The 144179-nt window shown below is 39.3% G+C and overlaps 1 long non-coding RNA gene and 1 other non-coding gene across 3 annotated transcripts; both read left to right on the forward strand.

Moving 5' to 3' along the window:
• Positions 1-29593: 29593 nt before the first annotated feature.
• On the forward strand, positions 29594-29668 carry Trnas-uga. The gene has a single exon. It is a non-coding gene; the product is annotated as a tRNA-Ser (tRNA).
• Positions 29669-50281: 20613 nt separating this feature from the next.
• Positions 50282-112262, forward strand: LOC124720274. Of its 2 annotated transcripts, none has more exons than XR_007006108.1 (3): positions 50282-50926; positions 67576-67665; positions 112199-112262. It is a non-coding gene; the product is annotated as an uncharacterized LOC124720274 (long non-coding RNA). The 2 variants fall into 2 exon arrangements; XR_007006107.1 differs by lacking the exon at positions 112199-112262 and adding an exon at positions 100231-100362.
• The last annotated feature ends 31917 nt before the right edge of the window (positions 112263-144179 follow it).

Consider the following 144179-nt stretch of genomic DNA (forward strand, 5'->3'; position numbering starts at 1 on the left):
AAATATTCAAGTATGTATACTTGAATATTTCAACTATATATACTCGAATATTTCAAGTAAATATACTTGAATATTTCTGATGTCTCAATTGCAGATTTTTAGCGCTCATTTAACTTTAGAACTCTGTATCTCAGAATGAACAAAAATGGACTTTCACCACTATTGACATAAGCCCTTCATATGGAAACTGGAAGAGATTGTGGCGCTGTGCAATGTTTCCAAACAGCTGTCCAAAGGTGACGACCTTTTCGTTTAATCTCATATTCTACAGTGATTACTTATTCTCCATTAATTTCGCAACTGTAGAATGTTACCCTTAATTTCAACACTTTCATCAAGTGACTCAAGGTCCAAACCACCACCATCGACGAGTTGTCAAGTCAACAAAATGTCTCATCACGGCACTGTCACGATGTCGTCAGCCAATGACATTGCAGCAAGGTTCTCAACTTCTGTAAAAACCACCCCTGCCATTAGTCTGCTATATATAATGGATATATCATGAACCCTGTTACACTGCCTACATCACATGACACAAATGTTGTTGTTGTTGTTGTTGTGGTCTTCAGTCCTGAGACAGGTTTGATGCAGCTCTCCATGCTACCCTATCCTGTGCAAGTTCCCAGTTCATACTGCAGCCTACATCCTTCTGAATCTGCTTAGTGTATTCATCTTTTGGTCTCCCTCTACGATTTTTACCCTAGACGCTGCCCTCCAGTACTAAATTAGTGATCCCTTGTTACCTCAGAACATGTCCTGCCAACCGGTCCCTTCTTCTTGCCATGTTGATGACACAAATACTGTTTCTTATTGTAGAAAATAGCCATCAGCGGAGAGAAGGTGCGAAAACTACGTTCCTTACGCGAACACTTTATAAATTCGGTAAGATTTAATTACGATTTGTCATCTTACTCTATGTCGATGGGCATCACAAAGTATTCTCCATTTGTAGGAGAAATTCGGAGACTGAAAGAGCTCCCTGCATTGTCCTTGACCTATCCTCTCTGCAACACAGTCGCCGATTTAATTTGCAACTGACCATAAGTAGGAGGGTACTATAACCGCTATATTCCACATCTCATGAAGGAATAGCGAGCTCTAGCTGAGTATGTTACTGCTACTCAATGAAGAGTGGTCCGCATCAACCTTACTCTCAGCACCCATCCAAGTGCACAAGATCTCTCCAGATGTGTCTATGTGTGTATGTCGAGGAGGTGAGCACCCCATATCAGTATATAGTGGATACCAGTGATGTAACAGGTGTTTAACAAGAAATGTGTCCTTTATTACCGATGGAGCTCCAAACAAATGGAGTTTGAAACATTTTACTTAAATAAACTGTAATATCAATTCTGGACTATTGTTGTAGTGTCTGGAGTCAGTACCAAGAAGGTAATGGCAATAGAAAAATGATTGTAGAACATAAACACATGCACTCCTAAGGCTATACAAGTCTGCACTTAAACACGTTATAATGTTAAAGCCTTGTGTTTTCTGAAATATTAGTCATGCAGAATGCAATACTCTCAATGCTCTACTGCAGGACATATATATCCAACATCAGACATACCTCCACCCTGCAAGCTTTCTACCCACTTACTACGTTGAGAGACTTTAAGATGATAAAACTCCTTCCTTATACAACAAAGAGTTTTTGTGATACATGCGCAATATAGCTTTCCAGAGTGTATAGCGCCCAATGTTCACAACTGATTACAGTTCAAAAATTATGCTATGCTTGCATCAGTCCTATGAAACGATCGCCAGCAATGGAAAATGTATCTTATGAGGACACAGACAAATACATAGCAAGGGTACTTGACATGTGAAATTATGCACGAAGATGCACTAATTCTGTGAACAGGACAAGTGTCATGCACATGCACACACAGGATTCGCAGTATCTGACAAAGCTACGTCAGTGACTTAGAATCAAAGTAGTTATGAAACTGATGACTCGATTCACGTCCAAAATGTGATTGGGAAATGATGTACTTCGTATGCATCTTCATTCATCTGAAGGAGAGGTCCAAAATAGGTTTTCCATCGGTTTGGTGGACATGCTGTACTAACTTCACTCTCTCTTCCTGACAAAGGTACACACACACACACACTCTCTCTCTCTCTCTCTCTCACACACACACACACACACACACACAGATACACACAAAACACAGCTGTCAAGCAGATGTATACTTAAAAAAAAACGTGTCAGTGACTTAGAATCAAAGTAAAAATGAAACAGCGACTTGATTCATGTCCAAAATTTGACTAGGAAATGGATTACTTCACATGCATCTTCGTTCACCTAAAAGACGATGCTGAAATAGGCTTTACACCTGTTTGGTGGATATGATTCATCACACATGCTCTGGAAGTTCTCTGTTGGCTGTGATATGGAGAGGTTTGCTGTTAACGATTGCAGGTAGCACTCTAACTCACACTCTGAACAACTGTCTAGAATATCATCGATGATGAGAGTCAACTTTTAGGTGCTCCTACCACTTCAGTGGACATACTGCATAATGTTGTTAAAAAAACCATGCAGCAACTGTTCTGTAAGGTACCGGTAAATGTTACCAGGATCACATGGTTATAACTGGTGGAGAAGACAGATTAGCACATTGTAAATACTGTTAGAGCTTAAAACACTTAGGCAGTATTGCACATTATGAAGTATGTGATCCATTCAGTAGTAGCATATTGCAGCCCCAAATCTGGTAGTACAATACTCATTACTTAAGGAGGATGTAAAAAATTTTTGTAGTCACATGTTCAGACATTCTATAAAAATCTGTAAGGTAGGTGGTTACAGATAACTTTGTGGTTACACTAGGGCTTGTGATCTGACATATATCGATTTGTTACTCTACATTTCTGTGTCATCCATGTTGAACAGTCTATTCGAGCTGTCTTATTGTAGATGATGATCACTATTTCCCTGGGTCCCAGTGCTTCCGTTTCGATTTTTTTTCTCATATCTCTTTTGCTACCACACACTAGTTCCTGTGTATAAGAACTTTCCAGCAGTAAACATACGTGTAAGTACTCTCTCATTCTCCCCCAATTTTCCCGCGTTTTGTCATATCTCCCCTGAATTTATATGTACTTTCCCTCAATTTTCGTATTTTTTTACCGTTTTTAGGTCATTTTCTCTACATTTCTTCTATATGCATATGCTCATATTGCTAACATAACAGGTGTGGTTTGATTTTATACATGTGATACACATCAACCTACTAAAAAAGGTTCATACGAATTATCCTCTTTCCAGTGATCTACATGCACCTATTTCCGATGGGATGAGCATGAAAGTGATCGAAGTACATAGCTGAAAGTGTAGTAATAGCCGTTTTGTAGCTATGTGAGACTCTACGAGTGCAGACTCGAAGTCTGGAAACATTTCAATGTCTGACACCGATACTTCATAGAATGTGACAGCAGACTCGTGTAGTGCTGCAGCTGATGGGAATTCAGAAGTCTGGAAACCCAGTTATGCATGCTGACTTGATTACCACTGCAACTTGCAGGGAGCTACAACAAGGAGGTAAGGTGTGTACACAGGTCCATGGGAGCGACTTTGATCACTGGACACCCGCTCCAGTGGACCAGTACATACATATTTAATGAGATCACCACGTATGGTCGATGTTAATATGCAGATGTTATTAGTTTCCGATATATGGGGAGAAAGCGATGAGGTAAAATATTGTGGAGTTCTCTACCAGGTTATGTTCGTGTTGTTTCTATAGTTCGTAGTCTTACTCTGCTGCTGTGCTGGATATTACAAAAATAAGGAGGAAGGACATAGATAGATAGAGAGAGAGAGAGAGAGAGAGAGAGAAAGGCGGTAGGTGACACTGTGCTGTCAACATAACACTGTCGTATTTCTAGCGTGATAATCACCATTTTTCCATACCTTACAGTTATGACTTCTTATCGTGTTACTGCTTTTATTATTCCTTTTCTTGGTTCAGTCTCTCGATGTTTCTCAATTGCAGACCTTAGTTATGTGTTTCATAAATGGAATAGATAATACATAAAATTACAAACATGATATTGTAACAATTATATACACAATATGATAGACAATTTCAGGTTGTGAAACATTTTTATATTCAAATGAGAAGCAAGGGCGGCTGTGTTAAAAGAAACTGGGGCCTCTTTCATTAAATGTCTAACGTAACTCAGAACTTTTACTATGGTTAATGCAATGTCTTCTGAAAGCTGCAACGGCCCACAGCTTTGGCTTGGAGAGCAAATCTTTAGGTAAAATTTGTTACTGACTGTGAACTGAAATATGTGTCCTTGTGGAAATTAGTAATGAACTGATTATCAGACTTTGTAACATTAAAATGATTGCAGGTTCTATCGTATTTCACAGATAAAAGACTATGGCACATGAAATATAATAACCAAAAGAAAAACTTCCATATATAAGAAAACACAAAATTGTGAATCTGTAAAGGGAGGACAGGTTTATAAATGAAATATGATTAAACTTTAACAGTACATTTTAAAGAAATAAAAGTCAATTTACACTATTTCACGCAGCATAATACTGAAAACAAAATATCCTTTGCAGGAAAAGACAGATATTCAAATGCACACACTTGGTATTTTGATTTCTAATAACAGTTGCAAATAGTTAAGTAACAATCTAAGAAATATCTCCTACAACCTATTTGTCGAATCCACAGAATTAACTGCGTAATGTTATAACAGTACTTTGTGGACAGGCGTGCCAATTAGCATCATATTAATTAAAATGAGGGATAAATAGAATTTATTTTGGAAGAATTATAAAGGGGAAAGTAATACGAAACTTTAATAACTGCATAGTGTTACTAAGAAGCAATATAATGAAAAGTAATAAAAAGCAAAGTAGCAAAGACCAAGCGGGACCGAAAGATATAGGGGCGCGTTTGTTTTTTAATACATATAAAAGAACATGTAACACATTATTGAGCTCTCTACCTTCAGTTATCGCGATCGGGCTAGTCAATGAAAAAGTGGTACGTGACTGCGGAATTCGTTAACAAGATTATTTAAAGACTCTTCAAGCACGTTTAAAATAATCAAAATATCCACGGGTATGCTGCCGGTCTATAGTGTCCAACGGGCACAATATTTCGGCGATCAAACATGTCGCCATCATCAGGTGAACTGACGGACTGAGCTCCTGTGAACGTGCCGGCACGGAGATCCGTACGCTATGGCTGCTCAGAGGGAACTGGGTTCGGTCGCGGCGGCGGCCGATTTAAATACCCTCCGCCCGCGGCGCGCTCCCTCCGCCGTCCGCGCCCAGCGCCACAGTCGAGCGGTGGAACAGATTGCGACGGCGGCTGAGATGACGTCGGTGTGATGGCTCTGTCCGCCGTGGTCGTCACAACTATACGTCTGCTCGATTTACTCTTGATTAACCCGATCGCTGGTTCCCAAGCCTTGCTAAGATTATAGCCACAGTCACGGTTTATGAGGTCGTCATTGGTGCGAATTTCGATGGCCTCTCTAACAACGCTGTCCCAGTATCTCGACGTCTGTACCAGAATCCTCGTGCGGTCATACTCCATGGCGTGATTTTCCGACAAACAATGTTCAGCGACCGCCGACTTGCTCGGATACATCAGTCGAGTGTGCCTCTGGTGTTCACGGCATCGATCCTCGACGGTACGCATCGTCTGACCAATATACGACTTGCCACATTGACACGGAATCTGGTACACGCCGGCCTTCCTCAAACCGAGGTCATCTTTGGCGCTCCCCACCAGTGCACGAGTTTTATTTGGAGGACAAAACACAGTTCCGACCCGGTGTTTCCTCAGAATGCGGGCGATTTTCCCCGAGAGTGCGCCTGTGTATGGAATAAATGCAGTGCCTACCTCCTCCCTCGTGACTTCATCCATCTCAACAGGTTGTGCTGCAGTGGTTGGGCGGAGAGCACGTTGAATCTGCCACTCTGAGTACCCATTTTTTCGAAATACAGTTCTCAGATGTTCCAATTCCTGGGGTAGACTCTCTGCGTCAGAGATAGTGCGCGCCCTATGTACTAGAGTTTTAAGTACCCCATTCCTCTGTGAAGGGTGGTGGCAGCTGTCTGCATGCAAATACAGATCAGTGTGCATAGCCTTCCGATACACCCCATGACCTAGGGTGCCGTCAGCCCTTCTCTTGACCAAGACGTCAAGGAAAGGTAATTTACCCTCCGTTTCAGTCTCCATAGTGAATTTGATGTTGGGGTGTATGGAGTTTAGATGTGTAAGGAAGTCAAGGAGTTTATCCATACCATGTGGCCAGATGACGAACGTGCCGTCCACGTAACGGAAAAAGCAAGTAGGTTTCCATACGGATGACGACAGGGCTTCCTCCTCGAAGTTCTCCATGTACAAATTCGCTACCACCGGTGAGAGTGGGCTACCCATGGCGACTCGCTCCGTTTGTTCATAGTATTCTCCATTAAAAAGAAAATACGTGGAAGTCAAGACATGCCTAAAAAGTTCAGTGGTCTTCTCGTCAAACTTCTGACTAATCAATTCTAGTGACTCTCACAGGGGTACCCTCGTAAACAAGGAAACGACGTCAAAACTCACCATGATATCTGACTCATCCAACCTGAAGCTATCAAGGCGTTTAACAAAATCCACGGAATTACGGATGTGATGAGGGCATTTACCCACATAAGGACTTAATATTCCCGCCAGGTATTTGGCCAACAAATATGTAGGTGCCCTGATGTTGCTGACAATGGGGCGTAATGGTACCCCCTCTTTGTGAACCTTCGGGAGTCCATATAGTCTAGGCGGTACCGGACCTTGGGGTAACAATTTCTTAGCGTCACCCTCCGGTAAATCTGCGTCCTTGAGAAGCACCTTCGTCTTGTTCTCCACCTTCTTTGTAGGGTCAACGCTGATCTTCCGGTAGGAATCGTCATTTAGCAGGCTCTGCATCTTATCAGTGTAGTCCTTATGGGAGATAACAACTGTAGCATTGCCTTTGTCAGCCGGTAAGACAACAATTTCAGAGCGCTCCCTCAGATCACGAATGGCCGCCCTCTCTTTACTGCTGATATTTGACTTCATCGGCTTGGATTTCGTCAACGCATGACAAGTTTCACGACGTATTTCCTCGGCTGATTCTGGCGGAAGTCGAGCTGCAACCTGTTCAACAGCACTAACAATTTCTGCGACCGGAGTGAACTTGGGGGTGGGAGCGAAGTTGAGACCTTTCTGCAAAACCGAGACCGCATCATCACTCAACACCATGCCACTCAAATTGATGACAGTCTTGCACGGAACCTGCAGGGATGGTTTGTCAGGGAGACGTGAGAACTTAGCTGTTTGACGTCCCGTAGCCTTCTTATGGGCGGAATCAGCTGACACCCAGGTGACACCATCAATCCAATCCCAGGAACAAGAAGTGAACTTACTAGCCAGTTGCAAATGTAGTTTGAGTAATTCCTGTGAGATAAACTCAAGGCTCCGGCGGGTGAATTGCACTCTCTCACATACCAATGCGAGGCTGGCTCGTTTCTTGATTCTCTTAGCTGCTGCAGAATCGATGTGATGCATAACCTTAGCAAAATTTGGAACAACATTCTCGGAACGACATCTCTTTAGAAAAGCAAGAGTACTTAGCAAACGACATCTGCGGTGGCGCAACTTTTCAAATTTCTTCATGCTGCGATACATCTCCTCCCCGTAAAGGTGTATGATGTGATTCTTGAGTTTCTCCCGGCGTATTTGATAATCAAAATATCCACGGGTATGCTGCCGGTCTATAGTGTCCAACGGGCACAATATTTCGCTGAACATTGTTTGTCGGAAAATCACGCCATGGAGTATGACCGCACGAGGATTCTGGTACAGACGTCGAGATACTGGGACAGCGTTGTTAGAGAGGCCATCGAAATTCGCACCAATGACGACCTCATAAACCGTGACTGTGGCTATAATCTTAGCAAGGCTTGGGAACCAGCGATCGGGTTAATCAAGAGTAAATCGAGCAGACGTATAGTTGTGACGACCACGGCGGACAGAGCCATCACACCGACGTCATCTCAGCCGCCGTCGCAATCTGTTCCACCGCGCGACTGTGGCGCTGAGCGCGGACGGCGGAGGGAGCGCGCCGCGGGCGGAGGGTATTTAAATCGGCCGCCGCCGCGACCGAACCCAGTTCCCTCTGAGCAGCCATAGCGTACGGATCTCCGTGCCGGCACGTTCACAGGAGCTCAGTTCGTCAGTTCACCTGATGATGGCGACATGTTTGATCGCCGAAATATTGTGCCCGTTGGACACTATAGACCGGCAGCATACCCGTGGATATTTTGATTATCAAATACGCCGGGAGAAACTCAAGAATCACACGTTTAAAATACATTACGTGTGACGAAGCGATCAGAGACGTTTATTGTCGGGTGAAGTGAAAATGATTCCAACAACATAATTCGAACTTTGTGTTAGCTGGGAAAAATACTCTTCGGAAACTATGATGGTTGTGGAGCCCACGAAAGTTGTATGCAACGGAAAGCTATAGTTTACGTAATTCTGTATTTTATAAAATTGTGAAACGTGTGTGCGCGGAACAATAAGAGAATCTAATCCTTGGACTGTTGTGGGGGTAACTGATGCAAACAACGCCCCAGCATAAAAATAGTTCACTTCTTAACTACCAGATATTAATTAATGGGGACCTAAAATACTAAAAACTGTGCATACACCGTTAATTTGAACCCTGCGTGTGAAAGACAATCATCGAACATTTCGAGAGGGAAGAATAGACATTTAAGTGCCGAATTGATAGCCTGGGTAGTGTCGATATTTGTACATTATATGACACGCGTTATTCAGAACACGATATACGACCATTTTCATACTGATAAGAAGGATAGGATCATCACCTCCAATCCCGATTCATATTTCATATTTAGTTAGTGAAAAAGAAATGTGTTAATAAACAACCTACATTTCACTTTTATCCACGATTTTGGCTTCATTACGTAGTCTTGACTACACGATAAACAATATCTATGGATGTTGTATGCAACGTATCGTCATAATATTTAGCCAATCAATATTGTGGGACACCAAAAATGTAAATGCATGAAATTGTTCTTACGGCGGATGTATAATGTGTGATGCGACGAACTGTATTGAGAAACTGAACATCTATTACGCACTTGCATGTTTATCTGCGAAAATGGTCCTTGTCGGTACATCAGCATAGAGTTCGAATAGAATCGCTGGAACATTGCAGACCATTCAGATTAATCGAACATCTAAATATGCATAATGCTGGTATCACCAGGATGTGTTCCTTCTCCTCACCCCTGTGGCAGTAATTGAATTAAAAGTCAGCCGGAAACAGCATTTAAATCAACTGACGACCACTGAGCTAGCGTCACGAGTTTTCAAACGTCCACTACCATGTATGAAGGCGAGTGACACCACGAGTGCCAACGTCGATCAAGGGGTGTCGTCGTGATCGTATTTAATGGCATTGTAGCGACGCTGCCTCGCGTTAATTCGAGCTCGCCGGTGTGTGTGTGTGTGTGTGTGTGTGTGTGTCAGTGCAGTGCTGTGCGGTCGTAGTTACTGTACACGACGCTAGTGTAGTTCCGCGCCCAGCCTCTAGAGGCGCTGTGTTTTCTAGCTTTTATATACGTTCTGTTTATTATTATTATTCATTGTTTTTTGAGTTAATGAGTAGTTTCGCCCTCCTGGCTTGTGTGGACAAGTACTGTTTTATCTCTAATAACTACGGAAGTTTTCCCAGGATTAAGGATCCTTCTGTAGAGGCCGGAAGCAAATTTTGTAACTCCGATCGGTCCATGCATGCCAGGCGTCGTCCGATTCGCGCTCGCAATAAAGTTATTGTTGCTAAACTGAAGGTCTTTATTGTTTTGGATCACGTTAAGCCAAGGTCGGACAGCCGCCAGTTTAGCTGAACCCGACAACATTGAGCGGTCACCCACGAAGAAGGGGAGAAAGAAAGTGTTGCCCGAACGTGGGGCGCGAATCAGAAGAAAGTCATACGAAGTAAGAAAGTGCGTGAAGTCGGGAAGAAAGTGAAGTCTTACGAAGAAAAGTCGTGTGCGTCAGTGTGGTTACTCAAGGGCCATACTTTGGGAAAAAACCATCGAAGCAGAGAATTACGCAACTCCGACGGCTGAGACGTGCCGTCATCATCACATCAGTCGGTGTTCTACAACGGCGACCTCACGTCGCGGGCCTGGAGACATCGTCCGGCGCGCAGATCACAGTTGGCGCTGTCGTCTCTGCGAGGCGTAGCTGACGACGCGCTGCAGCCACTCGAGACATCGCAACAACACATCACGCACAGAGACAAGGAGGAAGGAACTAACTAACTTTATTCTCGTAGTGAGGGCTTTGTATTATAAATCGAGTACAGTTGGTTCGAGATCCTGATTCTCATTGTACTTAGCTCAATAGGATAGTGGTTAAACTAGAGATTGCAAGTAAGTGTCGAGTGAATTTTAATAGTCATATGTCTGGGTAAATTGCGAGGTTAAAGTTAGAACCATGAAGCGTAACTGTTTATTGAGATCTGCCAATGACACTTCGTCGATGGGTGAACCCACTGAATTATCGAGTGATGTCGATCGATTGGAAGAGATTGGAGGTAATAATACTATGGAATCGGTTGGAACTAGTTTTATTCCTAGTAATAATGCAGTGACTGATGATTCGGGTGTCCTTAGTAATAATGATAGTTTACATGTAACAGAGGTGCCTAGAACACATACTCAATCTGAGGAACGTACAGAGTTTTCAGCTTCAGTTCAACTTGGATTAATATTACAATTGTTAAATAAAAGGTTTGACGAATCCAAAGTAGAACAAGCTCAAGCCATGGCAGAACAAACTCGAGCTATGGCGGAATTAGTAGAAAGAAAGTTAGAATTAAGGTTTGCAAAAACTGATGAACAGTTTAATGATTATAAGAAAGAGATGCGAGACTTGGTTGCTAAATGTGAAAAGGAAAGTAAGGATAGTTATATGCTGTTGTCTAATAAAATGTAGAACTTAGATTTAAGTGTCGAGACTAATAATAAGCACGTGAGCACCTTAAAGACATCTGTGAGCGGTTTAGAGAATAAGGTAGAAGCTATAAATAATAAACAGATTCAATTGAACACACAGTTGGCACATGTTTGTGAGCAAGTAAAGAACTTGGAAATCTCGGATCAAAATTACGTAGATGATTATTTGCATAAGCAAACAAAAAAGTTTGAGGAAGAAATGTCTGAGTGGATCGAGGTAAAATCGGGGGAAATTCAAATGGGGGTTATTGAGGCTGTCAGTACCGCCGTACAACAATGTAGACTTGATGCCTCACAGTCGAAAGAATAAGACTTAATGAGTAAGTTTAAAGAAGAATTTAATATAATTAAAGATAAAGTAATGTCTGAATTACCCATGTGGCAGGAGAGTGTAGATAAACGGTTAACTACAAGTAATAGTCCCGTAACTCACACTTATTATAGAGATGAAATGTGTGAAGGTAGTTGTCCACCGTTATCACCTGACCAGAATCGTAATTGCACGGTGATTGGAATGGGAATGAACACTAATAATAAGGAGAAATCGGATAACGAGAGAAGTTGTTACAGATAGGGGGGCTGCAGAATCAGCTAAAATAGAGCTCAGTATTTTTAAGTCAAGACAATTTCAGATATTTTCAAATGCGCATAACTCGGTACACCCTTTGGTGTTCATAAATAGTTTTAAAAATGTATTTCCCCGTTCCTGGAGGGAACCGGACAAAATACAGTTTATTGTGTCTAAAACTAGTGGAGAAGTAGCGTTGTGGGCGTCTGAAATCGCTGAAAAGTGTCGCTCATGCCACGAATTTGAACAATTATTTGTAGCAAAGTACTGGTCAAAGAGTAAACAAGATAGGTTACGAAATCAGATCTATACGCCTGAGTATTTCAACCCGAAAAAAGGCACGCTTAGGAGATATTTTGATAAATATATTAACAAAACACGTTAGTGGAATAATCCTACGAGCCCTTGTGAAGTGTTAAGAATATTAACGGGGAAGTTGCCCATACATTTACGTGAGAAATTAATTAATGTACCCGTAGATGATGTAGACCATTTTTTTTTTAGCGGTTATTGATTCGTTAGATGTTATAATGGAAGATGCTAAAAGCATGGGATATCATTATGGCAACAATGGAAGAGGATGTGATTATCATACTAACGGAGAGAACGCTAATAGAAATCCAAAGAGTAACGTAAATTATGCTAAGGGAAACAGGACGGAGAATTATTACGTGCATAATAATAATCATAATGCAATGGAAAAGGGACATTTCATGCCAAATGGGAATAATGTAATGGGAAAAAACGAGAATAGGAATACCGATATGAGCGAGACAGTCGTGATGTTTCACGTACACAGATAAATAATAGGGAAGGAGCGAATCGAAAAAGAAAGCTTCATGAACATTGTATTGGGAACAAGACAACGTACGAACGCGATAGAAATTGGGAAAGTCAACGAACTGCACGCTGGGGGGGCAACGACGAATGCAATTATTGCTAATCCAGGGTATGTACCAACTCCTGTGCTCCCTAGACAGGGAGAGCGACGTGATAATAATGTCTCTGATTTTCGTGGGCAAGGATCGGTGGTAAGAGTTGTGGTGCTTGATGAAAGTGGCACAGCACACAATGGCAGTAATGGAACAAACTAAAACCAGCTACTCTACGCATTGACAGTGTGGCTGGGGAAGTTTGGGGAGGCTCTAATGATAATAGAATAAGCATCTTGAGATATTACGAAGGGGAAGATATACGCCAGGAGTTATTGGACAATCCAGGAAAAATTCAGGATAGCTTGGTGGATGTTGTGCAGGCCGTAGTGAATATACGGATCTGTGGCGAGGAAATTGAGATTTTGTTGGACACAGGAGCAGCTTTTAATGTTATAAGTGTTGGGCTATATAAATACTTAATGACTAAGGAAAAATTGCCAGTTTTACCGGTGTCTAATTGTACTTTATCAAGAGCGTTGGGAACAAAGTCCGTCGTGATTAAGTCTCAAGTACTAGTGGAGGTGGAAGTACAAGGAGAGCTAATAGAATGTGCCTTCTTGCTAGCTCCCCACCTGTCGCGTAATTGTATCTGGGGTATTGAATTTTTGCAGGTACGAGACGTAATGCTCGACTTCGCAGGCAGTTAATGTATCCTAAGCAATCTTGGAAAGACAATTACCATACCGATAATCCGGAAGTTAGAGTATCAGCCGAACCTTAATAGCAAAGTAAGTTTTACTAAACCGAAATCAAAAGTTTTGTATTTATGTCAAAATAGCTGTTTGTACTCTTTGGATTGTAATGCTGTGTCCGAGATGCGAGAATTAATTTCAACCAAGACTAACGAGTCTGAGTATTTGCTGGAAGAACAGAAAAGGGAATTAGAATCTGTACTAAATTAATGTGTGCAAGTGTTTGATATTAAGCCTGGCGTTATCAAGGATTATGTATATCACATGGAAGTATACCCCCACCAACCTTACTGTAAGGCAGCTTATTCCATGCCGTAAGCCCAGAAGGAGAGGGTGGCCGTGGAAAGAAGTAAAATGTTAAATTGGGGCATAATTGAACCCTCGACTTCACCCATAGAGAGACTGTTTCGTGACCTTAACCAGTTCATGAGAACGTATTTTGAAGAGAACCATTGCAATTGGATTAATTATGTGAAACTTCTAGGCAGATTAAAACTGTGTGCCCGACCGAGACTCGAACTCGGGACCTTTGCCTTTCGCGGGCAAGTGCTCTACCATCTGAGCTACCGAAGCACAACTCACGCCCGGTCCTCACAGCTTTACTTCTGCCAGCATCTCGTCTCCTACCTTCCAAACTTTACAGAAGCTCTTCTGCGAACCTAGGCAAAGGTCCCGAGTTCGAGCCTCGGTCGGGCACACAGTTTTAATCTGCCAGGAAGTTTCATATCAGCGCACACTCTGCTGCAGAGTGAAAATCTCATTCTGGATTTATTTTAAAGTTTTTGAAACGATACATAATGAAATACCTCATTCCTCGACTGGTTTTACTCCAGTTGAAGTTATGTTTCATCGAGAACCTAGTTGTAACTGGATTAAAGGTTTACCACGTATCTTAGACAATAAGATAGACTATGCAAATGACATTGAATACGTCCAAGTGGCTTTAAATAAAAAAGCAGAGTTAAGAAAACGAAAATATGATAAGTTATCCAGAGTATGTGTTTTAAAATTTATGATAATGTCCTGTTGAAGAAGCATGTAAAGTCGTCATCTGTAATAAAGATTAACAAAAAGTGGCAACATTTGTACGCAGGTCCATTCCAAATAATCGACATCCCATATGCTGGGAGTTATTTGTTATGAGATGTAAGTGGAGACTATAAAACAGGTGGATTGTTTCGGCATAAAGACTTGAAGAGATTTTATGAGTGAGCCTAATTGTGGAATTGAGAGAAGTGAATGACGTTATTTAGTATTAGTACAATAGAACGTAGTATATAAAAATTTCTAATTTCTACATATAATGCAAATGAACAAAATGAAAAAGTTCAAGGTACATATAATACTTCGTTGTTATTGTGTTCGAGTAGCATATGATGTGTTCCTGATAATCATCGTTATGAGCAACAGAAGATTTCATCGTTGTTCATTGTAGTATTAGGTTTTTGAAATAAAGTAGTTAATTGAGTTTATGCCTCTTTGTAAAAGTCAATATGAGGCTGTATATGTGTATGTATGAATAAATATGTATGTTTTCATGTACTGATGAGTACATGTTTGATGTAAAAGTACAATGATTATCAGGAAGCGTGTGACAGGGATTTAATGTCGCGAGGTCGACGCAACTACAAAAAGTTAGTTTCTTCCTATCCTTCCGTAATTTAAAAAAACTTAAAAAATGCTATGATTACGTGTGTGCAGTGTAGTGAGTGAAATACCAAACATGTGACGTGTAAAGGTTGACGTATGGTGCAACACAGCACGAATAATACCAATGTTGCATGAAAAGCAAAGATGTTCGTGATGGAGGTCAGAGATAAACGATAACTAACGAATAGACTTGTTGCTGGTAGTTGGAATGGCAAATCAGAGAGTGTGTTGAGGTCGAGGAACTGAATACGTACAGAATCTGAGACTGAGATTACGTGGGACTGATAGCACATTTATAGCGTGTGGAATATGGAGCTAGTAAGGACATAGACTAGAGTATCCTATATGTAATAATTATATACTATGTGATACGTCTCTTATGGTGAAAGTATGACTACAAAAGGTTATGCTCGCATGGACTTGTGTAATGGGTATCGTATTAAAGACTATGACAGACTGAGAACAGTTCTCCACCCCCGCCCGTTGCCGCGCCTCTATCGCTGTATCCCTCCCTCTCTCCACCTCCACACCCTCCATCTCCTTCATCAGGGCAATTTCCAACGCCTACCCCTCCCGGATGACGAACTTCGCCGTGACATATACCCTTCCTTCCAACTATAACCCGGCCTTGTTCCCCCCCCCTCCCCAGGGCCCCCTTCTCCTCTTTCCTCCTTCTCCCAGAGCGGATTTTCCTCCATCCCCCCCTCCCCTGAGACCCTGCACCCCATACTTGCCTCTCTCCTTCCCACATCCCTCCCTACCTGGCCCTCTTCCACGCGCCCCCCATTCCCCTCCCCCATCTCTTCCCCTCCCTCCCTTCTTCAGGTCTCCCTCATCTCCTAGAACCTGGCAGATCCTCTGTATTGATCATCATCAGTGTGCCACATCAGTGTTGTGTTTAGTGCTGTTTCTCGTGTGCGTCAAGAGGTGTGATTTTAATTGTGTACTGCCTTGAGGTTCGCCGTCAGTGTTACGTTATGTGCTATGCCACCCGTCAACACCTTTATGCTCCAGTCATACTGTGCGTTGTGTTCTTTTAATCGTCGCAGTGTGTGGCTTTTTGTGTGTGCTACTTTTAAACAGTTTTTTATCTCCATTTTAGTCACCCCATTTTTTGTCTATTGCCTTCCATGTTGTTCCCCCTTTTTTATATCTATGTTCGCCTTATTCTCTCCTTTGCTGTTTTTAAATGTCTTCTATTGTTTTGTTCCATGTCTTTCGGCTGAAGAGCAGCACATATGCTGCTGCCAGCCCGCCCCGATGGGGACTTGAAATACAATAAAGAAAAAAAAAAATGAGAACAGTTACGTGAAAAAAGCTTTGAACTAGTATGATGACTATGCTACTGATAATAAATGAATATTTTAATGATGTATATAATGTAAGGAAAATGGAAGAAGGGATTATTGATACATTTTTGGATACAATACTAGATGGATGATGAACAGAGTACTGTAATAGTTTCGTAGCAGGTGGGAGGTGACCAATGTATAAGGAGAGGAGTGACGAAACAATGTACATGTCTTGCAGAAACCGATGCTCTCATTTTTGTTTCATGTGTTGTGTTGCTGAGTGGTATGAACCGCCACTTGCCACGTGATGCTGGATCATGCTGTTGCGGCATAACCTAACCGATGGGGCGAGCGGCATCACTTATAGCAGCGCAGACATCTTCGACGCCTACCAATCCAGTGGTTGGAGATCAACATCTGACAGTATGGTGAACCACGCACACCTGGCGGACATCTCGGCGAGAGCTGAAGTTGTCAGAGATCTTATCGTCATGTTCGAAAAACATTCTCTGGATACGTTCGGGACTGATTATCTCAGTGGTTCGCAAATTATAAGAAGAGGCGAGCGCCAGAACATTCAGTCGATGTTAATGTCACCAAGTCGTCCATACGATCCAGATTTTTGCAAGTTACAAGCCATAGAAGAGGTGGCTTGAATAAATGAACGTAGCTGACAACTGAGGCCGAGGTTCATCATAGTCAAGTCACTAGCCATTCAAGAGGTGACTTGTTAACTGTCAGAGAAGAAGATAAGTCTCTGAGCATTGTCGCTGTTCGGCGGGTTAGGAGGCGAAGATCTGCGAGTATTATGGCGCAAAGAAGATGCAGTTCGGCGGGTTGGAGTTCGACGTCAAGGGTCATCGGCAGCTGGTACAACAGGATGAAGAAGTCTCAAAGAAAAATGTAAAATTGACATCTTACAATGATAAGCGGACTTATTCTGCAAAGTAGACTAAAAATGAAATATTTAAGTGCTAATCTAATTCGAACCTAAGAAGTACTGTGTTGGGAACTGAAATGATATTGAGACATGTATTATTCGATGTATAACTCGATGTATCATATCATCAATCACATTCAACCGACATCATTGATCAGCACTTCGTTGCAAACCAAGCAGAATATAAGAGGCTGCTCCCGCCTTGCAGGTCACAACAAACCCCAATGAAAAAAGACACCCCTAACCCAAAGAAAAGGAAAACTAAGCACCAAATATGATGTTGTCCCTAACCCATTCCCCAATGAAAATTCAAAGTCTAAGAAGGCAAGCCCAAACCCAAAAATAAAAGGGAAAGAAAAATCCAAGTCATATCACAAAAAAACAATGTTATAACAACTTAGCAACCCTAAAGCAAGAACAAATCAATAGTAAGGTAGAATGTTGCCCGGTTGTCTATACAAGAAATCTGCCAACATTCTAGGGGGGCGGTATAACGGTACTTTGCGGGCAGGCGTGTCAACTAGCATCATATTAATTAAAATCAGCGATAAATAGAATTTATTTTGGAAGAATTAAAAAGGGGAAAGTAATACGAAACTTTAATAACTGCATAGTGTTACTAACCCCCCCCATGAACCATGGACCTTGCCGTTGGTGGGGAGGCTTGCGTGCCTCGGCGATACAGATAGCCGTACCGTAGGTGCAACCACAACGGAGGGGTATCTGTTGAGAGGCCAGACAAACGTGTGGTTCCTGAAGAGGGGCAGCAGCCTTTTCAGTAGTTGCAAGGGCAACAGTCTGGATGATTGACTGATCTGGCCTTGTAACAATAACCAAAACGGCCTTGCTGTGCTGGTACTGCGAACGGCTGAAAGCAAGGGGAAACTACAGCCGTAATTTTTCCCGAGGGCATGCAGCTTTACTGTATGATTACATGATGATGGCGTCCTCTTGGGTAAAATATTCCGGAGGTAAAATAGTCCCCCATTCGGATCTCCGGGCGGGGACTACTCAAGAGGATGTCGTTATCAGGAGAAAGAAAACTGGCGTTCTACGGATCGGAGCGTGGAATGTCAGATCCCTTAATCGGGCAGGTAGGTTAGAAAATTTAAAAAGGGAAATGGATAGGTTGAAGTTAGATATAGTGGGAATTAGTGAAGTTCGGTGGCAGGAGGAACAAGACTTCTGGTCAGGCGACTACAGGGTTATAAACACAAAATCAAATAGGGGTAATGCAGGAGTAGGTTTAATAATGAATAGGAAAATAGGAATGCGGGTAAGCTACTACAAACAGCATAGTGAACGCATTATTGTGGCCAAGATAGATACGAAGCCCACGCCTACTACAGTAGTACAAGTTTATATGCCAACTAGCTCTGCAGATGACGAAGAAATTGAAGAAATGTATGATGAAATAAAAGAAATTATTCAGATTGTGAAGGGAGACGAAAATTTAATAGTCATGGGTGACTGGAATTCGAGTGTAGGAAAAGGGAGAGAAGGAAACATAGTAGGTGAATATGGATTGGGGGACAGAAATGAAAGAGGAAGCCGCCTGGTCGAATTTTGCACAGAGCACAACATAATCATAACTAACACTTGGTTTAAGAATCATGAAAGAAGGTTGTATACATGGAAGAACCCTGGAGATACTAAAAGGTATCAGATTGATTATATAATGGTAAGACAGAGATTTAGGAACCAGGTTTTAAATTGTAAGACATTTCCAGGGGCAGATGTGGACTCTGACCACAATCTATTGGTTATGACCTGTAGATTAAAACTGAAGAAACTGCAAAAAGGTGGGAATTTAAGGAGATGGGACCTGGATAAACTAAAAGAACCAGAGGTTGTACAGAGATTCAGGGAGAGCATAAGGGAGCAATTGACAGGAATGGGGGAAATAAATACAGTAGAAGAAGAATGGGTAGCTTTGAGGGATGAAGTAGTGAAGGCAGCACAGGATCAAGTAGGTAAAAAGACGAGGGCTAGTAGAAATCCTTGGGTAACAGAAGAAATATTGAATTTAATTGATGAAAGGAGAAAATATAAAAATGCAGTAAGTGAAACAGGCAAAAAGGAATACAAACGTCTCAAAAATGAGATCGACAGGAAGTGCAAAATGGCTAAGCAGGGATGGCTAGAGGACAAATGTAAGGATGTAGAGGCCTATCTCACTAGGGGTAAGATAGATACCGCCTACAGGAAAATTAAAGAGACCTTTGGAGATAAGAGAACGACTTGTATAAATATCAAGAGCTCAGATGGAAACCCAGTTCTAAGCAAAGAAGGGAAAGCAGAAAGGTGGAAGGAGTATATAGAGGGTCTATACAAGGGCGATGTACTTGAGGACAATATTATGGAAATGAAAGAGGATGTAGATGAAGATGAAATGGGAGATATGATACTGCGTGAAGAGTTTGACAGAGCACTGACAGACCTGAGTCGAAACAAGGCCCCCGGAGTAGACAATATTCCATTGGAACTACTGACGGCCGTGGGAGAGCCAGTCCTGACAAAACTCTACCATCTGGTGAGCAAGATGTATGAAACAGGCGAAATACCCTCAGACTTCAAGAAGAATATAATAATTCCAATCCCAAAGAAAGCAGGTGTTGACAGATGTGAAAATTACCGAACTATCAGCTTAATAAGTCACAGCTGCAAAATACTAACACGAATTCTTTACAGACGAATGGAAAAACTAGTAGAAGCCAACCTCGGGGAAGATCAGTTTGGATTCCGTAGAAACACTGGAACACGTGAGGCAATACTGACCTTACGACTTATCTTAGAAGAAAGATTAAGGAAAGGCAAACTTACGTTTCTAGCATTTGTAGACTTAGAGAAAGCTTTTGACAATGTCGACTGGAATACTCTCTTTCAAATTCTAAAGGTGGCAGGGGTAAAATACAGGGAGCGAAAAGCTACAATTTGTACAGAAACCAGATGGCAGTTATAAGAGTCGAGGGACATGAAAGGGAAGCAGTGGTTGGGAAGGGAGTAAGACAGGGTTGTAGCCTCTCCCCGATGTTGTTCAATCTGTATATTGAGCAAGCAGTAAAGGAAACAAAAGAAATATTCGGAGTAGGTATTAAAATTCATGGAGAAGAAATAAAAACTTTGAGGTTCGCCGATGACATTGTAATTCTGTCAGAGACAGCAGAGGACTTGGAAGAGCAGTTGAATGGAATGGACAGTGTCTTGAAAGGAGGATATAAGATGAACATCAACAAAAGCAAAACAAGGATAAAGGAATGTAGTCTAATTAAGTCGGGTGATGCTGAGGGAATTAGATTAGGAAATGAGGCACTTAAAGTAGTAAAGGAGTTTTGCTATTTGGGGAGCAAAATAACTGATGATGGTCGAAGTAGAGAGGATATAAAATGTAGGCTGGCAATGGCAAGGAAAGCGTTTCTGAAGAAGAGAAATTTGTTAACATCCAGTATTGATTTAAGTGTCAGGAAGTCATTTCTGAAAGTATTCGTATGGAGTGTAGCCATGTATGGAAGTGAAACATGGACGATAAATAGTTTGGACAAGAAGAGAATAGAAGCTTTCGAAATGTGGTGCTACAGAAGAATGCTGAAGATTAGATGGGTAGATCACATAACTAATGAGGAAGTATTGAATAGGATTGGGGAGAAGAGAAGTTTGTGGCACAACTTGACCAGAAGAAGGGATCGGTTGGTAGGACATGTTCTGAGGCATCAAGGGATCACCAATTTAGTATTGGAGGGCAGCGTGGAGGGTAAAAATCGTAGAGGGAGACCAAGAGATGAATACACTAAGCAGATTCAGAAGGATGTAGGTTGCAGTAGGTACTGGGAGATGAAAAAGCTTGCACAGGATAGAGTAGCATGGAGAGCTGCATCAAACCAGTCTCAGGACTGAAGACCACAACAACAACAGTGTTACTAAGATGCAATATAATGAAAACTAATAAAAAGCAAAGTAGCAAAGACCAAGCGGGACCGAAAGATATAGGGGCGTGTTTGTTTTTTAATACATATGAAAGAACATGTAACACATTATTGAGCTCTCTACCTTCAGTTATCGCGATCGGGCTAGTCAATGAAAAAGTGGTACGTGACTGCAGAATTCGTTAACAAGATTATTTAAAGACTCTTCAAGCACATTTAAAATACATTACATGTGACAAAGCGATCAGAGACATTTATTGTCGGGTGAAGTGAAAATGATTCTCACAACATAATTCGAACTTTGTGCTAGCTGGGAAAAATACTCTTCTCAAACTATTATGGTTGTGGAACCCACGAAAATTGTACGCAACGGAAAGCTATAGTTTACGTAATTCTGGATTTTATAAAATTGTGAAACGCGTGTGCACAGAACAATAAGAGAATCTTATCCTTGGACAGTTGCGGGGGTAACTGATACAAACAACGCCCCAGCGTAAAAATAGTTCACTTATTAACTACCAGATATTAATTAACGGGGACCTAAAATACTAAAAACTGTGCATACACAGTTATATTGAACCCTGCGTGTGAAAGACAATCATCGAACATTTCGAGAGCGAAGAATAGACATTTAAGTGCCAAATTGATAGCCTGGGTCGTGTCGATATTTGTACATTATATGACACGCGTTATTCAGAACACAATATCGACCATTTTAATAGTGAAATGAAGGATAGGATCATCACCTCCAATCCCGATTCATATTTCATATTTAGTTAGTGAAAAAGAAATGTGTTAATAAACAACCTACATTTCACTTTTATCCACGATTTTGGCTTCATTACGTAGTCTTGACTACACGATAAACAATATCTATGGATGTTGTATACAACGTATCGTCATAATATTTAGCCAACCAATACTGTGGGACACCAAAAATGTAAATGCATGAAATTGTTCTTACGGTGGATGTATAATGTGTGATGCGACGAACTGTGTTGAGAAACTGAACATCTATTACGTACTTGCATGTTTATTTGCGAAAATGGTCCTTGTCGGTACATCAGCATAGAGTTCGAATAGAATCGCTGGAACATTGCAAACCATTCAGGTTAATCGAACATCTAAATATGCATAATGCTGGTATCACCAGGATGTGTTCCTTCTCCTCACCCCTGTGGCAGTAATTGAATTAAAAGTCAGCCGCAAACAGCATTTAAATCAATTGACGACCATTGAGCTAGCGTCACGAGTTTTCAAACGTCCACTACCATGTATGAAGGCGAGTGACACCACGAGTGCTAAAGTCGATCGAGGGGAGTCGTCGTGATCGTATCGAATGACATTGAGCGGTCACAATGTGGATCAAGCTAACCGAGAGAGAGAAACACAATGGCAAAAGAAAAAAGCAAAAGAGCAGAGCAAAAAAGGAAAGAGAACAGTGCCCTTGTTTGACGACTGTTTATACTACTTATATATTATTATCTTTGTATGATTATCGATCTATTATCTAGAGGTCTCTGGCATAGTTACATTACTTCGGGTAAATTTAATGTAAAAGTTGGGGACGTTGTAAAATGCCCCATAAATGTTGAACTGATATAGTTTTGACTGTTGGAGATCAACATTTAACTAGTGTCACTTCATTTGTTGTTTTGATAGTACAGTTTTACATGTAACATGGATACCCCTTCTATCATTTCAGAAAAAGGGTAGTAATTTGAGTACATTTAATTTACACTTTACTGTTGCCTTGTTATTCGATGGAAGCCTGTGTTCTAACTTGTACTCAACTGTAATTACTAGTCCACTTACTCAGAAGTGGTCCCAAGGAGAACAGGGTAAAGAAAGCAGAGGATGGATGTACCATCCACAGTCTATTTTTTAATTGAAAATAATCTGAAATTTGGATAGCAAAGTACATTAATATTTAATACATCACAAGACAATACAAATATTATAGAATTTCACAGGCATTTTGTCATGTAATTTTGAAAACACATTAGATTCAGAAGTCCATAAAACGTTCACGATAACACATGTCAAGCAAGATTATTACATAACATGTTCAGTTTTTAAACAGTTCTTTCGTGTAAGAGTCTGTTATCAAAGTTTTTCCATTTAAAGGTCACATTATGTGAGTTTGTCATAAACGTTCTTTCTCACAAAATAAAATCGTAAGTCTTTACAAAATTGATTACGATTAAGAATTATCACATTTTTGCAATGTCAAATACAATGATTTGTAGTTATGATGATAGATGTTCTAATGGACTGCCCAAATGATGGTTCTTTCTGGTGGATGGTAGTTGATACCATGACCCTCGGGTGCAGACAGGAACATTGGAAGACATGCCAGGATTTGAAGCTGGTTACTGGTTACAGGTAACTGGGTCTTGCTCTTTTGCAGGACAGGCATCTTGGGTATGGGGTACATGGAATAGAATAGATAAGCATTAATATACAAGCATATAATTATGCAGATTGGCTAAAAGAGGATGTCTTTTGGACATAATGATTGCATATTCTGTTTGTGGTGATAGTTTACAGTTCGTTCTGTCCATTTATTTCTTTTATTTGCGTTTTGTTTGCCACAGTGAAGTTTTGCTATCTGTACTGTTGTCCATGTTGTCGTTTCTTTTCGATTGCGTCATTATTGTTATTTGTTTGGAATGAGCATTGCGGTTCATTTATTGGCATATCATGCTATCACTATTTGCACTAAAAGAGCGTTCATACCTTAGTGGTGACAAGTCTCTATATTTTGAATTGCTGCAAGTGCTGAGTGATCACATTGCTCGCATTCCACCTCAACAGTTCAGAGCTTCATGTGGAACATTGTTGAGATGTAGTTTGCATTGCGCTCTGTGTACACTCGATTCATAGCGCTGTACGTTCTCTAGAATGGCTACTTGTGCCTTTACTAAGAGTTTTTTATTTTTATTTATTTACAGGTCAAGTTCCATAAGACCAAACTAAGGAGCAAATCTCCAAGGTCATGGAACGTATCAGTACATGAAATTATATCATAAACGCAGTAAAAGATAAAAATAAAATCTTTATGAACCCGAAAAAAGTCGTACCATAAGTTTCAGTAAACGCAATCAACTATATAACAAGAATCAGCACAATTTTTCAAGGAACTCCTCGACAGAATAGATGGAGTGACCCAAGAGGAAACTCTTCAGTTTCCATTTGAAATCACGTGGATTACTGCAGAGATTTTTTAATTCTTGTGGTAGCTTATTGAAAATGGATGCAGAAGTATAAAGGATGTTGTACGTGCATGCTTGATTGAACACTTCACTGAAGTTAAGTGTCAACGTTATTACACACTTTGCAACACTAGTATTTTCACTTTGGTCACAGACGAGTTCTGTTGCACAGTTTTCTTTATTTGCACATAAAGTGCACCTACTGTGGCCTTCTCTGAAAGTCTATAATAGCACTAACTTTGGAATTCGTTTTGTTACAAATTTGCAGTTACATACAGTCTTTTGAGTCAATTACGGTGATAGTGAAGCTGTGTATTTCATCTAACTTCCAAATTAGCTTGTTTGTTTGTTATGTGGAGAATCGTTGCATAAGACATCACTTGACACTACTTGCTTAGTATTTACATTGGAACATGGCTGCACATGAACGTTAATTATATCAGTTTCTGCAAGATCTTTGAAAATTCACAATGCAAACTGTTTGGTCATTATTTTGTCTGTTGTGCGGCCATGCTTTACATGTATCTATTTCGTTCATATTTGGCAAACAGTTTATTTCTTTATTCCAAGGTAAACCCATTTTCAGCACTCATAAAAACAACTCTAAAATGGAAAATTAATGCCCAAGGACATCAATAAGTGCCAAAATAATCATATATTTTAATTGCATGATAGATGACCTGAGCCAATTTCCTGCTGACTAAAGCATTGACATAGGACGTCATCCTACAGTAAATATGTCCCTTAGTGTTTATGTACATGAGTAAATATACTATTATTCAAAACTTTTATCTTCAGCTTAAAGGGACATGTACTTCTGATATGAATAGTGCACATTTATTTACTACTAATCACATATTTTGGACCCAAAGTATAAATTAATAATCTTAAAGCTGACAATTATCTACAGATTCTGTTCAGAAAACTATACCTCAATTTATAATTTATTGCATGAGGTATCTTAGAACAAAGATTTTGGCTTTACAAGTAAAACTGAGTTTTGAGAGTATTTTTTTAGTGTTCTTTAAATGCATTTCTTCTTCTCTTTACAATATCCATATATCTGATGTGAGTCATCTGTTCTCACAACTAACTCTACTATGTGCATAAAATAGAAATGAAATATTTACACATATATATACAATAAAAATGTTACATTTATGAAATAAATTTCTTGAGATGTTTAAGTTGGTATTTTTATTTGGAAGGAAGTTTGCTGGTTAATAGCTTCCTTCATGAGAAATGTCCTCATTTTTGTGTGGACCATTTTACTTCAGCTGCCGCTTCTTATTCTTCATTTTCAACAGGAGGGCTTTTGCTTTTAGAAACACTCTGTCCCCAATTCTGTACCTCAGTAGCTTACGCAAGTTTTTATCATATATATGTTTTCTAAGCTGTGCTGAGTGAGCTAACGAAGCTTCAGTACATTTTAATTTGTCCTCACACGCAATTTCTGTTCTAGGGATTTGTGGAAGGGATTTAATCCATTCATTATTTTCATTTGTCTTTAGCATAAGTTCTGCAGGTGTAAAAGTGGCTGATGAGTGTGGCAAATTGTCAATAATTTCCTTGAAGGGTTCTATATATTCTATCCCCTTGGTTTGTCTATGAGGTCTATAAGGTCTGACAAATCTATTGAATACCCTGAATACTCTTTCAGTGGGATTCCCTTCCAGGTGGTAGCGTGATACTAAAATTTGCTTAATGTTTTGTGCTTTCGAAAAGGAGTTCTTCTTATGGCTGTTGAAATTACTAGCACTGTCAGAAAGTATTGCTGAAGGCTTTCCTCTCCTAGTATGTAATCATTAGCATTGCGTTTGATTATAGGAGCAGAAGTAGTGGTTTCTGTAACATACAGTTTCACATGTTTTGTGACTGCCACTATAAATACTACGAAACACTTTACGCTCCCATGTGACCTTGGCAGGGGTTCTGCGATATCAATCGCCACAGTCTCGAGTGGTTTAGTTGGCAATATTGCATGTAATTGTATCCGAGAACATACATTCATTGGTTTGGCTTTCTGACATGTTATACACTTTTTCAGTATTTAGTGAATACATCATTTCATATTGGGAAAATAACAATAACGTTTCAGTTTCTGATTACATTTCTTTATGCCAGTGGCTCCAGGAATGGTGTGTATACCTTACCAAAGGCTGTTGGTATTCCAATGGAATAAATACGCACCATTCATCTTTTCCTGTATCCTTACATTGGAACAGAATGCCATTGTGCGTAGTAAAATGTGGATTAACTGATCCCTGAGCTGTTGCTTCAATAATTGTATTCCACCCTGTGTCACCCTTCTGTAAGGCCTGCACATCACGACACATATTCATGTATGACCTCCAGTATGTAGGTTCTTTGAGCAAAAGCACTTTAAATTCAGTAATCTGTTCAACAAGTTCTGAGTACTCATACAATCCTTGCAGTTGGCAAGATAACATGTCTGCTACCAATGTTACGTTTCAGTTAATGTGAACAATCTCTAGGACGTATTCTTGAAGCACACAATGACCAACCTGCCAAACGCTGATGCAACATTTTACATCTCATGGGGAAACTCAAGGCTTGGCGATCACAAAACACCTTGTTGTGTTTACCACACACATAGTAATTAAATTTCAGTATTAAGCAACTGACTCGGGAGTAAGTGATGAAAGAAACAAGCTAATCCTACAGTATGCCTTTAGCTGTTTTTTAGTGCAAGGAGGTGACATGTTCTTCAATACCTAAATCTTGCTCGGTTCTGGTTTAATGCCTTCAGGGGTTATGATATGACATAAGAATTTTATTTTGTACATTCCACTCTTGGATATCTGCAAATGTGCAGTGACATCTGCATTCTGCAACTTGTGAAGCATCTGTCAAGTAACTCAATGAGCTCGTTCTAAGTTGCAGTGGCTATCAGCAGAGTATGCTGCTACTTTATCCAGGAACTCGGAACCTAATTCCGTATCTAGAGTGATGATAAACACACCAGCACTCACATTTAACCCAAAAGGTAGTAAACGAAACTCATCACTTCTGCCATTGAAAACGAATGCTGTATTTTTTCTTGATTATTCGGATAGCGAGATCTGCCAGCACGAATATCGTAAATCAATCGAAGGTAGATATTGCACACTATAAAATTTGTGTATTTGTTGTTCTAGGTTTTTTGGCATTGTTTTTAAAGATATTGTAATTTCATTGTTTGCTCATGCATTTAGCACCAATCGTAAACCACCTCTGGCTTGGCTACAGGTAGTAGAGCCTTAACTTGCATGTGATATACGTACCCTTTTATTATACCTGGTTTTTCTGCAAAGACCTGTAAATATCTATACAAGAGATTGCATAGCTCATGTCTCTGCTGCTTACTTAAGAAATCTGATTCTAAAATCTTGCCTTGTAAAATTGCATCGTCATCTTTCTTGTTGTTGTCGACATTAGCACACTTCGTTATTTCAGCTAGAGCAGTTGAAGTACCACCTGTCAGTGGGAGTCCAATACCTACAAACTTGATTTCATTCGCTGGCGGAATCTGCCATCACGAGCTTTTGTTTGAGCAAATCCAGAATTGTACATTTTCCATCAACTGTAATATAGCATTTGCCTGATGAGAAGTCGATTCTTGCGTCCTTCTCTTCCAAAAATCCTACAGCAATATTACATCTGGCTGAGAAATTCTCAACCACCAGGAAGTACAGTAAAAGCTCCATTTCCTATCAATATTTCCAACTGAGCCTCCCAACTAATATTCTTCGTCCTGTTGCATGTTGCACCAATAATTCTACAATTCTGGGCTAGTAACGTGGGCGGTGTAGCCTTCTCACATACTTGATTAAATATATTATAAGAAATAACGTCGCCAATGCAGCGGTGTCACTTATTACTACTGCAAGTACTTAACCTACTTCAGCTTCAAATGCAGACTGTACCACTGTATTAGTTTGCTCTCGGCAGGAACTTTTCTCAGGGATCAAGTCATCATGTATATCAACTCCGTTACTATAAGAGATCAGGCTGATCTGTTTTTGCACATAGCCCCCTACACTATTCTCAACCACTATCCAAGGGCTTGATGTCACCAAAATTAGTTCGTTGGCAGGCTGTCTGAAGCTTGATTACTTTCAATCACTTCAATTAGCCTCACGGGTTGGTTTTGTAACCGCCAGGTCGCAATATTATTATTATTGTTATTCTGATTACTTTGGTTTGGATAGTTATTCTGTATCGAATGATGTTGTCCAATGTTTCATTGTTCAGTATTCGATTGCCAATTCGCTTGTTTAATTGTTTGGCTACGCTGGTGGCGTTATGTTGGTATCCTGATAATTCCTGTGATTGCCATTAAGATAACCAGGAGTACACCGATTATCATACCTTCTTTTCTTTCCATAGTGCATGGTCACTTCTATAACCTTGCTGGGATGTATATCGGTTGTTTCCATTCCCATTACCAACACCGTTACTTTTTTGGTTTTGGTTCTGATTCCTTTCAGCACTATTATTGTGGTATGTACTGTCCTTACTAATAGACCACCCATTGTCTGCTATGTGTCCTCATGTAACAAGTCTCTTGAGACAACAACAGACATAAACTACTCAATGTCATTTTCAGGAGCATGCAGTAGCTTTTCTCTTAACTGCATTTAAAATTCGAATAACATCTTTTACTGATGTCGAATCATCCATTATCTTGTCTTACTGATACGTTTCTCAAAGTACTTTCGTAGAGTACCCTGTTTACTGTTGTAAACCTCAGGTGAGAACACTTCTTTTCTTAATCTCTCTTAGTAGACTGGAGGCCAATACTTTGATAAAAACGCTTTCTCGAATTGCTCATTTGACTTACGTGTATAACTTCTGATGCCCACAGCGCACCTTCACCTTGTACATGTTAGGAAACGACTTTTATTCTTTGGGTTCTTCCATGTCATGCTTCCACTTAGGAAGATCACGTTTTGGCATAGCTTCAATTGGTTCTAACTATGTTTTTAAACCAATATTCCTCTTGTTGTGCTGCAATAACACTTCAGCACTAGAATTTTGAGTAACGGTGTGTAACTTGGCTCTAAGCGCTTTGTTAACATGTTAACCTTTTTGGTACAACCAGTTCACGAAGTCGCAATTAATTCTTTCCCTTTGTGCTGTTAAGCACTCGGTAACCTTCTTGTCTTTGTCATGCATCCAGGTAACAAACTCTTCATTCTGCTGGTCATTTTGCAGTCTGTTGTGAAGTACTTTGCAATTCAGACTGCATTTATTTTCAGAATGAGATTTTCACTCTGCAGCGGAGTGTGCGCTGATATGAAACTTCCTGGCAGATTGTGCTTCGGTAGCTCAGTTGGTAGAGCACTTGCCCGTGAAAGGCAAAGGTCCCGAGTTCGAGTCTCGGTCGGGCACACAGTTTTAATCTGCCAGGAAGTTTCTGCATTTATTTTATTTCGCTCACTTTCGACTCTGATATGTCTTTACATGTGATTTGTATCTCAGCAAAGTTAGTAGTAACAGTTTCTATCTTCGAATTTATTTTTCCGATTTCAGCAGAGCCGCCGAAAATATGCACTTAACTTTTCCTGTAAGCGTTCGAAATCAACGTTCATCTGCTATTGAATTTCGCCACTTACTTGTTTCTCCTGTTGATTTCCAAATTGCTTAAAATCTTTGTTCATTTTGACCTGAATAAACGTACTAATTTGTACTGTCTGCTCTTTTGCAATATGTATAAAATTTTCATTTATTTGCGCGGTTTGTTTTTTTGCGAGTTGTTCGAAAATTTGCTGTTTAAGATCTGCTAGTCTCTTATACCATTTGTCAAAAGGACAACATACAGGAGTTGGTAACTCAGTCTTAGTTTCCATGTGTGCCGGCAGAACTTGTGCTTGTGGCAGAACTTGTAGCCTCTGGTTCTTTCTTGTAGCTCTTTGTCTTAGGTACATATCACGAAGTACTTATGTTAGATAGTACTTTCGTGGATGCAGATTTGGTGCAAATGTTACTGCTCTCTTTTACAATAACAGTGTTCTGTTACTGTGCGTACTAATCCAAAGAAGTACTATTATTAGAACATGCAACCAGTTTGCGAAAAGGAGGGAATTATGTTTGATCCAAGAGCTATAGTGCTTATCCCTGAATTAATTAAAAATTTGGTGATTATAAAGGCACATTTGCATGCCGTGCATGAGTTTCCTCGGAAACGCGAAATCTTAATTAAATAATTAATCTCTGACAAATAAATAAAGCCTATGGCACAGAACTGCAGCGCTATGTCGCTGATAAAACAAAAAAACACAATTACGATACTCTTATGTTTGATTAAGAAGAGAGAGGTCTTGGATAAGTGGTGCGGGAAGCACGTATATTTCATTGACTGGCACACCGCCATATTTGATGTTATATAAGAACACTGCGAGTTGCAATCTTACTAGGCACTCGATTCTGTAAAGAATTTATATTTATGAAAGTAAGTAGAATTATTTAACTGTAGGCTTATTGGTTGAATATATCTGATTTAACTAACTGTGTAAACTTTTTATGTTTAGTAGACAGTCACCTCTGTACGACGTATTGACATGGCTGGCAAAATTACTCTAATATTGAGAATTTAGATTTGAGTCCGCACCTACCGCAGCAGTCTTTGGAAACGATTTAAATACGAAGTCCGATTATATGAGTCTTATTTCACGGTCAACTACGAATAACATTGCATTTACGAAAAAGCTATTGTCAAGCGTCTGATACCAAATAATTAAACGTCCACGTTCCAGATAAGCAAATATTAATTACAACCAATCACTATCATACAGATAAAATAATTAATATTTTATTTTATTTTATTTTATTTATTTTATATTGGCGACTGCATGTCGGACTTGTTATTTTGTCATTTTTTACATTGTTCTCTTTGTTTCATGTGAAAAATCAACTTTCTGGACCTGGACTTGACTATATGAGAAATAACAAAAATCTGAAGATATTTGCCAATTATAAAATTTTGCGGGAAGACGCAATGAAGCTTCCAGCAAAATAAGGCATTGGCAGGCTTGACCAGACGCATAATTCAGTGTATTAGCTCTTCAGTAGATTCTGTAGTATTTCTTTCGCGCGTAGCAGTTTTCAGTGATAAATTTCATTCTCAGTACTTTTCCTTAAACAATAACTTCTGCAACAATACCAATACACGAGTGTACAATATGGCCGACTTCTGTACGATACGTTGTAACATGGACAGCAGCCATTAGCAATAATCCCATATTCAGTTTACATTTCTAAATTAACAAACAGCCATTGTTGCCACGAGCGATTCATGCTCAACTGCATTTTATTTTAAAACCAGTGTCAAACATTATTTTCTTGAAACATATATCACGTGTGGCATGGTCATAACTAGAAAACAATACGCAAAGATGGAACAGCAAAGACATACTATTCAGACGCAATCCGACTCGGACGAGAGAGAAGTGTTAGAAAATGACTTTACGACAGCAACCGGTAGTGACGATTCATCAAATATTGACGCAAGTGTTAACGGAAATTTTGACAATAGGCCGTCCACCACAAAAATTTCAAAGTCTCAGTAAGAGCCCATGTTAATACATGACGTCACGTCTAATGACGCGGCGGGGGCAGAGACCTTGCAAACAGTAAACATTGCCGACATGTTACAAATGCTAATGAAACAGAACGCAGAAAACATGGCAACCTTAAAGACACAGTTAAAGACACAAAATGACGAAATTAAATCTGATCTCATAGCAATCAAGACAGGTAATGACACTTTATGTAAACGTGTAGAACTTATAGACGCCACACTGACCAAACAGATGACTGAGCTCAGTACGAAATTTTCCAAGCTTAATACGATACAAGAAAAGACTACAAATGACGTAGCACTTTTACAGACACAATTAAAAAACCTTAATGTCACGTGTGAAGCTCTTACTGAACAAATTCAAACATATCCTTCAGTACACGACAACCTTCAAAAACGAATTACTGACGTGCAGAATAAATTTGACGATGTTGAACAACACCTGACTGACATCTTACAATCTGATGCCACAGCTCATTTTCAAAATATTAATAAAGAATTTCATGATTGGGTAGAGAACAAAGACAAACATTTTGATAGATGCATACGTGAAAATTTACCAACAATTGTGCACGACTCCGTAGCGGAATACATCACTAATAACAAACAGCTGATTAGTGATGCAGTACAATCCGTCACTGCACCCATGAGACAATTCACCGATCAACCACAGTCTGAATGTAACGAAGATATCAGTCAAAATGTACAGTTCAGAAACCAATATACATTCGAGTATGACGCACACATACCGCACACGACAAACACACAAGAACAAAACACACCACGACTACAACACATACCACGACGTGCAACCACAAACACAAGCTATTATCATGGTAAACCACAGCAACATTATCGTAATTACTCGCCAGCTGAACATTGCAGTAATTACAGTGGAAGAAATCCATATCATAATGCAAAGGAAGAAGAAAGCTTAATAAAACACAGGCAATTTCAGGCTTTTATCCCAGAAAAACGAACCATTCATCCAGTGATTTTTCTTAAATCTTTTAGTAACGCATTTCCACGCACTTGGAGTGACCGGAAAAAGATTTCATATATTATCGGTTACATCCAAGGCGATGCAGCTGTCTGGGCATACAGTCAAGCTGACGTATGTACCACGTACAGTGAGTTTGAGCGTGCCTTTCTGAACAAATTCTGGTCGCAATCCGTCCAGGAGCGACTCAGGAGACAAATTTTAGAACCTGAAACTTTTAACAGTAAAAATGGTAACTTACGCAGATATTTTGAAAAATACTTGAACATGGGACACTTTTTAGACGAACCAGTCGCAACACGTGACATACTCCGTGAGTTGAAGGCCATATTGCCTTTCAACATTAAAGAAAAACTCTTACATATTCCGTATGACGATCCAGATTATTTTTTAACAGCTTTAGATTCGGTCGACATGTTACTAGAAGATCAGCGCTTCGCGCGGCAAAACAGCAGCCACAATGTTTATACTAGTGGTATGCAAAACATGCAGGCTTGCCAACTCAATTCTGGAGCTCCCACAGTTGGATACGCGGTACAGCAAAAACAGCAAACTCACATGCCGTCTCAATACGGAAATCAAAATCAACACGCGTATTCCAGTACGAACAACAGTTACAACAGTAATAACACTCCATGCGGCAATCCATACAAAAGGCACCGCGGTAATAACAACAACGGTAACAACGGATACAAATGTAACAACAAAAACACAAACAGAAATAGAAATAATAATAACTACGAGCCAAGACAGCATCAAGGCTGGACTCGTAGCGATCAATACTTTCATTCAAACACTGCTTTATCACAGCAGCCACCAGGACAAAATTGAAGCATACCTTACGACCGACAGGTAAGTTATAATGCACAACAGCAACAACAACCGCAAAAGTTTGGAGATCACAACAGGCAATATCCGAATGTGAATATAATAGAAATGACACCTGATACACAACCTCAATCTGTGTCAGTACCTAATACAAATGCTAATCCAACAAACTAGAAACAGTCACTTCTATGCCCCGGGTCGTGGCTGAAGAATTCTTGGGGGGCGACTTCAATGTTAATCAGTTATTTGACACCACAATTGAACAACAAAATATTGATATGCCTAATAATTCTAAACAAAACTACCTGTTTTATTTATAAGATACAACCACAATCACAATATATCAGATGAACTTTTGCAAGACAGTACACAATGTCGTTCAAACACAAATGAAATTGTTTTAGCATCTACTACTGGTGTAGTAGGTGGGATTCCAACTACTGTTATCTTAGATACAGGTGCAGCTGTGAGCGTTTTGTCTTTTAATTTCTATAAAAAGATGTGTGAATTGGAGCCTGTGCCTGAGTTTCCTGCCCAAAACTGTAAAATAACTACTGCTCTAGGTAATAAGTCATGTAGGGTTACGAAGCAAGTTTTTGTAAACATTAAAATAGGGAATGGAACCGTACAATGGCCATTCCTGGTTGTACAAAACCTTGTGACAAATTGCATATTAGGAATAGATATTATGAGCGAGAAGGACTGCATTATAGACTTCTCCAAAGGTAAATGCATTTTAAATGATAAAGGCAGTGTAATTATTATTGATTTGGACAGGAGAACTCTAAAGCATGACAAACACTGTACAGGGTACAAGGTTCAGTTAGTACTTGACAATGACATTCAAGACACGCACACACACTCATCTGACACAGAGCTAATGAACTTGAAAACATTGCTTGATCATAAGATAAATGAAGCTACAGCTCTCAGTGTACATGAACGTATAAAACTACAGGAAGTGTTATCCAAATATTTACAAGTTTTTACCAAACGATTAGGTGTTATCAACACGTATGTGTACAAGATTGAAGTTAAGCCTCACAAGATCTTCTACCACAAGACATATAACGTACCATTATCTCAACGACCTGCTGTGTGGCAAGAATTAAAACAAATGTTAGACTGGAAGGTCATTGAACCATCCACCTCACCTTACTGTAGTCCTCTACTTGTTGTCAAAAAATCAAATGGTAGCATTAGGCTAGTGTTAGACGCACAAGCAATTAATGAAATAATTTTACCGGTTCACACAAAACCCGAAAATTTAGAAGAGCAATTACAGAAATTTCTAGATGCAAAATATTTTTCCACAATAGATCTCGCTAATTCATTTTGGCAAGTAGGTATCACTCCTGATTCTCGGAAATATACTGCATTTATGTTCGGGGGGGGGGGGGGCGAACCTATCAGTTTTGTGTTCTACTCTTCGGATTGAATGTCAGTTCTGGGGTATTCATTACAGCCCTGGATACCGTGCTTGGCGATGATTTAGTTGAGACAGTCACACACTATGTAGGTGATATACTGATAGCTACACAGTCTTGGAATGAACACGTTGACACACTTCAAAGAATTTTAGAAAAATTTGCACAAGCTGGAGTCACAGCCAATCTTAGAAAATCAAAATTTGGTTGCAGTGAGATAAAATATTTAGGACATATCATTAATTCACAGGGCATACTTCCTGATCCCAGTAAATTAGATGCTATCAGAAACTTTCCTAGCCCTCGAACTAAAAAGCAGTTAAAATCATTCCTTGGGCTATGTTCATTTTTCAGACGTTTTTTACCACAACCACTTTTGAACAGTAAACATCTGCTAAATCTACTCAGAAAGAAACAAGTTTGGATCTGGTCGGAACAGTGCCAGAATGACTTTAATACAATTAAACATGCTTTAGTGAATGCAAACATATTGAGCCATCCAGATTTCAATTTAGATTTTTGTATGACTTGTGACGCTTCACGTACTGGCTTGGGCTGTTGCTTATTTCAAGTTGTAAAGAATAAAGAAAAGGAACAGATAAGAATTATTGGGTTTGCAAGTCGTACTCTAACTGAATGTGAGCGTACATACTCCACTACTGAGTTAGAAACACTTTCCATAGTCTGGGCATTGAAGAAATTCAATTATTATTTATTTGGAAAACATACAGTAATTTATACCGATCACCAGGCCCTGACATTTTTGTTAACTTGTAAACTTGTACATCCTAGACTATCACGATGGGCAGTTACACTTCAGAACTACTCTTTTGAAATTAAGTACATAAAAGGTAAGGACAACACCATTGCTGACGCTTTGTCTAGACTTCCACAAGGTATGAATGAAACCAACAGTGACTTAGAAAATATAAATGACTACAGGATTCTCTTAATCCAAGACAAGCAGTATCACCAATATTATATTGATATGTGCAGAAACATGGCTAAATTACAAAAATCTGATCCTCACTGGTATAAGATAATAACATTACTGGTAGAAAAACACAATCATCCTTTGACTAGGTATTACAAGTTACACAATGATGTGTTATTTTATCGCCGACATCCAAATGCTACTAACTGGTGTGTATGCATTCCCAAAGAGTCTGAACGTAATCTGATTTGGCACACACACTTAGTTTGGGGTCATTATGGGACGAAAAAGTGTTTGGCAAAGCTCAGCACATACTGTTATTTTAGCAATATGAGAAGAAAAATTTACAGGGAACTGAAAACGTGTGTCATATGTCAAAAATCAAAACCTCAGAATTTATCCACAAAAACAGATTTACATTCTATTTTACCGAGTAAACCCCTGGAAATTCTATGTACTGACATCAGTGGACCGCATCCAGCAAGCTCTGGAGGTGTCAAATATATCTTAGCTTTTTACGATATATTTTCTAAACATGTAAAACTTTATGCTTTAAAATCCGCCACTGCAAATGCTATAATACGAAGAGTCTCAAGTGATTTACTGACGCACGTGAGAAAACCTAAAGCAATTCTGTCAGATAATGCAGCATACTACTCTGGGTACAAATGGAGAAATTTCTTGAAGGACAATAACATTAAAAGTATATTTATTTCAAAGTTTAGTCCACAATGTAACGCGACTGAAAGACTTTTCCGAGAACTAAACCGATTCATGAGGACCTATATTTCATCAAAACATACTAATTGGGTGTCCTGCCTAAGTCTTTTCGAAGACGTACACAATAACTTAAATATTTACAATACAAATTACACACCTAACGAGATCATGTCAGTTGCAAACAGAACGATCAATGGATAGAACCATTACCTAAGTTGCCAGACAAGGAAATCACACCTGAACAGAAAATAAAAGAAGTATTGACTACACTGGCACATCACGCACAGATACGAAACAAACATCACACAAACATAATAAAAAGAAAACAAAAATTCAAGGTAGGAATGCTTGTACTACTTCATACTCATCATAAATCTGTAGCACTCAAACGACGCAATGCTAAGTGGCGTCTGCTATATGAAGGACCTTATATAATTGTTAACATACCGCATCCTGGTGCGTATCTGTTACAACATCCTAGAACTAACAAAATTATTGGGCTATACGCACACCGAGATCTTAGAGCATTTCATGCAAAATAATGTCAAAGTCATACCCATGAAAACATTGCTAAGCAACTCGCAAAACTCTGTTTGCTACAACACAGATAATAAGTAGTATAGAAAATTTTCATTTCAGCGGTTCCAGTGACGCAGTTGAAGACAGAAGAACTTTTCTTTCAACGCCGCGGCACCACCGAGAAGACTGAATATTAAAGTAAAATTTATGATTACGTAGCAGTGAATGATATATTAATTTTTCACGGAACATTTGTGACTGTAGGTACCACTGACTTGGTATGACACCTGACGAACCAACAGACGTCATCTGTGAAGCGATCTTTTACTTCGAGAAATAGATTAGACGCACATCTCTCAGCAAGAAAAGCATCTACCAGTAGCCAAGGCCACACAGGCACTATACACACACGCACAACACGCGAGGAATCGAACAGTTTTCCGTCTCTTATTATTTTGAATATTTATTGAGTAGTGAAAACGCCTGGTCTTGCCTACTGATGTAATGAATGTTGTGTCTAACCTATCTTAATTTCAGATGAAATCACAAAAAAACATCGATAAAATCCCAGCAAAACCGTTAAAGAGGACGTAAATATCTGCAATTCATGTAATCAAATGTGACACAATGTAATAATTTATAGTTATGTAATGATGATGTAAACATGTTATGTGTAACTGTATTACGTTTATGCTAAGAAAATATGTGACGTGTATATGTATGATTACTTATGTTTTTTTTTAACTGATGTATAATGTAACTGTTACTATGTGAAAATTTGAACAATAATGATTGCCAAAATGTAAAAAAAAAAAAAAAAAAAAAAAAAAAAAAATGCGTAGTGAACCATTGTTCACGGACAATAACGTACATTACTAAGTCTGCAACTACGCAGAAACCTATGTGAAAGAAACTGTTAATGACATTCATGATGCATCGTACCTTTGTAAACGCGATGAACGATTTCTTCGATAAGTAACTACGAACATTTAGGTGAGCTATATTTAAAAAAAAAAACTGAAAATGTGAAGTGCGTAATTGGTGCATCGTCTAGTGACATTACTACAGTATCTAACTTCAAGATGTTAACTGGATTAAATGGTCACAACGTGCCTGTCCAGAAAACAACACGACGAGTGGAAGAATTTTGGTTGGAACTTCAGGGAATGGAATGTTCTCGAAATGTGACGGACACACTTACCTGGACTATCCAAGGATCGACGCCAGCTATGTGCCGTCCGAGGTTCTGCAACCAAGCTTCCACGGAATATCGAAAACGAACTGCATATGGACCAATTACTCGACGGGTCACGTCTGACCTGTAATAAACAATGCCTTTTGTCACAACGAACTGCATCACAACGACTATAATGGAAATAGGAAATGGACATGCTTATGTATCAATCACGTTGTTATACAGCGATGTTACTGTGATCAAAAAACTTTACCACGACGACACTAACCTGTAAAAAATTATTGTGCAGCAGATGAATATAAACTGTAATAACGACACGATGTGTATAGGTCAACGCACCTGAAACATAAAGACATTTTTCTTTGAAGCATTTCAATGCAATACTATGTAACTAAGAACATTCAACAATCTAAAGTTGTATTGTATTATAACAAATACTGTAATTTTAAAACTAAGTTACCTGTCATAGAATGTAGTCTTCATATGTAATCTTGGTGGAATATTTTCTTTGTGCAACTACTAAGAAATGCGCGCGCACACGAACAATATGAACTGCAATACTGTGCCGCGTGATCTAAATTTACGATATAACGGCAGTGCCGGAGGCATACTGACGCTTCTGCGCATGCGCGCCCTCTATTTTGCCAACATAAGAACTTTTACGGCGCACGCGCGTCATTCCAATTTTGTATATAATATACTGTATAATGTATGTCATGTAAATAGTTGTAGATAACTTAGATTTTCTTGTGCCTTTAGGTGAATTGCTCGCCTGCAGGTGTGTCCTTTCGCCTCGCAATTCAGGGGGCAATATACAGGCACATTTGCATGCCATGCGTGAGTTTCCTCGGAAACGCGAAATCTTAATTAAATAATTAATCTCTGACAAATAAATAAAGCCTATGGCACAGAACTGCAGCGCTATGTCGCTGATAAAACAAAAAACACAATTACGATACTCTTATGTTTGATTAAGAAGGGAGAGGTCTTGGATAAGTGGTGCGGGAAGCACGTATATTTCATTGACTGGCACACCGCCATATTTGATGTTATATAAGAACACTGCGAGTTGCAATCTTACTAGGCACTCGATTCTGTAAAGAATTTATATTTATGAAAGTAAGTAGAATTATTTAACTGTAGGCTTATTGGTTGAATATATCTGATTTAACTAACTGTGTAAACTTTTTATGTTTGGTAGACAGTCACCTCTGTACGACGTATTGACATGGCTGGCAAAATTACTCTAATATTGAGAATTTAGATTTGAGTCCGCACCTACCGCAGCAGTCTTTGGAAACGATTTAAATACGAAGTCTGATTATTTGAGTCTTATTTCACGGTCAACTACGAATAACATTGCATTTACGAAAAAGCCATTGTCAAGCGTCTGATACCAAATAATTAAACGTCCACGTTCCAGATAAGCAAATATTAATTACAACCAATCACTATCATACAGATAAAATAATTAATATTTTATTTTATTTTATTTTATTTATTTTATATGATTAACACAAACCGAATTCAATATTTTTATCTGTCACAGATAATTTTAATCCAGAGAATTACGTAAATCCAGTAAAAGGTTTCCTGTACTTTTTTATTTATTCTATTTGGCCTTGAGCAGTGTAACACTATTTAGCCAAGGTTTCCTGTACGTGGAATGTGTTTATTGTTTATGGATTCATCGCCTCAACAAGCTCATTGCATAAGTATGTAGGCTACTCCATAATTTCATTGTAAGGACAGCATATTAACACAGTGTATAGGTATATAGCCCCCATTTGTAATTTTAGTTTTCCTAAATTTGTCTGATGAACTTATAATTGACTCAGCTGTAACTCTTACAGGCATATCTTGTATATGATGAATAGAAATCTTTACAAAATTGACTCATATTATTTGTTCACTTCACGAAATAGAAACAAACACTTCAAGTGTCAATGAGCACATTGTACAGTATGGCATTTAGTATTGCAGGTTTGGTCAACCTGTTTTCCCAATTGAAAAGGAAGTTGCTTACAAAATGAATTTTTTTTAATGTACACTCCTCTCATACTTAGTTGTGTGAGTAGCCACATTTTATGTTTAATGCATCATTAGGAAGCTTTTCATCATCATTAGAGATTCTACAGTTGTCCAACGAAAAGCCAAACACACTATGCAACATTACTGACCTAGTTATATTGCTGGTATTCTTAGGCAATGCTAAACTTTTGAAGGCTCATTCTCTGAAATTGGTTGGAGATGTAATCTAATATTTCAGTGATGGATATGACATCATTGATTTAAACTTGAGATTACTTCACATTTATTAGTGCCAAAACACATAATAACGAAGATTAACTTCTGCTATCAACTGTTTTTATAGTTCAAATAAACCAAGTCAGCTACTACACTTGATGAACTCTAAACGGTCATGGCGAAGTCATCATCCAAGTCTAGAAAAAAGTAATTCCTCACAAAATAGCATCTGAAAGAACTCAGAGCAGTTATGTGGACGACTACAGGCAGATTTTCCAAAAAAATTCATGAAATGATCATACTGAGTGACTGTAACAATAGGATCTACTCATGTTAGTGACTTTGACATTGAAATGTGGAATGGATGAGTGCACTCTATGAATTTTTACATTGAGATATTAAGATGAAAATAGCTAATCGTTATTCTGTCATGGAGAAGTTACTGTAACAATTACTAGGAGCTAAATTCCTATTTCTACATAGGCAATTAGTGGCAATGACGTTGTGGGGAAGGAGGTAATAATTTGGTTATCTATGTGATAGCTGATTGGGAATTAAACAAAGTTGAGTGGATTATTTTATTCATACTATGTGCACTGCCATGGGAATTTACTGAGCCTCTTGTAAATTTCACAGGGTAATAGTTTTCTTCATTTCTTAGTTGTCAAACTACCCTGATAACCAAAGCTATTTTCTAATTCAGAAAAATTAGAGCAAGAAAATTATAATTACAGGTATGATTTTATAAACATACTTAAAGGTCCAAATAATAATATTATTTTCTGGGTGTGGAAACTTTAAATAGGAATACCTTTTTAGTTAATGACTTTTCACAAATAATAAAATGTTTACTGAAAGACTGAAATGAGGGCTTTCAAATAATTTATGTGGTTGTGGAAATAAACAGTTGTTACCTCACAATAAGTTTCTGCGCATTAGGTTTCTGAATAAAGCAAATTACAGATTTCTCTTGAAAAATTAACTATACCATTGGCACTAGCAGAACTCAAATAAACTGATTAATAATGAATTTTACTGAAACATCACCTGAATACAAATTTTGGTGCTTTATGTAAATGTGATACATCTACTATTATATAAATAAGAAAGTTATCTAACGAGTAGAGTTATAGCAAATGAAGTTACTCCAACTTGTATTCTGCTGCCTCTACCTCAAAAAAGTGAGTATATTCTCAAATCCAAAATTGTGCATGTCAGTCAGTGATTATGAAATTACTGTTGGTGGCTTTAGCACTGTAGATAATCTAGGTGGATTATGAAAACTTACCTAATTTGGGAAATCTTTAAGCCTGCATACAGCTGCAAGTTTCTGAAGGGAACATGGTATTAAAAATATTAAATGCTGTAAAATAATAATTAAAATAATAATAGAGCACTTGTGTACATAGTACACGTATCTACAAAAGCAAACTTAAGAGAGAGTGGCACTCAAGGGAAGTCAAATTAATATGAAAAAGAAGGAAAAACGTAAGTAAACTATTCGTTAATACAGAAGTAATTGTCATAGTTGTTAACACTTTTATTCGACTGTAAGGCAAGGTGGTCAATGTCTTTGTGGAAAAATGTTTGCAGTTGCCTTCAGAAACATAATTGCACACAGGCAGGCACCTTTTTATTTGAAGCAAAGTAACAGCCATGAATGTCTTTCTTCAGGGCTCTAAAAATATGGAAATCACATGGGGAGAGATTGGGGCTTTATGGACAACATATACATGTTTCCCAGTGAAACTTCTACATTGTACTCTATACAGGCTTGGCAGGCGATTTATTGGCAGGATGCTTAAACTCTGCTGCACAGTTTTGTCTGTGAAGCCTTCACATATACAGTCCCAGTCTCACCTAATGTGACTTCAATATTTTTGGAGCCTTGAAGAAAGACGTTCTCGGCCATCGGTTTAGTTCGCACCAAGAGGTGCACATATGGGTACAATCATGGTTCGCAGGCAACCGCAAACATTTTTCCACAAAATGACTGACCATCTTATCTCACAGTGGCATAAACGTATTCACAGCTATGGTGATTACTTTTGAAGTATTAAACAGCTTAGTTACTTTTTCCCCATCAGCCTTTTTTTCATTTGACTGCCCCTTATACGTGGAGTTTTCATCTCGTGTACTCTTTCTGAACTTTTGCATCAGTGAAACGAAATATATTACAACTAAAGAAAATGAATGTACCAGGGTTCCACTGCCATGCAGAGCCAATCACAAAATATTTTAATTTTATACTTTTCATGGCTTTGCTTTTGAAGAAATGTAAGCATTAGTGGATGGACCAATAAACTCTTCTCAAAAGTGCGTGCACTCCCACCACCCCTTCCAAGACACACATATGATACAAACATTATGCAATGATACTGTAATTACTTTCTCTGAGTGGGGACAGGAGCAGGGATTGTGAACAACGGGACGATATAAAGTATGTAAGAGAGATAACTCCTTTTTCAATAAATAAATTTATTTTACTGTAGTTGTTTTTAACATGTCATACCAGAAAATCACATTAATTGCAACAGTAACTCCACCACACGAGATACAAGTGTCATCCATTTCAATAAATATTTTATGACAGTGTGTTTTTACAGTGGAATGTAAACCATTTAATTTTCTTAAAATGTATCTATGATACTACTATTGACAATGGCATAAGATTCATATATTACCAGACACATTAATTTGGCACATTTCATAAAACAAAAATAATGAACTTGGGTATTTGCTATGCCCTGTCCCTAGTAACCATCCCAGAAAATACAGTGTGCTGGCAGAGAATGTTTGCTTGTGCAATCCTGTAGTCCTTCTGTTGTGGTACTGGATTTGCGATGTGTGTCTGAAAATAAATCAAAGGTATGTTGAATGAATTATTGAATATTTTTTATAGAACCTGGCAGTAATGGATAGAACAAACAGAGAAAGAACAAACAGAGAAAATAATTAAGTATGTGCTGATTAGTAAAATGAATTCTGCATGTAGAGTACACCACTGTCACCAATGAGGTGCAAATCAATCAGTAATGAAGTAGCTAGGAGTGAAAACTCCTATATTTGAGTACATATTAAGTTGTCAAATGGTGAAGCATATATCAGTCAATCTGGTCATGTATTGCATCACATTTTAAGTGGGCAGCTGGAAATAGCGATGCTAGGGGTTTACCAACAGTGATTTTGTAGGTGCATGTTCAAGGCATTAAGCATTCTAACAGCACCTTCACATTACATACATTTACTAATGTGGCTGTACATAAATAAACCATCACACTTTCAAAAAAACAGAGATATCTTCTACTCATTCATCACATTCTGTACATCCCACCAAGAAGGTGAATCTACAGGGCTAAGGAACAAGTGCTGGTACACATTAACAAAAGACAACCAAACACTGCTTAAGCTGTACACTATATTCACAAGAAACTATCAGAATACTACTGAATACTAGTTCTGTTCATGGTTGTTACATGTGTTCTAGTGAATTAGAAAGAAAGCTGCTGCTACTTCAGTTACAATAGGAAGCTGCAGGCTTTCTTATCAGAAACTTAATATTTACCTCATTAATCAAGTAGTTTTCAAAGAAAATACTATTAGCAACCTAAATATGCAATTACACAGGACAGTTTACAACACATTAATTGCCATCCATCTAAGGAGGAATCAAATCCTTGCACTAAGGTAATCAGTGGAAGGAGTCACTAATGAAGTATGTTTCAAATTTTCTTTTGAATTGGCTGAAGTACTTGCTGTATGTTAGATGAGAGCTTGACACTATAAACATAGTACATAACTTTGTTAAATCCTAGATAAGGTTGCAAAGTTTACTCAAAAGTTATATGTCTGTCTTTTGTTGATAATGCAGATTACAGTTCACCTTGAACCGATTTTTTACAGCCACACTACACCTTGACTAAAATAACTATCATTGTGGCAGTGGCTAAGAATCAGTCAACTACAGTTCTTTCTTCATATCTATGTTCCAGCTATAATGACTGACATTTTAGGCACCACTCAGCTTTCTCAGGTGCAGTAGGATTCACAGGAAGGGCAGAGCCAACTGTTGTCCTATCCACCACCCTCACCAATGTACTTCCTACTGCTGCTGACAACAACAACAATAAAAATAATTTCAATGCATGTTTTGCTCTATTTGCGTTGCATGTGCAGCTCTTGCTTGTTCTAAGTATGTGGAATGTTGTATATAATGAAGAACCCTGCACCACCATAGCTGTTCGTCAACCTAGAAGTTATTTTAATCAAAATTTATAAGAAAACATAATAATTGTTTATCACTAAGTCTGCCAAAGGCTCATGAAAGCGTTCAACAATAGCCACAAAAGTTACCTATTATTTTCCCACTAATATAACGTGACAGGTGCCAAAAATTTTTAAAACTTTAATATCTATCCATTACATACATGGGACACTGTGACTGTTATGAATAAAGGTTTCCAGTAATTACTGCTATCAGCCACCTTTTGTAGTATTTTCAATCTTTATTTACCATGACCAGGTTTGAATCATTACCATCAGATGGTACATATTTATTGCACGTTTGCAGCATTGTTGGAGTTGTCAGCTGTGGCCAGGTGTGAACTGTACATACTTCTCACCACATTTAGTGTGTACATGTTTTGTTCTCTTGCCATAGCTACATGAGCCACTATAATCCTTCTAATATGCAATAAATATGTACTATCTCTCCCCCCCCCCCTCCCCCAACAAACCACGGACCTTGGCGTTGGTGAGGAGGCTTGTGTGCCTCAACGATACAGATAGCCATACTGTAGGTGCAACCACAACGGTGGGGTATCTGTTGAGAGGCCATACTAACGTATGGTTCCTGAAGAGGGGCAGCAGCCTTTTCAGTAGTTGCAGGGGCAACAGTCTGGATGATTGACTGATCTGGCCTTGTAACACTAACCAAAATAGCCTTGCTGTTCTGGTACTGTGAACGGCTGAAAGCAAGGGGAAACTACGGTCGTAATTTTTCCCGAGAGCATGGAGCTTTACTGTATGATTAAATGATGATGGCGTCCTCTTGGGTAAAATATTCCGTAGGTAAAATAGTCCCCCATTCAGATCTCTGGGCGGGGACTACCCAGGAGGACGTCGTTATAAGGAGAAAGAAAACTGGCATTCTATGGATCGGAGCGTGGAATGTCAGATCCCCTAATCGGGAAGGTGGGTTAGAAAATTTAAAAAGGAAAATGGATAGGTTAAAGTTAGATATAGCGGGAATTAGTGAAGTTCGGTGGCAGGAGGAACAAGACTTTTGGTCAGGTGAATACAGAGTTTTAAATACAAAATCAAATAGGGGTAATGCAGGAGTAGGTTTAATAAAGAATAAAAAAATTGGAGTATGGGTAAGCTGCTACAAACAGCATAGCGAACGCATTATTGTGGCCAAGATAGACACGAAGCCCACGCCTACTACAGTAGTACAAGTTTATATACCAACTAGCTCTGCAGATGACGAAGAAATTGATGAAATGTATGAGGAGATAAAAGAAATTATTCAAGTAGTGAAGGGAGACGAAAATTTAATAGTCATGGGTGACTGGAATTCGTCAGTAGGAAAAGGGAGAGAAGGAAACATAGTAGATGAATATGGATTGGGGCTAAGAAATGAAAGAGAAAGCCGTCTGGTAGAATTTTGCGCAGAGAATAACTTAATCATAGCTAACACTTGGTTTAAAAATCATGAAAGAAGGTTGTATACATGGAAATGAGGTTATGAGAAGCTGGATGTTCTCTCTGCGATACTGCTGAAAGGGACATAGCGACTGTACATGACTGCTCGCAGTGGTGGTCGCTGGAATGTGAGGTCGCAAGAAAATCAGGTTCCAGACAGCCACACGGTACTAGCGAGAGGGAAGACCATCACGTACGGTGTATGGGTCTGGCACATCATACTGCATCTACAGCAGCAGTCTGAACAGTAGTTAGTACCACAGTGACAGAGCAAACTGTTACAAATCAGTAACTTCAAGGACAGCTCCGGGCCTGATCCCAAAACCACCGCCAATTGCGATTTCAGTGGTGACGAGCGAGAGCTGATTGGAGGGCAGGGTTGAGGCAAGTTGTTTTCTGATGACAGTTGGTTCTGCCTTGGTGTGTTTTAGGAGTCAGTTGATGGCCTGCAACCAACGTGTCTACCTACTAGAAACACTGGACCTGAGGTGCGATTTCATATGAAAGCAGGAGCACTCTCGTTACTATCCCATGAATCCTAACAGAAAATTTGTATTGATTGGCGACTCCATGGACTGTTCTGTGCACCACGACCAAATAGTGGATAAAATTGGAAGGAGAATCAGCATTGGCTGTATTCTTTTTTTTTATTAATCGCAAAATCGATTCTCAGCCACTTAGTGACCATCCTCAGTGCTGTAATATACAATTAAAATTGGTAGGCATTGGTATGAACAAGCTTAGAGCGATCACATAAACTCGCTCTAAGCTTGTTGATACCAGTGCCTACCAATTTTAGGGTCTAGTGTAGCAGGGGATACAACCCGTCGGCTTTGGACAATGACGTCACAAGTCGCCAGATAGCAGTTTACCATTTTCGCTTTTGCTGTTGTGTTTCAGTTTCGTTTTTTTTACTGATTGCTTAATAAAGTGGATCTGTTTATTCTATCTCGTGATATTTTTTTTAAAAAAGCCAAAAAACACGAAGATACATATAAATAATACAATAACATCAACCACCAAAAATACAATCAAACCAACGGGAGAACTGCGGGAAGTTGGGGGTTTTAGGGTGAGGACAAGCTAGTAAAAAAAAGACACCATGATCCCAAAACACAAAATGAAGAACAAAAAGACAAAAAATACAGCATTCTGCTACACCAACAAAAATCTGCAGGAATCAGACACTTCCCTTGAACACTATAGGTCAACCATAGGTGACCATACCAAAACACCAATACCCACAACTAAAAGCACGAAAATTGGAATTGGACATTTCCCTTGACCTACATAGGTAAACCGCAGATGACGATAGCAAAACATCAACACGTACAACTATGAAAATGGGAATCGGCTATTTCCGGTGGGCGGTGACCTATATAGGTCCACCACAGCTACTGATGCCAAAAAACCAACATCTACAACTGCGAAAAATAAATCCACATTCCCAAAAGTCCACAAATCAATCATCCCTACATACATTAAATCACATTCAATACTCCATAAATATACAAAACATCACAGCTAGAAAAAAAAAATTGATTACCACCAGCAAATTCTGGCACTGCAAACTAGATCGGCCAGAACCCCCTCCTCCCCCCCCCCCCCCACACACACACACACGCACAAACCAACTCATAAACACCGTGCCGTAATGACATTCACACACCACAACACGTTTTCACGTCGAAGCAGACGGGTGGAATCGGACGCTTCCACTGACCCCTCCTTCTACTCTGTAGATGAATATCGTAACAGAGACTGATAGACCAGCTTAAGTAAAAATTCTGCTATATTTCAGTTTCGACAGCACTTGGTTGCAACAGTCAAGATCGGGTATTCTGTGTATGATAAATTTATTAAAAGTACGTAACTGTGTTTTATTCTGACAGTGTATCATTTCTGTAAATATTAGCAGTTACTGTAATATATTCACATATTTTGTCAATCTCCTGACAAATGATGAGGATAATAATTATTATATTCAACTGTATTATGTTATTCTTCGTGACATGTTATTTGTCATTCGCGATGGCCAGCGGCTGTTTCCGAAGAAGTACGTAAATATTTGTTCGCTCCAGTAACTATCCTCTCTGAAATATCACCGGGGTCTAAGACTGGAGTCACTGTGTCAGGAACACAACAACCACACAGTTATTCCGTTACCAACTTCCAGGTTACCTGTAATGGCAGCCCGATAACTGCCAGAGAGCGAGAACTGTGAGCCAATAAAGATAACTGCCAGAGGAAAATACAGATCTCTGACAGTTATTTCCATAGTCCCTCGAATTCCTTATGGTACCTCTCTTTATACTACCCGTCCAAGCTAAATTGACATATGAGGCGGTGGCTTAAGGGAACGACCGTATTTGTTAATGCCTGTACTGCAGCTCCTATCAGCCACCGCTCGGACATTAACTTTATTTAATTGTTTGTGCTAAAAGTAACGAAGACGCACTATATAGTACACAGTTCTTATCAACAGATGGCGCGCAGTCTCACAGCTATTCCCATGGCCTATAGAACTGTTGACATTAGACATTTATTGAAATAACTGCCTGTATCAGAGGAACGGTTAGTGCAGTAACCGTTACTTGTCAGTAACCGGTTATTTCTATCAGTTACGTTATTTTTTGCCACCTCTACTCCCTAGGAGGTGATTTCCTACGGTATAACACTCTCCCGCAAACCATTGTTTTAACCCAATGTGCTCTACAGTGTCGACTTGTTGTCTTAGCCTGCTCAATCAACAGACCAGTCTCCAGTCGAGCACATACGGGGCGTCATCGGATGACAACTCCAGTGTCATCCAGAACCAACATTGACTGTCCACTTATTGACTGACCAAGTGCAACAGGCATGGAAATCCATCCCACAAACTGACATCCGGCATTTGTCCAACACAAGACACGCACGTTTACATGCTTGCATTCAACATTCTGGCGCTTACTCCGATTACCAACGTATCAGCATTTCACATTTTCAATGGTTTATCTCGCGGTTACATTAACATGTGATCTTCCAGTAATAATCAATTAAACATTTTACCTAGAAAAATGTATTCCCTAAGTTTCATTACTCTACGTTAATTAATTTTTGGTGTTGCAATTTTTTTCCGTCAGTGTGTATGCTAGCATGAATAGTCCCTGATGTACTGAAATAGTCTCGGGAAGTTTCTCGGGCTTGTTTCGTCCGTTCTGCATGATTTCTGCTTGTGTTTTGCGAGGCAAGCAACTCAGTCACAAGACGCATCCACGTCGTGGAGCATCGTGACATTGGCTACTGTACGGAAGTAAAGTTCCAAATAACCCCACAAAGAAATGTTGCGCTGTATTATTGTGCAGTTCTTGGCCTCATACTTTCAGGAGTCGTATTAACAAAATATTGTTGTGTCAATAATACTGAGTGTGTGAGGGTTGCTAAGACGAAACACGGTTAGTATAGTAAGCAAGCATTTTTAGTAGTTGCAAGGACAGATTTGAAAAACTGTAATAACTGTGCAACTACTACGGACACAATGACAACACCAATAAAGAAACAAACACCTTGGTCATGCAGTCGCCAGCATATAAAACCCTAAACTGAAAGAACAACACCGAAGAATGTCTGCTAAATTATAAAATTTATTACCACCGAAAGCACAGGCCATCTACGACACACAGTTCAATGTGAAATAACGCATGATATCCCATCGTAAAAATCATATCAAGTTGCATGTATCAGATTGTGAAAAAGAGCAAGTAAAGCATTTCTAGAAAGACGGAAAGCTCTGAGAGTTTATTTGAGTCCAGCAAAACAGCAGCAGCAGTTGTTTCTTCCAAAGTGTATTACTTTTAGTAGACTGTCCCGCGGTTGCATCTTTTGTTTTAGCTGTAAGTTGTTTATTACGTTCTTCAGGTGATAAATATGCGACTAGCGGTTACAGACGTGAGCGAAGGAAACAAGGAAGTTTATTTTGGAACCAAGTTAATACTTAGTTTTTGTTATTTCAATTTTTACCTACGAGTGAAGCAGTGTGCGTACATCTTGTGATGATGTGCTGGTTGAAACACTATAGTATTGGTTTAAAATTATTTACTGGGCACATTTGAATGTGATTTTGTTTTATATTTAATTGTCTGTTATTACATCACATTTCGGGCGTTTGGTTATGATTTGGGACGGCGTGCGAATTTCATATGTGATTTTTTCATGAAACGTTTGTCAGATCCAACCACTTGTTCTAAGTTTTCATATTGCAGATGGGAGCAAATACTTTTTAAACAAGTATGTAGTGTACTTATGTACATCTCACTTAAGTACCTGTACTGTTCAGAAATTGTGAAAATGTTACTCCTGTAACGTCGTGAAACAAATGGCTGAGGTCGTGATATAGTGTGTGTAGTTATTGGAGCTGTTTATATGTGCTTCGATCTCCAGGAAAAACGGAAGTCGAAATTCAATGTTAAGAGTTGTGATTGACGGGGCAAGGCGCACAGTGAAATTGCCACATTCACTGTAAGTAGTACGGTTATGTTGACCTGCATGCCTCACGTTATGTAGTAATGTTTCCAAAAATACTAGGAACATGAAGAATGTTTGCTATGATTTGATTTATTTTTTATTTATTTGGTGTCTGTCATCATACAAACATTATTGGACTAGTCATACATATAAATTTAAAATATATGGAATGAAATTGCTTAGAACATACACCAGGGTCATTCCATCTCATATCAACTAACAGTCTTAAGCTTGATATCTCAGATTTGGAGGAATTTTTTTTCAGGTAATGTACCCACTAACTCTAGTTTAAATTCTGTAGCTCAAAAACAATACAACCTAGAGAGCTCAAACTTGCACAATTGTTTTCCTCTAAAAATTCCCTTCAATTTGATATGTAACATGACTATGCTAACTAAATCTGAAAATTTTAAACTATTCCAAAAAAACATTTTTTGAAATTTCCAAAATAAGTACCCTCGGATTTTTTTTATAAAAATTTTTTGTGTTGTCCAGTCTAACTGACTACATTCATGTCAAAATTTCAAGATGGGATCTCAATGGGTTCTTGTATAAAATAATATTTTACTACCGCAATACACACTAGTGAGGTGAAAAGCAGACTATTTCTAGGCTATGAATACTATGGTAGGCCTATGTAATTGTAACAAACTTAAATTATTATGTTAGCCTTTTTGGGTCAACAGAAACCTCCGATCTTACTCGTCGGCTTTGACCCGTGACGTAAGCGTGTTGTGGTGTGTGACGTCATTACGGCGCGGAGTTTGGTTTGTGATTGTGGCGTGTTTGTAGATGTCGTGGGGGTGTTTGTCGTGCCCTCTGGTGGTGTGTTCATGGTTTACGTTTGTTTGGTTTGTTGGGGTCAGTTTGCTGTTGCTCAGTGGTGAGTGCTGTGTTCGTGGTTTTGAAGCGGAATTTGTATTAGTGAGTTAACGGTTTTGTGTGATGGTTAATGTAATGGTAATTGCTGTACGTCGGGTGAGTTTGTTATTGAGTGTATTCGGTTGTGGTTTTTTGTTCAGGAATGGATATGAAAGACCGCATGAATAGTGTTCGGTTGAGGGCGATGATGGGCGAGACACCGTTAGACCTGATCAAGTTTCTACAGCTATTCGGATTAATCGCCGAAGTTGTAAAGTGCTCTCTTTGCCGTGAGGCGATGAAATTGGTTAAAGTTCCGGCCTCTCGGACCAGGGACGGGTACATGTGGTGCTGCAGGAAAGATGGCGTATGGCGTTCCATAAGGCGCGGTACCTGGTTCGAGAAGTCTAGATTGGGCATGCGTGAGATTGTGCTTGTTACGTATTATTTTTGTTATAGATCCCCACAGAGTTTTTGCACGTTTGAGACTGGTGTGAGTGAGAGGACTGTTTTAGACTGGTATTCCTTTTGTCGTGAAGTGTGTTCGGAATTTATTAAGTACAGGGGTAAGTTGGGGGGGCATGGGGTGGTTGTGGAGGTGGACGAGTTGCAGTTTGGGAAAAGGAAGTATGGGAGGGGGAAGTCTGTGGCTGGTCTTTGGGTGTGGGGGGCTGTTGTTCCGGGGGGTGGGGGTTCCGAATGTGTTTTTAGAGTTGTGGAGGGGAGGTCGAAGGCTGAATTAGTGGGGTTAATTGAGGAGTATGTAGAGCCGGGGTCCACAGTAGTTTCCGATGCTCATTTAGTAGTGAACCACAGTTTAGAGTTTAAGAATTATGATACAGGGGCTTGCACTAACACAACTGAGGGGATGTGGGAGGCGGTTAAGTCAGTTCTTGGGAGGGGGAAGAGGCGCTCTTCCAACCTTCAGTCTCATTTAGATGAGTACTGTTGGCGGAAGAGTGTCCCAGAAGGCTATTGCATTGTTCGGGTTTTTTAAGGGCTGTGGGTAAAATGTATAGGCCGAAAGTGGTTAGTTAGGGTGGGCTGGGTAGATGGGTGGGTGGCTGTGGTTCAGGGTGGGGTGGGTGGTTTATTTTGTTGTATAGTGTTTGTTAAGTTGGGGGGGGAGGGAGAGTGTGTGTGTGTTTTCTTTTTGTTGTGGAGGATCTATTTTGTTGAAGTTTTTGTTGAGTTGTAGTGTGTGATTGAGATGTTTTTTATGTTGTATTTGGTTTATGTTTGTGGGTTTTTTATTTTGGGGTTGTGGGGGAGGGGGTTGACGTTTGGGTGGGTTGGGTTTTTATTTTAGTTCAGTATTTTTTCGTTGGTGTGTGTGTGTGTGTGTGTGTGTGTGTGTGTGTGTGTGATTGTGGTGGCCAATCTAGGTTGTGGGGCTGGAACTTTTTTGTGGTAAGTTCCATTTTTGTTTTGTTTTTGGTGTATGTGTTGTGTATTGGGTATAGGGAAGTGTTTCATTGAGATTTGTGGCTGTGAAGGTTGGTATTGGTATTTGTATTGGAAGATGTGTTTGAGATCATAGGTCATGGGTTGTGGTCAATATGGGATTGGTAACTGGTGTTGAGCTATATAGCTGGAGGGAAGTGTTAATCTCAATGTTTGGTGGAGTATGTCGATTTTTGTAATTGGAGATGGGATCGGGAGTTGCTGTTGAGCTATATAGGTCAAGGGAAGTGTTCGATCCCAATTTATGGGTTCGGGAGCTGCTGTAGATGTATGTAGGTTCAGGGAAGTGTTTGTTTGTTATGGTTTGTGGTGGTTTTTGATTTTTGTATTGGGTGTTGGGATCGGGAGATTCTGTTGAGCTATATAGGTCAAGGGAAGTGTTCGATCACAATTTATGGGATCGGGAGCTGCTGTAGTTGTATGTAGGTTAAGGGAAGTGTTTGTTTGCTTTGGTTAGTGGTGTTTTTTGAGTTTTGTATTGGGGGATGGGATCGGGAGATTCTGTTGAGCTATATAGGTCAGAGGAAGTGTTCGATTCCAATTTATGGGATCGTGAGCTGCTTTAGATGTATGTAGGTTTAAGGGAAATGTTTGTTTGCTATGGTTTGTGGTTTTTTTTTAATTTTTGTATTGGTGGATGGGATCGGGAGATTCTGTTGAGCTATATAGGTCAAGGGAAGTGTTCGATCCTAATTTATGGGATCGGGAGCTGTTGTAGATGTATGTAGGTTTAAGGGGAGTGTTTTTTGAGTTTTGTATCGGGGGATGTGATCGGGAGGTTCTGTTGAGCTATATAGGTCAAGGGAAGTGTTCGATCCTAATTTATGGGATCGGGAGTTACTGTAGATCTATGTAGGTCAAGGGAAGTGTCTGATTCTGGATAAGAATGTGTTTTTTGGTATTTGGTCAGTTTTGTGATGTTGATTTTTTTCGTCGTTTTGCGTGGTTTTGTATGGCGGTCGGTGGCTACATTTGTGTATATTTAGTTTCTCCCCACCCAAAAACCCCCAATTTCCCACGCTTGTTCCGTTAGAGTCATTAGGCTTTTTGTGAAACCTGTGTATTTCAGTGTTTATGATACGTATGCGATGTTTTTATATCCGCCATATTGGAATTGTCGTTTATGGTCGTTTCCGCCATATTTGTGACGTCATGGGTCAAAGCCGACGGGTAAGATCGGACGCTTCTGTATTTCCGCCTTTTTATGCAACATTACCCTCTTATTGTTTGTTAATTCATTAAATGATATTTTAATGTGAGAACAAAAAATAAAATAATAACTTAAGAATCTTACTATTTTGTACGACATTCACTTTTTATTATAAAAAAAAGTGAGATTTTCTTATAGGGTGAAGGCTCTAGTTTGGGCCACTACCTCTTGATATAACGGGGGAACTGCACTGCATCCCTTCATCATATATTATAAATGGGAGGGAAAACTAAAACATCTGCAGTATGTCTTCATATCAGATTGCCTGAAACATAATGTAGTCGCTTTCTATGTATTCCAGAAAAAACTTCTAGAAATCATAAAGCAAAACTTGCCCTTTGCACTTAAAAAGATTACTTACTTTTCTGATGACAGCACTGCACAATATAAAAATAAGAAAAACTTCCTTAATTTGTGTTTGCATAAAACTGATTTTGAAGTTGAGGCAGAGTGGGAGTTCTTTGCAACATCCCATGGTAAGAGCGTGTGTGATGGGCTTGGCGGAACTGTTAAGCGGCTAGCTGCTAAAGCCAGCTTGCAAAGGCCATATGATCAACAAATCTTAACACCCAAATCACTTTGTGTGTTTGCCATGGAAAACATAAAAAACATTGACTTTGAATATTGCACAACAGAGAATTATGAACTGACCATAGAATACTTACTTCTTCGGTTTAGTGACTCAAAAGCGATTGTGGGAACACAAAAGTTTCACTCATATAAACCCTGCACAGAGAGTCAAATTACTGTCAACCCCTGAGTCATTCCGTGTCAAATCAACACACCTATTTTACCTCACCTCTTAGATTTTGCTGAAAGTTGGTATACCTATAGTGGGCACTGAGACTAAGAAAAATACCAAATTTCAATTTTTTATCTCAAACCATTCCTGAAATATGGCTATGTAAACTTTTCAAAGACCAGCCAAAAAAGTGTGAACAGACTTTTTAAAAATTGTCCTAGGAGCTACCCTAATTGAGCTAGAGAACTGGGAAAGGTGTCATTTTGCACGGTCTTTCCAGGGATATACAACAAAACATAGCTTATAATTAATAACCTTGTTCAAAATATTAATTAATATTTTGATTTAATTTTAATTTTTTTACAAAAAGTACATAATTAATAATTTTCAAAATATTTCCATAACTACTTCATACTATTGTAAATAACATGGCAAAATATAAATCTGGGACGATGATGGGTTCATTGTTAAAAAAAATTATTCCGGACTCTTGTTTTTCACGAACGGCCCTAGTTTGACCAAATTGACCTTTAACAAACAGGAATTCCTTTAAAATATACTGAAAGGTAAGTAAAATAAGTATTAGAAATGTCAAAACATCACCTTATTAAACCAAAACTAATCAGCTTATTTTATAATGAAGTTGATTGTTTTTTTTAAATTTCATACCACTTCCCCCATGAACCATGGACCTTGCCGTTGGTGGGGAGGCTTGCGTGCCTCAGCGATACAGATAGCCGTACCGTAGGTGCAACCACAACGGAGGGGTATCTGTTGAGAGGCCAGACAAACGTGTGGTTCCTGAAGAGGGGCAGCAGCCTTTTCAGTAGTTGCAAGGGCAACAGTCTGGATGATTGACTGATCTGGCCTTGTAACAATAACCAAAACGGCCTTGCTGTGCTGGTACTGCGAACGGCTGAAAGCAAGGGGAAACTACAGCCGTAATTTTTCCCGAGGGCATGCAGCTTTACTGTATGATTACATGATGATGGCGTCCTCTTGGGTAAAATATTCCGGAGGTAAAATAGTCCCCCATTCGGATCTCCGGGCGGGGACTACTCAAGAGGATGTCGTTATCAGGAGAAAGAAAACTGGCGTTCTACGGATCGGAGCGTGGAATGTCAGATCCCTTAATCGGGCAGGTAGGTTAGAAAATTTAAAAAGGGAAATGGATAGGTTGAAGTTAGATATAGTGGGAATTAGTGAAGTTCGGTGGCAGGAGGAACAAGACTTCTGGTCAGGCGACTACAGGGTTATAAACACAAAATCAAATAGGGGTAATGCAGGAGTAGGTTTAATAATGAATAGGAAAATAGGAATGCGGGTAAGCTACTACAAACAGCATAGTGAACGCATTATTGTGGCCAAGATAGATACGAAGCCCACGCCTACTACAGTAGTACAAGTTTATATGCCAACTAGCTCTGCAGATGACGAAGAAATTGAAGAAATATATGATGAAATAAAAGAAATTATTCAGATTGTGAAGGGAGACGAAAATTTAATAGTCATGGGTGACTGGAATTCGAGTGTAGGAAAACGGAGAGAAGGAAACATAGTAGGTGAATATGGATTGGGGGACAGAAATGAAAGAGGAAGCCGCCTGGTCGAATTTTGCACAGAGCACAACATAATCATAACTAACACTTGGTTTAAGAATCATGAAAGAAGGTTGTATACATAGAAGAACCCTGGAGATACTAAAAGGTATCAGATTGATTATATAATGGTAAGACAGAGATTTAGGAACCAGGTTTTAAATTGTAAGACATTTCCAGGGGCAGATGTGGACTCTGACCACAATCTATTGGTTATGACCTGTAGATTAAAACTGAAGAAACTGCAAAAAGGTGGGAATTTAAGGAGATGGGACCTGGATAAACTAAAAGAACCAGAGGTTGTACAGAGATTCAGGGAGAGCATAAGGGAGCAATTGACAGGAATGGGGGAAATAAATACAGTAGAAGAAGAATGGGTAGCTTTGAGGGATGAAGTAGTGAAGGCAGCAGAGGATCAAGTAGGTAAAAAGACGAGGGCTAGGAGAAATCCTTGGGTAACAGAAGAAATATTGAATTTAATTGATGAAAGGAGAAAATATAAAAATGCCGTAAGTGAAACAGGCAAAAAGGAATACAAACGTCTCAAAAATGAGATCGACAGGAAGTGCAAAATGGCTAAGCAGGGATGGCTAGAGGACAAATGTAAGGATGTAGAGGCCTATCTCACTAGGGGTAAGATAGATACCGCCTACAGGAAAATTAAAGAGACCTTTGGAGATAAGAGAACGACTTGTATGAATATCAAGAGCTCAGATGGAAATCCAGTTCTAAGCAAAGAAGGGAAAGCAGAACGGTGGAAGGAGTATATAGAGGGTCTATACAAGGGCGATGTACTTGAGGACAATATTATGGAAATGGAAGAGGATGTAGATGAAGATGAAATGGGAGATATGATACTGCGTGAAGAGTTTGACAGAGCACTGAAAGACCTGAGTCGAAACAAGGCCCCCGGAGTAGACAATATTCCATTGGAACTACTGACGGCCGTGGGAGAGCCAGTCCTGACAAAACTCTACCATCTGGTGAGCAAAATGTATGAAACAGGCGAAATACCCTCAGACTTCAAGAAGAATATAATAATTCCAATCCCAAAGAAAGCAGGTGTTGACAGATGTGAAAATTACCGAATTATCAGCTTAATAAGTCACAGCTGCAAAATACTAACACGAATTCTTTACAGACGAATGGAAAAACTAGTAGAAGCCAACCTCGGGGAAGATCAGTTTGGATTCCGTAGAAACACTGGAACACGTGAGGCAATACTGACCTTACGACTTATCTTAGAAGAAAGATTAAGGAAAGGCAAACCTACGTTTCTAGCATTTGTAGACTTAGAGAAAGCTTGTGACAATGTTGACTGGAATACTCTCTTTCAAATTCTAAAGGTGGCAGGGGTAAAATACAGGGAGCGAAAGGCTATTTACAATTTGTACAGAAACCAGATGGCAGTTATAAGAGTCGAGAGACATGAAAGGGAAGCAGTGGTTGGGAAGGGAGTAAGACAGGGTTGTAGCCTCTCCCCGATGTTGTTCAATCTGTATATTGAGCAAGCAGTAAAGGAAACAAAAGAAAAATTCGGAGTAGGTATTAAAATTCATGGAGAAGAAATAAAAACTTTGAGGTTCGCCGATGACATTGTAATTCTGTCAGAGACAGCAAAGGACTTGGAAGAGCAGTTGAATGGAATGGACAGTGTCTTGAAAGGAGGATATAAGATGAACATCAACAAAAGCAAAACAAGGATAATGGAATGTAGTCTAATTAAGTCGAGTGATGCTGAGGGAATTAGATTAGGAAATGAGGCACTTAAAGTAGTAAAGGAGTTTTGCTATTTGGGGAGCAAAATAACTGATGATGGTCGAAGTAGAGAGGATATAAAATGTAGGCTGGCAATGGCAAGGAAAGCGTTTCTGAAGAAGAGAAATTTGTTAACATCGAGTATAGATTTAAGTGTCAGGAAGTCGTTTCTGAAAGTATTTGTATGGAGTGTAGCCATGTATGGAAGTGAAACATGGACGATAAATAGTTTGGACAAGAAGAGAATAGAAGCTTTCGAAATGTGGTGCTACAGAAGAATGCTGAAGATTAGATGGGTAGATCACATAACTAATGAGGAAGTATTGAATAGGATTGGGGAGAAGAGAAGTTTGTGGCACAACTTGACCAGAAGAAGGGATCGGTTGGTAGGACATGTTCTGAGGCATCAAGGGATCACCAATTTAGTATTGGAGGGCAGCGTGGAGGGTAAAAATCGTAGAGGGAGACCAAGAGATGAATACACTAAGCAGATTCAGAAGGATGTAGGTTGCAGTAGGTACTGGGAGATGAAGAAGCTTGCACAGGATAGAGTAGCATGGAGAGCTGCATCAAACCAGTCTCAGGACTGAAGACCACAACAACACCACTTCACTAACAGTATACTAACCAATATAACAAAAACAAGAAATTGAGCATGTAACTACAAACTGAAATAAAGTATGAATAAGTACAAGTATTTACACAATAGTTCTGGTCCATGATGTTTGAAATGGAACTATTAAACAAATTAAATACGTAATGCTTGTTTTTGAGTAACAGGTATCTGTACATAGCAAAATTTAACACAATAGGTGCTAACAATAATTTTGAAACAGCTTTCTATAAAATTACATTAACACTAACCTGAGACAAAAATTAAGTTTTGAGTTGAAAGCAATTTCCCAATAAATTGTCTTGGAACTTCACATTTTAATAAAGCTGACTGGGTTTGGTTTACATCATTTTCATTAAGAATGTATGTTCTCCCTGTCGGAGTAAATGGATTCACTTTTGTGAGAACATCCACAACTGACACCCACAGGACATCCACATGTGCAGGATGAGAGAATGACTTAGCTGGTCCACATGGATGAAGAAGAATTATTTTCACTTCATCAAGTTCTTTGTTTTTTTCTAAAATGCACCCAAGCCACCAGTTTCTGCCATATACAGTGGTTACATAGCCTGATACTTCTTGTAACTTCAGTTTGTCTGGTGATGTAGTTACTTCCCTCTCCCAACTCTGCATATCACCTGAGAAGTATTTGACTATTAATTTTGATGTAGTGTTGGGAATGAAAGGGTGAAATTGCTGTGTTCCTTCGATTGTCAATGCCTCTTCAAGTCGGCTTTTTAAGAATATTTCTGAAGCAGCATAGTCTTCTTGAGTGGAATATCCAAAATCAAGATTTGTGATATTATCTACTGCCCACTAAAATAGATCTCGTGCAGTTTGGATCTGATTTTGGTATGGCCTTTGCAAACTTGCACGAGCTGCCAGCCTCTTTACTGAACCCCCTACTCAATCACAAGGCCCTTTCCCATGTGCTGTGGCTGAAAAGTGCCACTCAGCTTTTATGTTGAAGTCTTCCTCACAAAGGCAAAGGTTCAGGAAGTTTTTCTTATTTTTATACTGAGCGGCAGAACCGTCAGAATAATAGTATATCTTTTTTGGAATCTTTTGAAATTTATTTGTTAGATATGAAATTAGCTTCATTTGAAAGATGTAAACCGCAGTTGTATTGTGCTCCAGGCAATCAGAAACAATGACAAAGCTCATATGCTCAATTTTCTCTTCCTGTTTGTAATATATAACTAAAGGATGAATGGTAATCTGTTGTCTTGTCCTGTGGAAACTCTGAGCTATATCCTGTAGAACTATACTATAATTTTCTGTAAAATCAGATATGACAACAAATTCAGATTCCATAAGGTTTTCTCTTGTGGGGTTAAGGAATGTTTGTTGTTGCTTGGCAATGAAGTATGCTGAATCAAAGTCAACATCTTACTACAAAATAAATCTATGAATTCTTCGGAAGTTTTCTGAACAATTTCCATATTACATCGGTCAACTGACATCTACTGTCGGAACTGAACTTGTTCAATTAAGTTTTCATGAAAAGGGTCTTTTAAAATTTTATGTATGACAGTTTCTCCTGGGCAGTATTCACAGTTTCCCATGTTGCAATCAACTGATGATGGGTTGCAAAGCATTTTTGCAATGCACTGCTTATAGTTGTTTAAGCTACTGTTTGTTACTGTATTTAGTTTGGCATTTTCTATCATTAATTTTATGTTTTGGTGAGTTGTGCACACACAGACAGTGTGTGTGCCACTCCAGCTAGCTAATACACAATATTTTGGTCTCAACTCAACAAATTTAGAGAAACCTATTTTTATGTTAGGAAACTTGTCTTTAAAATGTTTGTAAGCTTCTTTAAGGTTACACAAAATAAGTCTTTTTGATATTTTTGTTTTATTTCCACTTGTTTTTGTAATTGTCACACAATCTTTAATACCTGGCATTGCCCTGCTAACTTTATCATTTTCATAAAATGAATGTACAGTTTTGACAGTTTCTGTTGGTAAACACTTCCCTGGTTTTGGGTTTGGACCTTCCATGAATCCTCTTTCTTTTAAAATTTTTTTGGACTGCCAAACAATGTAATTAGGAGCGTTAAATTCCCTCATTATTTTCCTGACACTCCACTTTTCAGGTTAACTTGTAAGAATCGTTAGTTTTTTGCTCTACTTATAGAATTTTTAAAGTTTCTTTTAAGATTTTCAAGAACGGATTCATCAGTATCTGAGGAAGAAGTTTCTGGAGCAACAAAAAGTTTACGTGTCATTGATGAGATTTTCTACACCTTTGATTTGGCGTAATGCCTAGATGTTAGTTTTCTCTTGTCAATTGGGGACTCACCTAGTTCTTGAAGTGTTGTGTTAAATGTTTTAACAGCTACTGAAGTTGGAGTGAAGTCAGGGTCTTGGTCTCAGATGATTATCTCTGATCCAGAAGATTCTTCTTGAACACTTTCATCACTGATGGGCTCTGGTATATTTTTCAATTTGGTTACATCTTTCCTACATTTATCACAAATCTTGGCACCACTTGGTATTTGAGGAAATAATTTGGTCATCCATGTTGTGACATTTCTCAGATTTTTTCTGTCTCTAATAAATGGGTTACAACACTGCACTCTTACAGCACTGCACTTTTTACTTGGTTCCATATTTATACAAAAACCACTTGTAAACTGTCCTTCAATGTATAGATTTACTTGAAAATGAACTATTAAATATAATAGATACAGACTGATCAACACAGAGGTAACAATTGATTTGCACTAAAACCACAGTGCACCATAATGCTGTAGGCACACAAAGGCTTAGAAGGTAACAATGCAGACTACATCATCTCAACAATGGCTCCAGTCTCTGAATTATTGTACAGACATCGAGTCCTATGGATATGGTCCTCTACTGACGTACTACCTTAAAGGTCAGTTTGTTCAAACTATGGCCGTTAGTGAAAAACAAGAGTCCGGAATAATTTTTTTTAACAATGAACCCATCATCACCCCACATTTATATTTTGCCATGTGGTTTACAACACTATGAAGTAGTTATGGAAATATTTTGAAAATTTTAAATTTTTTCCTTCTTGTAAAAAAATTAAATCAAAATACACTCCTGGAAATGGAAAAAAGAACACATTGACACCGGTGTGTCAGACCCACCATACTTGCTCCGGACACTGCGAGAGGACTGTACAAGCAATGATCACACGCACAGCACAGCGGACACACCAGGAACTGTGGTGTTGGCCGTCGAATGGCGCTAGCTGCGCAGCATTTATGCACCGCCGCCGTCAGTGTCAGCCAGTTTGCCGTGACATACGGAGCTCCATCGCAGTCTTTAACACTGGTAGCATGCCGCGACAGCGTGGACGTGAACCGTATGTGCAGTTGACGGACTTTGAGCGAGGGCGTATAGTGGGCATGCGGGAGGCCGGGTGGACGTACCACCGAATTGCTCACACGTGGGGCGTGAGGTCTCCACAGTACATCGATGTTGTCGCCAGTGGTCGGCGGAAGGTGCACGTGCCCGTCGACCTGGGACCGGACCGCAGCGACGCACGGATGCACGCCAAGACCGTAGGATCCTACGCAGTGCCGTAGGGGGCCGCACCGCCACTTCCCAGCAAATTAGGGACACTGTTGCTCCTGGGGTATCGGCGAGGACCATTCGCAACCGTCTCCATGAAGCTGGGCTACGGTCCCGCACACCGTTAGGCCGTCTTCCGCTCACGCCCCAACATCGTGCAGCCCGCCTCCAGTGGTGTCGCGACAGGCGTGAATGGAGGGACGAATGGAGACGTGTCGTCTTCAGCGATGAGAGTCGCTTCTGCCTTGGTGCCAATCATGGTCGTATGTGTGTTTGGCGCCGTGCAGGTGAGCGCCACAATCAGGACTGCATACGACCGAGGCACACAGGGCCAACACCCGGCATCATGGTGTGGGGAGCGATCTCCTACACTGGCCGTACACCACTGGTGATCATCGAGGGGACACTGAATAGTGCACGGTACATCCAAACTGTCATCGAACCCATCGTTCTACCATTCCTAGACCGGCAAGGGAACTTGCTGTTCCAACAGGACAATGCACGTCCGCATGTATCCCGTGCCACCCAACGTGCTCTAGAAGGTGTAAGTCAACTACCCTGGCCAGCAAGATCTCCGGATCTGTCCCCCATTGAGCATATTTGGGACTGGATGAAGCGTCGTCTCACGCGGTCTGCACGTCCAGCACGAACGCTGGTCCAACTGAGGCGCCAGGTGGAAATGGCATGGCAAGCCGTTCCACAGGACTACATCCAGCATCTCTACGATCGTCTCCATGGGAGAGTAGCAGCCTGCATTGCTGCGAAAGGTGGATATACACTGTACTAGTGCCGACATTCCGCATGCTCTGTTGCCTGTGTCTATGTGCCTGTGGTTCTGTCAGTGTGATCATGTGATGTATCTGACCCCAGGAATGTGTCAATAAAGTTTCCCCTTCCTGGGACAATGAATTCACGGTGTTCTTATTTCAATTTCCCGGAGTGTATTAATTACCATTTTGAAAAATGTTATTAATTAGAAGCTATGTTTTTTTGTCTATCACTGAAAAGAGCATGAAAAATGGTACAAAATGACACCTTTCCCAGTTCTCTAGCTCAATTAGGGAAGCCCCTAGGGCTATTTAAAAAAAGTCTCTTCACATATTTTTGGCCAGTTTTTGAAAAGTTTACATGACCATATTTCACGAATAGTTTGAGGTAAAACATTGAAATTTGGTATTTTTCTTAGTTTCAGCACCAACTGTAAGTATACCAACTTTCAGTAAAATCTAAGAGGGTGAGGTAAAATTTTTATTTAAAGTGTGTTGATTTGACATGGAATCATTTTAGTCTGGATGAGTCTCTTGAATATGTGACAGCACTGAACCAAATAACACTGTCACATATGAAAAATATTACTGCTGGTTTTGTGACAGTACCATATGACGACTTTTGGTGGCTAGGATGCATTTAAGAAAAATACAATGACATGTACTGAATAAATTTTTTACACCCAAAGGGTCCAGCCCAGTCTTTTCACTATCCACAACCAAGAGATATATTAGATGTCCCAGGAAACACTCTTTTACAAACAGCGAATCCAACAACAGCTACGGGAAGAACTTACACTTTAAGTGCTAAAGAATGAAGTTGTCTTCTCTTGCTTTGGAAAAATATCTTAAAAGAAGCATGTTTAAATTATGTTACACCTACCCTCACTACACAGTAAGTTGTACAAATATCATGTGTATTAACTTTGTAAATACGAATTAGTATTAGAAATACAGTTCTATCCATGCAAATATCAACAAGTTAATCTTTTTCCCAAGTGAAATTACTTATATGCCAATTTCTAATATGAGGAACTTGTTGTAAATGATTACAAATAACACTGTAAAACCAAGAAAAAGATAATCTCTGTCAGTTACAACTAAGGATGAAGGTGAGTGGCTTTATTCAAAATTTTAACTTGTAGCACATATATTACCAATTAAAATGTGCTCACTTCCTTCTGATGCATAGTTAAAAGAATCATGAACATTAAATTAAAACAACACTATATCATTTAATGAATTAACAAACAATAAGAGGGTAATGTTGCATAAAACGGCTAACATAATAATTTAAGTTTGTTAGAATTACATAGGCCTACCTTAGTATTCATAGCACAGAAATAGTCTGCTTTTCACTTCACTAGTGTGTATTGTGGTAGTAAAATATTATTTTATACAAGAACCCATTGAGATCCCATCTTGAAATTTTGCATGAATGTAGTCAGTTAGACTGGACAACACAAACAATTTTTATAAAAAAAAAAAAAAAAAAAGAGGGTACTAATTTTGGAAATTCCAAAAAATGTTTTTTGGAATAGTTTAAAATTTTCAGATTTAGGTAGCATAGTCGTGTTACATATAAAATTGAAGGGAATTTTTAGAGGAAAACAATGGTGCAAGTTTGAGATCTCTAGGTTGTATAGTTTTTGAGCTACAGCATTTTAAAACATTCATCGATTAATCAAAAACAGAGGGTTTTTTTTATATTTAAACCCTTGAAACTCAAAAACCAAAGGTCAGAAAAATTTGAAATTTCAAATCTAAACTAGTGTTAGTGGGTACATTACCTAAAAAAAAATTCATCCAAATCCGAGAGGCGATGGTTCAAATCATGTGGTACAATTGGTTGATTTGACATGGAATCACCCTCCAGTAAATTTAAAATTTCTTTGCATATGAATAGTGTATAATAATTTGTTTCCTAGTAATAACTGTATATAGAATAAATAGTAATGTAGATAGTAAAGTGTATAGCATAAACTAAATCATACAAAGATAGAAACATCTTACATGATTTATAACACAACAGCATTATACCTACATAAACTATATTGGAGATTAGTTAATAAAATCATTTTCTTGATCTTCAAGATATTCATCTACTGAGGAGCAACATTATTAGCAGAACTTAGTACCCATATAGCTTACATGCTTCTGAATTTGTACTTCCTATTTGTTGTATGTGATCATTCCTGTTTCTTCTTATAGTTGTGGTGGTCAGTATTTGTTTGGAGGTTGCTTTGATTTGCTTTGGCTAAGAGTACACATATAGATATATAGAATGATGACAGAATAAGTATTCCTAATTTCCAGGAATGAGGTGTTAGTGGACTGAAGGTGATGATTCAAACAGCCCATTTTAAGATAATTTTTTTTTTTTTAGATTTTTGGGGTGGCCCAGAATGCTATTTCATATAAGTAATGGAATGAAAATATCTTAAGTATTCCATTATGATGGCTTCTAAAGTGCAAAGCAGGCCGAGTTAAGTATCTGTGTAAGGAATCATATACGGTAATTTCAATTTACAGCTTCATCCATACACATTCATAACAGTTGCACAAACTACTCTCTTTCTATTGGTCTGTCATTCAGTTGTAGATTAATGTCTTCATCCTGAGTATTTTTATTTGTTTTCTTTGCATGTAGTGTAAGTTTATGTGCACTGAACCAAGTCACAGTATTTTTTAGGATGTACCATTCCTCCAGATTGTAGCATGACAGTTGTGTTTTTAGTACTTCCAGTATAAGTACCCCCAGCGATTACATTTCAGGGGTCTAGTGCAGCAGGGGATACAACCCGTCGGCTTTGGACAATGACGTCACAAGTCGCCAGAGAGCAGTTTACCATTTTCGCTTTTGCTGTTATGTTTCAGTTTCGTTTTTTTACTGATTGCTTAATAAAGTGGATCTGTTTATTCTATCTCGTGAGATTTTTTTTAAAAAAGCCAAAAAACACTTATCAGCCACTGAAGGGAGCTACAACACTAAGAAGAATCACTTCTCGATTGGCCACTTGTGACGTCATAGTCCAAAGCCGACGGGTTGTATCCCCTGCTACACTAGTCCTCATTTCAGGGATTCATTTTGTTGGGATGGAAGAAAATGTTGGATATGTTATGTTGAATTTTCTGTGGACTTTTAGTGAGCTGTGTGTGTTCGTCTAGTCCTTTCTGCTTTACAATTTTGTAGGCCATGTGTTAATAGCTATTAGAAGTAATTTGCACATTTTAATATAATTTCATATAAAAATGCTGGAAAAAGGAAAAAAGTAACTGGAGATAGGATCAGCTAAATGTAATTTTCACTGGCAAAAAGTATTTCACATCATCAGAATATCAGTTTACACTTTGGAGAAAGTCATTTCACTAAATCAGTTTTGTTAGAGAAAAGTAACCAATGTTAAGTCCTGGTGATAATAGAAAATTGGAACTTTTGTGTACATTCTGCAGACTAAAGTACGGTTTTTCTGTAGTGAGTGGATACAGATTCCAGTTTGGCAGCAGTTTCACCAAACTGCGTATACAACCAGAAGCAAATGTGAATGGAAAAAGTTTCAAAGTAACAGTAGTGTTAAAAATGCATATTGAATTGTATGATAAATATATGGCTCACCAGCTTGGGCTAGTATAAAATTAAATAATAGTATGAACAAAGTACTAAATGAAATGTAGGTTTAGAGAGTAAGGATGTGTAAAATAGCATGTATGATTAAGATCAGTGCAAACTCTGGTCTGCCTTTCCTTTTGTGAACTACGACATTATTATAAACCTCTTGGGTTATGGTATACATGAAGATATTTAAAAAAGTCACTAGTATACATCAAGTGAAAGATCGTAAGCTCAGTTTTAATCCTTCTGGCTTCATTTACAAAATACAGACCAACTACACTTAACAGTTTTATGTAATAAATTCACCATAATGTTTTACTTGCTTTGATCACAAAGTAAAAGGTAGTGTTCATGCAAAAAAAAAAAAAAAAAAAAATTATACAAGTCTCTTATAGTTCTCACAGTAGGGTCATATACCATGATCCTGAGTATGGCTATTTTTATCAGATTGCTTGTTTCACAGGTGAGTAGATCAGCAGGCATGGACCACAGGAAAACTGTCTGCATTAAAAAAGAGGAAGTAGATGAATTACCTACTGAGTCAATATCCATGGTAAGTGTCTCCCTCATGTTTTTACCATTGTGTCATTAATTCCTATGGGCAGTATGCTGTAAAAATAAAATAAATTCATGTAATTCTGCTGGAAGCATGAGTAATTCAATGCAATTAAAAAATCTAGTGATCTGTCAATGTTAAATTTGACATGGTACAACACTGCATTAAAATAAGATCTGAAGTAAATATTACCTAGTGGTGGGGAGAGCTTACATTGATTGTTAGTAGATGTGCAAAAATTCTTAGTGCAACAACTGACTTGTATTGATGATGATGCCTTGAAGTGAGTTTATTCTGAATTGAGATGCTTCTTTTAAATGTTAACTTCAATGAACAACATTAGAGTAAAGGTGTTTTTCTAATGAATTCTAATAGTGTCATTGAATTTAGAAATAGGACAGGTGCTATTAGTGTCTAATTCATTCTATCACAGTGTGGAGTAGGAATTTTAATTTCTTTATTGATTATTTGAAATAATTATTTTTGAAGTGAATTTTATGATTGATTTATTTTTGCATTTCGTAAAGCCTTGATGAGTGTGTGTCACTAGGGTGTAGAATGTCTAAGATTATTACAGTAATAACCGTATCTGAACGGTCATGATGTAGAGTAATGTACTGCAAGGAAGCAAGGGAGAGGATGTTGTTATGGGTGGCTGGTATCCTCTTTATTCGGCACAAACGCACATGTGGATTAATATGGTTCTTTATTTACGTGAACTGGAACATTTACTTAACTTGAATAGTCATGTTTGTGGTACAAGCTCATAAGTAATAGTCCTACTATAGTCACTAATATGGTCACTATGTACTGTTGTAGCCTGTGATGAACTAAACACACGCTCTGTGAGTATGCTGACAGACGTCAACTAGGTGACTGGGTGAGGCCCTCCGGTTAGTGGCAGTGGCCTAAATACATGCCGTTGAGAGGGTGTTGGGAGCGTGTTGCTTGTGGGTGCGTCTCTGGACCCTCTTGTGACAGACACGCTTAATCCAGCACGTACGAATCGATCTTGTGCTTCTTAGCCAGTCGATGTGCTGATGACAGCTTACGCCAGCACATTAACCCCCCCCCCCTCACCTCCCCCTCGGCCCGAAATACCACACCCTTGTTGTGTAGGGAAGACACAAGCAGCAATGTGGGAGAGGGGGGGGGGGGGGAGATCCTGCATGTAGAAATGAGCCAGGAACCGTGACTGTGGAGGATGGCATGCTCCCAACCGCACCCTGCCATCCGGCTTCTGAGGCAACAGGAACACTCTGGAAAACTGCTGCCTGGGCACACGTGCAGGCCTGAGGGCATGTCGTGGGGAGATGACGGCGACAATGGGTTCATGTCCATCGGGTCAGCGAATGGGTATGGTGGGAGTGAGGGCACATCGTCCATCCACTCCTCCTGGGTTGCTCTGATGGCACCAGTGGGCAGCTGGGCTGCGAAGGCCATGCGGTCCTCTATGGCCATGATTCTCAGAGAAGAAAAGCAGCAGAATCACAGGGCAAATAACATGCAAAAATTTGGTTCTGACAGTGGTGCTGCAAACCATCGGGACGTGCAGTGGTGGGTGTATTAAGTTTAGCAGCATCCACTGGTGGTGGTCCATCTCGTGGGTGGGAGCGGTACAAGGCAAGAAAGAGTTGCAGTGCCTGTTCCTGTGTATGGGTGGTGCGAAGCTTGGCCATCTGTTGTTTATAAGTGCATACAGAGCATTCTGCTTCTTCGTTGGACTGGGGTGAAGCTGAGTACTTTTTAGATAACGAACACCATTTCATTCACAAAACTGTTGAAATTCACGTGAAGTGAACTGTGGTCTGTTGTCCGACACAAGTACTTCTGACAGAAGTGAACTGTGGTCCATTGTCTGACAATTACTTCTGGCAAACCTATGCAAAACATGGAGGACAATGTTTGAATGGTGCTAGGTGATGTGGTAGAGGCCATAGCTGCCACTGGAAATGGGAACTTGCTGAATGAATCTACCACTATGAGCCTACGAGTGTTCCCAAATGGTCCTGCAAAATCCATGTGCACTCATTGCCATAGGGATTGAGTCTTAGGCCAAGCTGAGAATGTCTGTGGTGGAGCTGACTGGTTGTCCGTGCATGTGCAACACTGTGATGTCATCTATTCAATGTAGGCATCCGTGCCCTACCAATAACAGTGTTGTCGTGCTAACTGTTTAGTGTGAACAATTCCCCAGTCTCCTTGGTGGAAAAATGACAACATATCCTTCTGCAAAACTTTGGGAATAAGTGTACGCAATTGTCCACTGTCATTTTAAACTAGAATCATGCACTATTGAACTGAAAGTTCCTGCACATGCAAAAGCTGGTGGCACGGCACACACATCTCCACTCTCCCACACTCGTACTTAAAATATCAAGTGTTTGGGACTGTGGAAGACTGTATGTCTCTAGAATTTATTCCGAAATTCTCGAGGCCTCTCCTTTGCTCGAACATGCGATATTTTATGCATATTCATTATGTACATTAATATCTCCCATAACACTAATTCACATTTTAAATAGTATACATTATATTTCTTGTAGTAATCGTTTACTTAATATCTAGCTCTTCTTTCTTCGTGTTGATGATAACTATCTGAGCATTTCACCTACTATTGGAGTTATTACTTTTATATTTAGGAATCGTGTGGACAACATTATTGATTTCCAGTCACAAACTCCAGGTGTCATAGACAATTAATTATGTCATTCTTTACTCTGTTTCTCTGTACTGGTTTTTCTTTTGGACTTATTAGTTTCAGTATCTACCATGGCTTGTAGTGTGGAGGAACTCTGGCAAAATGTAAGTGTCCTTTCCGACATTCATAAACATAAAACATAACATTGCTAGTGGAATAGAGAATCCAAACTTACCAGAATAATCTCTACTAAATTTTGTGACTTTTGTTACAATACTGTCCTTTCCCCTCTAGGAACAATACCTATACCTTACATACGGGTTGATCCTATGAGTACCCTTTTTCCTTCTGTTTTGGCAGGTACGCCCCATTTTTAATTCCTATTTTCCTGAGGTATAGGTCAATCCCTTTCTAGGTGCCCCTGTCTGTACAGTATAGGTCAGCCTTTCTTAGGTCTGCCTATCTGCCCTTTTACATCCAATACATGTTGGGTGTGCCCTCCTTATTCTTCCTGAGTAGGCCTCATGGTTCATTACCCTAGTATACATTTTTATGTACACTATAATTAAATATTGTCTGGAAACTAAATCTGTTTCACACTTAACACTCAATTCTTAATACTTCATTTAATCCCCCAGAGTCCTCCATTACGCATCCAATCCTACACATCTAGTATACACCACATATATATTATCCAATATATCATACATTTACTTATGCTATACTTGCCCCACTATCCTACAAATCATCAGAACAAATGTTCGACTCACATTCCTAAATAATTATCACAATTAATTCCTCCCTGGCTTATGCTCATTAGTTCCTCCTTGGCTTATGCTCTCTTTAGCTACTCGCACTTCCTTCTTATGTATCCCTGATGTGGAATTATCATAGTTTTTATATCCTTATGTACATATGCTATATAGAATCATCATTGTTCTTATACATATATTTTCTGTATATACATGTTAATAAATATCTACAGGATAGTTTTCTCAAGTAACTAGGTGATGTAGAACCATCACAATAAACAGCCACGTGTGGATATTTCTCTGTGTGTACATTCTTTCTCCCTACCACAGTGACAGTTCTTACATCAATTTTATCTGTACATCCATTGTTTGCGTCTTTGTGTTTCGTTGTGTGTATGCGTAAGTGTGTCTGTGTATTCTGATTCTTGGGCCTATTTATGTGAAATAAGTTGAAGCGTATTGGAAACCACAGAAAATAAGGACTTCAGCAAGAAGTATATGAATATGTATAGAGGGAAAGATTGACTGGTACTCAGATGAGAAGTAAGAAAGGAAAAAATAGAAATGGTTGCTAACATCAAAGAAGAGAAAAAAGATAGCCCCAAAGACAGGAAACCCCTCCCAACCCCCTTCCCCAGGATCCCTACTTAGCCGGTGCTTGAGTGAGAAACTGGAGGAGGTATGGTGTTAAACATCTCCTACAGAATGGACATTCTCACCTTCGCCTTTGAAGTCCCCAAAGAAAGATCTTAGCAACCTCTATGGAATGGCAAATGGTGAAGAATCAGTCACACTTGTCAGCAAGGATTGTCTGAAAGGTGTGGTGTGTGTTTGGTGTTAGTCATGCTTGTACTTACACTACCCACCCCTTTCAAAACTAATACAAATCCTCCCCTATACATCACATCTCATAAAAGGTATAAAATGTTCCATAAAAATAGAAAATTATACACTACAGTCAAATAGTTGTTTAGTTAATCACTTTACAGTATATTTTATACACACATAAAATGCTGTGTTCAGTTTATGTCATCTAGACATCACTCAGTTTAAATAGTATCATCATATTATACCTTGCACTCAAATAATATTTTATTTTATTTCATTTCATGTCTCAAGATCACAGTTCAGCTGTGATTTTCTTAAGTTTTTTACTTTACTGTCATATCCTGTTTTCTACGTACTGAAATTATAGGGTAGTTTAAGAAGTCAAGAACAGATTACAGAATTGTTTAAGATTTGAAGGGAATTTGGTGCAGGAAAAAATAGCACAGAAGAAACACCGAAAACAACTAGAGATCCAATGGTCGTCACTCTGCCTGTTAACACAGAATGTTAATGTCCCTGGGAGATATATAACTTTATGTGTTTAACATTGTATTTTCCTTTTTCTGATTCTGTTATAGGATCTACTAAAGCTAAGGCTTTGGGATGTATGACTGCTTGTACTCAGTAAGGTCCTTCATACTTTTGGAAAAATTTATGCGTCTTCTTCTTCAGGGCAGAGCTCTGAAGATGCTGTTTTACTATAACCAGGTCATCATCCTTGTATTGCGGTTCGATAGCTTTCTCACTATGTCTCCTTACTCGTTGTTGTGCTCTTTCAACCAAGTTCTTAGAAACTACTGTTTGATTAAATTGTCTTCAACAATAGGTTGTTCTGGCCAAGTAAAACATTTAATAAGAAGTTCTCCCACAAAGGGTATGGCCTGTTATGTCCAAAGGTGATTATCCAGTTGATAAATGCAGTAATTCATTTAAGATAAGCTCAAAGTCTTTAACTTTAGATGCCCAAAATATATGTTTTTCGTGGCAATAGGTGCGGCATAATTTTCCAATGGCTTTCATAACACTTTCACACTGATTGGAAGACTGATTATAGTTGGACGAACATCTTCCCACACTAAAAATTCTTTAAATTCATTACTGACAAATTGTGGCCCGTTGTCTTTAAGAAATCGTTTGGGTTTGCCTAACTTGAGAAATATTGTTGCAGACAGTGAATCACGGTTGGTGTATTTGCTTTCGTGATAGTATATAATTTAACATACTTCAACCAATACTCTATGAGGACAAAAATGTACGATACTCCTCCTTTCCCTTTCAGAATTGGTCCAAAGAAATCCCACTGCTGTAAGATCATGTAATGGCTGAGGAATGATTGGATACATTTTGTGTTTAACATGAGTGTTACTCTCTCTTACTTTCTGACAGGTTTCACGAGTTCTAATTAAAGATGCTACCTTATGTCCTAATTTCTTAAAATAATAGAACTGTTCATGTGGGCTATACACTATTTTATTCCAAGGTGTCCATATCCCGTGTGGACATACCACACAATTTCGTCCTCCATCAACTTCAGGATGCATAAATGCCACCGTCGAGATGTTATACTGTCTCTCTAAAATAAATTATGCCCTATAATTTTCCACCTCCCTACTTGATGAAGAGGTAAGGAATTCTTGTTACACATAGCATATATTTCTGCAAAGTAGGGATCATGATGGATGTTGTCGGTTATTCTTTGAGTCGTTTCTTGTACCCTGTTGTGCAGATATTCTACTGTGATAAAATTAATCGCAAAAATTACGCTGCGTCCTTCCGCAAGTTTTAACTCTCACATGTCTACAGGTAGTATAGACAAAGTGTCAGGTACAATATTTTCAGAACCTTTTACATACTGTATTTTAAGGTCATATTCCTGTAGGAACAACATCCACCACATTATTCTACTATGTAATAACCGACTGCTCATTAAAAAAAGATAGAGCTTGATGATCTGTATATACAGGGATCTCTGACCCCCCCCCATACTAGTGTTTGGAATTTTTGGATACACCATACTAGTGCTAATAGTTCTTTTTCTGTCATTGTGTAGTTTAGTTCATGTTCGTTAAGACTCCGGCTAGCAAAAGCCATAGATCTGCGATTTGTACTTTTACATGCAGCAATACACACATAAAACAAAGAAGTTCCACAAAACATTTTAGAAACTACCGGCTGGGTTAAGTGCTGTAAAACCTAAGTCAGTGGCGGGCAATCTTTGCACGCGGCTCATGAGCGTGCTGCACGTGTGCTGCTCGCGTGCAATCGTCGACCGGGGTAGTGGATGTTGATGCGAAGTGATCACTACGTAGTGAACCTTGTATTTGAAGAACCGGAAAATGCAGAGTGAATCAAGGAAACGGAAAGTGGAGATTTGCTACCTTTTAAAAAGGAATAGGAGTATCATTTTTTCCTTGTGCAAAAAGTGAAAATTCGAAATGTTTAATATGTGGCAGTATTCTTGCTGGTCAGTGGAAATTTAGTATTGAATGCCATTATAATAAATTTCACAAGGATGAGTACAATTTATTGTCAGATTGTGAGCGGATGGGGAAATTGACTGAACTTAAGAAGAACGATCTGATGATACTAGATGAATCTTACGTAGGTTGCTGTTGTCACGAGAGATCTGCGACTTCCTTTTGTCATGTCTCTCATATAACTGATTTAACATTTTATAGAGCTCTGTTTTCAGTTTTTCAGGACGACAACAATGATAGCCTAGTGGTTCATGCAAGTTATAAGTTTGCACTTAATATAGAGAGAGCTGGAAAACCATTTGCTGAAGATGAATTTATAAAGGAGTGCATAAATGACGCTGCTTCTTTACTTTGCCCACTGAATGCAAATCAATTTAGAGCTATCACTCTTTCTCGGTGGACTGGAAGTCGTCGTATAAGTGCCGTGGTAGGTGACATTTACCGTCAATTAAGGAGTGCAGTGCAAGAGTTTGTTGCATTTTCCATTGCACTTGATGAGTCCACAGATATTTTAGACACTGCGCAATTACTGATTTATGTGCGTGGCGTGGACACTGCTCTGCACATAAAAAGAGGATTTTTTAGATATGATATCTTTAAAAAGCATGACCACCGGCACGGGCATCCTAAAAGCTGTTGAAGAAGCTGTCGATTCAGCTGGCTTAAACTGGGAATGTTTGGTGTCAGTGACAGCAGATGGAGCACCTGCAATGACAGGGGAACAAATGGGATTTGTTGGATTACTAAGAAAAAAGCTACAGCGTACAGAAGAATCATTGTACAGCATCCACTGCATTTTGCACCGAGAGGTACTCTGTGCAAAAGCAACAAAACTGCGGGACGTCATGCAAGTGGTTATTCGGGCAGTAAATTATCTGAGATTCCATGGACTTACACATAGACAGTTTCACACATATTTAGCTGAAATTGGGGAAGAGTGGGGTGCCGTACCATACCACAGTGAAGTCTGCTGGCTTAGCCGTGGTAATGCGCTCAAAAAATAAATCAGTTTTTAAAAGAGAAAAGAAGGTACGACCCCAAGTTAGAAGATCCAGAGTGGGTTGCCGACCTTGCGTTTTTAGTCGACATTACCGGATACATGACTGCATTGAACACAAGTTTGCAAGGAGAAAATCAGCTAATTTGTGAAATGGCTGAAAAGGTGCAAGCTTTCACTAGCAAGCTTGAGCTGTGGGGATGACAGCTCTCCTCAGGGAACGCAGTGCATTTCCCTACTCTGTCTACTGTGCGAGAACAGAATTGCAAAGAATATGTTTCCATACTTAGTGCAGTAAAAGAGGAATTTCTCAAGCCATATCATATTTATCCCAAGCTTTCGAATGGTTCTCGAAACTATCTAATGTTTCTGTAGATGATATTCATCCCAATTTGCAAATGTAATTAATAAATCTAGAGTGTAATTCTCGACTGAGAGACCAATTCCTTTTGGCAAGATGTGTAATAGACTTTTATCACGACTTTCCACAGTAAGAGTTTCCTCATCTCCATCGTGAAGCCGCGAAGATAATGTCAATGTTTGGCTTGACATACATTTGTGAGAGATGTTTTCTGTTATGAAAATCAATAAATCTCGGTTAAGAGTAAACATCACTGATGAAAATTTACGTAACTGTTTGCGTTTGTCTGTATGTAGAAATCTTGTTCCAGACGTTAAACGTATTGTAAACTCCAGCTGTGATAACTAAATAAAATGTATCGTAGGTAATAGGTACTCTTTCAAACCATGATTTCTTTCAAGCACTCCTACTAATTTTATTCCTTCATTCAATAAGGCAAGCTAGGAAACAAAACGCATTTCAGATGTAGGAGTGGAGAGACGGTATGGCGGGGAGGGGAGGGAAGCGGGTGGCCAGCTTGCCCCTGTGTGCACACAGAACGCCTGTTAACTGCACACATGCAAGTGCACCGCACACGTGCATGATTCCTGCCTGCCCCTAACCTAAGTCAATGGCAAAGTGACATTAGACAATACAATGGATGACTGCCTATGTAAAAAAAGTGCAATGAATACCAGAACACTTACAGTTCATGCTGTGACCCCAAGTGTCACAGTGGACTAGTACAAGACGTGGTTTATTGCCAGCAAGCGCAGAACACGGAGTAGCGTACATGAAGGGGGGGAAAAGACAGGTAAACCACAGTGGCAAAAATACTTGTTGGCGGGAAGAAGAGCACGAGGCCATTAGCCTGGCCATTCAAATTTTAATAATGATTTGTGTTTAAAACGAAAAATGAAAGTTACTTGAAAAATGTTCAAAGTACATTATGAATGGTAAATGAACATATTGAACAGGGCAGTACAGAATTGTAGTAAAACTGAGTGGGAGCCAGTGACATAAAATTTATGTATAAACTGTGAAACACAATGAAACGTTTCCCTTTCCACTAATGGCATGCGAGTTTTTAATATGGTGGGGATATATATGGCGATGTGGAACAACGCTCCACAGTCATCAGTTAAAAGAACATATGCATGTGCCACTCCTACTTAAAAGCATCTCACTATTGAACAAAATGGAAGATAGCAAAACCTTACAATCCACACTGCCAAAACTATTATGCCAATTAATAACTATGAGCAATTGTGTTAAAGGAACACATTAAAAATGGTATCACTTTAAAACCTCCTAACTAAAAGTCGACAATTAATTTAGGTTTACATAAGATAAGACCTGAGACAAGTTTTACATCATAAAAGAGAGGTAAATTTTAAATTAGGGAGGACACAGATAATGACGCAACACAATAATGCACCATAGTTATAGGGTAAAAAAATATAAAACCTGTAAACTTGTATTAAAAGAAGACATTTTACAGCTATGTGAAATAAACGTGATAGACCTTGCAGACCTCACTATAGGAGACAAAGTGCAGTTCGCTCATTCAAAATGCCTGACAGATCACAGCAAATGGTGTGAATAATTACTATTTCTTGTAAAATGTTTAAAACTGGGTCCTTATGTCAAATATGTAGAATGCTGCAATTTGTGTTTGTATTTGAAATGGAACATAGCTGTAAAATGTCCTCTTCTAATTGAAGTTTGTATGTTTTTCATTTTTTATCCCATGACCATGGTGCATTATTGTCCTGCATCATTACCTGTGTCCTCTCTAATTAAAATTTACCTGTCTTTTATGATGAAAATTTGTCTCAGGTCTTATCTTATGTAAGTCTCAATTAATTGTCGAGTTTTAGTTAGCAGATCTTAAAGCGACTCCACTTTTAATGTGTCCCTTTAGTGATATTGCTTGTAGCTATTAATTGGCATAATATTTTTTGACAATGTGGACTGCAAGGTTTTGCTACCTTCCATTTTGTTCAATACTGAGATCCTTATAAGTAGGAGTGACCCATGTGTATGTTCTTTTAACTGATAACTGTGGCGTGTTGTTCCACGTCACCATATATACCCCTACTAAATTAAAAACTTGCATGCCACTCACAAAAAGGGAAAAGTTTCACGGTTTATACACAAATGTTAAGTTGCTGGCTCCCACTCAGTTTTACTAAAATTCTGTACTGCCCTGTTCAATATGTTCATTTACCATTCATAATATACTTTGAACATTTTTCAATTAACATTCTATGTAATGGTTTTTTCATTTTTTTGTTTTATACACAAATCATTATTAAAATTTGAATGGCTGGGCTAGTGGCCTCACATTCTTCTTCCCGTCAACAGATGGCAGTATTTTTGCCACTCTGGTTTACCTGTTTGTTTCCCCCTTCGTGTACGCTACTCCGTGCTTTGCACTAGCTGTCAATACACCATGTCCTGTACTAGTCCACTGCAGTGCTCGGGGTTACAGCACAAACTGTAAGTGTCCTCATTTTCATTGTGTATTTCTTTACCTAGGCAGTCATCCATTGTTCTATCTGGTGTCACTTTGCCATTGACTTGTTTTACAGCACCCAGCCCAGCCAGTAGTTTGTGAAACGTTTTGTGGAACTTCTTTGTTTTTTGTTTTGTTTTTTGTGTGTATTGCTGCTATTTGCAGAATAACACTTGAAGATGGGCATATAAGAGCCCATAACCAGTCATGTTCTAAATAAAAGAACCTTACAACTGTAGCGGTATTTTCAACCTCTGCTAACATATTACACCTAGTCTCAGCCCTTTTTGTAACATTCATTGGTTCTGATAACTTAGGCCTTCTTTTATTTTGTACCTTATTATCTCTCTGCATTTCAATAATAATCTGTAAAAGATGATCATCCAAATTTGTGTCTTTCAGAGACTCTCACATATGTCCCAGGAACTGTGTCATCATCTTTAGCTAAATCTTCAAAGCCACTGTGAAACGCCATCCCTACAGCTGCAGTTTTCTCCATTAGCCACAGTAAGATAAAGAGGCAGTCTGTGTTGGATCTGTTCTGCCTAAACCAACTTTGGTCTTTCCCAACATGGCTACCAACATTCTGCCTTATTTTTCCTACATAATTTTGCCAAACAAGTGGCTCACTGTGCAGTTCACACTAATGCTTGCATAGCAGTTTGTGTCTCTTTTGTTTCCCTTCTTGAAGACAGAAACCATATGATGGTTTACACTCCATTGACAACAGTTTATCATGAAGTGCATTACTCTCTTCTTCAGATGGTGTCCCCTGGCTTCCACAATTTTGCAGAAATATTTCCAGAATCAGGAGAAGATAATATGTACTTTCTCATCTTGAGAAAATTGTTAGGCTGAAAATGATTTCATGAGGTAGACTCTAATCTGGTGTGTGTCATTTCTGAGTCTTACTGAGCGGAAGCCAAATTGCTGACTACATTACCTTGTTTCTCATTTGTATGAGTCTGAATGAAAGTGAATCTATTGTTGTGGTTTGTCATGGCTTACAAAATTATAGCTCAATGGTTTCTATAATTATAGTACCTGCTTCTGCTGCCAGCTAAACATTTCATCATAAAACACTTTTCATCTAAATTGCCACTGCATATGGGGAGTGCTATATCCCTTTGGAGCTGTCTGCAAATTACGTTTATAGTTCAGTATTGATACATGCTTAGCAAAAAGCTTCTTTCAAATGGTAGAACTTGGTGTACTATATTTTCTACATTTGTACATTGTGTCCTGAAATATATGCACAGTTAAACTAGAGTAAAGGTCTAGTTGCCAGATACCTAGAAGGTTAACGTTATAGGTGTAAGTCTAATACAAACTAACATGAAAAGACATGTTTTATGCACCCATGTATGAACACTGGCTTCCACCCTCAAGTATAAGAACGGTGTTGTGGAAACATGGGTAGTATACAGTATAAGCCAGGTGCAGTTCCCATTGTAAAATGTTTGCAATAACTGTAAGCTACCCCAACTTTACACTCCTGTACTAGACTCACTGCTAGCATATGATATATTTGTGTGGTAATGTACTCACAGAATTTAGTTTTGTGATTGGATTCTGTGTTTAAATGATATCTAAAATCGTCACAGCTGTGTTTCAGGTACATATATTACACAATACCTGCTTTTGTACTAGATGAATATCTTCAGGTGGTACTGAAAATTCACGTACAGACACCTTAACTAATCCTCACAAAGTGTCAGAAATGTATTGATACCTTGACTGAAACACATCTAACCACAAAACGTAATGGTAACAGGCACATTCTGTAACATGACAAACACAATGAAGCGCTTTGCCATTATAGCCCAGCATGCTGTTACGTTCCTTGCACATACGGCTGGCTATGCTTGTGCCAGGCAATTGACAAACTGTTACAGTGTGCTTGTCAAATTCCATAATGTGCCTTTTAGCAATAACTATGGTGATACAGACATTTTGAGTCATGATATCATCATATTTCTGACACTGTGTTAGAATTAGGAACACAAAATGTTGCTGAATTTTCAATGTCATTTGAAATAGTTCATTTTACACAAAATCAGTTATAATTTAATAAACGTACAGTCTCAGATAAAACCTGGCTGCTGGCCAGCCACCACAGAGGGTACATACATATCATTCATGTAATATGGCACTTAAGCTGGCTGCTACTCATAACTCTGTGTCTACCCATGTGCACAATTTGACAGCCCTTTGGAATGAGGAACTGTGTGAACAAAGTGTTATCTTCTTCAGAAAGTGCTTGTATTATCAGTTCATGGTTGAGTGGTAAACACTGTGCGATGTAAATACAAAGTTGCAGGTTTGAGTCCACTCCTTACTTCTTCATAAACTACACTTTAGCTGGCCTGCTAAAATGTGTCAGCCTGGAGCATCCTCACAGATGATTCACTTCACTTTCTAACCCACCAGCAATAATAAAAACTTTCAGAAACAATCCTCCAAAACAGTTCATGTTTCTGTCAAGATAAAAACAGTTGCTGCTCAAGAGTCTCATCACCCCATAGGGACCACTGGCTAGTGAACACATTGTTGTGCTTTGAATATATTTATCAGCTGTCATTTTTGTATTTGAAGATCTAGGATTTATTGTGTAGTTATGTATTGGATTTTGTGTACTTGAAAATTAAGCACTTTGTTTAAGCGTTGCGGAATAGCTGCAACTAGAAAACACTCTTTTTTTTTAAAAAAAAAAAAAAAATTTGTGATATACTGTTTGCTTTGGGCTGAATAGAGAGGTGGTGGCAATAGATACAGCTTACAAACTGTGTACTGCATTTGGGGTGTGTGCATTGGAGCAAAACACATAGTTAAATGATTCTTTATTTTGAGAAAGATGGTTCTGACTTGAATGATTTTTCACATTCAGGTCGTCTTAATAAGTGACATACGATGAATTGTGACCATTATGATTTTCTGTGATAATTGCATTCAATAGGCATGGTCACAAGTCTGGGGATGGAGTACTGTGTGCTCAAATTCAAAACAACAAAAATCAAAGCAGTTGGTTACTACTACTACTACTACTACTACTACTTTATTGCTTGAATGTTGTAAGTTTGTTCATTGAGCATTACGATGCAGTATTGTTACTGGTGAAGAGTTATGATTCATTTTTTGCACCTGTGTTAACTTCTTAAATGGATATTGATGGCTGAACTCTACCAAAGACACATACTCTGGCAAAGGGCAGTGGGAAGAAAATATTTCACATCTGGTGGCCCAAAAAAACATGTTTTGCACTACCATCTCCTACCCAGAGGTGTCTCCACCACAGATGGCATTAGTTACTAACAACTGAGATACCTTTCAATCACAACATAAGAAGAGCACCCATCAAAATTCCACCCATGTTGATATTACATGACAACACACACTGCTTATTTCACAAATAAAATCATCCAGGAGTTTGTTTGGGTAGTTACCCCTCATGGCTTATTCTTCTGATCTTGGGCCCTCAAATGCTTGCCTTTCTCACTTCTTATCAAACAAGTGTCAAGAAAATTCCTTTCCAGATGAAAATGCGCTTCTAACCTGGCTGATAACATCTTCAACTCAGAACCACTAGGATCCTACAGGTGTGGATCGGTAAACTACGTGACCATTATCAGATAATTTCAGATAATGTGAGCACATATATTGCTGATAATTTTTCTTTTTTGTTTATTATTGTGTTCAATAAACTAATGGAAGGCACTGTTCAAAAATGTACTGCACTAATACAAATGAATCAGAAGTTACCATGACGACCTTACACTGAGACATTTTATTAAAATATAATGTGTTTGTAATAGGAGTGTGCCTGTATCAGTATGGGTCAGTAAGAGGTTATTCACTATGGACTTCAAACTGGTCTTTACTTACTTGTTGTCCTGTGTCATAATCAAATAGTTTGGAAGTATGGCATTTCATAAAGATAAAATATGTTCATACCTAAGCAAAAATTGTCAGCAAAAATGGAAAGAGACATTACCATGTGTGTAGTATCATAATTTTCACACACTTACGTAGTGGGGTACTGGAAGCAGCAAGACAACTTTCGATGGAGAGATCTTCTGAAGACTTCCTTACTGAGTTTTCGTCTGACTGTTTGTATCTCTGTCACAAATGGGTGAAAATCTGGCCTTCAGTGAGACAGGAACCCTGAGCCAAAGCAGCCTCACTGTACTGGTGACTTTGTTACCTCAGGTCTTTGAAGAGATGTGGCATCAAGTTCATCGTTGCTCCATCAGCTGCGGCTAGGACATGAAAGTTGCAAAGTGGAAGAAATGTTTAATTGCAGTTACTTTTTGGAGCAATATTCCTGCACTCAAAAGCATAAATTGATAAGCTTATGTTATACCGTAAATGAAAATCTTTTGGATTATTCAGTGGAAATGATAAGAAAGTTTCAGGTGAATTTAGCAGTTAATTCTGTGCTACCCAAGAAGCAACTTCAGAACATCATTACCAAACATATTTTGTGTTGTTGCCAGGTGTCATTTATACTACCGGCAGGAAAAGTACCATCTCAGTCAAGTCACTCTTGAAAAACTTGTTGTTAAGAGATGCTGAAGTGCTGGATGCCATGGCATCCACTGAAGACTGAAAAACCTAAAAAAATTGGCCAATTTGTTTTGCACCCATTTTTGTAACTAGATTTAGGGATTGTAGCAAAGTTACTAATAACATTCAGAGGCATCAACCGCAAACTGAACATCATAAATTGATAGAGGTCAGCTGCTTTTGTTTTTCTGTCTTGTGTGTACTGAAATTTTGCCAGGTACAATTCACATTTCTGGAACATCTTCAGTGTCTATACCATAAATACTGACCAGACAGCTCACTTTTCTCATCTCAGAATATGTCTTTCTTGATATAATTGTCATTGGTATTATCCCCTAAAGAGACACACAGTAATTGACACTTCCAAAACTGCCAACTAGGAAGAATATTGGACATAGGAAACAGCCGTTTATGCTGTTATTTGAAACATTACTGGCATATATGTAATTGATGTATCTTCAAGAGTAATATGTATTAAAAATAGCCAAGCTTCAAGATTTATTTTTCGTATCTAGTTTAGTTCTTTGATAGAATACAAATTTTAAAGTAATGATGACAGAAAGTATAATTATTCTTCCAAGAAAAAAGTGCAATGTGTGGTATTGAGTAAGTTCTTGCTCTAGAACTTCCAAAATTTCGTGCTAACTCAACAAACATGATGTATTTGTAGCAGGGTTACAGTGAACTGCAAAACCTAGTAAGTACACACACAAAATGATGTCAATATGATTTCATTGGCCGAGCCATTTAGGACAGCAGCTCTCATGTTTGCTAATGTTCCTTTCAAAATAATTCTGGAAATTGGCAACAGAAGACAACATCAGTCAAGGGGCAGGTTGTGAGACATCTGTACATTGTTTTAATACGAAATGATACCATTATTTGAGTGGTAATGGGTCACACATTGAGAAAATCATGGCCTGACCTATAACCGGGTGCGACCTTTCTAACAAAAAGTTGTGGACAATGCTACATTCAGGCTTGGTCACCACAACCACACAGCACTGATTGCAGAATTTGAACATTGACTGGGAGGTACTATAAGGAACGAATAACAAAGTTCCAAATAGAGAAGCAGTTGTTGTCAAAACATGGAACAAAGGTCACAAAATGCTGACAGTAATATCTAGAATAAGTCATCCTTAAGCAAAACAGTTTAATAAGCCACAGCTGCAAAGTACTAACACGAATTCTTTACAGACGAATGGAAAAACTAGTAGAAGCCGACCGCGGGGAAGATCAGTTTGGATTCCGTAGAAATACTGGAACACGTGAGGCAATACTGACCTTACGACTTATCTTAGAAGAAAGATTAAGGAAAGGCAAACCTACGTTTCTAGCATTTGTAGACTTAGAGAAAGCTTTTGACAATGTTGACTGGAATACTCTCTTTCAAATTCTAAAGGTGGCAGGGGTAAAATACAGGGAGCGAAAGTCTATTTACAACTTGTACAGAAACCAGATGGCAGTTATAAGAGTTGAGGGACATGAAAGGGAAGCAGTGGTTGGAAGGGAGTAAGACAGGGTTGTAGCCTCTCCCCGATGTTATTCAATCTCTATATTGAGCAAGCAGTAAAGGAAACAAAAGAAAAATTTGGAGTAGGTATTAAAATCCATGGAGAAGAAATAAAAACTTTGAGGTTCGCCGATGACATTGTAATTCTGGCAGTGACAGCAAAGGACTTGGAAGAGCAGTTGAATGGAATGGATGGTGTCTTGAAGGGAGGATATAAGATGAACATCAACAAAAGCAAAACGAGGATAATGGAATGTAGTCGAGTTAAGTCGGGTGATGCTGAGGGTATTAGATTAGGAAATGAGACACTTAAAGTAGTAAAGGAGTTTTGCTATTTGGGGAGCAAAATAACTGATGATGGTCGAAGTAGAGAGGATATAAAATGTAGACTGGCAATGGCAAGGAAAGCATTTCTGAAGAAGAGAAATTTGTTGACATCAAGTATAGATTTAAGTGTCAGGAAGTTATTTCTGAAAGTATTTGTATGGAGTGTAGCCATGTATGGAAGTGAAACATGGACGGTAAATAGTTTGGACAAGAAGAGAATAGAAGCTTTCGAAATGTGGTGCTACAGAAGAATGCTGAAGATTAGATGGGTAGATCACATAACTAATGAGGAAGTATTGAATAGGATTGGGGAGAAGAGAAGTTTGTGGCACAACTTGACCAGAAGAAGGGATCGGTTGGTAGGACATGTTCTGAGGCATCAAGGGATCACCAATTTAGTATTGGAGGGCAGCGTGGAGGGTAAAAATCATAGGGGGAGACCAAGAGATGAATACAATAAGCAGATTCAGAAGGATGTAGGTTGCATTAGGTACTGGGAGATGAAGAAACTTGCACAGGATAGAGTAGCATGGAGAGCTGCATCAAACCAGTCTCAGGACTGAAGACCACAACAACAAACAACAAGCAAAACTGACATACAGTCTACAAATGCTTACAGAATGGAAAGTATCATCTATTTCGAATATAATGTAATGAGTGCTGATACTTTTCTCAATGAAATTGAAAAGTGCTTATGCTGAAAAGCTTTTTAACTTGCAAACTTGCAGTAACATAAGACAGAGGTTCTTCTTTATTATTATTATTATTATTATTATTATTATTTCCTGAGCAGGGATCCCAGGTTTGATTCCCAGCAGGGTCAGGGATTTTCACCTGCCTCGAGATGACTGGGTGTTTGTGTTGTCCTCATCATTTCATCATCATTCATGAAAGTGACGAGATTGGGCTGAGAAAAGGTTTGGAATTTGTACGGGTGCTGATAACCGGGCAGTTGAGCGCCCCGCAAACCAATCATCATCATAATTATATTATTATTATTATTATTATTATTATTATTATTATTATTAATATATTCCTTTCTCAGACGTTATGTCTGGTTATGGCTTCTTGTTAGCTTTTCTGACTGCATGTTCTGCTGTTGTTCCGAAGATGAATACTTAAAACAAATATGAATGTTCTGTATGTCAAACATCCAATGTTCCAATTTTTCCAGCACCATTCAAAAAGTTGTGTAATGTGTGACATAAAATTATTATTATTATTATTATTATTATTATTATTATGTCCTTAAGACCATCAGTGAGAGCAGCACCGCTTGTTCCTACTACTAATAAGGCGAGTACACCATTCAATTTTTACATATTTTTATGAGCTACAAACAGGAGCGACTGCAGTAATGGATAGGAACTGTGATTGTTGTGTACATATGCGAGCTGAGTTGGCGACCCTTCGCTCACAGCTCCAGGCTGCTTTGGCTTCCGTCACACAGCTTGAGGCTGCTGCCAAGTGGTGTCACTGTGGGGAATTGAGCACGGGGATTTGAGGGACATCGAGCATGTCCCACGTGTCCTCAGATTGGTCCACTGCTGTGACTGTCCCAGGTACTGCCTGAACTGAGGCTGACCCCTCACCCGTGGTCGAGTGGGAGATCATTCCAAAGTCTGGTAGACAGTGAAAAACATTCTGTGGGGCTAATCGTAGGGCCTCCCCTGTTCGTTTGATGAACAGGTTTCGGGCATTATCTGTGGCTGACGATGTCTCTGAGCTGGATGCCGTCGTCCACCCTGTTCCAGAGGAAGCTTCTCGGCCCGCAAGATCTGGGCATTCACAGAGGGTGGGTTTGCTGGTAGTTGAGAACTCCAATATTAGGCATGTAATGGGGTCCAATGTTAGGCGTGTAATGGGGCCCCTTAGGAACATGGCTGCCAAGGAGGAGAAGGAAGCCAGTGTGCACTCCGTGTGCGTTCTGGGGGGAGTCATTCCGGATGTGGAAAGGGTGCTTCCAAATGGCATGGAGAGTACAGGGTGCAGCCAACTGCAGGTGGTGGATCATGTCGGTACCAATGACATGTGTCGCTTTGGATTGTAGGAGATTCTGTCTGGTTTTGGGCAGCTAGTACAAATGGTAAAGACTGCCAGTCTTGCTTCCGAGATTAAGGCAGAGCTCACCATCTGCATCATCATCGATAGAACCGACTGTGGTCCTTCGGTGCAGAGCCGAGTGGAGGGTCTGAATCAGAGACTCAGGCGGTTCTGTGACTGTGTAGGCTGCAGATTCCTTGATTTGTGCCATTGGGTGGTGGGTTTCTGGGTTCCGCTTAATAGGTCCACTACACACAGGAGGTGGCAAGATGGGTAGCGGGGGCTGTGTGGAAGGGACATCCAATGTTCCAATTTTTCCAGCACCATTCAAAAAGTTGTGTAATGTGTGACAGAAAATTATTATTATTATTATTATTATTATAATATCCTTAAGACCATCAGCGAGAGCAGCATCGCTTGTTCCTACTACTAATAAGGCGAGTACACTATTCGATTTTTACATATTTTTACGAGCTTCAAACAGGAGCGACTGCAGTAATGGATAGGAACTGTGATTGTTGTGTAGGTTAGAGGGTCTCAGGGTCTCAGGGAACCACAGAAGGGACATCCGTCTAAAAGTGGGCAGGTAAAACACAATAAGGTAGTTATAGAAACGATTGATATTGTAGTTGTAAATTGTCGCAGCTGTGATGGGAAAGAACCAGAGCTCCAAGCCCTAATAGAAAGCACTGAAGCTGAAATAGTTGAAGGTACAGAGAGCTGGGTAAAGCCGCAAATAAGTTCAGCTGAAATTTTTTCAAATGATCTAACAGTGTTCAGAAAGGATAGATGAAATACAGTTCGTGGTGGAGTATTTATTGCTGTCAGATGTAGTTTGCCTTGTTGCAAAATTGAAGTAGATAGTTCGTGTGAAATAGTATGGGTAGAGGTTATACCTGACAATTCGACTTAACTATTAATTGGATCGTTTTACCGACCCCCGACTCAGAAGATATAGTTGCTGAACAGTTCAAAGAAGACTTGAGTCTCATTTCAAATAAGTACCCTGCTCATACAATAATAGTCAGTGTTAACTTTAATCTACCCCCGATATGCTGGAAAAATTATACGTTTAAAGCCGGTGGCAGGCATAAAACGTCATCCAAAATTGTACTGAATGCTTTCTCAGAAAATAATTTTGAACAATTAGTTCATGAGCCCACTCGAAACGTAAATGGTTGCAAAAACATACTTGACCTTTTAGCAACAAATAATACTGGATAAATTGTGAGTATTGTGATGAATACAGGGATTAGTGACCACAAGGCAGTTGCTGCTAGGCTGAATACCGTAACACCTACAACCATCAGAAAGAAACACGAAGTATATCTATTTAAAAAAGCTGATAAAAATGCTCTTAACACCTTTGTAAGAGGCAATCTTCACTCCTTCCGATCTGATCATGTAAGTGTAGAAAAGTTGTGGAATGTTTTCAAAGAGATAGTATCAACAGCAGTTGAGAGATATATACCACATAAATTAATAAATGATGGTACAGATCCCCCAGGGTACACAAAACGGGTCAGATTGTTGTTGCAGAGGCAATTAAAAAAGCATGCCAAATCTAAAAGAACGCAAAATCCCCAAGATTGGCAAAGTTTTACAGAAGTTCAAAATATGGTGCGTACTCCAATGCAAGATGTTTTAATAATATCCACAATGAAATTCTGTCTCGAAACCTGGCAGAAAACCCAAAGAGATTCTGGTCATACATAAAGCACACCAGTGGCAAGACGCAATCAATATCTTCACTGCACGATAACAACAGTGAAGTCACTGATGACAATGCCACTAAAGCAGGGTTATTAAACACGGTTTTCCGAAACTTCTTCACCAAAGAAGACAAAGTAAATATTCCTGAATTCCAATCAAGAACAACTGCCAGGATGAGAAACATAGAAGTAGATATCCTAGAAGTAACAAAGCAGCTTAAATCACTTAATAAAGGCAAGGCCTCCGGTCCAGATTGATTACCAGTCAGTTCCTCTCAGAGTATGCAGATAAAATAGCTCCATATTTAGCAATTACATACAACCACTTGCTCACAGAAAGGTCCTTACCTAAAGACTGGGAAATTGTTCAAGTCACACCAATACCCAAAAAGGGAAGTAGGAGTAATCTACTGAATTACAGGCCTATATCACTAATGTCGATTTGCAGTAGGGTTTTGGAACATATACTGTATTCGAACATTATGAAGTACCTCGAAGAAAACGATTTATTGACACACAGTCAGCACGGTTTCAGAAAATATGGTTCTTGTTCAACACAACCAGCTCTTTATACTCATGAAGTAATAACTGCTATTGGCAGGGGTAGTCAAATTGATCCCATATTTTTAGATTTCTGGAAGGCTTTCGTCACTGTTCCTCACAAGCAGTCTTCTAACCAAACTGCATGCCTAAGGAGTATAGCCTCAGTTGTGCAACTGGATTCATGATTTCCTGTCAGAAAGGTCACAGTTTGTAGTAATAGATGGAAAGTCATTGAGTAAAACAGAAGTAATATCCAGCGTTCCCCAAGGAAGTGTTATAGGTCCTCTATTGTTCCTGATCAATGTTAATGACATGGGAGACAATCTGAGTAGCCGTCTTAGATTGTTTGCAGATGATGCTGTCATTTACCGTCTTGTAAAGTCATCAGATGATCAAAACAACTTGCAAAAAGATTTAAATAAGATATCTGTATGGTACAAAAAGTGGCAAATGGAATAAGGAAAAGTGTGAAGTTATTCTCATGAGTACTAAAAGAAATCGGCTAGATTTCAATTATGTGGTAAGTCACACAAATCTGAAGGCTGTAAATTCAACTAAATACTTAGGGATTACAATTACAAATAACCTAAATTGGAACGGTCACATCGATAATATTGTAGGTAGAGCAAACCAAAGACTGCGATTCATTGGCAGAACACTTAGAAGGTGCAACAGGTCTACTAAAGAGACTGCTTACACCACACTTGTTTGCCCTATTCTGGAGTAGTGCTGTGCGGTGTGGGATCCGCATCAGGTGGGACTGACGGATGACATTGAAAAAGTACAAAGAAGGGCAGCTTGTTTTGTATTATCGCGAAATAGGGGAGATAGTGTCACAGATATGATGCGTGAATTGGAGTGGCAATCATTAAAACAAAGGCATTTTTCGTTGTGCCAGGACCTTCTCATGAAATTTCAATCACCAGTTTTCTCCTCCGATTGCAAAAACATTATGTTGGCACCCACCTACATAGGGAGAAATGATCATCACAATAAAATAAGAGAAATCAGGGCTCGCACAGAAAAATTTAAGTGCTCGTTTTTCCCGTGTGCTGATTGAGAGTGGAACGGTAGAGAGACAGCTTGAAGGTGGTTCATTGAACCCTCTGCCAGGCACTTTATTGTGAATGACAGAGTAATGATGTAGATGTAGATTATTATTAGTGAAATTTGGTAAATTTGATTGCGGTTATTTTCAGTTACAGTGGAGTATAAGGAAGAACATGTAAATGGAAATATACATTTCTTTCTGGATTTGAATCAGTGGTTGCAGGGAACCCATGATGCAGTTGCAATAGCATACAGCTAGTGAGGCATCAGTAATGTGAACATTTGTTCACTGCTGTAGTTATGGCTAAGGCAGGAAGGAGCAGGTATCCTACTAAGTAAACTAAGAGAGAAAGTGTAATATGCTCACAAAATAACCTCCATGCAGTTGAATTTTTTCTTCTAACTCATTATCATGTCACAAGAATTGTTCAGAATATTTCTTCAAAATTTCAGTTAAACATCTAGTGAACTTCGTAGGATAAATCAACTCGAGTCTTGAAAGTTTGTCAACTCTCATTGCATTGCCAAAAATTTTCTCGGTGATATTTTATATATAATTGTTTAAGACATAACAAGCTATTTGTGAACATTTGCTATCCTATGTGTGTAATAGTAATATATTATCATCCTTTCTTTAGTCATTGTTTTGCGAAGGGAGTACTCCATGTTAAATACACGAGAGTCAGAGTGTAGTGACTATTTATTCTAACCCCTGGCAGCATATTTAAGACCAGTGGAAGCAGGTTTGCAGCAAAGTGATAACTCGCCTAACTGTAACATATAGAACCTGTGTAATGTCTGCCACTTCAGTTGCATAGCAGATGGTAATATTTACATAATGAATGTAGTAACCACAATAATGAACCCTGTTGTTATTTTTGTATCATAGCAGTTAATGAATGAGGATTATGTTCATTAAGTCACGTTATTCAGATCAATTCCATATACAAGAGACGTGATTTTGAGATTGATGTTGATGTGTATTTTGCGAACAGCAGTGCATGATTTAACTGCAGTGTACCAATGTTTAATGTATTATATAATTTGTAAAAACAGTATCTATGAAATGAAATGCATAAAGAATAACTACTTATGCAACACTGGTACTCAAACATGACTAGTATTATATTCCATGATTGCATATTGCATGAAAATTGCTACTACAGTCTGTATGCATTTTCATAAACTACTGTTTAAAGAAATATTACAGCTGTGTACAGGGTGACAATTATTGAACTACATGAAATAAAATTGTAATAATCTCTGAATGGTTTGCTTTAGGACATTGAAACTGCATGTTGGCCACAGGACGTGATGGGAACTAGTATGCACATGCGCATGTGCCTTGTTGTCAGCCACTTGCACATGAAAATGTCACAGCACAGCATGCCTGAGCGTATAGCATTTGTGGAGGCCTACTGTGCGAGCAATAACAGCCCAACTGTGGCTCAAAGAAAGTTTGTGACGAACTTCAAGCTGAAGACAGTCAGTCCAAATGTGCTAACAATCAGGAATTTGATTTTCAACTTTGAGAGAATGGATAGTGTTCATGATGATAGTGTTGACAATGTTGATTGTTCAAAAAGAATGAATACACCTGAAAATATCAAGAAGACACATGCTGTGTTTAAAACCAGTTTCAGGAAATCGATCAGATGAGCTACACAACAGGTGGGAATCAACCAGGAGGCACTGCGAGGAATTGTTTTTGAAGACCTGCATCTCTTCCCACGTAAAATTGAAACCTATCAGCCATTAAGCCTCAAGGGCCGTGGAACAGTAGTTGTGTTTCACCAACACTATTGTCCGCAAAATTGATGAACAGGACTTTGATGTGTGAATAGGTTGTTTTAGCCATGAAGCCCACTTTCATTTGGATGGGTTCATCAACAAGAATACTTGATGCATTTGGGGGACTGTGAATCCACATTTCACAATCTAGAATTCTCTTCACCCTCAATGGCTGGCTGACTGTGTGCTGTGCAGTGTCCAGTCACAGAATAATTGGTGCGATATTCCTTGATCACATGGTGACTACCGTATGGTACGTCAAGGTTTTGGAAGATGATTTCATCCCCATTATCCAAAGTGACCCTGATTTTGGCAAGATGTGGTTCATACCGTACGGAGCTCAGCCCATTGAAGCAGGAGGAGTACTTTGGGGAAGTCATTCTGGCCTCGAGGTACCTAGAGGCCATTGGCATGGGCCTCGATTGGCAGCCATATTCTCCAGATCGGAACACATGTGACTCCTTTTTATGGGGCTATATTAAAGACAAGGTGTACAGCACCCCGAAACCATTGCTGAGCTGAAAACAGTCATTCAGGAGGTCATCAACAGCATCAGTGTTCTGACACTTCAGTGGGTCACGCAAAATTTTGCTATTTGTCTGTGCCCAATCATTGCCAATGATGATAGGCCTGTCAAATGTCTCACAACCTAAATCTGAATATCTCTAGTGACGTTTGCATGTTGAATAAAGTGTGTGCACATTGTAGTTTGTAACTAATTTAAATTGTCTTTTTCATATAGTTCAATAATTTTCACCCTGTATGAAAACATTTAGCTTTCTTTTTTACCAGTATTCCATTATAAAGGTATAATGGCAATTTTATTTGAAATTTATCTGAAAGTAACACACAAGTTTCCATCATTACAGAGGTGAAATGTGTGTTATTATTTTTCATTTGTCAGCCTGTAGAATCTGTAGAATGCCTTGTTATAGTCAAATGTATGTTTTCCAGAAAGTTGGACAATTGTGATAACAGGTTAAGTAACTTACCAGAAAGGAAACACTTCTAGGGGCTGTAGACAAAATTATCCTTGATCTTGTAGACAGAAGCTTGTGTTTAGTATTCATAATAGGACGTGGATTAACACTATTAAAATAGTCACTATACTACAGTGGAAATGAAACCATCAATGTTGGTGGTGAAAATAACAATCATTTGCTTTTTTTTGAAAAGTGATTCATCATGGCACCACCACAGTTTCTGTTCAATTCACAACATGGTTCACATTGCGCAAAAATTGATCTCAGTGGAAGGTTAAAAATCAATTTTTATTCAATTCATGTGCTGCATATTATGTTAATCTCTTGCATGATATGTTAACCTCATAATATATTTGGGCAGTGTGCACTTGAGATTGTAACTCAAAACCGGTGCAACGAGAAGCCGTTTGTATAGCGACTGTGGTGTGTTTATGTTGACTGATCGATAGGCATTGCAACAGATGCTAAGATACAAACGAGGAATCCTGCGTCCGGCCATCCTGATTCAGGTTTTCCGCGATTTCCCTAAATCGCTCCAGGCAAATGCTGGGATGGTTCCTTTGAAAGGATGGTTCCTTTGAAAGGGCACGACTGACTTCCTTCCCCGTTCTTCCCTAATCCGATGAGACCGATGACCTCGCAGTTTGGTCTCTTCCCCCAGAACAACCCAACCCAACAAACGGGGAATACATCATCTTGACTCTGAATGCAATGTGCAGACATTTCCATTTGCATTCTCTTAGACTAGTCAATGGGAGATTATCCACAGATGGAATGGAGCGAGTGGAACCAGTATCATGTTAGTAATCATCAGAATACTAGCCTGTGATGGACTGTTCACTTTATTTTGATCCCAAGATAAAAAGAATGTTTTTGCAAAGTAGTATCAGGTGGTACTTAAATTGACACACACACACACACACACACAAATTTTTCTTAGGAGCATATAATTCATTTCCTCCTCTCATATTGTAGCACTTGTTTTAGTATGAAGTGAGATAATAAACACTTTAGGGTAATAAATGATATAGCACCAGATTCTTATTAGAGTACCATTTACAAACAAAAGGTCTACATTCATGGATTCCTACAACTCTTAGATTCCTATCTAAGGACTTCTGGACATTGGGTTTTTCAGCAGAATGAGTCCTGCAGTATTTTAGTAATTATGGTTTTAGTGAAAGTACAGCAGAGAAGAGTTATTCCTTCAGCAGGGAAGACTTTTGTGCATATCTCCATTCAACACTGACTACCAGGTGTCATAACACTTTACAGAATTCATGCAGCAGTCAACAAAACAATCAGACCAGTTCTGACCTCATTCGATAAGTCTTCAAGAGGTGGACTGAAAGTCAAATTAACATCTCTTTCCGAGGCATATTCAGTCCAAAATAGAGTATTAATTAAGGTAGTTGTATATTCTAGCAGTTACACTTCAATAATTCCCATACGACTATCCTAATAGTTGAAAGGACACATTAGTGTGAAACTATCGGGAAGTAAATTAAGATCAAACTGCAAGAACTTGTGAAAATACATAGATACTGTGTTCTTTGCTCAATTTTGTCAATCTGTTATTGTTCTTTGAGTTCTCTCTGTTGCAGACATAATGCAAATAGAAAGTGTCATTCATAAGGCATTGTTTGCTTTTCTTTGTAAAGCATCAGCAGCAGTAACATTGTGATCAATGAGAGCAGACGATAAGAGTTGCTACTATGATCAGATTAGTATGGATGTTCAGTAGTAATAATAATAATAATAATAATAATAAATTTATTGCCATTGGGCTGATTACAGCAATAGACAGTCAAGAGCATATATTTCTACATAAACTACTATATCTATGTAAATTGATTTACATAAAATAGTTACACATTAGAATACAGTATTTTCATCTTCAAAAAATTTGTCAGTGGTGTAAAACGGATTGTTCACTAGTAGGTTGTATAATTTAGCTTTAAAAATATTTACCGGCAGTTCTTTAAAGTCAGCACTTAGCCTAATAAACATCCTTAGGCCAAGAACTAGGTAGGAGTTCTGTGATTTTGATAATCTATGATATGGCATGTCTACAGATGTTCTGTTTCTAGTATTATGGCTATGAATGTCACTTCTCAACACAAAATTAGAGACATTGTTTCTAATGTACAATAAAACATTGTAGATGAATAAGTTTACTACTGTAAGACACTGCAATTTAATAAACAGAGGTTTACAATGTTCTGTTGTATCAGAACCCGTTATTATTCATATTACTTTCTTCTGTAAAAGTAAAATGTCATTTACATGACAGCTACTACCCCACAGTAAGATTCCATAAGAGATGATGCTTTGGAAGAAGGCAAAATATGCTGAACTCACATAGTAATTGGGAACATGTCTTTTAACAGTGAATGAGGCTATGTTACACTGTCAAACTGCTGTGAATGATATTAGTGCTGATGCACTTAATCTAGCCCTGACTACCTGTGTAAAGATAATGTGATGATATCGTAGCTTCTTATGAGAAACCACTCAGATTAAGCACTACATATTTCATACTCCAACACAAACTAACATACACTATGCACTGATGCATGAGTGGGAACACCTAAGGGGAGAAACATAGTATTTTTATGTTATAAACCCAGTCACAGATCATAAAAGTTTATTAACCAGGTAATTGATTTTGGTTAATGATCAACTTCAGACCTAAAAATAATGAATGGTAGGTAGATGTAAAATATATCCAAGCTGCTCGAAATACAGAATCTGAAATCATTACTAGCAAACTTGACAGCATTTCTGTTCCCTAGTTAATCCAATATACTACATAATTCATGTAACTGTGTATATACCTGTTACTACCACATTAATTAGCAATTGAAACGTTGGCACAACATTAAACAGTTTTTGAGTACCATGGGCATCATTATGGTAGAACTGTTAACACTTCAAAGATGTGAAGTATAGTATCATCCAGCGACAAGTGATGTGTCAGCACTCTGACATGCTATATGCCACTGCTGCACATCGGTTCACATAACTTCAAAGAAATACTCATTGTAATTCATTGTACAGAATCTTATATTAGGTCTACAACTTTGCTTCCACTGTTTTGCAGTAGACGGCGTCAGTGGAAAGTAGTGGTGCTATTCATAGGTTGTAAGTGTCATACAATAAGCTTAGAAATTTGAGAACATAACACCACCAAAATATTAGTTTATTTTTGATTGCATCTTAAAGTTATTTTCGGATTAATATGTCAACTTCGAAGCCCAATTCATGTCATCTGTGGGAGGTCTTAATTTTCTGCTTTGATGTGAAGAAATCTGCAGCTGAGCCTCATAAAAAGTTGGGTAAGACCTGTCACTAACAGGTATCTCATCACAGAACTTGGAGAAAATGGTTTCTGTGCTTAAAGAATGGTGATTTTGATGTTGAAGACTGGCATGGTTGTGAAAGAGAGAAAGCTTTCGATGCTGCTGCAGACGGCGGGAACAATTACAGGAGATCGTTCTCAAAAGCAATTTATGTGTTTGAGCCGATCACTGAAAGACAAATGGCCACAATACAGCAATAGAAATGAAAAGATGATTTTGCAGCAAGACAGTGCACGACCCCAAGTCGAAAATCCCGTCAAAACATACTTGGAAACACTGAAATTGTAAGTTCTACTCCACCTGCTGTATTTTCTGGATATTCCTCCCTCAGACTGCCACCTCTCTTGATCTATGGCACACGACCTAGCTGACTAGCACTCGCGGTCATATGAACAAGTGCAAAATTAGATTGATTCATGGCATCCTCTCAAAAGATGCCTAGTTTATACACTGTGGGCTTAGTATGCTGCCCTAAAGCTAGAAGACAGCAGTGGTCAGCGAAGGCCAATACTTTGAATTGTAAATTTTTTTGTAAGTTTTTCGCAATGAAGTCTTGAACTTCAAGAAAAAACGGCAGAAGCAAAGTTATAGACCTAGTATCATAAAATGAAACAAGGAGAATGGTCTTATTAACAATGATACCAGCTGTGTTACAAAATTTCATAGCATCATTATACAGTCAATTGAATATTTAAACTAAATGTGCAGCTTGCTAATGTAATGGACCATAAAAAACCATTCCTTCAAGCATACACATTGCACCCATACAGTTCATTCACCAAATATGATCCAACAAGCTGACCCTCAGTCATATGCAAAGAAGCCGACAAAGTGTCAGTCAGCACTATTGTTCTATGGCATTTCTCATGAGCTACCATTAAAACATATTGTAACAAATATACTATGTTAAGAAATGTATAAAGTGCTGCCGTACAGTGCATTTGAATAATCAAACAAGAAGTGTGAAGCTCACCGGTAAAACATGAAAAACCGTTTTTTAAATGGATAACTGCATCTGCACGATCCTCTCAATGTTAGGAGCAAATAAGTTGGTTCAATTATACACAACTAAATCAAAAAACAGTTGTCATTGGACATAAACAATGTGTTTGTTGCATCAAATATTTACTTTATGATAGGGGAATTAATGAATCAGTAAGCTGTAATGAGTAAGGAGACTTTATTAAAATACAATAATGAGTAAGGAGACTTTATTAAAATACAATAGTACACTACTGGCCATTAAAATTGCTACACCAAGAAGAAATGCAGATGATAAAGGGGTATTCATGGACAAATATATTATACTAGAACTGACATGTGATTACATTTTCACGCAATTTGGGTGCATAGATCCTGAGAAATCAGTACCCAGAACAACCACCTCTAGGCGTAACAACGGCCTAGATACGCCTGGGCATTGAGTCACAGAGCTTGAATGGCGTGTACAGGTACAGCTGCCCATGCAGCTTCAACATGATACCACAGTTCATCAAGAATAGTGACTGGCGTATTGTGCCGAGCCAGTTGCTCGGCCACCATTGACCAGACATTTTCATTTGGTGAGAGATCTGGAGAATGTGCTGGGGCAGCAGTTGAACATTTTCTGTATCCAGAAAGGCCGGTACAGGACCTGCAACATGCGGTCGTGCATTGTCCTGCTGAAAAGTAGGATTCCCAGGGATCGAATGAAGGGTAGAGCCACAGGTCGTAACACGTCTGAAATATAATGTCCACTGTTCAAAGTGCCATCAATGCGAACAAGAGGTAACCGAGACGTGTAACCGATGACACCCCATACCATCACGCCAGGTGATACGCCAGTATGGCGATGACGAATACACGCTTCCAATGTGCGTTCACTGCGATGTCGCCAAACACGGATGCGACCATCATGATGCAGTAAACAGAACCTGGATTCATCCGAAAAAATGACGTTTTGCCATTTGTGCACCCAGGTTCATCATTGAGTACACCATCGCAGGAACTCCTGTCTGTGATGCAGTGTCAAGGGTAACCTCAGCCATGGTCTCCGAGCTGATAATCCATGCTGCTGCAAATGTCGTCAAACTGTTCGTGCAGATGGTTGTTGTCTTGCAAACGTTCCCATCTGTTGACTCAGGGATCGAGACGTGGCTCCACGATCCGTTACAGCCATGCAGATAAGATGCCTGTCATCTCGACTGCTAGTGATAAGTGGCCATTGGGATCCAGCACGGTGTTCCGTATTACCCTCCTGAACCCACCAATTCCATATTCTGCTAACAGTCATTGGATCTCAACCAATGCGAGCAGCAATGTCGCGATACGATAAACCCGTAATTGCGATAGGCTACAATCCTACCTTTATCAAAGTTGGAAACGTGATGGTACACATTTATCCTCCTTACACGAGGCATCACAACGACGTTTCACCAGGCAATGCTGGTCGACTGCTGTTTGTGTATGAGAAATCGGTTGGAAACTTTCCTTATGTCAGCCCGTTGTAGGTGCCGCCTCTGGTGCCAACCTTGTGTGAATGCTCTGAAAAGCCAATCATTTGCATATCACAGCATCTTCTTCCTGTCGGTTAAATTTTGCATCTGTAGCACATCATCCTTGTGGTGTAGCAATTTTAATGGCCAGTAGTGTAACTATGTCAGGTAATTAACAGTATAGTTATACAATAAAATTGGTAATGAAAACAGGCTGTACCTGTACAATTCTACCCATCAACCAGGAGCACACAAACCTAGCTTACAGTAATATACAGCACAGTAGGAAAAATAAATGTCAGTTGGCATAGTCAGTGCTAATCTTTTACGTATCATCCAACCATTGTGTGTCATTGATGAGGTTGAAAGATACATAAAACATTAGCACTGACTATGTCCAGTACATTTCTTTTTCCAGTGTATTGTATATCTCTGTAAGCCAATTTTGTTTGCTCCTGTTTGATGTGGAGAATTGTGGATGTAGTCTGTCTACTAAAAAATCTTTGGTCTCATTCACTAGCAAACTGCAGATCTCTTGTTTCCATTACCAGTCAGATTGTGTAACTGTACAGTTAATTATGTAACATAATTAGTATTGCATTTTAATAAAGTCTCCATCCTAATACCAATTTATTGGTTCATCAAGATCTCATACGAAATAAATGTCAGGTGTAAAAAATATGCTGATTATGTCCAGTCACAAGTGTATTTGTATTTTGTTGGATATGATTGAGCTGGCTTATATAATCCCCAATGGTGGATGGGTTGTGCAGACACAGTTATCCAATTAGAACACTTGTTTCTATTTTATAGACGAGTTTTGCACTTGTTGTGAAATGATTTCATGATTAGAATGTGCTGTATATATTTTGTAGCATATTATTATATGTCTTAATAAAACCTCCTTAGTTACAATGTGCTTTAACTGTAGCTCATGAGTAAATGCCATGGGACAGTAGCACTGAGCGACATATTTTTTTTTTTTTCCCCATATTGTTGAGAGCTGGTTTGTCAGATCGTGTTCAGCAGATGGATTGTGGGGTCACAATGTGTGCTCTTGGAGGAAGGATTTTTATGGTCTGTTTCATTAGCAAGCTGCAGATTCTGTTTAAATGATACACTGCATAGTATAAAGCTATGAAATTTTGTAATGCAGCTAGTATTATTTTTTAATAAAATCATTTTCCTCATCAAATTTTATTGCTGAATATATAAGCACAGTCATCTGTATTTTGAGGTTTCCTTTCACAAAATTCTGTGGGAAAGATATTATGCAATTAATTAAAATGATTCTTTCTCTGAACATTATCTAAAATGATGTGCAGCAGTGGAATCAGGCGTGTCAGAATGCTGGCACATCACTCATCACTGCATGGCAGTATACTTCATGTCTTTACTGTATTAACATGTCTAGTGTAATGGTGTCTATGGTACTAAAAAATTGTTCAATTTTTTGACAATGGTTGTATGGCTGATTAATGAGACTGTGACATCTATATATGCAATGACAAGAATTGCGTAGTATCGTCAATTTACTCAGGAAAGGAACTGCTGTCATATTTGTTAATAATGATTCCTGAGTCTGTATTTTATATGTTTTGGACATATTGTACATCAAACTACCATTGAATTTTATTATTTTTAGGTCTGAAGATGGACATCATTGACCAAAACTAATTACCTGGTTGATAAGCTTTTGTGAACTGGGACTCGATTTATTACAGAACAGATGTTTATTGGATCATTGTGAAACAGTATTATAAATATGTCGCAACTCACATATATGTGACAACTGAGGAAAACCTATAAATAAATTTTTGTCCAGTACAAATTATGTTGTGCATTGAATGGAAGCTATGATGTGCCATAAAATATTTCTTTTAAAATGAAGTCATTGTTTTACAGTTAGTAATTGAAATGTGATGTCAAACGACAGTTAAATTCACCACCAAGGTTGACTCCACCTCCACTGCCATTTATTGATTATTTTGATGTTTTAAATTCGTATGTATGTCTACTGTTATTATGAGTAATTAAACACAAGCTTCCATCTAAGCGATCAAAGATAAATTTTTGGCTAAATCCCTGAGCTGTGTATTACTTGTAGCAGATTAACTTAAAATGTTACTGCTATTGTCTGTCTTTCTGGTTAGTATACATTTGATGGTAACAAGGGATTCTACAGGTTCTAAAGACTGACAAACGGAAAAATTAATAATATACATATCATCACTGTAATGACAGAAATTCTTGTGCATTTCTTTCTGAGAAATTTTGAATTAAATTTCCATCACACCTTCATAGTGGGATACTGCTAGAAAATTAAGTTGAATTTGCCGCATGCAACTGTAATAAATATTTATATAGTAGTTTAGTGAAACAAATACTGGTCATTGCTGCAGTTTTTCAAGCAATAAGTAGCTGCAGAAATTACAGTATGTCTTACAGACTCCTCCCAGGGGTCTTTCGTGGGTCGCACATCATGGCCACCACAACCACATCTGTTGGACACCACCATGCCTGACTCTGCTGATAGTTGCCTGCATGCATGCATCCCCTTGAGTTAAGCACAAAGAAAATCGCTATCTGATTAACTTAAGCTTACCTGTATTTACAGTAGGTGCTCAAAATGATGTCCCTGTGTGTTAAGAGCGCCTCGACTTCTCCTGAGCACATTAGCAAACACCCGACAAACTTCGGATGACGAAATCTGGGAAATGGCTAGCCGAACCCTGTCTTTCGACTCGTCGAGCATGTGGGGATTGTTTTGTTTTTAACATTCCCCAAAGACAAAAATTGCATGGATTTAGATATGGAGAACAAGGAGGCCTGTCAACTATCCTATAATCAAAAACGTTTCTTATTGCTGTTGTAGGAGCATTCGCGATGTATGATCTTGCATTGCCCTGCATTAAATAACTGTACATCTTTTTGTTAGGTGTTAGTTATAAAAAAAGGGATACAGTATATTGTTGACATATGTCAGAACGTATTGTTTTGTGGAAAAAGATTGGTCCAATAATTTATCTTAAACTAATGGCACACCACACTCCTGTTTTCACATCTTGCAAGGTTGTTGATGTAATTCAGGAGGATTTTCAGATCTCCAGTGTCCATTGATCTGAGAATTTACTTATCCTGTCAAACGCAGCCATTCTTCATCAGAAAAACAGGATCTCAGGATCCACAGACTGTAACAGGCAGTTGCAGTGACGATCTGGAGCAACAGTGTCTGATTTCCTCATTTCATGCACTACCATTATTCTGTATGGTTTCAGTTGCAGTTTGTACACAGTTCTGCGAGCAGATGCTATTGACACACCAGTCTGAAGTGCCAAATGGTGCAGAGATTTTCTTGTACTTCTTTCCAAGGCCTCCCCTATCTCAAGTAATTTATTTTCAGTTAAAACACTAGGTTCTCTAGGCCTTCATTTCTGTAACACAGATTCAGTCTCTTAAAATTTATATCGTTGAATCATTGGATACATGCACACTGGGAAATTTTGGTATTAATTCAGGCCAACATTCCACATAAAATTCTGTTTTTTATAGTTCAACACAAGGAACACTTGTTGCTCCTTCATGTGTACCATACCGAATACACCCTCAACAGGAAACTCAAAACAAAACACCCAAACACTCAGTCACACTGTATAGAAGATGTGCACAGTGTTTCTGCCTGATGGCTGGGCCCAGCATATATGCGCAGGGAAAGCCCCGGACTCAGTGTAGTCGCAATAATCATGTCTAGCAACAATATTTGAAGTGATTAAATGTGATAAAAAAAAGCTCAAAATATAACACCAGTACACTCAGTCGCACAGTGTAGGGGCATGCAAAAGTATTGGTGTTGGAGAACTATGCGTAGTAACTATGGCAGTCGTAGTGGCGGCAGCCAGCAAGTGCACTGCACAACCCGTGGACCCCTCCCAGGCATCTTTCTCGAGACACTCTTTACTAGTCACACTTTGTCTTGCCTGTTTTAGTACCATTTCTGCACTTGTAGTGATACTTGATGCACTTGTTTCATCAATAATGGTTTTACAAATTATATAATATATTATACATTTCAGTTTGCTGTCTCTTTCTGCCTTAGTCAGTACCTGTCTCCTATTGCAACTATACCACAGATTCACTATAACCATAGATTCAAATTCCATAAGAAAAGCATATTTAAGGGCAAATGTACTTTCTTATCCTGTACTGTAACTTAGAGTGGCTGCAATGAAATGAAGCAGTAGGATCCTAAAAAGCCATTGTTTTCCTACTGAAGTGTTGTGTAGATCATAAAATTAACTTTCCATAATCATCAAGTGACTGAGGGATTTTACCAGATTTCTCTAATTATTACTGTATCATATTTAGTTCATAGTTGTTTCTCTGTCACTTACTTACACTGTTTTTGAGTGGTGATGCTGGAAGAATGGAAACATTGGATGCTCACCATACATAATATTATGATTTATCTCAAGTATCTGTCTTAAAACCAACAGCAAAATACACACTTAGAAAAGCTATTAAGAAGCTCGTTATTGTGTATTCATATCTGCAAAAGCTATTAAGAAGCTCGTTATTGTGTATTCATATCTGCATCAAGAGTTAATTTGCGAAACATCCACATCATAGGTTGTGATGGGGAGTGGATGTTGATTTGGCAGGAGGATGCAAGCCTAGAAATTCTGCTGTGATTAATTTTCGTATTATGGATTTGTATTCTGTGTGGGGTGCAGGGGTGTTGTTGCTATTCAACAATTTTTCATAGTCAAAAATAAAGATCAGGCTATCATCTGACATGGTGGTAGTTAGACATCATGAATCAGACATGTATTTCTGGTCTCTGCAAATGCATTAAGCCCCAACAATTCTCATGTGAATATTGTAGTAGCCAAGAGCCGTCATTCATATAAAAATGGCAGGGGCTAAATTAAAGACACACTGCAGCACCATAGCTAGTTCACGAAGCTTGGTGAACTTGTCATTATTTTGGTTCTCTCTTTCTGAACATGTGCCATTTGAAAAGCTTTTCAACATAGGTGGTTTTCACTTCTGATGACAAAGCATCAGCAGTGATTATATTGTAAACATAATGAGCAAAGGATACTTGTCAATAAATTTTTTATGGTATGTGACTGCATTGTCAATAAATAAAACTATCCAACATTTCAGCCACTGTTGCGAATGGGTTCCTGAGCGTGTTTTGCTAACTGTGCAGGAAAGCGTACACAGTGATAAGAAAAGCTGGCTCAAAAACCTGTTGAAAATGAAACCACTAAATGGATGCAGTGCAAGTTCGATTTCAAACTCTGCTAACACTAAAGAAAAACAGTTGTTATTAGAATGTGGAGCAAGGAACACAAGAAACTGAGAGTGATGTCTAGACTAAGTCATTGTTAAGCAAAACTGTCATTCAGTCTACAAATACTAAAAGAATGACAAGTACTGTTGACAGTGTAAGTGTAGGTTTTGCTGCCATTACCACTCTTTTTTTTTTTTTTTTTAAGGAAACAGCTCTCCATTTCACCCCATTATGCCTAGAATGCTGTGCTGGCTCCAGTATGTTGACGATACCTTTGTTAACTGGTCACATGAAGAAGAAGAAGAGCTACCAAAATTGCAAAGTCCAATGTACTATGGAGATTGAAAAGAATGGAGGCTGCCTTTCCTTGATGTGGGTGTTTAAAGAAAACCTAATGGTAAACTTGGCCACAGACTAATATACACACATTAAAAAAAGTTTTGCATCACCCCGGTTCCCAAAACTCCTGAAGATAGACATTGACTGTGGATATTGTATCATAGACACAGTCCCTTTGACTGTTTAGACATGTCACTAAACCCACCCGAAGGTATAAACAACCAAGCATGAGCAGCACCAATTACACGAAGGGGGTCAGACAGCCGATCAGTTCCAGTCATTCCATGAGGGTGGAGGTACACGGCTCGCGTTGTCTGTAGTTCAACCATGCTTAGAAGGTCACTACCACAGTTTGATGACATCCACATTGTTACTTTGTGCCACGAAGGGCTCTCAACAAGGGAAGTGTCCAGGCATCTCGGAGTGAACCAAAGTGATGTTGTTTGGACATGGAGGAGATACAGACAGGAACTGTCGATGACATGCTTCCCTCAGGCTGCCCAAGGGCTCCTACTTCAATAGATGACCGCTACCTATGGATCATGGCTCGGAGGAACCCTGACAGCAACGCCACCATGTTGTTATTTTGTGCAGCCACAGGACATCATGTTACGACTCAAACTGTCCGCAGTAGGCTGCATGATGCACAACTTCAACCCCGATGTCCACAGCGAGGTCCATCTTTGCAACCATGACACCATGCAGCATGGTACAGATGGGCCCAACAACATGCTGAATGGACCGCTCAGCATTGGCATCATGTTCTCTTAACTGATGAGTGTCGCACATGCCTTCACCATACAATCATCAGAGACATGTTTGGAGGCAACTTGGTCAGGCTGAATGCCGTAGACACACTGTCTGGCAATTGCAGCAATGTGGAGGTTCCTTGCTGTTTTGGGGTGGCATTATGAGGGACCGATGTATGCTGCTGGTGGTCATGGAAGGCGCCATAACAGCTGTACAATTTGTGAATGCTATCCTCCGATTGCTAGTGCAGCCATATCAACAGCATATTGGCAAGAGATTTGTCTTCATGGACGACAGTTTGCACCCCCATTGTGCACATCTTGTGAATGACTTTCTTCAGGATAACAACTTTGTTCGACTAGAGTGGCCAGCATGTTCTCCAGACATGAACCCTATTGAACATGCGCAGGATAGATTGAAAAGGGCTGTTTATGGATGACGTGACCCACCAACCACTCTGAGGCATCTACGCCGAATCGGCGTTGAAGAGTGGGATAATCTGGACCAACAGTGCCTTGATGAACTTGTGGACAGCATGCCATGACAAATACAGGCATGTATGAATGCAAGGGGACATGCTTCTTGGTATTAGAGGTATCGGTGGTTACAGCAATCTGGACCACCACCTCTGAAGGTCTCGCTGTATGGTGGTACAACATTCAATGTGTGGTTTTCATGAGCAATAAAAAGGGCAGAAATGATGTTTATGTTGATCTCTATTCCAATTTTCTGTACAGGTTCCGGAACTCTCAGAACCGAGATTATGGAAAACTGCTTTTGATGTGTGTAGAAAACCCACCAGCATGGACAGGTACCTACATGCCTCCCCCTACCAAGGGCACCCATAGGATCAGCACTGAGCATCTGAAGGCGGAATCACAAAACCTCAGATCCATCATGGTTATGAGATGAGGATGATAGTCAAAACTATGGAATTGAAGGCAATAATGAAAAGCAGAAGGAAGCACAAAACACCAGCCTCTTATTATCAGACGTACAACAGGTCACCAAACATATGGGGAAAATTATCTGTGGCACAGACTATAGTGGGAACAAACTATACTAACAGAGAAGCCTGTTTTCATGATCAGGATGCAGAGGATGGGTGTTAGACACCCTATATTGATGTTTGCTCTATTTCCTTTTGTTGATGGAAACAGACACCTTTGATTGCTATTTGCTTCAGTTGTTGCCATTGATGAAAGTAGGTGAAAGAGAAATTTGCGACAATCAGCATGTTGCAGAGTTTATTTGGTGGCTTGTGTGAGCTGAGGCTGCCAGTACTCTTTGTACCTCGTGGTGCTGTGCTCTGTCCGCATACTTGTGTGGATTGCTTCGTGAATGCTGCTGTTCTGTACCACTGTCGCTGTTGATAGTGAAGATGCTAAAAGTCTATACCTGTGTTCTCTATTCATATTGACGGGCCTCTTGGCAATTTCTATGGCCTCTAATCTTCCTCCTCAAGATAAGTTTCTGTTTCCTTGGTAGGCAGGCTTCGCAGAATATTGTTTGCCACAGTTGGCTGTATGTCCCACCACTGCTGACTTGGTGTGTTTTGTAGGCAAGTGTATTTTCATTTTCAGATACCCTTGTGCTATTTGGATCCCCTGTCTCATGTACGTACACAAGACCACACTGACCGCTGATTTTGTAGTCTCCAGCTGTGTGTATGTTGTCAACTGTGTCTTTTGCTGAACCAAGAATGTCTTTTACTTTGTTGCTGCTTTGGAAAATTGGCTTGATATCAGCTCAGCAGAGAATTTTGCCCACAGGTTTGGTGACCTCTTTACATATGTAGTAGACCAGTGTTTTATGCTTCCTTCTGCTCTTCACTATTGCCTTCATCCTTTATTACCATAGTTTTGACTATCATTTTCATCTCATAACCAATGGAGAGAAGAAATAGTGAAGGCAGCTGAGGATCAAGTAAGTCAATAGATGAGGGCTAGTAGAAATCCTTGGGTAAAAGAAGAGATATTGAATTTAATTGATGAAAGGAGACAATATAAAAATGCAGTAAATGAAGCAAGCAAAAAGGAATACAAACATCTCAAAAATGAGATCGACAGGAAGTGCAAAATGGCTAAGCAGGGATGGCTAGAGGACAAATGTAAGGATGTAGAGGCTTATCTCACTAGGGGTAAGATAGATATTGCCTACAGGAAAATTAAAGAGATCTTTGGAGGAAAGAGAACCACTTGTATGAATATCAAGAGCTGAGATGGGAAGCCAGTTCTAAGCAAAGAAGGGAAAGCAGAAAGGTGGAAGGAGTATATAGAAGGTCTGTACAAGGGTGCTGTAGGGCAATATTATGGAGATGCAAGAGGACGTAGATGAAGATGAAATGGGAGATATGATACTGCGTGAAGAGTTTGATACAACATTGATAGACCTAACTTGAAACGAGGCCCCGAGAGAAGACAACATTCCATAAGAACTACTGATAGCCTTGTGAGAGCCAGCCTTGACAAAACTCTACCATCTGATTAGCAAGGTGTATGAGACAGGTGAAATACCCTCAGACTTCAAGAAGAATATAATGATTCCAATTCCAAACAAAGCAGGTGTTGACAGGTGTGAAAATTACTGAAGTATCAGTTTAATAAGTCATGGCTGCAAATTCCTAACGCAAATTCTCTACAGACAAATGGAAAAACTGGTACAAGCCGACCTCGGGGAAGATCAGTTTGGATTCCGTAGAAATGTTGGAACATGTGAGGCAATAATGACCATATGATTTATCTTAGAAGGTAGAGTAAGGAAAGGCAAACCTATGTGTGTGGCATTTGTAGACTTCAAGAAAGTTTTTGACAGTGTTGACTGGAATACTCTCTTTCAAATTCTGAAGGTGGCATGGGTCGAATATGGGGAGTGAAAGGCTATTTACTATTTGTAGAGAAGGAAGCAGTGGTTGGGAAGGGAGTGAGACAAGGTTTGTAGCCTATCCCCGATATTATTCAATCTATATATTGAGCAAGCAGTAAAGGAAGTAAAAGAAAAATTTGGAGTAGGAATTAAAACCCATGGAGAAGAAATAAAAACTTTGAGGTTTGCTGATGACGTAATTCTGTCAGAGACAGCAAGGGCCCTGGAGGAGCAGTTGAACAGAATGGGCAGTGTCTTGAACAGAGGATACAAGATAAACATCAACAAAAGCAAAATGAGGATAGTGGAATGTAGTTGAATTAAGTCAAGTGATGCTGAGTATATTAGATTAGGAAATGAGTCACTTAAAGTAGTAAATGATTTTTATTATTGGTGGAGCAAACTAATTGATGATGGTCGAAATAGAGAGGATATTAGATGTAGACTGGCAATGGCAAGGAAAGCGCCTCTGAAGAAGAGAAATTTGTTAACATCGAGTATAGATTTAAGTCTCAGGAAGTCTTTCCTGAAAATATGTGTATGGATTGTAGCCATGTATACGGAAAGGAAACATGGACAGTAAATAGTTTAGACAAGAAGAGAATAGAAACTTTCGAAATTTTATGCTGAAGATTATATGGGTAGGTCACATAACTTATGAGGAGGTGCTGAATAGAATTGAGGAGAAGACGAGTTTGTGGCACAACTTGACTAGAAGAAGGGATTGGTTGGTAGGACACATTCTGAGGCATCAAGAACCACCAATTTAGTATTGGAGAGAAGTGTGGAGGATAAAAATCGCTGAGGGAGACCAAGAGATGAATACACTAGCAGATTCAGAAGGATGTAGGTTGCAATAGGTACGTGGAGATGAAGAAGCTTGCATAGGATAGAGTAGCATGGAGAGTTGCATCAAACCAATCTCTGGACTGAAGACAACCACCACCACCACCACCACCACCACCACCACCACCACCACCACTGGCTCCAAAGGAGGACTTTAGGTTTTGTAATTCTTTCTTCAGATTCTCGTTGTTGATCCTGTGAGCTCTCTTGCTTAAAGTGTACAGGGCTGATTTCTTCTGCATAGGGTGATGGTGAGAAGAGGTATGTAGGTACCTGTCCATGCTGGTGTGCTTTCTATAAACTCTGTGGCCAAGTTCATCATAAGGCTTTCTGCGAACATCCAAGTTCAGGAAAGGCAACACCCCATTCTTTTCAACCTTTGTAGTACACTGGATTTTGCGATGCTAGAGTGTGAGGTGTTGATGGAAGTTTAGTAGCTCTTCTTCTCCATGTGGCTAGTTAACAAAGGCATCATCAACATGCTGGAACCAGTGTTCTAGGCGCAATGGGGTGGACTGGAGAGCTGTTTCTTCAAATGTGTAATAATAATAATAATAATAATAATAATAATAATAATAATAATAATGTTGAGAGTGACAACAGCAGTGAAAAACCTACACATACATTATAGATGATACTTGTCGTTCTATAAGTATTTGTAGACTGAATGACAGTTTTGCGTAACGATGACTAATTGTAGGTATTTTGTGTTCCTGGCTCCACATTTGAATAATAACTGCTTTCCTCTTGTGTTAGCAGAGTTTGAAATTGAAACTGCACTGCCTTCATTTACTGGTTTCATTTTCTGTTGCTTTTTGAGCCAGCTTTCCTGATCACTGTCTATAGTTTCCTGGGCAGTTGCCATTCTCAATTTGGACCTTTTTTCCCATACCTTGTGAAGCCTCTTTCTGGATGTTCACAGATGTTCACATTTTGCCATCAATGCTGTGTTGCTACCTCATTATTTCTGTGGGGATAGTGCCAATGACAGTGATCTCAAGAAAATCATTTCCAAAGTCTTTTTGTTTTGTTTTTTTTTTTTTTTTTGTTTTAAATATCATTTGCCTTCTCAGTCCTTACAGCATAATCAGTGAAGATATTCCAGAGATGTGAATTGTGTCTTGTGAATGGTTTAATTTTCAGTATGCTTAAGACAAAAAATGTAATTGTCAGATATTGATTTATGATGATCAGTTTGTCAGTGCATCTAAATAGTACTAGTAACTATGCTCTAGTCCATAAACTAAGTTACAAAATTGGGAACAAAACTAGTTGACCATTACTTGATGTATTTCAGCTGCCAGTGGATGCCTGGCAGTGAGTACTGCATGTTTGAAGCACAATATTCCCAAGAGTGAGCCCATTCAAAGAACATATCAGTTGGAATTTTTCCGGCTGGTAGAATAACTGAAATCTGGCAACAACACAAAATATGTCTGATATTTTTATGACCATCAAGTTACTTCTTGGAAGTGCAGAATTAACCTGCTAAATTCACTTGATACTTTATCATTTTCACTAAATAATCTGAGTGATTTGCACTTATTGCATGACATAAGGTCTTCAGTTTATGGTTTAGAGTTCAGTAAGGTCATTCTGAAAAGGAATCGCAACTAAATATGACTGTCATATTGCAATTTTCATGTCCTAGCCAGTACTGAGGCAGTAGGGAGAGGCGAATGCCACAGTCCTTCACAAGCCCTCAGATAACAGGGTGATCTGTACAGTGATGGCTTACAGTTTCAATTGTGTCAAAGGCCAGATTTTTTACCCATTTTGTGACAGAGATATGAGCAGCCAAATGAGAAGTCAATAAGGAAATCTTAAGAAAACTTCTCCATCAAAAGTCATCTCACTGCATCCAGTACCGCATAAGGTAAAGGTGGAAAACTTACGATGATGTACACGTGATAATGGCACATTCCACGTCTGCTGACTGTTTTTGATGTCAGGTGTACACAATTTTATTTATGAAATGCCATATTTCCATGCAATTTGATTATGACACAGGACAACAAGTAAACGCAGACCAGTTTGCAGTCTAAAGTGACTTGTGCTGATATAGGCACACTCCTGTTACAAACCCATTATATTTTATTAAAAGAGACTTGTTCTAAGGTTATCGTGGTAAGTTGTAATACATTTGTATTAGTACAGTACAATTTAACGGTGTTTTCTATTGGCTTATTGAACACAACAGTAAATATGAAAGAGAAATTACCAGTAATATGTTCTTTTGCATTATCTAAAACATTCTGACAGTGCTCAGGTAGTTTACTGATTCATACCTGCAAGATCCTACTGTCCCAATTATATTTTCTGTATCAATCTTCTCTTGTCATCCTTATTTGGAATAAGCACAGGTAATTATATTTCACATTTATCTTGTGTGCTGCTTTCATTGTGTCACAGTGCCTGTTTCTCATTAGTCCAAAACTGGTCTAAAAGTGTAATGACTGTCCCAGCAGTTCAGGAGAAATTGTCTGTAAAATGCGTCTGTGGTGATAGACACAACTCAACAGCTTGTGTAAGGTTTCTTTAAGAACATAGGAAGTAAATGTATGAAACTACAGGCATTCATGTTGGTGTGAAACTGAACAGAAAACAATAAATATATCAACCAAGTTTGCAAAAAGATGTCAAGAGTTTCATACCTCATCTCCGTATGACATATTTTGTGTAATCATATGTGATGCTCTCATATGGAGGAATTCCCATCATATCAGTAACAATCACTAAATTTTAAGAAAAGTCCATGTAAAGTGCAGGCCGTGTCCTAATGAGCACTGTTTCCCTCTGTCTATTGTACTTAGAATAGCCCTGAATCCATGTATCTGTCTTTTCTGTCCTCATTAGGAACATTGAACAGTATAATGGGAGGGAAGCAGTTCACAAACAGGATATCAGAAGTAAGGCAAACATTGACACCCATAGACATTGGCTAGCAGGAACAGCCAACTGTCACATGTGAATGCTCTTAAAATTTTAATTAATGTTCTTTCTCTACTAGACCCACACTGTTTAAAAATTTCAAATAAAGCTCTGTGACTGGCTGACAGAAAACATGTTACAAGAGTTCTGTGAAGTGGAGAATGGTGATCTTAATATTTAAGATTATGGTTGTACTCTTTCATTTGATACAAAAATGTTGATTTTAGTATTTAAGGTTGTAGTGGTATCCTTTAGTTTGACTACCTTACTTACATATAAAGATTATGTTGCTAGACGATATGTTGAAAACTATTACATAGACAAAAGGCAGCAGGATTCCAAAAAAATTTTCTAATGTGTTGTCATTAATGATTTATATAATTTGTTGTTCAGTCTCATTAAATATACTGTAGTGGCTTTTGTGAGTTGGAATTTATGTCAGAAAGAAAAACATGTATCTGGAAGTAGTAACTAATTCATAAGAAGTATCATAGTTAAAGATAAAGTGTGTGACACCTTTCTGTAATGTGTGGGAATTGTGACTGCTTATATGCACTCATTACAGTTTATTTTGCTGTTATCGCAGGTTGAAGTTTACCTGTCCAGTGTGAGTGTAAAAGAAGAATTGGAGAGGTTGTAAACCAGAACGTAATTCTAAAATTTGTGCCTATACGAAATTGAGCTCTATTGTGTTATGACTGAGTTATGGTGTACACGACGAGATGGGTAACTAATGTGTGTGTCTATCCACATTAACATTGAAGTTTTTGCTGTAGGCAATATAAAGATGACAGGTCGACTGTATAATTGTATGCCCCTCATTGGAAATTGAGAAAAGCAGGCAAAGTACAGCTATTTTTTGGATTCAAAATATAAGGATTTAGGCATTATCTTTGAGCATACAAAAGTTTTAGCAAATGTATTTGTAGAATTGCTCCCTTATATATTCAGACACAAATAAAAATTGAGAGAGACTGCATTGATTAACATGTACAGACTAGCTTGAAAATCGGTGCTTTGTCTAGGACTCAAGCTGTGATTTCCTGTCTTAATGATTAGGCTGTCCAGTCATATCTCCTTGTCTGGGTCTGATTTTCATTCTCACTGTAGGTTAACATGTGGTGCAGAGTAAAGCAGGTGTAAACTTGTGCACTACCTTCCTCTTGCTGGAGGTTCTTTCCTCTGCACACTCATTCTGGTGGGAAATTAGTTCTTAGTTTCAGTTTGCACAGTGGTCAGAGTTGGTGGCCAGATTGTGTGTACATTAGGTGTCTTCTGCGATTCATTAAGCCTCCTTAGTGGTGTAACCAAAACCAGCACACAAGGCCGTTTCAAAAAATTCCTGAAATTTGTCCACAAAATTTTTCTATGCTTACCTTTTACATATTGTGCATAGCATCCGTAGAAATATACCCCTCTACAATTGATACTTTGCTCCTAATGCTGTTTACACTTCTGGAAGCAATCTTTGTACCCATGGTGGACCGTGCAGAGCGCTGTCTGCGAATTTTCTCTTATCTCCTCTATCATTGCAAATCTTCATACTTTCAAATTTGTTTTCAACTTTGGAAAAAAAGGGTCCACCAGGGCCAGGTCTGGAAAATACAGAGGATGAGGCAGCTCAGTGATTTCATTTTTTGTGCAGTAGTCTCACATAAATAGGGATGAATGTGCGGGTGTGTTGTCATCTGCGGTCTATTGACACAGTCAACACTGATTTAGAAAACATCATTCTCGTGAATCGCAACTGGCTCTTTACACACAAAGTGTTGAGTGTTATTGACAAGAGATTTCAAATTGATTCCGTATTTCTAGATTTTAAGAAAGCTTTTGACACTGTAACACACTATCAGCTTGTAGTGAAATTGTGTTCTTATGGAATGTAGTCTTAGTTATGTGACTGGATTCTTGATTAACTTTCAGAAAGGTCACAGTTTGTAGTAACTATTAGAAAGTCATCAAATGAAACAAAAGTGATTTCTGGCAATTCCCAAGGTAGAGTTATAGGCCCTTAGCTGTTCCTTATCTATATAAATGATTTAGGAGACAATCTCAGCAGCCATCTTAGGTTATTTGCAGATGATGCTGTTGTTTATCATCTACTAAAGTCATAAGAAGATCAAAACAAATTACAAATTCGATTTAGAGAAGATATCTGTATCATTCCTGAATACCTAGGAATTACAATTACAAACAACGTAATTTGGAAAGAACACAGAAAATGTTGTGAGGAAGGCAAACAAAAGACAGGTGTGGATATCGTTAAAACAAAGGCATTTTCATTGTGGCAGAATTTTCTCATGAAATTTCAATCACCATCTTTCTCCTCTGAATGGGAAAACATTTTGTGTATGCTGACCTACGTAAGGAGAAATAAAATAAATCATAGCTCATATGGAAAGATACAGGAGTTTTTTTTTCCGTTCGATTTTCGAGATCGGAATAATAGAGAATTATTGTGAAGGTGGCTTGATGAGTGCTTAGCCAGGCACTTAAGTGTGACTTGCAGAGTATCTATGTATATGTTGATGTAGATGTGCCATGAATTTTCTTGACACATTTCACGCCATTTCCTTCTTATATTTTCTCGCAGGTGTTGAAACATGTCCCGATAGCAGCATTGATTAATGGTTGGCCCTGTGGCACGAATTCATGATGAACTAATCCTTCAAAGTCAAAAACCACTATCAGCATGGCTTTGACATTTGACCTGACTTGACAAGCTTTCTTTGGTTGTGGAGAACCTTTCCTGACCCATAAGGAAGTTTGAACCTTGTTCTCAACATCATAACTGTAGACACATGTCCTTTTCACCAGTTACAACTCTTTTAAGGAACATCTTGTTCTCATTTGCATGATCCAAAAACTCTTCACAGATTGCAAGGCAAATATCTTTCCGCTCTCAGCTCATGAGTCGCAGGACAAACTTAGTGGTCACACGATGCATTACACAAGAAGCTGTGTCAGGATTTCGCGACATGTTCCAACTGAAATGTTACATTCTTCTGCAATCTCTTGAACAGTCAGTCTTTGATTGGCACACACAATTTCATTGATGATCCTGACATGAGTGTTGTCAGTAGACATTGAAAGACATCCTGAAGAAGGGTCATTTTTAACTTTTATCTGGCCATTTTTAAACAATGTGAACCATTTGTAATACCAAGTACAGCTTAAGCACTCTTCGCTGTGGGCTTCTTGCATCATTTGGTGAGTCTCTGTAAAGGTTTTCTTGAGTTTCATGCAAAATGTAATGCAGACACATTGCTCCTCTAACTCTGCCATCTTGAAATTCACAAACTGTGTTACACAATGTTATATTCAATGCAGCACTAAACAATAATTAACAGACATACAACAATGAAACTTCTGGCAATTACACATTAAACAAAGGTGTGTGCGTGATGCCAATCGCATTTCACTCCAACACGCCACTGGTGCAAAATTACAAATGTTCAGGAATTTTTTGAACAACTCTCATAATTTTACTTACCAATAAAAATTTAGAATGATTTCATAATATATGTATAATTTTGGGTGTGAAATATATTTTATAGTTGATAAATGTTTCAAAACTCAACATATTGGTACCATGACAGTGGTATTGGTTGGAAGGAGAAAGTTGTCATTATATTTAGTGTTACGTTTTAGTTTTTGTATAGAAATTAAATGCCATTTTTATTCAGAATGAAGGACTGTGTATACCAGTCACTGCTTAGTATGTAAGAAATAGTTTGTATTGCTAATTGATGACTGATCTCTTTCAGATGCGTTTGGCTTCCAGAGTATAGAAACTTTTTGTTTTAAATGTTTGAATATGGCATCCACATTTTCTTGCTGCTTGGGACTGTTTGTTGAATATGCATGGTCTCAGTGTTTTTTCCCTGTTAGCTTCTACATGAAATCTGTTTGAAAGCATTGCCCTTCTCTTTCTTCTCCTCCACCCCTCTTCCAAGAGGGCCACCTAAGAACAACACACAGAATTTTGAATGCATCATATTTTCTTGTTTTTTTTTTTTTCCTTGAAGATCCATTAAATACTGAAAAATGTGGTCTTCCTGTAAAGCAAGATTCAGAACTGAAACTACGTGTGGATGCCTCTGAACATAATGTAAATTTTTGTATCAGTGTTGCATTATGCTTGATGTTCAAAGAGAATATCATGACATGTAATGGGTGAATTAAAATTAAATGACCATAGATAGTGAAACATTGTTACTTACAATAACAGCAATTTCAAGATTTGTTGAAGATTTTCGGTTGACTGTAGTTACCTTCTGGTATGTTGTTGCATAATTTTTTTGTCTTTTTCTATGTAATGAATGCTTTAAATTACTACTTAATACTGACATAACTAGGAAGACTGCTCTTTACAGTAACTGTTAATCTGTCTCAGTATCACAGTGCTGTAACAGAAAAACTGGAAGAGGTTAAGTAGTCAGCCATAAGCAGTAAGATATCTAATGGGTGTATATTTCAGATTTACAAGCCTTTTTCACTTAAGTATATAAAGAAAAACTGACTGTGTTACTAGAACCATGCATAGTTTGCACATAAGAAAGATGGGTTTATCTAGTACACATATAGTAAATTGCACTGTAATGGAGCATTGCATTTCCTGAACAGAATGTGTGGAAAAGACTCGGCAAGAGAGCAAGAAGCTGTGTAAACAGCATGAAATTTTGTAAAGTCTGCTGATAACAAAAGAAGCTCTGTATTCATGTGATTAATGATGAGAAAGTACTCTTTCTGTTGATAGGTTTTCTTCTGACAGTAAAATTATTTACATCTCTCTAGTGCCTGAGTTTAATTTTGAAATGACATAGAACCTTGTCACATATATAACTGCACCACAGATATAACCAGATCATATAAAGAGCAGTCAAAGAAAAATAATACAGGTGGTAAAAAGTAACTAAACTGTTTTTGAGAAGGAAAGTTGCTACTCACCATATAGTGGAGATGCTGAGTTCCAGATAGGCTCAACAAAAAGATTTTCACACTTAAAGCTTTCAGCCAATGGTCTTTGTCAAAAATACACACACACACACACACACACACACACACACACACACACACGACTCGTGTGTGTGTGTGTGTGTGTGTGTGTGTGTGTGTGTGTGTGTGTGTATTATTGACAAAGGCCAACGGCTGAAAGCTTTAAGTGTGAAAATCTTTCTGTTGAGCCTATCTGCGACTCAGCATTGCTGCTATATGATGAGTAGCAACTTTCGTTCTCATAATATTGTTACATTCCATCCTGGATTTTCCATTGTTTGATTAACTACACTGTTCATTGTTACAAAAATAACCATCATAACCATTAACACATTGATTCTGCTGTTAGACAGGTCAGTGCCTTCATTGAAAAATGTTTGCAATTCTGTAATGAAACATGGTTGTACTTGTGTGTGTACCTACTCATCTGGAGCAAATCAACGGCCATGAATCTCTTTCATCAGGGCACCAAAAATATGGAAATTGCATGAGGTGAGTTTTGGATTGTCTGGAAGAGCAAGGGCTCACCAGCAAAACTTCTGCAGCATAGTCCAAATGCCCAGGAATATTGACAAAGGGCATCACTCTGTTCCAGTATCATGGTCACCCACATGCTACCAAGTGATTTTGAATATGCAACAGAAGTTCTGCTTCTAAGCCCTTATGCATCCTCCATTCAGTCCCGATCTCTCCCCATGTGGTTTCCATACTTTTGGACCTCTGATGAAAGACATTCATGGCCACCATTTTGCTTTGAATGAAGAGGTGCACATCTGGGTAAAATCATAGTTCTGTATGCAACCGCAAACAATCTTCATTGAAGGCACTGACCATCTTGTCTCACTTTGGGAAAAATGTGTTAACATTTATGGTGGTTACTTTTGAAATTATAAATAGTTTACTTAATTTTCCATCTGTCTTATTTTCATTTGATTTCCTCTTATCCAGTATATGGGAGTGTGATCACTGAATGCAACACGTTCTTTTGCCACTGAAATCAGAATAGACTTTGATAGGGGTAGAAAGTGAAAGTATTCCAAGAAAACAATACAAGCAGACTGAATTTGTATTCTGCGGAAAGATAAATACAGGCGTGACAATAAAGGAAAGCTGTACTAATATCTGATGAAAGACTTGGTATGCTTGGGAACTTAGGAAAGTTTTCAATATATTCACAGACCTGTGACAAGACATAAATGTCTTGTATGTCTTTTTAGTTTTGGTAATAAAAATGTAAAATGAAATCGGCTTGGGGAGTGTTGGCATTATTATGGGATAATGCAGTTGAGCAGTGGAAAAAAAAGACCTGAACCATCTGAAATGTGATATTAAAGAAGGTTGCTCAGAATAAGGTGAACTAATGAGGTAATGGATGAGGAGGTTCAATGCAGAATTGGTGAATAAAAGAACTTCAGGAAACCACTGATAGAAAGAAGGAATAGGATGAGACAAGAAGGGTTAAGATGCCAGGGAATAACTTGCATGGTACTAGAGGGAGCTAGAGAGAGGAGAAACTGTAGAGGAAGACAGAGATGGAATGTATCATGCATATAATTGAGGGAATTGTGTGCCAGTATTATTCTGAGATGAAGTGATAGGTGTAGGTGAGGATTTTGTGACTAGCCATGTCAAAGCAGTCAGAAGATGTCCCCCCCCCCCCCCTCCCTTCCTGCCCATAAAAATGCAAATGTTAATGTTACATCTATAAATGGCGTGTACATAGCCATGTAGTGCATAGTGGAGCCTCATGAAACAGGAAAGAGGCTGAGAACTGTTAGTTTTTTTTAAAGGGTGTATCATAGTTCCACTTCTACAGGACATTGTAAGAAGAGTTAGACACATTAGAGCTCATAATTATTCATTCTGACACTCATCCTTGCCAAACACCTGAACTACATAAACATTTCTGAAACCTTTGAATGTCTCTACAATCCCCCCCCCCCCCTCTTCTCTCTCTCTCTCTCTCTCTCTCTCTCTCTCTCTTCCTCTTATGTGAGAAAGTGGTATACGATAATGAGTCATACCAGTAGTAACCTCTGCCACACCCCAAAAACTAGTTTACATAGTGTGGCCATAGGAGAAATTAAAGATAAATAGGCAGGGATGTGAACTGTAATAAATCACATATTTTGTAAGACACATATTTGGGAGAAGTGATGAGAATTAAGGAATTCATTTCTAAAATGTTTGTAGGTTTTTCAAGACAGAGCAGTAGTCACAGGCAGTGATGTTACAACAGTGTGAGGGAGTAATGGATACCAAAGGTGTTACTGGCTGTAGTCAGAAGAGCGTCAGAAGAGCGTCAGGGACAAGAATGAAGATGGTGACGCTAGAGAGATACCCGGTTAGATTAGATTATTTTTTCGTTCCATAGATCCGTGCTGAGGAGATCCTCATGGATGTGGAACATGTCAATTTTTTTTTAAGCTGAAATAACAATACTAATAGTATGAATGTATACAATACATCATTTGTTTCTATTAAAAAAATTTGTCAATGGAGTAGAAGGAGTTGGCCACTAGTAAGTCTTTCAGGCTCCTTTTAAACTGATCTTTATTTGTAACTAAATTTTTTATGTTTGCTGGCAAATTAATGAAGATGAGTGTTCCTGAGTAGTGGACCCCTTTTTGAACTAAAGTGAGTGCTTTTAAGTCCTTGTGGAGATCATTTTTGTTTGTGGTATTGTATGTATGAACTGAGCTGTTTGTTGGAAAAAGAGATATATTATTTAGGATAAATTTCATTAAGGAGTAAATATACTGAGAGGCAGTAGTTAGTATACCCAATTCTTTGAAGAGGTTTCTACAGGACGTCCGTGAATTTACTCCACAAATAACACGTATTACATGCTTTTGGACCCTGAAAACTTTTGTTTGACTTGAAGAGTTACCCCAAAATATTATACCATATGACATTATGGAATGAAAGTAGGCAAAGTATGCAAGCTTTTTCATTTTTATGTTGCCAATGTCTGCTAACACTCGAACTGCAAATACAGATTTGTTAAGGTGTTTCTGCAGTTCTGTGGTGTGCTCCTCCCAACTGAATTTATTATCAAGTTGTAATCCCAGGAATTTAAAACTGTCAACCTCTTCTATCTGCTCTTCTTCATACTTTATGCATATGCTGGGTGGAAACCTCTTACAGGTTCTGAATTGCATATACTGTTTATTGCAATACTTGTGTCATTTGCAAACAAAATGAACTCAGCTTCTGGCAGTGTAACTGATGAGAGATCATTAATGTACACAAGAAAAAGCAATGGCCCTAAGATGATCCTTGTGGGACACCACATGTAATTTCTTCCCATTCTGATGATGGCTGATGATTTAATTCACTAGTCCCTTGCACTGACACCCTTTGTTTCCTGTTAGCGAGGTATGACTTGAACCATTTTTCAGCACTGTCCGTGACACCATAGAATTCCAATTTACTTAAAAGGATGCTGTGGTTGACACAATCGAATGCCTTTGACAAATCACAGAAAATACCTGCTGCTTGTAACTTGTTATTTAATGAATTAAGTACATTTTCACTGTAGGTGTAAATAGCCTTCTCGATATCAGAACCCTTCAGAAATCCAAACTGTGTTCTTGATAATATGTTATTTGTGGTCAGATGGTTGAGAAGTTGCCTGTACATTACTTTTTCTAAAATTTTTGAGAATGCTGGCAAAAGTGAAATTGGTCTGTAGTTTGATGGTATCTCTTTATCCCCTTTCTTGAATAAAGGCTTAACATCTGCGTATTTTAGCCAGTCAGGAAATGTCCCAGTTATAATTGACTGGGTACACAGGTAACTTAGAATTGTACTAAACTCACAAGAACATGCCTTAATTAACTTTGTTGATATTTCATCATAACCACTATAATTCTTTGTTTTTAAAGATTTTATTACGGAAATTATTTCTTTTGGTGAAGTGAGTGACATATTCATGTACCTGAAGCTATTTGTAAAGGCTAGTTTCAGATATTCAAGGGTATTATTTACTGATCCTGACAATCCCATTCTATCAGTAACGGATATAAAGTAATTGTTAAATAGATTTGCCACACTATGCCCATCGGTTACTAATGTGTCATCCACCCTTAGTGCTGTTTGCTCCTGTTCCTTTCTGGTTCTACCTGTCTCCTCTTTCACTGTATCCCATATTGTTTTTATTTTGCTTGCTGACATTGCTATCTTCTTCTCGTAGTGCATTTGTTTAGATGTCTGAATTACTTTTTTTAATATTTTACAGTATTCCTTGTAATTAGCTAAATCAGCAGCATTGGAGCTATTCTTGGTTGACAGATACATTTTCCTTTTTGTCTTACAGGAAATCTTTATTCCTTGTGTAATCCATGGCTTTAATATAGACTTCTGTTTAATTTGACTAAATTTTAGAGGAAAACAGTTTTTAAACATGGTACTGACATTGTTCATAAATGAGTTATGTTTTTCATTCATGTCATGAGCACTATAAACATCTTTTCAGTTCATATCTTTGAGCAGTTTTCTAAAACACTCAATTTTTGGTTGATTGACTACTCTCCTGTACTCAGATTTAGCAGTCTTGATAATCTGCGTAGAATTTACATCTAAAACAAGGAGCTGCATGTCATGATCTGATAGTCCATTTATAACAGGTTTTATGATATGATTTTGTTCCTTTGATTTGTCTATTAAAATGTTATCAATGGCTGTCCTTGAGGATTTAGTGATCGTAGTTCGAAAGTTTACAGTGTGAGTTAGATTGAAAGACAACATTACTAACTGCAGTGAATGTTTACTGGAAGATTGCATTAGAAAATCTGTATTAAAGTCACCAGCAATCAAAATTTCTTTGTTTCTTCCTGTTAAATAACCCAAAAGAGCTTCTAGATGATTTATGAATTGATTATAATTTCCTGCAGGTGCTCGGTAAATAGTTACTATTATATAGGATCTGTTATGGAACTCTACTTCTGTTGCACATGCTTCTAGATGCTGCTCTAAGCAGAATTTATTAATGTCAATGTTCTTGAATTTATGGCAGTTTTTAATAAATGTGGCAACTCATCCTCCATCCATATCTTCTCTGCAGAAGTAGGAAGCTAGCTTAAATCCTGAAATGTCTAACATATCTATACCAGTGGTCACTTGATGTTCAGAGAGACAGATTATGTCAATTTGGTTAGATGAATTCATTTCATTGATACAAATGAGTAGTTCATCAACTTTATTCCTGAGTCCTGGAATGTTCTGGTGTAATAAAGATAACTGATACTGCATACTAATGGGATTATAACTGCTCTGGTGAAGATGAACTGGCAGTTTCTGATTACTTTCTGTTAAACATTGTTTAAATGGAGGCTGTATGCTAAAATCTGACTCCTGTTCATCTGTTTTCTCAAACTGAGTGTGTCTCCCAATCTCTCTTAAAACTCGTTTTCTTTCCCCCTTCCCTATCCTAAAAAAGGCATCCCTCTGACACCTGTGACCACTTGTGACAGTGTCCCCCCTTAAGTTTTCTGCAATCAACCCAGACAGTTTTCCCTTCCCTTTCCTATTGAGGTGAAGGCCATGCCTAGTGTAGTCCCACCTATCGATAGCATCCACAGGAATCAAAGCAATATGAGACCCTACATCCGTCCTAAGCAGCCACTCCAACTCAAAGTTCACCCTCCCTATGGAAGAGTTCAAATGAGGCCGATCATGGCATCTCAACGCAGACACAAATCCCACACTTGTATGCTTTGTTGCTGATACTATCTTCACCAGGTCACTCTCTATGGAATATTCAGAGTCTCTGTCAGTGATATTTCCCGGACCACCCACTATAACCATGGCATCCTCCTTTGTGAAATCCTTGCATAAAGAACCTACATCATCTGTTACCTGATCCAGATCTGCACTAGGCTTGAAAAAGTTTGTGACCTGGTACTCTAGACCTAGACTTTCCTGCAGTAGTTGGCCGACATCTCTACCATGGGAACTACCTAACAACAGAACTTTCTTTCTCTTTACATATTTCCCTACCTTTTTCAAGTCCTTGAAAACTTGTTGTGCCCTTTCTACAGCTTCAGCTACATGAGGCTCATGTAGTTTAAGGCAGCCACACTGGACATCACAGACATGAGGGACAAAATGATGTTTATCCAGAAGTTTGCATTATAGTCCTCATAAAATTAACAGATACGGTAAAGAGCCAACTTGAATGGGAGATATTGGGTATGGGCACCTGACATAATCTGTCACAAGCATTGCAAAGTCCAGTGCTGAGTTACAAACAGTGAGGACTGACAGAGCAAGTGTAATCGGCCTGGGGAGTAACACTGAGGAAACAGATTTGATGGTTCTTCCTGAGTAGTGGTGCAGATTGCGCCACTACAAGCTGGGAAATTCAGAGTTGTCATTCAAAAGTAGTTTTAATTCACAGGTACAACAACTTTCTGGATATAAAACAATGGAGCATTAGTACATCCAGAACAATGCAAATATGAAAATGACAGTGACTTTGTACACTATTTCCAGCAAAACTAAAAATATGGTATATGAAGAGTTACAATCCCAGTATTTTTTACAAAATTGAGTCCTCAAGTATCGCAAAGGTGCATTACGAGAAAAGTATTTTTTTTAATGCTCATAATCTCTTGCCCCTTTGGTCTAGTGCCAGAGACTGATGTCTAGACAGAAGGAGAAACATTGATCAGATGAAGGTAACAACCTAACATTGGTTGTAAACATTTCCTATTCCTGAACACATCTGAGACATTGCTGTGAGCATAAACACAGGCAACAATTGGCAATTTAGACAATTAAATACTGAAGACAAATGGTTGTAATGAAGTGTGAGTGGATGAAAAATCCACAACACTAACTGGTGGAAAACTTTGTGGTCTGCTGAATAAGGTAAAAGTCAACAATACCTGTGAACTATACTGTGTAGAGAGCCTGGCACAGTGCAGCATGGGGTTAAATGGTTGGGATGTGTGCTGGTAGAATAGCTGCTCAGAAAATTATATTTTTTAAATTTCTTTCTTCATAAGCAACAAGAATATTTGATATGTTCAATGATATTCATAATATAATACTGAGAACCATGTATCTGCAGATGTGTACAAGCAGTGTTAATTGGTGGATTGTTTTCTTTTCATCAGTTTCATCAGGATCTGTTACAAGATGTTATCAAGGAGGATTCTGAACTACATTTGGACATGGATGAAACTGAGAATATTGTAAGCATTCACATCTCTGATTTACTGTGTGTAGAGTGAGGAAAAACATCTTTGGTAAATTAATTAATTTAAAAGATGCATCACAGTGTAATAGGCACAGATTGAGTTTTCTGAAACTCTGCACTATTAATAATTTTCAGGTTTACTTGAGCCATTCCACTTGCTTTAGATTATAATCTTTCATTTACTGATTGTTCTGAATAGAATCTGAACTGGACTTGTAACAATTGTATAATCCTAGTTTCAGTGACCTTGATATCAAACGTATTGTATAATGCATATGTGTGTTTGATGCATCAAATTCACATTTAATAGAAATATTAATTTTGATAGTGTTGCTCATTTGTTACATTTCCCTTTTTTTTCAAAAATTCCTGGTTTATGCAACACAGAAAAATATATTGAATTTTTTAATCTTCTCAGTGGATCAATGATATTTGTGAGTTTGTGCCACAAAATTCAAAGGTGGAAAAGTTATTAAATTTGATAAAAACATCAAAAACTGAAGGAAAGGGATAGATTACTGCTCGCTGTAAAGAAGACACATTGTGTTGCAGATAGGCACAAAGAGAAGACTGTAACAAATTTAGTTTGGGGTCAAAGCCGTGTGTGTGTGTGTGTGTGTGTGTGTGTGTGTGTGTGTGTGTGTGTGTGTGCAACCACCATCTCCAGCAGCTTGGACTGGAATGCAACTGTCATGTTGAATGAAAGTAGCAATCTGCAGGAGCTTGCAGGGGCTGCAAGTAGGCATTTCGAGACTACCAGGTACAGTGTCGAGAGGCTGTAAGGGAGGAAGGTTGGGGGTGTGGGAGAACAGGGAGTGGAAAAGAAGAGGAATGGGGAGGGGGAAAGGCAGGCAGGAGCATTGGTAGAGGGCAGCACGCATTGAGGATTAGGAAATGTGATTAGGGAGGAGGTGATAGGACAGAGGGTGCGCAAACTGTTGGGCACATGGTGTGCAGACAGTAGGTTACCGTAGGTTGAGACCGGGAGATTTCTGGGAGTGGAGACTGTGTTATACAGATAATGCCCATCTGCACAGTTCTGAAAAACTGGCAGTGGAGGGGAGGATTCAGATGGTCTGGGTTGTGAAACAGCCATTGGGATCAAGCATGTTATGCATGTTATGCCACATAGTTTTCTACCATGCTCTTGGCCACAGTTTGGCTGTGGCTGTTCATGCTGGTGGACAGATGGTTGCTAGTCATACCAATACAAAAAGCGTCGCTATGATTGCGCAGAAAAACTGATATATGATGTACCTGCTTTCACAGGAGGCTCAGTCTCCAATGAAGTGAGATGGCCCTGTGACGGAACTACAATAAGAAATGCTGGGTGGGTGGATTGGCTGATCTTGTACCTGGGTCTTCTGCAGAGGTATGATCCCTGTGGCAAGAGTTTGGGATTAGGAGTGGCGTAGGAATGGACTAGAATGTTGTGGAGGTTGAGTGGGTAATGGAATACCATTTTAGGAGGTGTGGGAAGGATCTGGGGTAGAAAGTCCCTTGTTTCAGGGCATAATGATGGGTAATCAAAGCCCTGATGAAGGATGTGGTTCAGTTGTTCCAGTCCAGATGGTATTTGGTGATTCCATTGTAGCTGGTTCTTGGAGGTGGTGGGGGGATTGCGAGTGTGAAGAAACAGCATAAAAGATGTGTTTGCGGACGAGGTCTGGGGATAGTGCCTGTCTGTGTCTGGCCAGGGGAGTTCTTGTCACTGCAGATATTTCGCACATGTTGGCCAGACTGTGTGGGAGGGATGGCAGCTGTTGATATGTAAGGACTGTTGATAGATGGTGTGTTTAATGTGGAGAGAGGTGTGGATGGAGCCATCAGAGAAGAGAAAGGCAATGTTCAGGTAGGTGACATGCTGGATTGAGGAGGACCAGGTGAAGCGGATGTGAGAGAAGCTGTTACGATAGTGAAGGAATGACAATGGGATGTCTTGGTCCTGAATCCTGGTCATGAAGATATCCTGGTCATGAAGATATTAGTGCACCTAAACCAGGTCAGGGGTTGGGTTTTAGGAAGCTATGAGTGTTTCCTGTAGACGGCCCATTAACATTTTGGCATAGGAGGGTGCTACGTGGGTGCCCACGCAGGGTGTATATGATCCGGGACAACCGGGAAAGACCCGGGAATTTTTTCATTCGGGAGAAAACCAGGAAAAACCCGGGAATTGTTTAGAATTCCAAGAATTTTTCTGCGTTTTAATTTCCTTTAAATGCAAACATTTTTAGGTTAGGCTTTACCGTGACTTTTACTGACATTAAATGAAACAACAAGTTTACTGTTACCAGTCATCGTTTTATTTTTTCCACGACGTGTTTCGAGGGTTTAAACCTCCATCATCGGGTGGATTTACATTAGTTAGTATTACATATGTGTGTATGTTGTGTTACGATTTTGGAGGAACTTGTGGCACTGCCTAGTGGAGAAACAAGACACTATTTCAGAATATGGTTTTGGATAAATTTTGACAAAAAAATTAAACTGATATCTAATGGTAAACTTTAATAAGTAAACTAGAGTACCTCCAGTGGTCACAGGTTCCTTTTTCTGTCATAACACTTCACATGTATACTGCCACATTGGTAAACAAATATGGCGTCTGGAATCAGCTGGGTGCAAGGTTCGTACAGCAGAAGAGAAGACATAATCGCAAAGTGCAAAGAATATACATCGTAACAAAATTATTACAGAATAATCGTTTAAAGCATTTGGAGGTGTTTGTTTTGAGGAGTCGAATATATGTATGTGTACTTCAGGTGGTATATAAATCCAATTATGAAAGGTTTAAACAGCTAAACATTCGTACTCGTTTATACAATCAGGTGAAATGTTAAAATGGCTTAAACTTCATACTTGTTAATAACAAGTAGGTGAAATGTTACAGGCTTGAATTACAATGATCATATTGGCTACAGTAGTAAAATCATACGTAGTTGACACTCTTTGAAGAAAGAGAGAGAGAGAGAGAGAGAGAGAGAGAGAGAGAGGAAAGAGTGATTATATGAGAGCAAACATTTACATGGCAAGGAGTCTTAAGATTACATGTTGCATATATTAGCTGCCTAAAGGTTGGGGTAATACATTGGTTAATGCTATAAGATATGCAGATAGATATATATTTGTGCCAGTAGTTGATGTACATACGGTTTTAAGCTGACAGGGGGTACAAGCTGTTGGTGTGATGAATTATCTGTGAATGAGGTCAATCTCTTGTACTCTTGGCGGCTGTCAATATTTATGGTAAATATTAGGATGTGTGCACGTGTGTGTGTGTGTGTGTGTGTGTGTGTGTGTGTGTGTGTGTATTTTTAAGAGTGTAGGCGGTTGCTGAAAACAGAGATGATACTATTGTAAATATTGTCATTTTTGTCATTTAAGATGGATTTTGGTTGTTTCATTTGGTGTTTGTATATTTGAAGTGTTTCAAGGATGTCTAGTTTTCTGCCTTTTGGTTGGATGTGTAGGATGCTAATACTTGTGTTGTTAACATGGTGTTTTGTTTCATGCAGGTGGTTAGCTATTGCTGATGTGTGGTATTTTTGGTTTTTTTGTGCTTCCATGTGTTCCTTGAACCTAATCTCAAAAGATCTGCCTGTCTGGCCTATATAGAAGCAGTCACAGTCCAAACACTCAGTTTTGTACACACCTGTGTTATGAAGTGGGTTTCGTGTGCCGATGTTGTGGGGTAACTTCTGTCCAATCTTGTTGTCTCTTGTAAAGGATATGCTTATGCCTTTCCATTTGAAGACATTGGCAATCTGGTATGAAATGTTACCCAGAAAGGGGATTGTATGGAAGATGTTATTTTCTTTTTGTTTTTTTGTGTTGTGATTGCTTTGCCATTATTGAGTGTTTTAGAGTGTCTACTATGGAGCTGTTATAGCCATTTTCAATAGCTGTTTGTTTTATTATTTCAATTTCTTGAGCACATTTATCATCTGAGAGTGGTAGTTGGATAGCTCTATTAATCATGTACCGATATGCTGCCATTTTGTGTGCTGCGGGGTGGCAAGAGGAGTTGTGGATTGTGGTACGTGTTGTGGTAGGCTTCCGATAAATTTCAAACTGATGTCTGTTATTCTTTATTGTAATGGTAAGGTCTAGGAAATTTACACTGTCATCTTTTTGGTGTTCAACTGTGAATTTTATGCTTTCATGGGAGTTGTTGAAAAATTGATTCAACTCACTGATGTCATCTTTAGTGCCTTTGATTAAAATTATGGTATCGTCTACATATCTGTAGTAGTAGATGATACTTTTGAGGAGGTGGTGATTGGAATTCAGGATTTTGTCTTCTAGGTTACTTATAAATATTTCTGCTAACAATCCAGAAAGATTTGAGCCCATTGCCAGACCATCTGTTTGTTTGTAGATTTTATTGTTAAATTTAAAATAGTTGTGTGAAAGTGTGAATTCAAGCAGGTCCATTAGTTCTTTAATGTGAGTTGAAGGCATTTTTTTGTGTTTATGTAGGTTGGCATTGATTATTTGTAGTGTGGGATCTATTGGCACAGATGAATAAAGGTTTTGTATGCCAAAAGAGGCAAGTGTGACTCCATCAGGTACTTGTATGTTTTTGACATATTGTGTGAATTCTGCTGTGTTTTTAAGTGTTCTCTCATTATTGAATGTGTATGCTTGTTTGAGAACTCTGAAGAGTATTTTATTGAGCTTGAATGTTGGGCTGTGCCTACAGTTCACTATGGGCCTGATGGGGGTCCCATTTTTGTGTATCTTAGGTTGTGACCTAAGGCAAGGTGCTTGTCGGCTCATTGTTACAATGTTTCTTGCTTCTTGGATGGTGAGTAGAAAGTTAATGCTGTTTGAAATGTGTTTAATCTCCTTTTGTATTCTGGCTGTTGGATCTTTATATATTTCAGTTATGTTGCTGGTTTGGAAGAAGTCTAAAGTTTTTTCTATGTATGTTGTTCTGTCCATTGCAACAGTTGTGTTGCTCTTGTCAGCTTGTACAATTATTGCATTATTCATGTTTAATTTAGTCTTAATGGTACGTGTAAGGGCTTCTTCTCTTTTCTTGTATGCTGGGAATGGTTTTGCAATTTCCTTTTCAATGATTTCGTTAATTTTGTGGCAGGCTGATATTCTGTCAGTTTGCTTCTTAAAGGCGGTGGTCAAGATTTGTGTGACACAAGTGATGAGCTTCTCTTGGTTCTTTTGGTCCAGCGGAGCTTGAACATTGTGTTTTAAGCCTTTGCAGAGTAGTGCCTCTTCTTCTGCAGTGAATATTATGTTCGTGTTGTTGAGGAAAGGTGTATAGAATGTGTGCTTCTTTTGGCTGTTTTGGTTCGGTTTGGGAGGTAATTGTTGCTTTATAACATTGGCCAGTTTTTTCTTCTGTGTAGCTTTCGTTTTCTGTACGATGAACTCAGTGTACTCTTTGACTTTTTTGGTTATGGAATCGTATTCTAATCTGTGAAGCAACTTTCCCAATTGTAATTTTGCATTGTAAAGCTGTGTATTGAACTTTTGTTTTTTAATATAAAGTTCTTTTAGTTCATTTTTCACCCAGAGTTTTCGTGCGATCTCCAGTGTTTTCTTCGCTGTTGTTGTGTTTGTTTTGATGTCAATCTTGACATAATTTGGGATGACGTTATTCTTGAGACAATTCCTATTGAAGTGTATGTGTTGTGTCGTCATTGCGACCTTTTCTGCACTGTTCTTGTACTCGAAAATAGCCTTGATTGCCTGACTGGGCAGATTAACTTTAAATGCGAACATTTTTAGGTTAGGCTTTACCGTGACTGTTACTGACATTAAATGAAACAAGGAGTTTACTCTTACCAGTCACCGTTTATTTTTTCCACAGCGCGTTTCGAATGTTTAAACCTCCATCATTGGGTGGATTTACATTAGTTAGTATTACATATGTGTGTATGTTGTGTTATGATTTTGGAGGAACTTGTGGCACTGCCTAGTGGAGAAACAAGACACTATTTCAGAATATGGTTCTGGATAACTTTTGACAAAAAAATTAAACTGATATCTAATGGTAAACTTTAATAAGCAAACTAGAGTACCTCCAGTGGTCACAGGTTCCTTTTCTGTTATAACACTTCACATGTATACTGCCACATTTGTAAACAAATATGGCATCTGGAATCAGCTGGCTGCAAGGTTCGTACAGCAGAAGAGAAGACATAATTACAAAGTGCAAAGAATATACATCGTAACAACATTATTACAGAATACCTTGTGGAATCTGAATTTGTTGTCAGATGCGATTTTTCGGAAAATTATAGTATAGTTCTACTGGATGAAACTCAGAGTTACCACTGGACAAGACAACAGATTACCATTCACCCTTTTGGTGCAAATCAATAGTTACCTCTGCTTTGACCAGAGTTTTATCTAGTATATTTAATACGTCATTTACAAATAAATCTACAAATTGAAGGAGAGTTTATAAGTGGTTTTTGTATCAGTATGGAACCAAGTAAAAAGTACAGTGCTGTAAGAGTGCAGTGTTGTAATTCATTGAAGAAGTCAAACAATTTTATTAGTGACAGAAAAAAAAACTGAGAAATGCCACAGCATGAATGCCCAAATTATTTCCACAAATTACAAACAGGAAGAGAAAATGAACCATGTCATTGTTTCCGATTGCCTGGAGCACAATACAGTTGCAGTTTACACCTTTCAAAACAAGCGGTTTACATCTTTGAAAACAACCTTATTTTTTATCTAACAAATAAATTTCAAAAGCTTCCAAAAAAGATATACTATTAGTCTGACAGTTCAGCTGCTCAGTACAAAAATAAGAAAAACTTCCTGACCCTTGCCTTCATGAGAAAGACTTCAACATAAAAGCTGAGTGCACTTTACAGCCACAACACATGGGAAAGGGCCTTGTGATGGAGTAGGGGGTTCAGTTAAGAGACTGGCAGCTCGTGCAAGTTTGCAAATGCCATACCAAAATCAGATCTAAACCCCACAAGATCTATTTGAGTGGGCAGTATATAGTAACACAAATGTTGATTTTGTGTATTCCCCTCAAGAAGACTATGCTGCTTCAGAAATATTATTAAAAAGCTGGCTTGAAGAGGCATTGACAATCAAAGGAACACAGCAATTTCACACTTTCATTCCCAACACTACATCAAAATCAACAGTCAAATACTTTTCAGGTGATATGCAGAGTTGGGAGAGGGAAGTAACTACGTCACCAGACAAACTGAAGTTACAAGATGTACCAGGCTGTGTCACCAATGTATATGGCAGAAACTGATGGCTTGGATACATTTTAGAAAAAAAAAAAAAAAAAAAAACGAAGAACTTGATGAAGTGAAAATAACTTTTCTTCATCTATGTGGAACACCTAAGTCATTCTCCTGGTGTCCATTTACTCCATCAGGGAGAACATACATTCTTAATGAAAGTGTTGTAAACCAAACCCAGTCGGTTTTATTAAAATGTAATCTGTGAAGTTCCAAGACAATTTATTGGGAAACTGTTTTCAACTCAAAACTTAATTTTTGTCTCAGGTTAGTGTTAATGTATATTTTATAGAATGTTGTTTCAAAATTACTCTTAGTACCTATTGTGTTAAACTTAGCTCTGTATAGATATCTGTTACTCAAAAACAAGCATTATGCATTTAATTTTTTTAATAGTTTCATTCCAAACATAACAGACCAGAACTATTATTAAATCACTCTTTGGCCGGATGTGCAGCCTCACTTTTTCGGGGCCCGACCCCTTCCAGTGGCCTTATGGGTGGCAGTCAAGCAGGAACTTGATTGGCTCCGGGCTGCTGGCGTTCTGAAGCCTGTGATATACAGTGCCTAGGCGACACCATTGGTGGTCATATGGAAACCCAGTGGGTCCTTCGCCTATGTGGGGACTTTGGCGCTGCTATCAATGCTCAGTCCCTTGTAGACGTTTACCCCATTCCCAGACAGAAAGACCTTCTCGCCAAACTTGACAGGGGTGAGTACTTTTCCAAGACCGCCTGGCTGAGGCATATCACCAGTTACCCTTGGATTCCGATTCCTAGAACACCTTGGTTATCAATACGCATTTCGGGTTGTACGAGTATAAGCGCCTTCCATTTGGTGTCTCTTCAGTGCCGGCCATTTTCCAGCAGTTCCTGGAGCAGCTTATGCAGTATATCCCTGACTGCATGAATTATCTAGATGACATCTTGGTCGTCCACAGCTCGTGGTCATGGAGTAGCGTTCTCGCTTCCTGCGCCCGGGTTTCCAGGTTCGATTCCTGGTAGGGTCAGGGATTTTCTCTGCCTCGTGATGACTGGGTGTTGTGTGATGTCCTTAGGTTAGTTACGTTTAAGTAGTTCTAAGTTCTAGGGGACTGATGACCATAGATGTTAAGTCCCATAGTGCTCAGAGCCATTTGAACCATTTTTTTGAACATCTTGGTCACTGGGTGTTCCCACCAGGAACATTTGCAAAACGTCAGCACCTTATTCCACGCTCTGCAGTCTACAGGTTAACGCTGTCAGCTGGACAAGTGTTATTTCTTCAACTGGAAGTGGAATATTTATGCCACTGGCTTAGCAAAAATGGCATTCGTTCTTCAGGTCGCGGCAATTGAGGCCCTTCCTCCTCCCAAGAAGTTATCTGAACTCCAGGTCTTTTTGATCAAGGTTACCTATTACTTTAAGTTCTTACTCTTCAACCCCTCACTCACTTGTGTCGCAAAGGGATGCCTTTTGATTGGACTCCTGCCTGTGACCAGGCTTTTCTCCATTTAAAAGGGGATGCTGAAGTCCACCCCTTGCCGTACTCCCTTCTCTCTGGACCACCCCTTGGTTGTGGCAGCTGATGCATCGCCATATGGCATTGGGGCCGTCCTTGCACATCAGTATGCCGACGGCTCCACACAGCCCATGGCTTATGCATCTAAGATGTTGACCCCAGGACAACGGAACTTCTCCCAGATTGAAAAGGAGGCCCTGGCGATCGTGTTTGCCATCTAAAAATTTCACACCTATCTCTTTCAGGCAAAGTTCACTCTCCTGATGGACCATAAACACTTAGTTACGCTTTTTGGACCCCACTCTCACCTTCCAGAGCGGATGGCTCAACGTCTCCAGCGCTGGGCGTCTTTTTTTATTAAATTACACTTACACCTTCTGGAATAAGCCCACTGCCCACCATGCTAACAAGGACGCTTTGTCACGTCTCCCAGCAGGCCCTGATCCTGTGTTTGACCAACAGGAGGTCCTCTGGTTTCACATTGATTCCGCCTGTCAGGGTGCACTGGACAGTCTGCCCTATCTTGCGGCAGGTTCTCCGCTACATGGTCCACAGGTGGCCCTCCTATATTACTCGTTGCATGTGGACCAGTTTCAGCCCCTGCCGCCCCTGTCCCACAAGCTCTCTGTGATCAATGATGTCCTTCTGATGGCCACAGAGTCAGATGCCCATTGGGTGGTCATCCCTCTGGATTTGCAGCATCAAGTGCTCAGTTTGTTGCACCACGGGCACTGGGGTACGTTCCGCATGAAAGTTTTAGTTCGCCGGCACGTGTACTGGCCCAGCATCGATGGCTATATTGACCGCCTGGTCTATGAGTGCACTGTGTGTGTGCGTCACCAGGCAAGCCCCCCTCAGTCATTCGCACACTGGCCTGTGCCTCGCCGGCCAGAGTGGCTGTGCAGTTCTAGGCGCTACAGTCTGGAACCGAGTGACCGCTACGGTCACAGGTTCGAATCCTGCCTCGGGCATGGATGTGTGTGATGTCCTTAGGTTAGTTAGGTTTAATTAGTTCTAAGTTCTAGGCGACTGATGACCTCAGAAGTTAAGTCGCATAGTGCTCAGAGCCATTTGAAAGCCTGTGCCTCGCTGGCCCTGGGATCGCGTACATCTCGATTTTGCGGGCCCGTTTTTGGGGTCCATGTAGTTACTTATCATTGATGCCTACTCCAAACACCCATATGCTGCCCGTATGGCGTCCACCACCATGGAGGCCACACTCACGACCCTGGCCCAGGTTCTCGCCATAGAGGGCCTGCCTCACACATTGGTCTCCAATAATGCCCCAAATTCACAGCATCCTCCTTCCACGACTTCTGTCAGGCCAACGGTATGAAATATATCTGTAGCTTGCCTTTCCGCCTTTTCTCTAATGGCGTGGCGGAGAGGCTTGTATGCATATTTAAACAACGTATGCATATTTAAACAACAGCTGATGAAGGCGGTCGACACAACTCAAACCACGTCAGCCCTCACCCTGTTTTTGAGCACCTATTGCACCACGGCAACTGATGGCCGCAGACTGGCAGAGCTCCTCCGTGGGCGACAGCTGTGGACCCTGCTCCATTTGCTGATGCTGTCACCCTCCTGCCCCCACTCCTGTAGCTTGTCTAGCTGATGTATTGCTAAGATGAACTCTTTGGTGATGGCTGCTCATCAAAGAGCTCATCTTAGCAATACATCAGCTAAACAAGCAAAGAAATTTGAGTGTCTTGTAGCTATGCAAAAATCGGAGTCATCGTATGAAACAGCACGTAATGTCGTCAACCTGTCGGACAAGAACCTGGACAAATGAGCCATCTCGGCCCTTAATAAAGGTTTGAATTTTCTCCAACACCACGTACTATCCCTATCGTGGATCTTATCAGTGGAGAAGAACAGGCAGTGCAGCATCTTGCACAGGAGAACGCCGACGAAGTGAGACTTGCTACCAGTCGCTTTTTGGCCTCAGCTAAGCCTCCCAGATGTAATATCAGTAGAGAGGAGAGGGAGGGGCTCCATTTACTTCAGAGAGATGAAGATCTTGTCGTATTACCAGCTGACAAAGGAAATGCCACTGTCGTTCTTAATACTACCAAATCTCATAGCAAAATGACACCACTGTTGGAGGACAATACATACAAATGTCTTACACAGGACCCAACTTCAACGCACAGCAGAAAAACCATGGAGCTATTGAAGAATTCCGGTCTGCCAGATGATGCTAGGAAAAATCTCAGAGTCCGAGCTCCTAGACCTCCCAGTTTGTACGGACTACCGAAGATCCACAAGGATACTGTTACCTTGAGACCTATTGTCAGTGCAATTGTTTCTCATACCAACAAGCTGGCCAAATACCTAACAAAGCTGATGACTCCTACAGTCGGCCGGTATGAACATCACATCAAAAACTCCCAGATGTACATTGAGAAAATCAAACAGATTGGAGTTGGCCCAAATCACATTTTAGTCAGCCTGGATGTGGTATTGCTGTTTAGAAAAGTTCCTGTGCAGAACACTTTGAAAAAGCTGGCAGATATTTTTCTTCCTGAAACTATAAAGTTGTTCCAGTTTGTGAACGACCACATTCTTCTTGTATGGTAACAAATTTTATGAAATGATGGACAGTATGGCGATGGGCTCTCCGTTGTCTCCATCAATGGCTAACTTTTTTATGGAGAATTTTGAGGAACGTTATGATGATGATATATAAATGGTCGGGCCACACAGTGCAGAAGTTCTCTAACAATTCATGGAGCACATGAGCAGCATACATCCGAACGTCTGGTTCACTGTCGAGGTGGAGAAGGAAGGAAGGTTGCCATTCTTAGGCGTTTTAGTACGACAGGTGGACGGGCATCTTGGCCACTCTCTGTACCCTAAGCTGACGCATACCTTAATGCACAGAATTTCCATCATACTGTTCAGAAGAGAGCCATTTTGAACACGTTGATACATAGAGCAGAAAATGTTTCTGACGAGAACTGCTTGAAGTCCGAAATTAACCACCGGATGCGACTGCTACGGTCACAGGTTCGAATCCTGCCTTGGGCATGGATGTGTGTGATGTCCTTAGGTTGGTTAGGTTTAAGTAGTTCTAAGTTCTAGGGGACTGATGACCATAGATGTTAAGTCCCATAGTGCTCAGAGCCATTTGAGCCATTAACTACCTGAAGTAAACGTTCCAAAAGAATGGCTATGGTGCATGCGATGTAAAGCGTTCTCAAGAATAGAAAAAGTGAAAATGCTGCACACTCACAGGATGAAGCACCTATTGTGGTTCTTCCTTTTTGTGGCGTTATGTCCAGCAAAATAGGAAGAGTCGTGGGTAGACATGGTAGAAGACCGATTTTCGTCCTAAGAAAATTAAAGAGACGATGCACCCTGTTAAGGACAGTCTCGGCCTTAGGGTACCTGTTTTCCCTGTGTGTGGAGGCAATTATGTAGGTCAGACAATTCGTACCTGTTTCCAAACGCTGTGCAGAACACTAACAGCATATTAAAAATAGAGACCTGGAGAATCGGCAATTGCGGAGTGCTGCCTCACGAACAATCATAAAATACTTTTTGATGAAACAAGAATTTTGTCACATGCCTCCACGTACTGAGATTTTGTTATTACGGAGGCTGTTGAAATAAGAATGAACGAGAAGAACTTTAACTGTGATAGCGGAGACTATCTGAGAGGTGCGTGAAACGAGCGCTCGACGCAGAGAAGCAGCAGAGACATTCCTTCCAAGATTTACGTTCCAATTGAAGTGGTGGCGCAACCAGTGCACACATTGACACCGTCTGCGACAGCTGTACGTAATCGGCAACCAATCACAAGCCGACCAATCAGAATCCGTCCACGGGCTATATAAGGCCACCACAGCAGCAGTGAAGACAATCAGTTGCTTCTGAGGATGACGATGGAGGCTGTCGTCGAAAGCTTGAGATTTTATCCCGAACTGATGCGGCCAGAAGACCGAGAATGTTTTACATATCAATACACATGTCTATCACTGTCAGTTTGAACAAGAATCACACCTTTCTGGATAGCACGGGTATGCCGACTTGCCAAGTATCAGCGCACTACAGAGTTCTTTATGCTATGCAAGGAACGAGGCCAAGATGTGTGAATGTATGTTAGCAAAATGTTCAAATCTGAATCAGCTTCCGTGGCCTGTGCAATTTTCCTACACTTCAGCAGAGAAGACTGAAGCAATTCAGAAGCCTGAGCATCGATGTGACAACAAGATGCAACAGAAGCATCAGAGTTTGTATCAGAGCCAATAGGAAGACATGAAAGTACGTCTGCATTACCATGTCAGTGTGTGAAAGTCTGGTTACCTCACTTTATGTGGGCACATGTTCATGATAGCCCTAAGCTGCGACCTCTGTAAGTTTGTATTGAGTTTATGGTATGCTTAGTGGGCAGATGAACTGAATGGGAAAGGCTTTATTTTTATCAAAAATTTAATTTTTCAGTGTTTCGTTCTTTATACAGCCAAATTGTGTTTCACTGCAGAGCCTTGCTTAGGCAGGTCCTGCTGGTTTGGTACCGGTTAGAATTGGATATCGTCACTAGTGGGAATGCTGACAAGGTGATGCTTAGGTGAAGCATTGCTGAGATAGGAATTTTTCTAGGAGACCCTCCAACAACCAATCAGTGAGTTGCGAATGGTCACTTGGGGGCTGACCTGATTCACTCTACGCAGCTAGGCTTAGACCATGTCGTCCACCCCTCTCTTGAACAATATCCCCCTCACTCTGTTAGGAAATTTCCAAGCGACACTTGTATCCGTTAGAGGTAGATTTCAGAAATAAACACTAGACAATTGTTTCGAAGCACACACTATTGATAACTTTTGAACAATTCCATCCGTTTTCATGCACGATGAGACACTCACATCCTAATCCTAAAATTGCCTAGACGTCGTCATTTCCTGTACACAGGTGGCACACCGTCCGTTTCGTGATGCGAATGTTTTTCTTTTTTGCAGATGGATGCCACGTTATCACGTCTACGTTAGGGAGCTTGCTCCACATCGTTAGCTCATAGCAACGCTACACTGTCCTCGACACTTGGTGAGCTCGGACAGACTACGCTGTAAGTGGTGTACTCAACCTTTCTTGTCATTCAGATGCGTCCACATACACCGTTCTGCCTGAAAACTCGTGTGGGCCGCTACTCTCCAGCGTTACAGCCAGAGCGGACCCTTTCTCACGCGGGCACGTTCTCTATGCCACACTGCCGCCACATCGGGGTGCGTGCCAGCCCCGCCCGAGCCACCGTTGCAGTCGTTATGCCTTCATTCTACAAGAGTTCCAGTGACCACTGTGGGTCGATGCGACGTTTCTGAGGGACCTGGTCATCGTTCCAGTCGTCGACGTGCTGTTATTGACGTCAATGCTGCCGCAGTCGTCGCCTCCGCCAGCGGACCGTTCACTCCCGAAACCGTTCACTCCCGAAAACTTAAAGCAAGTTCTGCTAGACATGCGTACCTACAGTCTGTCGCCGCTACTCTGCGAGTTAGAACCTAATTTTCATTCGAATATTGTGACACCTTTCTTGTCAAAGTTACGTGATTTTCAAGTAACTGTTTTTCTCGTATTTTATAAACATCCATTACACTTATTCTGGAGGGATTCGAGTGCAAGTGATGGAAGACGCCACTACTAGGAATGCCAACACAGACCTTATCGATGTGCCAGCTAACAAAGTAATGTACTTACTTGTCAGAAGTTAAGAGTTACAGGAACAGTGTGAAGAATTGGCATGAAGGCATGAAACTGCGCTCAAAGCTGAAAGTTTTTGTGGAACTGCTGCAGCCAGTTCTGCTAGCAACCATTGCAAGCAGCTTCCCTGCAGTTTTCTTTATTCCTACTTGTTCGAGAAGTCCGAATGAAATATTAGCACTTCCTTACAGAATGTTTGTGATGTGGGGCATACTTGCACTAGGCCAGACAGAATTTAAAGTTGTCAAGTGACTTTATGTACATATGTCAAGTATATCAATACAAGATGCAGTAACATGTGAAGCATTTAATTCAATTCAATTTATTGCTACGAATTTTACAACTCTTATCTGGTAACACTAATTGGGGCGCACATGTTCGTTAATCATGGTGACATACAATGTTTTACAGTATGAATATAGTAGTAAATCATGTTAACAGAAACCAATGGTAATATTAATGCAGAAATAAAACAGAGTATTTGAAAGATAAGAATGATTTGAAAAAAATATCTTAAAATAAGTGGCGTTAACCCAATTTCCAAGTGAATAACTTCAATCCTACATTACTAGATACATTACTGGCAGCCTCGGAAGAACTTGAGGTTTGCCAACTAACTGCAACTACACCTACTTCTAAACATATTGTTGCTACATATAAAGTTTCTCTTAATTAAATATATATTTGACTACCATTATCTATAATTGGGAAAACATTTCTTGTGACCTGTTGACATTATTTTGATACTCAGAGTATCCACTTGATGTTATGTACTGAAGGTTACGCAGTTGCCTTTTAGATATCTGATGTGCTACTATACTACTACACTACTAAAGTGACTTTAGTCCACAACTTTTGGTCACTTACAATTGTTTGCAGACTGCTGTTAAATTGACTACCGTCTCTCTCCACCTGAAAAAGGGCGCATCCGACAAGCAAACATTTTCTCCTTTATGAGAAGCCATGTCTCCACAGTATCCTTTCTTTCAGGAGTGCTAGTTCTGCAAGGTTCGCAGGAGAGCTTCTGTAAAGTTTGGAAGGTAGGAGACAAGATACTGGCAGAAGTAAAGCTGTGAGTACCGTGCGTGAGTCATGCTTCGGTAGCTCAGATGGTAGAGCACTTGCCCGCGAAAGGCAAAGGTCCTGAGTTCGAGTCTCGGTCGGGCACACAGTTTTAATCTGCCAGGAAGTTTCATTTTCTCCTTTGACACTGGTTTGCTAGAAACCAATATATTTTCTGAAATCTTATGTCATAAGCAGAAAGAAATCTTAGGGGTACAGGGACAAAAGTTTAGGAGCTATAGGACCCACAAAGTATCAGTAAAGTGCTGGAAACATGACACCAAAAGTTGCTAAAATGCTTGTCTCACATATTTATATGAACTAATAATATGGTAAGAAGTTGGAGATCTCAGTATAAAGGAAGAATCAACTCGTTGAAAAGAAACAACAAACGTTGGGATGTTAAAAATGTGACTTTGTTGTTCCTATAACTCCTAAATGCTTGTCCCTCTGCCTCTAAGATTTCACAGTTTTTCTTCTTGTGACATAAGGTTTCAGAAAGTATGTTAGTTTCCAGCAAACTGGTATCAAAGAGAGAAGGGTTACTTGTCAGAATGATAAGATCAGTGGAACATTCCCATTCATATTCACAGAGTGGTGTGTTACTACAGCCCACTCGATGGAGATGTTTGGGATATGGACTGTGACCTGTTAATAGATGCACCATACCTCAACTAATGGCAACGTTACACAATTTGAGCCTCCTCCCGATGCTTGGGACAGGCCTTGTAGCGCTCATAGCGTCCCAGTCAGACTGCCATTCATCTCACTTCCAGGCTCATAAATGTCTTATCATTAATGTGCGTTCCTGTCGTCTCGTACACAGGATCATATTGCTCATGCCCTAACTGCTACAGCACTGCCCTGTAACGTACCACGATATTCTTTGGACATATCCCAAGGATCGTCGTCAAGTTGAAGTGCATAATGCACTAGTCTCACAAGTACGAATTCATAGTAGTATTGTTTTGTTGCTGCCTAATCTAAGGCTATACGCGCACACACTCGCAGCAAAGCCCACACAGGTGTTAAACAGAGCTTTGTGGTATGACCGCACTGCATGGGATGCTAATTTGTGGTCATCAGTACCACCAGGGGCAATCTTACTCATAATTTTGGCTGCTTACTGAATAACAGCTTTTAAGTGCTCTAGCAGGATGTCTAAATATCTACAAATAGTGCTGCATTTTACACATACTCCATCAAGCCTCAGGGAAGGATTTTTGGCAAGAGAAAGTCTTCCCTTCAGAAGTATGTATGTGGTTTTATGAACAGCATTAATCAGTTTGTTGATCTTGCAAGAATACTGCATCTGAGCAAGCACATCATTCACCTTTTCCTTAAATCTCGCACTAGAGTCTGCAGACACAACTCCTGGGATGTCATCTGCATATGTGACAACACCTTCAAGAGCATCTGATGTGTGTAACAGATGTAATATGGGTTAAATAATAAGATCCCAGAAGAGTGGATCTTGAATTGAGCCCTGAGGATAACCCTTGCTAATGTTTTAGATTACCTTGCTCTGAAGCTCTAGCATCCAATTTAGCAGAGTGCTGTTCTGACAAACGAGGAGTCACACTGCTACATCTACATCTACATTCTACATTGATACTCCGCAAGCCACCCAACGGTGTGTGGCGGAGGGCACTTTACGTGCCACTGTCATTACCTCCCTTTCCTGTTCCAGTCGCGTATGGTTCGCGGGAAGAACGACTGTCTGAAAGCCTCCGTGCGCGCTCTAATCTCTCTAATTTTACATTCGTGATCTCCTCGGGAGGTATAAGTAGGGGGAAGCAATATATTTGATACCTCATCCAGAAACGCACCCTCTCGAAACCTGGCGAGCAAGCTACACCGCGATGCAGAGCGCCTCTCTTGCAGAGTCTGCCACTTGAGTTTATTAAACATCTCCGTAACGCTATCACGGTTACCAAATAACCCTGTGACGAAACGCGCCGCTCTTCTTTGGATCTTCTCTATCTCCTCCGTCAGACCGATCTGGTACGGATCCCACACTGATGAGCAATACTCAAGTATAGGTCGAACGAGTGTTTTGTAAGCCACCTCCTTTGTTGATGGACTACATTTTCTAAGCACTCTCCCAATGAATCTCAACCTGGTACCCGCCTTACCAACAATTAATTTTATATGATCATTCCACTTCAAATCGTTCCGCACGCATACTCCCAGATATTTTACAGAAGTAACTGCTACCAGTGTTTGTTCTGCTATCATATAATCATACAATAAAGGATCCTTCTTTCTATGTATTCGCAATACATTACATTTGTCTATGTTAAGGGTCAGTTGCCACTCCCTGCACCAAGTGCCTATCCGCTGCAGATCTTCCTGCATTTCGCTACAATTTTCTAATGCTGCAACTTCTCTGTATACTACAGCATCATCCGCAAAAATCCGCATGGAACTTCCGACACTATCTACTAAGTCATTTATATATATTGTGAAAAGCAATGGTCCCATAACACTCCCCTGTGGCACGCCAGAGGTTACTTTACCTTCTGTAGACGTCTCTCCATTGATAACAACATGCTGTGTTCTGTTTGCTAAAAACTCTTCAATCCAGCCACACAGCTGGTCTGATATTCCGTAGGCTCTTACTTTGTTTATCAGGCGACAGTGCGGAACTGTATTGAACGCCTTCCGGAAGTAAAGAAAAATAGCATCTACCTGGGAGCCTGTATCTAATATTTTCTGGGTCTCATGAACAAATAAGGCGAGTTGGGTCTCACACGATCGCTGTTTCCGGAATCCATGTTGATTCCTACATAGTAGATTCTGGGTTTCCAGAAATGACATGATACGCGAGCAAAAAACATGTTCTAAAATTCTACAAGAGATTGACATAAGAGATATAGGTCTATAGTTTTGCGCATCTGCTCGACGACCCTTCTTGAAGACTGTGACTATCTGTGCTCTTTTCCAATCATTTGGAACCCTCCGTTCCTCTAGAGACTTACGGTACACGGCTGTTAGAAGGGGGGCAAGTTCTTTCGCGTACTCTGTGTAGAATCGAATTGGTATCCCGTCAGGTCCAGTGGACTTTCCTCTATTTAGTGATTCCAGTTGCTTTTCTATTCCTTGGACACTTATTTCGATGTCAGCCATTATTTCGTTTGTGCGAGGATTTAGAGAAGGAACTGCAGTGCGGTCTTCCTCTGTGAAACAGCTTTGGAAAAAGATGTTTAGTATTTCAGCTTTACGCGTGTCATCCTCTGTTTCAATGCCATCATCATCCCGTAGTGTCTGGATATGCTGTTTCGAGCCACTTACTGATTTAACGTAAGACCAGAACTTCCTAGGATTTTCTGTCAAGTCGGTACATAGAATTTCACTTTCGAATTCAATGAACGCTTCACGCATAGCCCTCCTTACGCTAACTTTGACATCGTTTAGCTTCTGTTTGTCTGAGAGGTTTTGGCTGCATTTAAATTTGCAGTGAAGCTCTCTTTGCTTTCGCAGTAGTTTCCTAACTTTGTTGTTGTACCACGGTGGGTTTTTCCCGTCCCTCACAGTTTTACTCAGCACGTACCTGTCTACAGAGACCATTTATCCATCTTAAGGCAAAAACAGAATAAAGATAGAATACGAGCTGTGACGTGTTGCACATGTGTGTTAGGATGAAATGCCACATGTAACGATGTGTTCATTAAGGTAGCTGGAGCCAGACCAATTGATGTCTTCATCCATGGAATAAATCCGCAGACAGACAGTGAAGTTTAGGTGGCCTCACCCACTCCAATAAGACTGAGGCAGTAAGTCTGACACCATTATGCAAGGAGGCTGCAAGGTTTGTTTCCACTCTGTCACAAAGTAATAAGCTTCGACGTGTTTTTCTGAAAGGTACAAATTACAAATGCTGTGGGAAGCCAAATCACACTGCTGTCTGCTGTTGTGCACTGTTTGTACCAAATACCATGTGGTAAGACATGCAAGTAATGGCTTCCCAAAAGACTGGAGAAAGAACCCTCAACAGTGGGATTGTCCACGTGATAATAGACAAAATGTGAGTACACAGTGGGGAACTGGTCGGAGTAAGGCCCTGCTACCCAACCTCCCCTTAACATGGCTAATGAATTCAGTCCAAGACACAAGTGTAAATCAAATATAAGTGTAGAAAGCAGTATCAGAGGAAGGACTGTGAAATTGTAAGTAGATACAGTGGCTATTTGTTTCTATTAGTGATAAGCATGCCCTCAACCTGCTATGCTGTAATATTAGTGAATAAGGAGAAGTAGTAATCGTAGCTGCCAGACCACATTTTGCAAAATTGCACATGGATGGTAAGAATTATGAACTTGTGAGAAGATGCAGAAGGGATTTCAGTGTCATTCTAGGGAATGATTTCCTACTCCACTTAGTGAAGCAACTCACTGTTTCAGTGACACTCGGGCCCTTCAATCACTCGTAATTGTGGAATAAGGCCTCTTCAACAACCTCCAACAGAGCCAAATAGATGGGCATTAAAAAGTAACACAGCTGTTACAATCAAAAAGAGTTCTCTGAATAGATTCACAACCCAAATGCTGCCTAGATTGGACTTTCTGGTTGATCCACTTGGTTAGAACCACGTTTCCGACAGGTTGTAGATTAATGAGAGAAGAAGTATAATTAAAACAAACAATGGAAAAGACTTTGTGCTCCAGTATTTATAGATAACTGTGGGCAAAAGAATATAGACATTCCATGTGGGACAATACTTGCTAGTGGTCAAAGTTGTAGAGAAAGAATTTCAGTGTGAAAATAATTTAAAGTACAAAAGCCAGAAGCAGCATCCAATAAGGCAAATTCATTCAATCGTGATCTTACTTCTGTGAGAAGTCAGCACATCTGCCAGAGTC

Source organism: Schistocerca piceifrons, chromosome 11 (assembly GCF_021461385.2).
Source record: "Schistocerca piceifrons isolate TAMUIC-IGC-003096 chromosome 11, iqSchPice1.1, whole genome shotgun sequence".
In the NCBI taxonomy this organism is placed as follows: Eukaryota; Metazoa; Arthropoda; class Insecta; order Orthoptera; family Acrididae; genus Schistocerca; species Schistocerca piceifrons.